The sequence below is a fragment of the Myxine glutinosa genome, chromosome 3 (genome assembly GCF_964187855.1).
Source record: "Myxine glutinosa chromosome 3, kmMyxGlut1.1, whole genome shotgun sequence".
In the NCBI taxonomy this organism is placed as follows: domain Eukaryota; kingdom Metazoa; phylum Chordata; class Myxini; order Myxiniformes; family Myxinidae; genus Myxine; species Myxine glutinosa.
In genome coordinates, this window is record NC_136263.1 from 203,771,767 (window position 1) to 203,915,945 (window position 144,179).

The 144,179-nt window shown below is 43.1% G+C and overlaps 2 long non-coding RNA genes across 3 annotated transcripts; both read right to left on the minus strand.

Annotated features, from left to right (window-relative positions):
* Positions 1–18,222: 18,222 nt before the first annotated feature.
* LOC144891178 (uncharacterized) lies at positions 18,223–93,592 on the minus strand. Of its 2 annotated transcripts, none has more exons than XR_013622767.1 (3): positions 93,501–93,592; positions 19,715–19,847; positions 18,223–19,609 (listed from the first exon to the last, which is right to left on the minus strand). It is a non-coding gene; the product is annotated as an uncharacterized LOC144891178 (long non-coding RNA). The 2 variants fall into 2 exon arrangements; XR_013622768.1 differs by having other exon boundaries at positions 18,958–19,609; positions 19,715–19,844; positions 93,501–93,585.
* Positions 40,852–41,977, minus strand: LOC137423895 (uncharacterized). Its single transcript, XR_010983806.1, has 3 exons — positions 41,845–41,977; positions 41,236–41,359; positions 40,852–41,074 (listed from the first exon to the last, which is right to left on the minus strand). It is a non-coding gene; the product is annotated as an uncharacterized LOC137423895 (long non-coding RNA).
* Positions 93,593–144,179: the final 50,587 nt, after the last annotated feature.

The window sequence follows — 144,179 nt, forward strand, 5'->3', positions numbered from 1 at the left end:
GTACATTTTTATTTTGGTAGTTCTGCATGTAAAATCTGCAGTCATAGAAATACAGTATTCAAAAAACAAGCTGTGAACTCTCCGATTTTTTTTTTAAGTGAAAGTCTTTCTTTATTTAAATTTTTTAAACTTTTTTTTTTTTACGTTCAATTCAGAATAACGAACGCCCTTAACTTGTACTTGGGGTGCTTGGCATATTCATCACATTTGCAAGTCTAGGTTTGGTGTTAATGAACAATACTGGAAGATAACCCACACTAACTAGTGGAAGAAACAAGTAAAGTTTTTATCCGCTCCACTAAACTTCCAACTCAAGACGCCATCATAGCTTGGCAATTCAGAGAACACAGATAAAGCGCTGAATTTTGTTGAAGGTTTCCATATCATGCTTTTGATTCCAACTTTTAATTTCCTTGATTAACTAAATTAATTTTGCTCTGATTGGCCAATTTGTTTTTGTTTTAAAATGAACTAGTGATGCTGCATTCTTGATTACTGATGATTGAATGCTGAATCAAGAATTTAATTATAGGTATATAGGTATGAAACAAATAATATAAAAAAGACTTTCCCATTATCTTCTGAGCGGTTTGTGAGTGCAATGACAAACCAATATTTTCATGCAAGAAAGTAAATTTCAAATCCTTTTTTTTATCTGCTTGCAGTTGCTCTTCTACATTCGGAATGTGAGTTTTGGTATTTTCAACAGAAGAGAGATTTTTCACTTTGATAGCAATGGTGATCCACCAGCAAACTATGAACTTCTGAACTGGCAGACAGACAAATATGGAGAAATGCATCTGAAACCTGTTGGTTCATTTGATTCTTCGGCCCCACCTGGTCAGAAACTGTTTGTAAACGAGAGTGCTATCCAGTGGAATGGAGGGGGAAATGAGGTGTGGGAAAATCGTTTGTTTCCAATTTTTGTGCTTTAAATTTATAACGTTATTCCTTTACAAATTGCTATAACGTAACGCCTGACTGATGTTGTCTTAATGGTTAAAATGATTGGTTTGAGAACTTGGCGTCCAAAGTTTGAGCCCCTGTCATGCCGTTGCATTAACACCAGGTGGGTTCACTCAGCCTGTCATGCTTCCGAGGTCGGCAAAATGAGTACCAGCTTACAGATAACAGGGGACAACAACAGGGGGTAACATCTGCACCCCCAGAAAATGATGCAGCCAAACAGCCATGGCCTGCATACAAAAACCCCACCTCCCCTTACATCAATTAAGACCCCTTAAGGTGGTTTAGACCCATTCATCTTTTATACCCCTTTATATGCTTCAGATAATTTCGATTCTTTTTAGACCTAAAATATCAAAGACCACTAAGACCCTTTAATAACCTTAAGATCCTGCTCGACCCATTAGAACCCGTAAACCCATCAATATCTGTTAGGCCACAAAGACTTTCAAGACCACTCAGATCACTTAAGACCCATTTACACCTTTAATACCCACTTTATACCCTTCAGATTTTTGTAGACCCTTTTAGACCACTTACATTGCTTAGATCCCTTTATACACTTTAGATCCTTTAATCCGTTTATACCCCTGAGAGCATTGAGACCCTTCAGACCATTTAATAACATTTTATTACCCCCTTTATACCTGTCAGATCCCTTAGATCATTTTTAGACCTTTTACGACCCTTTAGATCATTCAGGTGTTTTCACCCGAAAGATCGTTAATTTTTTTTTTGTATGCAAGATCGAGGCTCATGTAAGAGCTAAACTATACCCCTCAGACCCTCTATACATCTTAGAACCTTGAGACCACTTCAGTCCTTTCGACCTTTTCGACCTTATCATACCATTACACCTTTTCAGACTTTTGCTATTGAGACAATTTAGACGTTTAATTTGATATGAAACACTTTTCATTTTGTAATTCCTTCCATTTATTTAGCACACAAAATACACCACACAAAACAACTCTGGCAAGGGTCTGTAATCTCCAATTGCTCTTTTTAGTTAATTATGAAAATAGTCTGCATGCAGGTAAAATATGACGCATGTTAAAGTCTGCATGTAGGTAAAATATGGTGCATGTAAAATATGGCGCATGTAAAAAATGGCGCATGTCTGCATGCAGGTAAAATATTGTTACGTTTATGGGGGTTAGGCAATGCAATACCTTAGTCCAAGAAGAATTGTATGCATTACAATGCTTGGTATGTCGCGATGAAGAAGAAGAACCCCCAAGTACAATAAGTAGGTAATCCGTTAGACCGGATGTCATGTAAGAGTATATCTTTGTCCCTATGACGAGGGGTGGAGGTTATGTTAATTAGTGAGGGATTAATGGTAAATTCCCTGTATGTAATTCACCTCTGTACTTTTTCCCTTGTTCCTGATGACACACACCACACCTAAAATGAACATTATAAAATAAAACAAACCGGAACAGGACATTGAACAATAACGCTGGCACTGCCACCTGCCACATCGCAACATCAAGCAGGCAGGCCCATGAGGCCACGCCCCGAAGAGCAGTGATAGGTCCGGTACTATAGAGCGACGAGATGGGACTCGCTGATAGGGCCACGCACAGGGATCGTCGGATGACTCCAGAGCCTTGAGAATTAAAGACTTGAGTCCCGACATTATGTTATCTTGCGCGAGGGACATTGAAAATGAACGTTCGCTTATTACCCTCTTGTGTTGGGACATTGGTGCAGTGCAGTCACAGTTATCCTCTTGGGTCGTAGCTTTGGTGACAAGCAGCCACGTGTGCATCACTCTCGGCATCTGGATTTCATCGTGTGCGGTCGTGTCCTGGCATTTTGTCTTCGTGGTCCCTGGTTTTCATTGGTCCGAGCGACAGCTTTGTGCTTCCTTGGCTCATCGGTGCCAATTGGGCGTCATCTGGGTGCTGTGTGGAGTAGACGGAAAGTGGATGGGCGTGGCCTGCTCGCTTCGCGGCTAGAGGAGTGAACTGCGCGCCAAGGCCTGTCCCCGTGAACGGGCTTCGTGCCAGAACGTGCGTTTCCCGCAGAGGGACGCGGGACCTTCGACTGCCCCGGGCGATCACAGACACCAGACGGAGTGCAGGCAAACGCACCTCACAAACACCACACATTATTTTCACCGTTATATTTCCCCTTGTGTTGTATATGAGTGGATGTGGAGGGTCCCTCGATTAAGGAATTTAGTTTACCGTGCATTCTTTTGTTACCGGCATTTCTTTCAACTAGGGCGTGCCCGTACGTGGGTGCAAAAAAACATGCGTGCAAACAACAACAACAAAAAAAAACTTTGAAACCACGTGGCAGTAACGACCACAGAACCCCCCCCTCTATTTACATGAAATGGTTTGGTCCATTCGCAAAGCCAAAGCGAACGGCTTGCGAGTACGGTAGAACCCCCCCCCCCTCTATTTACATGAAATGGTTTGGTCCATTCGCAAAGCCAAAGCGAACGGCTTGCGAGTACGGTGACCATACCTTGGGAACCACTTGTCCGATTAATTTCAAACCTTGAAAAGGCACATCCTCGGGTCCCCAGCAATATACCTGGCAAGTTTCAAGTATATCCGACCCGTGGTTGTCGAGAAACAGCGGTCACAGACAAACACACACACATACACACAGAGATTACTGGAATTATAGATAGACTAGGGCATGCCCGTACTATATATATATCTAAAATTATATCCCCCCCCTCTATTTACATGAAATGGTTTGGTCCATTCGCAAAGCCAAAGCGAACGGCTTGCGAGTACGGTGACAATCCCCCCCCCCCCCCTCTATTTACATGAAATGGTTTGGTCCATTCGCAAAGCCAAAGCGAACGGCTTGCGAGTACGGTGACAATCCCCCCCCCCCTCTATTTACATGAAATGGTTTGGTCCATTCGCAAAGCCAAAGCGAACGGCTTGCGGAGTTTGGTAAATAAATCGCCATAGCTCGGTAACTACTTGTCCGATTAATATGAAACCTTGAAAAGGCATATCCTCGGGTCCCCAGCAATATACCTGGCAAGTTTCAAGTATATCGGACCCGTGGTTGTCGAGAAACAGCGGTCACAGACAAACGACACACACACATACACACACACACATACACACAGAGATTACTGGAATTATAGATAGATAAAGCCAGTATTTGTACATTTTCATTCCGAGTCGGGTTGAACGCATCGAAGTGTTAAGCTCGTTCGGAACGCGACAATGATATACATGTGTGCATATTAACGCCCCGTTTGATAGAGCAGCAAGGCACATATTGTGTACCACATCAGCCAAAGCTGCATGAGCTGTGGGCAACAATGGCCGTCTGCCACACGAGCGCATTGTCTCTGCCTTGCTGCGCACCAGTGAGATGGGTGAGCCCAAAATAATGGCGAAACCATGGTTGACGGTTGCACTAATCTTTGCATGCAATATTTTAAATTTTTTGCTTTCCACTATTTTCCAGGTCCCTCGTTCCATGTGCAGCGAGCCGTGTCAGCCAGGAACTCGGAGGGTTTCTCTCAAAGGGGAGCCCTTTTGCTGTTTTGACTGCATTCCTTGCACTGATGGGCAGTACTCTAACACTACCGGTTTGTTTGTGCACACAATGATACCGATCTTATTCCAGTATTCTTGTTGTGTGCGGATTTACAAATAACATCTCATATTTATTCCAGTGATTTCCCCTGTTTCACTTTCCAATCCCAAAGTTTTACATAACACTGATTTGAATGCAGACTCACAGGATTGCCAGCATTGCCCAGAAGATCTGTGGTCCAACACACAGCGCAGCACCTGTTTACCTATGCCAAGAGAATTTCTGGCTTTCTCCGATCCTTTGGCTCTCACTCTGCTGGCCTTTGCTGCTCTGGGCATTACAACGGTGGTTATAGTTGGTGTAATGATGGTGAAGTACCGCAAGATGATTCTGGTTAAATCAAAGTCCGTGTTTCACTGTGTGCTACTCGTTGCACTTGGAAGCAATTTTACAACCAGTGTTGGGTTTGTGGGTGAACCTACAGACTTGTCTTGTCAATGGAGAGAATCTGTGGCGCTTGGCTTGATCACCTTTTCAATCATCTGTGTGCTCACCAAGGCATATGACATTCTCGTGAATTCTCAAGGTGAAGGATGACGATTGGTCTGCAGAAAGCTATGGACCTAAATGACTATATTATTCTCTTTTCTAAGGTAGAATGTTTTGGTATCAGGGGTATTGCTCTGTCGTGGTTCACTTTATATCTTATTAACGTCAATAATTAACGACTGTTAATAACTGCGATTCCAGCTGGAAATCCTTTCTGCTTGTAGAGGGGTCAATATACGAAAAAAAAACACCTAACCCAAACAAAATTGATACAAAATGTTTTTCAATGGATTCTGGTACCATTGGGCATGCTAAATAACATACTAAAAATCTAAAAACATCTGACTTCCGGAAAGTGGTCATTTTCAAGATGGCGTCCAAGATGGCCGCCGGGAGCTTAAAATGGCCATATCTCAATTATTATTCAACCTAGAAAGGTGGTTTTGGTGTCTAACCCTAGGTTTTAGGGCCCAAGGAATCCAATTGAATCAATAAAATTACCATCAGTTAATTATTTCTTGACAAGTCCAAGATGGCATCCCAAGGTGACATCCTGATCCACTAAAATGGCTCTGTCGAATAGTAGTCAACCTAGAGAGATTTTTTCAGTGTGTATTCCTAGGTTTAAGGCACCCAGGAAATCATCAAAATTACTTAAATAAGCACAAAGTAATCAGGTAATCCAGTAAGCCAGGTTTACCAGCCCATTAGGCATTTGTTGGCTTATACAGTTAGTCGTTATTCATCGTCATCCTCCGACTCCTCTGGAAGAAACTTGTTATGTGGATTGTCACATTCTTCAAGTTGGCACGGTCCACAGGCAGTAGTACATGGTAGTCCATATCGTCTACAAGAGCAGCGGAGTGTCTTGCAAGCAGTGGAGCAGTTACAATGAATGACCTTCAAGAGACTGTCTGGAGCAGCGTTCATTCTTGACATAAGTGGGACAAACTGACTATCCTGCAGGCTCCACCCCCATTTCATGGCATCCATACCCTCTTCTTTTCCCATCCACACCATGATCTGGTAGTACCCTCTACGACAGTGAAGTTTGGTAGCAGATTCAGTTGGGGGCAGACGTTTGGGTGTTACAAAAGACGAAGCAGAGACAACCTTCTTGCTGAAGGTGTTATATCGCATTGTTACAAGGGAATCTTTGCACTTGCCACCAAAGAGGATAGCCATTACTCGGCATCCAAGGTCATCGATCACCTCTGTGGTCTGGTTTGGGATGGTGAATGTGTTGGCACAAGACCGAAGGACAGGGTCTCCTTTTACAAGCTTCTGGAAAGTAGTCTTTTTGCCAACACCAAAAATCCGAGAAGTCGTGTCACAACCAGTCATGGCATGGATGAATATCAACTGAGAACACATGTCATGTCCGAGGATTTCTTTAAGACGGTTGATGTCATACACTTTAAAACTGCCATCAGCTTTGGACTTGTCTGATCTGAAATAAAGGCTCTTACTGTCTCCCTGCGCATAGTAAAGGAGTAAGACAAGGAGATCAGTATCTTCTCCAATCAGTGTAGTGGTGTGTAGAAGAGATGCCTCCACTGCAGCCTTTACTATATCTACGTCAGCATCTCCAGGTGCATTGACGACAGTGCAATACCTTTCTCTCAGTTCATCACTTATCATCCCTATCAGTCTCTGTTTATTGATATCTCTTGACAGGACCTCCTCCTTCTTGTCTGAGAACTTTGTCTCAGCAGTGAAGCTGACAATGGGATGAATATTGTGTCCTCTTCTCTGATGCGTGTTGTCTTTAATGGACGGCCCTTCCTCATAGCCATCAAAGACAATGGTCGTAGCTGAACCATAATGCTGGATTCTTTTCAATTTGCAGCATTCTTTTCAAACCTCTGAATTTCGCCATAGGAAGAGCAGAACCCCATCTGACACAAGGTATCCACAAGAAACCGAGACAGATTTAAGTGGTGCATTTGCACTGAAAGGCCAATTTTCAAAGGGGCAAGGACAGCTCGTGGTCGGACTGCCTGTATGATTGCATGGCCAATGCTAGCAACTTTTCGCCATGTGTCTTTACCAACAAATAAGGCCTTTAATACAATGCGGAGTGATTCTGGAATGTAATCAAGAGCGGGCTGGAGTTTGAGTGTCTCTGTGGTCGGGTACTGATCGTTAACGGGTGGCACATTTGTCTTGATGTCACTTTTTATGAGCCTTGCAGCTGTCTCAAGTATTGCTCTCTTCTGCGACTCTTCATCACCTTCTTGGTTTGTGCTGTTGAAGTATGATCTGAGGATGTGTGACGTTTTCTCTCTCATTGTCACTATGTCATCTAAACCTTCTCCTTCTGCAATATATATGCAGTTCCCATACCGTTCCTTCAGCTGTCTTTTTAGGTATTGATTACCATAGGGGAGGGAATCGGCCTCAGACAAATACTCTTTCATTTTACACCTAAGGTCAGAAACAGTCAGCTGTTCTTCATCATTCGCTGCAAGGTATGCCCACATCTTTGAGAAGGCTTCTTCTTGGTCCTCATCTTTTGGCCTTCCAGATTTCCTCCGCTTTGGATCAGGATCTGTCTGAAATTGCAGGGGTATATGACGGCCACACCTGAAATGGCTGCTACAATCTTGATGATACACGCAGTCTGCAGCATGTAGATCCCCATGATAGCATTCAATTCTACCTTTGACCTTGAAAGACCACTCATCTTGCCGGTTATCACAGCATAGCAATATTTTCTTTGCAAAGATATCAGTTTTCACATAACTATAGTCTGCACTTCCTTCCTGAACACTAGTGCCGCAGAAAAGGCAATCAGTTTTGCTATTGAACGGACCTTCAGAAACCCTAGTACTCCTTTTAGTGGTACTGGATTCACCACTCTGTTTCCTCTTTAAATGAAGATCAATTTCTATACTGTTTGTGTACATATTGCGACAGTTCAAATGCACTTTACAGCCAGCAGTCACAGCAATGGTGTCACCTCTCCGAACACTAGCTTCATTGATCCCATCAGCACCCTTTTGGCGAATCTTGCCGACATCACCTCCATCTTCCAATTTGCCTTGACAAATGGGACAGATCTGGTCACTGCAGGATGCACTCATCTTGTACCTTGAAGAAAAAAAGAAGAAATTAATACACGTATGATTAGTGCCTTTACAAAATCATAACGAAATGCAAATAGCCTCTGGAATGGTCAATATATGGAAAGTAACCACCTAACCCCCAAAAATTAGTACAAAATTCCAGTGATAGTACCACATTTCCAAGCTGGCCTCCAAAGCCAGTCGCCGACTGGGCATCCTCCGTCGTGCGAAGTCCTTCCACGGCACACCTGAGCTCCTCACCACATACAAGGCTTTCATCCGCAGCTCAATGGAATACTGTTCTCCCCTATGGGCCGGTGCTCCTGCCTCACACCTAGCTCGGCTTCACGCTGTTGAAACCAAAGCTTTCAGAATTATTGGAATCTCCCGCGATGAAGCTATCTCTGAGGGCCTTTCACTCACTCACCGCAGGCAGGTAGGTGGTCTTTCTGTCTTCTACCGACTCCTCTCCGGCCTTGCACCCCCAGCTCTCTCTGTGCTCTGTCCCCCAAATATTCCTACAGGTCGCACAAGATCTGCCAGCAACCCTCTGATGGTTAAACTGCCGAAATCTCGGCTCTCTGCTCACCTTCACTCTTTCATTCCTCTTTTCTCCCGCCTCTGGAACAAACTCCCTCACTCCCTTCAATCCCACTCCTCCCTCCAGGTCTTTAAAACAGCTGTTCACCACCATCTCTTATCTTCCCCCATCCAAAACCTTGATATTTTCTACCCCCGCTAATTCACCCCAGATCCACCTTGTTTGAAATTCCAACTTCTTTCCTGGAAGTCCTGGCAGTGTGATATGTTTTATACCTCTCCCACCGCCCCCTTCCCATGCCCCCCCCCCCCAAAGCCCTCGCCCTCTCTCAGATCTCTCGATGTCTCCATGTCTCTCGGTCCCTGCTCTCAAATGTTGTGTTTGTGTCCTTCCCCCTCTCTCCCCATCTTGTCTACCGCTCCCGATGTTATATGTTTTATGTGTCGGTTTGTCTTTCTGTGTGATTAATGTTCGCTCTTTCACGAGCCTCGATCTTGTATACAAAAAAAAAAAAAAAAACAAAAAAAAAAAAACTGACTTCCAAATTCTTTTTGTTTCCTGAAGATGGCCACTGACAGTTAACTGAGAGTTAACTGTGACAAAATTTGAATATATAACACATGGAATTTTCCACACCCTTGAATATACTCAAATTGCCAAAAATCCACCCTTATGGGTGGCACAGTCCTACTACCCTGAACACATGGAGTGCCCTCCCCCCCCCCCAAGCTATAGCTGGGAAAAGTTGTGTACATTTCTTTTGGAAATGTCTAAAAAATATGGATTTTGTTTATGCATAAATGTACCAAATAATATACTTATTCCTTTTGAGATGAAAATTAATTGTTTGTCAGATTTTTCATCCCCCCCCCCCCCCTCCCCAATATAAAATAGTCTGTCCCTTGCCATAACCTCTCAAGCTTTGTACAAACCTTTGTCTGTAATGATCACTGAATACTGCAGACTGGAGTCACACGTGGCAGTGGTGTCGACACATAACACTCTTATCTCCAATCTGAAACACACACTTGGTTCATTAGCTGGTGAGTCGGAGGATGACGATGAATAGCGACTAACTGTATAAGACAACAAATGCCTAATGGGCTGGTAAACCTGGCTTACTGGATTACCTGATTACTTTGTGCTTATTTAAGTAATTTTGATGATTTCCTGGGTGCCTTAAACCTAGGTATACACACTGAAAATATCTCTCTGGGTTGACTACTATTCGACAGAGCCATTTTCGTGGATCAGGATGTCACTTTGGGATGCCATCTTGGACTTGTCAATAAATAATTAACTGATGCTAATTTTATTGATTCAATTGGATTCCTTGGGCCCTAAAACCTAGGGTTAGACACCAATACCACCTTTCTAGGTTGAATAATAATTGAGATATGGCCATTTTAAGCTCCCGGCGGCCATCTTGAAAATGACCCCTTTCCGGAAGTCAGATGTTACTAGATTTTTAGTATGTTATTTAGCATGCCCAATGGTACCAGAATCCATTGAAAACCCCTTTTGTATCATTTTTGGGGGGTTCAACCATATATTGACACCCACTATTGGTGTTCCACAGGGTTCTATCCTCAGTGCTCTCCTTTTTCTACAATATGCTAATGATTTACATTCTTCTTCTTATTCTCTATTCCAATATATATATTATTTGCAGATAATACTCCAATTATATACATAAATACAGCACTCTAATTAGGTTTCGCATACAATTACATTGTATGCAATGTACCGCGAGGAATTAACTGTACCGCGAGCCTGAGGAGCATTAACTGTACCGCGAGCCTGAGGTGAATTAACTGTACCGCGAGCCTGAGTTGAATTAATTGTACCGTGAGCCTGAGTTGAATTAACTGTACCGCGAGCCTGAGGTGAATTAACTGTACCACGAGCCTGAGGTGAATTAACTGTACCGCGAGCCTGAGTTGAATTAATTGTACCGCGAGCCTGAGTTGAATTAACTGTACCGCGAGCCTGAGTTGAATTAACTGTACCGCGAGCCTGAGGAGCATTAACTGTACCGCGAGCCTGAGGTGAATTAACTGTACCGCGAGCCTGAGGAGCATTAACTGTACCGCGAGCCTGAGTTGAATTAACTGTACCGCGAGCCTGAGGTGAATTAACTGTACCACGAGCCTGAGGTGAATTAACTGTACCGCGAGCCTGAGTTGAATTAATTGTACCGCGAGCCTGAGTTGAATTAATTGTACCGCGAGCCTGAGTTGAATTAACTGTACCGCGAGCCTGAGTTGAATTAATTGTACCGCGAGCCTGAGGAGAATTAACTGCACCACGAGCCTGAGGAGAGGAGCTCACGTTTTTGGTGAGAACTGGTATTCTGAGGAGATTGGTCTTCCTAAGAAGGAGAGCTTTAGGGAGGTCAACCTGCCTGTCTGCTTTGGCCTCGGTGTTATCATCCTCCACCATTGCCTGTTGATGGTCCTGTTCATCTCCTCATCTCTTCGTCGTCCTGCTCATCTCATCGACTGCTCTGTGCCCATCCTCTCATCGCCTGATCCGTGCCCATCCTCACAACCGCTGCCACCAGATATAAGTCGCCATTTTGTTTCCCTCGCCCTATCTGTGCTTGTGACTTGACGCCTTAGTTTTTATCGGATTATTTTTTACTTTATTGGATATAGTTATTATTGATTTCATTCTCCATTTATTTGTTTGGGATTAAACCCGTTTGGTTTTATTCAAAGCTTTATCCCAGTGAGTACCATGGTTAGAATAGGTACACCGTATCCCTGCGTGTCGTAAGAGGTGACTAAGAGGGTTGGCGTCAGGAAGGGCATCCGGCCATAAAAACATTGCCTCAAAAAGAGAACCGTGACAATTACAACGACATATGGGCAGGGTACAGCCCGAAGTGGAGATCGGATTCTGAGGTTTGGGGCATGGATTGTAGGGACAATGACAGGGAGATCAGGAGAAGTGGTGGAAGTATTGGTCAGAAGAAGAGTGGACATATGTTGTGTGCAAGAGACGAGATGGAAGGGAAGTGGTGTGAGAATGGTGAAGGGTAGGGAGGGACAGAAATACAAGTTTGTGTGGCAAGGGTGCCCGGAGGGCGTGAATGGTGTTGGTGTCCTGTTTTCTGAGGGGTTCGTAGACAGTGTGGTGAGTGTGACTAGAGTGAGTGATAGGTTGATGGTGGTGAAAATGATGATTGGAAAGCTCTTGGTGAACGTCATCTCGAGATATGCTCCGCAGGTTGGTCGGAGCGATGAAGAGAAGGACAAGTTCTGGTGTGCGATAGAGAAGCTGATGGAAAACGTGAAAGACGAGGAAGTTGTTGTGGTAGGAGGAGACCTAAATGGACATGTGGGAAGGAGTATGGACGGTTTTGAGGGAGTTCATGGGGGTTACGGATATGGTGTGAGAAATGGAGAAGGTGAAAGGATTTTGGAGTTTGCTGATGGAGCTGATTTGTTGATTTGTAATACTCAGTTCCAGAAAGAGGATAATAAGCTTGTTACATACATGTCAGGTGGGTCGACGACAACCGTTGACTACTTGATGGTGCGTAGGCGAGATCGGGGGCACCTCCGGGACACAAAGGTGATCCCGGGGGAGGAGGCTGTTTTACAGCACCACTTGGTTGTCTGCGACATAAGGGTGAAAGGTGCGAGGAGAGCTCGGCGGGTGAAGTACCAACCGAGAATGAAGGTGTGGAGGTTGAAAGAGGTGACAGTAAGGGAGGCATTAAAAGAGAGGCTGAGTAGTGTAGAGGCTGATGTGGTTGAGCTCGAACGTGGTTGGATGTCAATGAAAGAGAGTCTGTTTGGAGCAGTTGGTGAGGTATGTGGATGGACAAAAGGACCACCGAGGCACTCGGAAACATGGTGGTGGGATGATGAAGTTGGAAAGGGGATTGACGAGAAGAGGAAGAAGTTCAAGGAGTGGCAGAAGGCGAAGGGTATGGGAGCAGAAAAAGCAGAGCAGGAAAGTTATAAGGCAGCCAAGAAGGCTGCAAAGAAAGAGGTAGCAAAGGCGCAGGAGGCATGTAGGAAAATGTTCGGAGAACGCTTGGAATCGGAAGAGGGTCAGAGCGGTATTCCGGATTGCAAAGCAGATAGCGAAAGAGAGGTGTGATGTGATGGGGGTGAGTTGCTTGAAGGATGAAGTGGAACAAATCGTTGTGGACCCAGATGGAATTAAAGGAAGATGGAGAAGATATATGGAAATGCTGTTGAATACAGAGAATGAATGGGATGGCAACATAGAGAGTAACCCAGTTTTAGGACCGGCAGAGAAGATAACTGAGAAGGAAGTTGAGGAAGCGATAAAAGCAATGAAGAGTAGAAAAGCGGGAGGGCCGACGGGAGTTGTGGGAGATATGTTGAAGGCAGCAGGAAGTTGGGGTGTGAAGAGAATGACAGAGATCTGTAATCTGGTGGTGAAAGAAGGCTGCATTCCAGTGGATTGGGAACGGAGTACCCTCATCCCTCTATACATGGGGAAAGGTGACCCTCTGGAGTGTGGCTCGTACCGAGCGATAAAGTTATTGGAGCATGGAATGAAGGTATTGGAAAGGGTGTTGGAGAGGAGGATAAGGGAGAAAGTGAAGATCGACGAAATGCAGTTTGGATTTATGCCAGGAAAAGGAACGACAGACGCGCTCTTTATTGTGAGGCAGTTGCAGGAGAAGTACATGGAGAGGAGGAAGAAGTTGTTTCCTGGGTTTGTTGATCTGGAGAAAGCATTCGATAGGGTTCCACACGAAGTATTGACATGGGCATTGAGGAAGTTAGGAGTGGAGGAATGGTTGATCAGGGTAGTGATGGCAATGTACAAAAGAGCGTGCACAGCTGTAAGGACGAAGGACGAGAACAGTGGTGAGTTTGAGGTGAAGGTGGGAGTGTATCAGGGGTCGGTACTAAGTCCACTACTATTTGTAGCTGTGATGGAGGTCCTGGCTCGGAACGTAAAGGAGGGTTTACCGTGGGAGTTGTTGTATGCAGATGATCTGGTGTTGATTGTGGAAAGTATGGATGGACTGAAGGAAAAGATGAACAAGTGGAAGGAATGTATGGAGACAAAGGGTCTGAAGGTGAATATAGGAAAGACAAAGGTGATGGAAAGTGGTAAAGCATATGGTGAGGTGGAAATAACTGGGAAGTGGCCATGTGCTGTGTACAGGAAGGGTGTCGGAGTGAACTCCATTCAATGTACAATGTGCGCTGAGTGGGTTCATCAAAAAATGTAGTGGTCTGAGAGGGTCATTAACCAGTGTGGTAGGTACATTCAAATGTAAGGTGTGCACAGAGGGAGCTGCAGATGGAGGGAAATGTTGAGTTGGATCTTGGAGACGGCATGAAGCTGGAAGGTGTGAAAACATTTTGCTACGTCGGAGACATGCTGAATGGAGAAGGTGGATCAGACTCGGCAACGGTTGCAAGAGTAAGATGTGCATGGAAGAAGTTTTGGGAACTGAGTGGCGTGCTGATGAGGAGGGGGAGAGTCGTTGAAGCTGAAGGGAAAGGTGTATGCTGCATGTGTGAGAAGAGTTATGATTTATGGGATTGAGACATGGGTGATGAACGTAGAGCAGCAACGAAGGCTGGAAAGGGTGGAAATGCGAATGGTTTCGGTGGATGTGCGGAGTATCGTTGAGAGAGAGGAAGACAAATGATGAATTGCGAAAGATGATGGGAATAGAGCCTGTGATTGATGCTGTGAAGAGGAACAGATTGAGATGGTTTGGTCATGTGTTGAGGAAGGATGAAAGTGACTGGTAGAGAAGAGTGATGGAAATGAATGTAGAAGGAAGTAGGGGACGGGGAAGACCGAGAAAGACTTGGCTAAAGATGGTGGAAGAAGAAATGCGGGCAAGGGGGTCAACAAGGAGAGATGCAGAAAATAGGGCAAAATGGAGAAGATTGTCATGGGGACCGCAAGGCTAACCCCCGCTCTTGCAGGGAAAATGGCCTTAAAATGCATGTTGTTGTTGTTGTTGTTGTTGTATCCAATTACATTGTATGGGAATTTTTTTTATTTTTTTTGTATACTGAATCGAGGCTCGTGAAAGAGCGAACATTTATTTCACAAACAAATCAACCAGAAAAACAAAATATATAAAAAGAGGGAGCGGAAGACAAGATGGGGAGAGAAGGGGAAGCACACAAACACAACATTTGAGAGCAGGGAGAAGTGTGGGAGGGAGAGGGCTTGGGGGGAGGAGGCGTGGGAAGGGGGGTGGGGGGGGGAGAGGTATAAAACACAAGGGGACCAAGGACTTCCAGGACTGAAGTTGGTATTTAAAAAAAAAAAAAAAAAAGTGTAGGATTTTGGGTGAAATTAGCGGGGGTAGAAAAGTTCAAGGTTTTGGATGGGGGAAGATAAGAGATGGTGGTGATCAGCTGTTTTAAAGACCTGGAGGGTGGAGTGGGATTGAAGAGAGTGAGGGAGTTTGTTCCAGAGGCGGGAGAAAAGAGGAATGAAGGAGTGAAGGTGAGCAGAAAGTCTTGATTTTGGCAGTTTAACCATAAGAGGGTTGCAGGCAGATCTTGTGCGACCTGTAGGAATATTTGGGGGACAGAGCCCAGAGAGAGCTGGGGGGGGGGGGGGCAAGGCCAGAGAGGAGTCGGTATAAGACGGAAAGACCACCAACCTGCCTGCGGTGAGTGAGTGAAAGGCCCTTGGAGTTAGCTTCATCGCGGGAGATTCCAATGATTCTGAACGCTTTGGTTTCAACAGCGTGAAGACGAGCTAGGTGTGAGGCAGGAGCACCAGACCAGAGGGGAGAGCAGTATTCCATTGAGCTGCGGATGAAAGCCTTGTAAGTGGTGAGGAGCTCAGGTGTACCACGGAAGGACTTCGCACGACGGAGGATGCCAAGTCGGCGACTGGCTTTGGAGGCCAGATTTGAAATGTGGTTTTCCCAGGAAAGATCATGGCAGATAGTGAGACCCAAAAGCTTGAGTGACAGAATTTCTTGGAGAGGATTATTCAGAAAGTGGATGGGAGGGTTGTCCAGTCGGTCTTTTCGGAGAGACATCGTAAGAGTGTGAGATTTGTCAGGATTGAAAGACATGTTCTACTTGTTTGCCCAGTCTGCGATTTTGTCAAGGTCTGCAGAGAGTGAGGTGGCTGCAGACTGCCGATCTGAGGGATGAGGAATGAAGCGACAGAGAGTAGAGTCGTCAGCAAAGAGATAGAGAGGATTTTCAAGAGAGTCAGTGAGATCATTGATGAAGACCAGAAAAAGCACAGGGTCCAGAACACTGCCTTGGGGAACTCCAGCCTGACCAGGAAGAGGAGATGAGAGAAACCCATTCAGGGCCACACGTTGACTACGACTAGAGAGGAAGTCCCCCAGCCATGCGTGGAGATTTCCATGGATACCAAAGGAGGAGAGTTTGGTGAGCAGAGCGGGGTGCCAGACTATATCGAAGGCACGTGAAATGTCAAGGGAGACAGCTCTAATTTCCTGTTTTGCGTTGAGGACCTCCATCCATTGTTGAGAAAGCAGAAGCAGCATGTCCAGAGTAGAGTGACCAGGTCTGAAACCAAATTGATGGTCAGATATCAAGCCATTGGAGAAGAGGAAAGATTTCATATCTGAAGCAATGATGGATTCCATGACTTTCCTGATAATTGGGAGAAGGCTGATTGGTCTGTAGTTGCTAGGATCTGTTTTTGCACCTTTTTGTGCAAAGCGGTGATGTTGGCTGATTTCCAAGCAGATGGCAGATGACCTTGAGCAAAAGAGAGGGTGAAGAAAACAGAGAGAGGGAGTGAAAGAGCGGAAGAACATGATTTTAGGACCCGTGGGCTGATGCTGTCAGGACCAGTTGCAGAATCAGAGTCGAGGGTTGACAGAAACTTTTCCACCTTGTCAGGAGGAAAGGACACAGAGTCCAGGAGCAGCTGGGTACGACTGGGTATGGTGGGTACAGAGAGGGATGGGTTTGGGACACAAGATTTAGAGGCAAACACAGAGTTGAGGCATTCAGCTTTTTCACGTGTGGAGTCAGCCGTGTAGCCGTTTGAGGTGAGGGAGGGGATGGAGGGGGAACAAACACCAGAAACAGATTTGACCAGACGCCACCAGGATTTGGAAGAGGGAGACAGATAAGAGAGTTCGGTCTTGAGAACAGAGAGATATTGTTTCCTGGCTCTCCTGAGGGTGGACACACACTTGTTTCGGGCTTGGTGGAAGGAACTGAGATTGCCTTCAAATTGTATGGGTGCCATCTTGTAAAACGCCTTCAAATTTGCCCCTCTCTCTTTGAAACGGCTCAATGGAAAAAATTGGTAATGGCTCATTCTAAAGAACTCTGCAATGGGACCAAAAAACATGTTTATTTCGTATTTTAAAGTGTTAAAGTTACGAGGTTATAATTCGTGAAACAGATCCCTTGCTCCCACGAAAATGATATTTTTTTCCCAGATCCTTAGTTAAAAAAAAAAACTTAGTATGCAAAAATTTTCAAAGTTATACATCACATGGTTCAGCCGCCATATTGTTGTTCATGAAAAACACAAAAACCCCTTTTTCTCCGCAACAGCTGAACAGATCGAGCCCAAACTTGGCATGCATAATCACATACCCATGACAAACAAAAAGTTCACTGAGCATGATGCCATGCGTCACATTGTTTCGGAGTTATGATGTTTTTAAGCGTAAACCTTTAAAACCGAGCTCCTCCCTCATTTTTGATCCTATCGAGGGGAAACTTCATGGATGTGTTCAGCATATCAGTCTCCTAAAATGACCTTTTGGAATTTGCGATAGGTCACGTGGTTTGGCAATGATAAATAATTGAATGAAAATATTTAAAAATTTATATCTCTTGAACCGCTTCATTGGTCGACGTGAAAATTTATATTATTGAATAAGGCATGAAGTGGAACAGGTGTGCAAGATTTCAAGATGATTGGATGTATGGTCTGGAAGCTAGAAGTTGTTATTGTGTGGAGAAGAAGAAACGCAACCTTGTTTTTCTCAGGTCGTCGAGAGTGGGCAATTCATTAATTATCACACTGTACAGACGTGCAAGCAGCATGCGGAGCGATCTCACGAGGTAATTTGAACCTCAATTAAAATTCTAATTTCAGATTTGTCAATCGCTGAGGTATATCAACACAAGACCAAAACGGATTTGGCAAAATTCCGACTATTTTTGACGAACATATGACACGATCGCATTTTATATTTAGAAGCTGCAAGTTGTTATTGTGTGAAGAAGAAGAAACTCCGCCAGAGCATCACATGCCATGTTAATGATTCTGGCTCTGCAATTTTTCAGGTTTATTTTCTATAAAAACCACTTTCTCTGCAGTTATTGCACCGATTGACAGGAATTTTTCACCATTGCGCCTGGGCATGTAGAATATTTTAAGGAAAATTATGACATCACAGGTCACGTGGCATGGCCGCCATCTTGGAAAAACCGAAAAAAATTGCATCTCTATATCTCCAAAAGCGCTGCGTAGAAAAGATTGAGACATATCTCATTGTAAAGAACTATCCATGGAGAATAAGTCTTGTGAATGATGATGTCATAGGTGCCTCCATTTTGACGTCATAATTCGACAAGTACAAAACTTCATCTCATCAGGATGAAATTTATTGAGCATCATCTTGGGATAAATTGATGGAGAAAAAAAAAAGTTAAAGCAGGGTTGTATCAAAGTGGGGTTGCATCAAAGTGGGGTTGCATCAAAGTGGGGTTGCATCAAAGTGGGGTTGCATCAAAGTGGGGTTGCATCAAAGTGAGGTTGCATCAAAGTGGGGTTGCATCAAAGTGGGGTTGTATCAAAGTGGGGTTGTATCAAAGTGGGGTTGCATCAAAGTGGGGTTGCATCAAAGTGGGGTTGCATCAAAGTGGGGTTGCATCAAAGTGGGGTTGCATCAAAGTGGGGTTGCATCAAAGTGGGGTTGTATCAAAGTGGGGTTGTATCAAAGTGGGGTTGTATCAAAGTGGGGTTGTATCAAAGTGGGGTTGTATCAAAGTGGGGTTGTATCAAAGTGGGGTTGTATCAAAGTGGGGTTGTGTCAAAGTGGGGTTGTATCAAAGTGGGGTAGAATCAAAGTGGGGTTGTATCAAAGCATGTCCAATGAAAGTGGGGTTGTATCCAAGCGGAGTTGTATCAAAAGCGGGGTTGTATCAAAGCAGGATGTCGGAGGAAACCGGAAATCACTGCCAGCAGTTGTAAAGTGGCAGTTCTAGATCAAATGGCGATTCCTTCATCAATACCTTTAAACTCCTGTTCTAGATCAAATGGCGATTCCTTCATCAATACCTTTAAACTCCAAACTAATAAAAATGTCTCCTTCTGGTTCAAAGTCAACAAATTTTATTTCAACCATAATAAAACCAAGTGCATTATCTTCTCCAATTTGAAAAAATCTCCAAACAACAAATTTTTTGGAATAAAGTTAGATGATAAACTCAGCTGGTCTGAACTCATTTGCGTTATCACGAAACCAGTTTCTTGAAATACAGGTGTTTGTTTTATCTGGATTAAGTTCCATTCTACCATCAATTTCCAACAGGTTCAATTGAACATTTTTCTGTTTCCAAATTTGAAACCATTGTACTCCCGTTTAATTTACAAATTTTCGGTTTCCTAATTTGAAATCATTGTGATCCGGTTAAATTTACAATTTTTCTGTTTCCTAATTTGAAACAATTGTGCTCTGGTTTAATTTCCAATTTTCCTGTTTCCTTATTCGAAACCATTGTACTCCGGTTTAATTTTCAATTTCTCTGATTCCATCTATTATTTTATCTTCTGTTATTGTATGTCATTACCTCTGTTGACAGTTTGCAATTCTTGTCGTCCTTTGGCTACACATTTGAAGTTCCTTTATATTTGTTTACTTCCAGTATCCGAGTCATGCAAAAATCCAAGGAGAAGATGTTCTCAGCCCAAGGTCCTCCTGGTACTCTGCTTAATACCACAAACAGGCTTTAGTGTGGCCTGGGCAGTCCTGGAGAAACCACAAACACACAAAAATCTGGAATACCGTTTGGGAACAGTTGTTTTAGAATGCGTTGGGGCATCTCCACTCTGGGTTTCATGTGCTTTGTGTTACCTTGGTGTCCTGGTGATCTCCTGCTTACTGATGGCTCTGAAAGGAAGTAAAAGAGTCCCAGGTTCCAGTGAACCAAGGTTCATCATATTCAGCATGCTTTTCTTCTGCATGGTCTGCGTAGCTTTTGTTCCTGCTTATTCCAGCACACAAGGAAAGTTTGCTGTTGCCGTGGAGATATTTGCTATTATAGCAATCGTTTATGGATTGTTGGGATGTGTTATTCTGCCTGAATGTTACGTCATTTTAAAATTTAAGAAAACAAATAACTTGTAAATCAGTCTTATAGCATGTGTTTTTTTTTTCTTTCAATAAATCCCTTTTATTCTGAGTATGTGGTCGGCAATTCAAGTGTATTCTTGGGTAAAATACCAGGGACATAGAAAAGGCCCCTTTATATAAGGGTATGTGCCATGTGGCAAAGTATAGAAAAGAAGGGACATTCCATAGCTTGTAGAAAATGCCAAACAATAAAAAATAAGGGGCATTCCAAAAATCTTGTGTGCATGCTGGACTACGCTTGTGTTCTTAGGAGGAACCAAGTAATGCTCTCGAAAAGTTAATATAGAGGGATGCCAATTTGATTCATACACCTACATGAAGAAGGAAATGTATTTTATTTGCCAGATGTAGGGCACCAAAGAACAGACAACAAACAATCAGAAAGTCAACAAGCAAACATACTTATCTAGCATTATGTAAAAAGAAATCACATGGGACCCAGAAAAGAGGAAAGATGCATCACAAGAGGCAAACTCAACTACCAACGTGACACCAAGTCAAGTTTTCAGAACAATCAAGCGTGATAAGTGAGGAGTAGCAAAAATATAAAAAAGTTAATGGATGGACAGACTATATACAGCACATTCAGAAAGTATTCAGACCCCTTCACTTTTTTCACATTTTGTTATGTTGCAGCCTTATGCTGAAATCGTTTAAATTCATTTTTTCCCTCATCAATCTACACTCAACACCCCATAATGACAAAGAGAAAACAGGATTTTAGAAAGTTTTGAAAATTTATTAAAAAGAAAAAACTGAAATATCACATTGACATAAGTATTCAGACCCTTAACTCAGTACTTAGTTGAAGCACCTTTGGCAGCGATTACAGCCTCAAGTCTTCATGGGTATGACGCAACAAGCTTTGCACACCTGGATTTGGGGATTTTCTGCCATTCTTCTATGCAGATCCTCTCAAGCTCTATCAGCTTGGATGGGGACGGTTGATGGGCAGCCATTTTCAGGTCTCTCCAGAGATGTTCGATTGGGTTCAAGTCAGGGCTCTGGCTGCGCCACTCAAGGACCTTCACAGAGTTGTCCCAAAGCCACTCCTGCATTGTCTTGGCTGTGTGCTTAGGGTCATTGTCCTGTTGGAAGGTGAACCTTCAGCCCAGTCTGAGGTCCTGAGTGCTCTGTTTCAGGTTTTCATTGAGGATATCTTTGCACTTTGCTCCGTTCATTGTTCCCTCAACCCTGACCATTCGCCCAGTCCCTGCTGCTGAAAAACAACCCCAGAGCATGATTCTGCCACCACCATGCTTCACCGTCGGGATGGTATTGGGCAGGTGATGAGCGGTGCCTGGTTTCCTCCAGACATGACGCTTAGAATTGAGGCCAAACAGTTCAATCTTGGTTTCATCAGACCACAGAATCTTGTTTCTCACAGTCTGAGAGTCCTTTAGGGACTTTTTTGCAAACTCCAAGTGGGCTTTCATGTGTCTTTCACTGAGGAGAGGCTTCAGTCTGGCCACTCTGCCATAAAGCCCAGATCGGTGGAGTGTTGCAGTGATGGTTGTCCTTCTGGAAGTTTCTCCCATCTCCACACAGGATATCTGGAGCTCAGGCAGAGTGACCATCGGGTTCTTGGTCACCTCTTTTACCAAGGCCCTTCTTCCCTGATTGCTCAGTTTGGCTGGGCGGCCAGCTCCAGGAAGAGTCCTGGTTGTTCCAAACTTCTTCCATTTAAGAATTATGGAGGCCACTGTGTTCTTGGGAACCTTCAATGCAGCAGAAATTTTTTTGTCGGCTTCCCCAGATGTGTGTCTCGACACAGTCCTGTCTCTGAGCTCTGCAGGCAGTTCCTTCGACCACATGGCTTGGTTTTTGCTCTGATATGCATTGTCAGCTGTGAGACCTTATATAGACAGGTGTGTGCCTTTCCCAATCATGTCCAATCAATTGAATTTACCACAGGTGGATTCCAATCAGGGTGTAGAAACATCTCAAAGATAATCAAGCGAAATGGGAGGAACCTGAGCTAAATTTCAAGTGTCATAGCAAAGGGTATGAATACTTACATCAATGTGATATTTTAGTTTTTTCTTTTTAATAATTTTGCAAAACTTTCTAAAATCCTGTTTTCTCTTTGTCATTATGGGGTATTGAGTGCAGATTGATGAGGGAAAAAATGAATTTAAACGATTTCAGCATAAGGCTGCAACATGCAAAATGTGAAAAAATGAAAAAAGTGAAGGGGTCTGAATACTTTCTGAATGCACTGTAAGTTCATCTTTATAAGTTTGGGTTGGACGATTGCAAGTTCATCTCATGTAGAATCGAGATGAGATGATTTCGAAACATTCATGGCTGTGCAAAGGAGGCAATTGTTTGGGTTGTGAAATTATTGGTTTTGTTGTCTTTGACCTCAGATTCATTCACATTGATTTAGCAATCGAGAAAAACTGTAATAGCACTCCTCCTCTCCCTGGGCAACGACCATGTGCTCTTTCTGCCTCTCATGTTACACATTATTGTTACATACCTTCTCTTCATCACACACATTTACTCTATGAAGGCTTTCCATTTCTCTGATTGTGATTGTCCTCTTGTTAGATCTCCCAATCGATCCCACCCAACCCTCATCATCCCCTCAAGGTTTACCCACCCTGCAAAATTTGCTCTTTCACAGAATTGATGAGTATTTTCACAACTTCATGATTTTGGATTTCTCTTGAGGTTAGTGGAGTCACTTTTCAATTTATTTTCTTAGGAATAATGGTGTTCTTTGAAAATGAGCAATCGCATCAAATCTTCCAGCATAATCACCTCCATTATTTTTATGGAGATAATCGATCAAATGCAGTGTGAATGATCCTTCAATTGCCTGAGATGAAAATTTGTTTTAATGACGAGTCCCACTGCAGGTTCATTTACATTTTACAAGAATAAAACACACGCCAAGGAAATTTTACAGCAAATTTAACGTGCAGTTGTAGTGTGTGTGCGTGTGTGTGTGTGTGCGCAAGAGGGTTTCTGCTGTTTTTGATGAGACAGTTGAGCGAATTGGAGAGGTTGATGTAAACTTTTCTTTTTTTAAACTTCTGTTTTGTGTATTTACCTTGATTTTAATACAAATATAAATGATGATGTTTGGCATTCTGTTCTTACACCTGCCTCTTGTTTGTGCAAAAATTTGCAAACCGTTCATCGGGAGCGATTTCCAAGGGATGTTTTTAGATGGAGACATCATTGTGGGGGGAGTTTTTCCCATCCACGATACAACAATGGAAGATCATCCGGTATTGAAAGGACATCCTCCAGTACCTGTTTGTATCAAGTAAGATATAAATGTGGTATTTCTTGTCTGACTTGGCAATTTGTAGCTGCGGATTGTAAATGCAATTTAAAATTATTTCATTTGAAATTTGATTCTTATTTTTAGTGTTGATGTTTATGTCGCATTTTGACAATGTTGTGATGATGAGAGTACATGTTTCTTTGGAGGTGTCAGCAAGGTAAATGTGCAGCACTAAGGAATCGTAAATGTTTTATTTTTGGGGGAAGGAGGGGGAGGTGGGGGTTCAATCTTTGACTTTACTGAACTTGCTCATTGCTCACTTTGTCCTCAAATCAGTCTTTGCCAGGAAAATAAAGTTTTCCTGACAAAATCTCAGATAAAGTTGATCTTCTGACCAAGTTTCAGCTGCTATAGTTGTTTTCTTTTTTTGGACAAAGCAGTGGCCATGCAGGTGACACTTCAACCATACAAGATACAACAATTTTAATTTATTTTATCAACTCAGGTATGTATTTGTGTGTGTGTGGGTGTGTGTGTGTATGTTTATATATACATACATACATACATACATACATATTTATGTATATATAATATTGTGACGGCTCTGCGAAGCAGTCACGCCCTCTCCCCTCCCTGAAAATGTATACAACATACAAGTTCCCGAGGCACCATCCACCTAAGGTGGATGGACGTTATGTTTTCTTCCCTGTCTGTTTGTTTGTTTGTGAGCAAGACATCTCAAAAAGACGTGAATGGAATCTGACGAAAGTTGGTGGAGAGGTTGGGTTTGTGACCAGGAAGAAATGTTCAGATTATTGTGAAGTTCTGCATCCGAATGTGCATCTAAGTTTTTAAGTGATTATTCACTATTCAGTGATGTGGATAAAACTGAAATATCGGACAATGCCTCAAAATTTACGTGTGGATTCAGACGAACCTTGGTGGACAGGTTGGGTGTGTGACAACCCCGAATTAATTCGATTGCGGTGAAGATCTCAATACGGATCCGTATTCGAGATTTAAATTTTTTAAAAAGTGATTTGTCACCATTGAGTGATCGGGCCAAAACGATATTTCAAAACCTTGTGGACACTTATGACAAAACTTGGTGGATGAGATACATCAGTCAAGAAAAGCCAATTAGATTTTGGTTCATATCCAGCCCATCAGTGGGATACAAAATGTAAACTGTTCAGCCTGGCAGAGGTATGCACTCTACCAAGTGCCATTCTACTTTGTTCTATTTTCCTAAGTATCACTCCATGAGTGATCTTTACTGCGCACGTGCGAATCGAAAAGTCGCATACGTACGAGTCGTATATAAGTACGTATGTGTCTGCAATTTGTTTAGAGCGAACATTGAACATCGTTCAACAGAGGAAATTGAAACTTGTTGCATGACCATTTTATATAGAGCATATTAAGCATACATCAAAAACCTCCTTCAATGCAATGAATCAATTCAAGGGAGGAAATTGAAACGTTAGCACATGTTACATGATCATTTGCTGCAGCACATATTACTTGGATGACCCCCACCTCCTCAGAACTCACATGGTGAATCAAAGAAAGCCGAATGCACAGAGATAAAAACCCAAAAAAACATAAGAGTTGGCTTGGCTTGCATCAAGTCCTTAAGACTGCACGGGGTAAGTATTCTATAAATACCATCTAATTAATCAGTCATTGCATCTGTATGTGGCTTCATCATTCTCCTTGCACCACTGAATTTGTCAACAAGTACTCTTAGACATCTCGTGTAGTATTTGTGGAGTCACCAAGAAGGAATACTTTACTCGGGAGGAGGATATGGAGGGTAAAGTGACTTTCAGGCGAGCCTGTAGTCTTGCCAATTTATGGTTTATCCATGCTCCATCCTTTTTTTAATGCAGATGTCATTCAAGGAAGCATCAGGTACCATTTTGGAATATTTGGTATGACTCAACCAGGGTTAAAACTGTTGACCTACCAGACTCAGAGCGCTCTAACCAGTCTGCAACAGAGTCTGGTTATCAATTGAAAAATAGAAAATATGTTAACTTCGACAGTGGCTTACAAAGGTATTCACCCCCTATTGAATAAAATGCCACATTAGGTCATTACTTTGTGGAAGCAACTTTTGCAGCAATCACTGCTATGAGTCTTTTTGGGTAGATCTCTACCAGCTTCGCATAGAAATATGACGAAATCTTTGCCCATTATGCACGTGAAAATTGCTCTTTTTCTGCCAAGGTTGATGGGGACCGTCGATGATGAAGCCTGTAATCTTCAAGTCTCGCTATAAATATTCAATTCGGTTCAAGTCAGGACTTTGAATTGGTCACTCAACAACATAAATTTTCCTCTTATTCAGTCACTCCAGTGTGGCTTTAGCTTTGTGCTTCGGATCAATTGTCCTGGTCACATGTGACTCTCCAGCTCAGTTTCAGATTCATGGCTGACTCACGCAGGTTTTCATCAAGGACTATCCTGTATTTTTCACAGTCTATTGTCCCACCTATCCTGACCAGCTTGCCAATCCCTGCTGATGAAAAGCAGCCCCATAACATGATGCTGCCACCACCATGCTTGACAGTAGGGATGGTGATGACTGGGTGATGTGCAGTCTTCGGCTTGCGCCAGACATAACCCTTTGAATTTAGACCAACAAGTTCAATTTTTGTCTCGTCTGACAAAAAAACTTTTCTCCACATGAGTAGTGTATATATGTTGCTTCTGGGACACTCTCATTTTCCCATTGACTTACATGTTAATTTTTCCCCTCCCTCATTGCCCCTAAACACCTCTATTTCTCTCACCCTGTTCTTTACGAACCTTCTAACCTTTTGACATGTTATCCTTATTCATTAGACCACTTAAACAATGGTCCTTCTGTGTGAACCTGTGATCCTTCTGACCTTATGGACCTTTTAACCTTTTACTCTTAATATCATCTGGTGAATCATCTTTGACCCACTCAAACAACGACCCTACAAATATTTGTTTATGTGTGGGAAATAATTTAATTCTCCTACAACTCTCCTCACCGTCTAATACATTAACAAAAAATATGTTTGAGTTTGGTTCTTTATCAAGATATTTTAACTGAGCTAAAATAAAATGATAAACCTCCCTCAATGTTCTTGTCTGAGCGCCTCCTCTCCCACATACCATTTTTAAATTAATGTATATATTTTCCTGACAACCATCCAAGTTTTCCATCCACTCAAAAATATTTTTATCTTTTTTACCCAACTCACCGGTATTTAAAATAATTCTCTTATTTGTTTTGTGAACTTTTTTACCAGTTGCCTTTTCAATTATACCTATTTGATATTTTTCACATTCATTATGTTTTCCATTTATATACCAAGGTTGATTACACCTCCACTCTTTAGTCTGGTTGATACTTGGTTCTATCATTTATATAATAGTAAAAAAGGCGGCGGTAGCCCGTTAAAATCCCTAACCCCCCTTTTTAACTTATCACTTATATACTTATATAACCATAAGGGAGACTATCAATTCCATTTTCTAAAATATACCTCTTATCATCAAAAGCCCCCAATGCTTTCTTATTCATCTCTTCTGAATATAATTTATGTTTATAACTTCTTATTCCATTAATCTTTCTAAACTCTTCTTTCTTTGTTGTTAAACAGTTATAATAATCCTTAAAGTTTATTGTTTCTTTAATAACATTTTTCTTTACACCTTTTAACTTCTTATCAGTCTTTTCGACGTTATTCACAATGTATTTATAAGCATAAGCCTTAGACCTCAATCCCACAAATTCACTCATGACATTTCCCCCTAATTCATCCTTAAACTTTCCAATCACCTTTTTATTTTTAGAAGAGAACAACTCACTCTCTGGACTGTAATTACAAGTGTCATAGATATTAATGTCCTTTTTCATGTCTGAATAAACATCGTTGGTATTAATTTTCAAAATAAAACTATCTGTATCCATATAAAGTAGATTAACATCATTTTGATATTTCTTCCTCAAGTTATTATAAAAGTAATCATACATTAATGACTTTGATAAATCAAGAATTGTTGTTCCAATATAAATAGGTTTGTTCATTTCAATACTCTCTTTAATCAAATGGATCGCACAAAAGTTCTCAGTAAAGACCTCAGCTCGAGTAAAACTCGGTCTATTAATTAATTTTGATGCTTGTTCCCAAGATGTTGATAGTCTGATATTTTGTCTTTTCCTCACATTCTCCATAGTCTTACCAAAGACCGCATTATTCATCAATTTATAAAAGTCTTTCTCAAAATCTGTTTTTGACTCTGTTCTTCTTTGTGTATTAAAATCAATGTACCCCTTCAACCAATGACTTTGATTGAACTTTAGAACCCTATGGATCTTCTCTACTCTTAGACCTTTTGATAAATATTGTCGCAAATTTCTTTGGTGTAGAACATAATTTTTCTTGTTATATAATGTAGTAAGTAATTTTTCTGTTGATTCACCTATATCAAACGATCGTTGATAATCACTCAACCATTCTTTCTTTGGACTTTCTTTCTCACAAGCAAATGGGAGATCTTTGTGTAGGTTATGGAGTTCCTCTGGATATTTTAAATCAATTTCAAAATAATAACCAACTTTTTCTTCATCCAATTCTTTTTGTGTAGAGATACATACATCTTGTAAAACGTTTTTGTAGTCTTTTTCCTTTACCCATCTAAGTTTTCCATAAGGAAGAGCCTGAGACATTGCCCAGCCATACAGGTTGTTCGCGTCATAGTACATCAAGTAAGAACTCTCTTTCGTTGGATCATAATTTGGAAGATATTTGTTATTTGCTTTTGCGTATCTACTCGAGCAGACTTGTGAAATTCCATCTCTTTTTGCCTTTTCAATCATCAAAAGCATATCAACATCGGTTATCAAATCCAAATCTTGTTTTGTAATTTTCAACATCGCACTCCAGGCCAATCCAGGTGCTGTGTAGTAGTGAGCAGGATCCAATCCATATCCAGTGCGACAAACAGATCTAAAGGCTTCAAATACATCGGCCAATAAAAGCACATCAGTTTTGAGATACAAATCGTGACACTCGCCAAGATTCTTGATGTTATCTTTTTCCCAAACATTTTGTGCGTGTACATAATCTTTATCAGATATATTACTGTTGTTTAATTTGTTATAGAAATTTTCTTTTGAAGGAAGTTGTGTTTCATTGAATCTCTCAAATGAGTCCATATAGTCATAGGGGTAAATTCCCTTTTGTGTTAGAAAATCTTTATCTAAAAAATACTCTGAAAGACATGGAAACTCTTTTAGATTTTGAACCAAGTTAGCCAATGGACTTGCCATGAATTTAAATGTATCAAGAAATCTGATATGAGTAATAGGAGATATGTGAATTGTTTTTGTGAATGAAATGTATTTCTGATCCGTGTTTGGAATTGCTGAGATACTTCCAGAAGTCTTTGAGAGTTCCTTGATAAATAGATGTGTATCATAATGAGCGTTGTTATGAAGAAAGACAGGAATGAAAGAGGGGAGTTGATAATTAATATTACAACTTTGATGAGCCGGACCTCTATATTTACCAGTGAGATGACAATGGTCTCTAACCTTTAGACCTTTACCAATTTTCTCCTCACAAATATGACAGACATTGTTTTTTTATAAATTCCAGTTTTTCTTTACTTGTTAAGGACATTGGTTTATTGGTTTCTCTCATTATCTTGGTTAATCGAACACAGTCTTTTTCTAGTCGTTTCACAAACTCCTCTGGGGTATTTGAGCCTCTATACATCTCTAACTTGTTATATTTATCACCAACGGATGATTTGATATAATAACAAAAACCACAAGGAGTATGTTTTTGATATTTATTTGTGTATGATTCTTTTGGATCTGGAGAAGCAGTATCAATTTTTTCTAAAATACTTTCAAAATCAGCATATATAACAAATGGATGTTTTATTGTTTTATTTTCATCTTTGAATGTGATCTTTGAGCCTTCTTTAGGCATGTTGATTACCGTTGATTTATGTTCGCCACAATAATTTGAATGTTTATCTAATCTTTCTTGTGTATGGAAGAAGTTAAGACAACGCATACAAATATATATTTTATTTGTTCTCTTACAGACTTGTGGTTTTATTAATTTAGCAATATCTTTGATGTATGTATAATGTGAATTTTCCTCTGAATTAAAATATAGAAGATTAATATGAGTTTGTTTACAATTGTCAGAAAGCTTTAAAACCTGAATGTTGTTTGTTTCTGTTAGACCATAAACATTAACTGATAAATTATTCATCTTTTCAAATTCAGGAATATCATTTAAAGTCATCGGAAACTTTAGATCTTTCGTATTTAATGTATTCTCATATTTTTTATAATGAGATACTCTTTCATCATGAAAATGTGGAGGCTGTAAGTGTGCTAAAATAGACCAGAGAAAACATTTATTGTCTTTATTTTTGATATTGATAACTGCTTTTCTATTTTTGATAACACTGGGTAAATCAATGTAAGAAGAAGCTTTTAGAGGATCTGATTTAAGAATATGAATGTCTATGTAAATAATTTTTCCTATATTGAATCCATTTCCTACGATTGAATTATCCACATCTTGCTCTTGTTTAATAAGTTCATCATAGACTCCTGATGTTTTAAAATCTTGATATGAAGATATAAAGTGTGGCTCAGTTCTCATGTATGGTGTATCTATAACTCCTTTATCCTTTGTCATTTCTAATTTTACCCCCATATAAAATTTAAGTGGTTTCATTTCTTTTAGTGTTTTTTCAATCAATGTTTGAACAGCAGGTTTGACTATTTCTACAGCATCAACTATAGACTTTGGTTCAGGAGGTTTGAAGTTAAAGATTCGAATCCTGATGTCTTTTGAAAGCACCATCAGTATTTTTAATAGTAAACAATTTTGACAAGTGTTTGTTAGTTTTAAGATGGGCTTTAAACCCCTTCTTGAGGATGGTTGTTTTACAGACCTTACAATGTTTTGTTTTAGGTGGAAGAGGGGAAAGTTTGTTAAGAATGTTGTATGTATGTTTTGCGGTGAGAATATGTTGTTTATAATATTTTACTTCCTTCTCGCAAGTATCACAATAAACCATATTTATAGCTTGAGAAAACGTGGTGTTTTATATATATCACTGTGCTTAAAATAAAACACTTTTGAGCTTTACAGCTCCGTTTTATATATATCGCTGTGCTTAAAATAAAACACTTTTGAGCTTTACAGCTCCGTTTTATATATATCGCTGTGCTTAAACTAAAACACTTTTTCACTCAGAATCATCTAAGTCATAACTATCACATGAATACTCAGAATCATACTCAGAGTCATCAATAAAGCTGCTCTCATAACTATCATTTGAGCACAAACTATTCGTATCATAACTATCATCTGTGTTCAATGAAATACTATCATCACCATCGTCCGAGTTCAATGAAATACTATCATCACTATCGTCTGAGTTCAATGAAATAGTAAAATCTTCACTGCTGTAATGACTCATATTTAATTAGCAGAAAAAACCTTTCCATCTATACCAATATACTTTCTTTCATTAACGGATTCAATCTCTACATTTTTAATATCAAAAGTTATCTTTAAATAATCTCTAACTATCATAGAACGAAATGACATTTCACCAGAAATATTAACATCATTCATTTTACTTAGATCTACACCCTTTGGATTATTAAAGTAAATACAAATTTCTCCACGAGTATTGTTGATGGTCTTATCATTCTTTTTCAAAGTATCGTGGTCAATCACTTTTTCAAACTTTGAATAAATTGCCAGGAGTAGAGGAGAAACTTTTGTTAGATTTACTTTAATGGATGTCTTTCCAGGTATAGTTAGAGCTCTTCCTTTAAATGAAATAGAGGGGCTCATGTTATTTTCCATAACTGGTTTTACCCAAAAATTTCCATATTTATCTTTGTTCAATTTAACATCTTTGACATATTTTTCTATATCTTTCACCGAAGTAGAGATTGATTGAAATTTGTCTTTTGTGCTTTGAAACATTGTATTTATTAATGAATAAACTTGCGTTTAGTTTAAGTAAAAATTTACCATATAAATATGATAAGTTCTGAAGGATATTTAGAATTTCCAGACTCTCCATATGATAAATTAGAGAATTGTCCGGCTTGTGATAGAATAGGGCTTAATAATGAGGGTTCATATAAACAATGTATTTTCTGTGATTTAATTTTAATTATTGATAATAAAAAATATAAAAATATATATAACTCTTTTAAATTAGAACCAAAAATGAATTACTTTACAAGATTAATAAGAGAGATGAATGTTAAGTATTGTGATGATAATACACCATTTCTTTCAAGGGAAGAGACTATTTGTATTGAGGAAATGTATAAGGGTTTAATGATATTTATTATTCAAAATAATTTTAATGGAAATGTTAATACAAGATACTATATAAATAAAATAATGAATTATTTTGAAATTAAACCCGAACTCAGGATAAAATATAGAGTTTCTAAAATAGCTCAAAAAAAGTTAGATGACTTGTTTTCCAAATATATAAATGAATGATTTTTTACCCGTTTGGGAAAATAAGATAAAATTTAATAACCATAAAAACATTCCAAATTCATTGAGATGTCTAATAGTTGGTTCAAGCGGATGTGGAAAAACCTGTTTACTTTTAAAGATGCTCCTTGGTCCTAATTTTTTAGATTATGATAATTTAATAATTTTTACAAAGTCTAGTTTTCAACCCGAGTATCAACTACTCTCACAGGGTTTTAATGCAGGTCTTAAAAAGGAAGACATTATCGGTTTATTTAAACTTCAAAACAAACTAAATGATTATAATATTGAAGATATAATACAATTATTTTGTGATACACAGAAATCAAAATCGAAACCAAAACCCATAACTTGTATTCTCAGTGATAATACGGATGATATACCTTCACCTCAAGATTTAGATAAATCAAAAAAGAACCTCGTCATCTTTGATGATTGTGTTAATGAGAGAAACCAAACAGTAATGGATAGCTACTATACAAGAGGGAGACATTCTTCTTGTAATTGTATTTATCTTAGTCAGTCATATTTTCAACTCCCTCGACGCTCAATAAGAAACAATGCTAATACTTTTATTTTATTTAAGTTAAATTCAATAGATGTAAATAATTTTTGGAGAGATAATTGCTCTACGTTATGTAGTAAAAAAGAATTTGAAAATTATATGAAACACACGATTGGAAAATATAAATATATTGTTGTGAAACAAGATGAGATATTAAAGGATGTATTTTTATTTTAAACATAATTACATATATAAATGATAACTATTATTATTAACCTTGTGGGTAAATCTGCTTCTGGAAAGAACTTTCATAAATCTAAACTCTTGAATAGTAAAAATGAAAAGATTGTAAGTTTTTTTAAAAAACACCCTTTGATTCGTTTTGTGAGTACTACAACCAGAGCAAAGCGACCAGGAGAAGTAGAAGGGAAAGATTATTACTACATTTCAATGGAGGAACATATGCGATTGAGGAACAAAGGTCAAATATTTGAGGAGGTCTCTCTTGGTTCTACAAAATATTCACATTGTAAGAGTGAGTTAAATAAAGTAAAATCTAATGGTCTTGGGATTTTAGAAACTAATCCTGAAGGAATGAGACAAATTATTAAACAATTGTGTGGTGATGGAGTTAAGATTTTATCATTCGGTTTTGATATCGATGAGTAGACTCAACGCAAACGTATGAAAAGCAGAGATACAAGTATTAGTGAAGAAGAAATAACATCTCGTATTAATACCAATAAAGAATTTGATGAAATATTTAAAGAAAAGGATTTATTTCAACACATTTACTATAATGATGAAGAAAAGGAAAATTTTCCCATTGACCTTTACAATTCATTAAATGATATTTTTCAATAAATAAATACAGAAAATGAATGCCGAAGAAAGAGTAAGAAAGTTTAAAGAACATCAAGAGTTGGTTTCAAAAGTTGTAAAGCAACAGGAAGAGATAAAGAAGAAACGGAGACAGAAACTAACTGGTGAAGAAGCCTTTGAAAGAAAACAAGAGAAATTTTTTAAACCGCTTTTAAAAACTCAACACCCTACAGTTCCCACGGTAGAATTTACTCCGAAAAAACTTCAAATGCTCAAAGATTTTAGTCAGATAACAAAACAAGAACTTGGAAAATTAGAATATAATGATGAAGAATTATTTCAGAAACTTGAGGAGGTAAATCAACCCCCTAATTATGTAGTGGAAGCTCTTCAAAACAATGAATATTTGGCAGATTCAAAAACCAGAGCAGGTCTCATTCCAACAGAAGAACCAGCAGTGTTTCATCTTGTGGAAGAAAAGGTATTGATATTTAATGATGAATTGATGTTCTTGAGTTCTACTCAACCAAATGTTAAATTAACTCCAAGATTAATGTTTCTTCTAACAAACCCCGGATTCAGCGGTTCAAAATATTTTGAGGAACCACTTGATATGGAAAGAGAGGAAGATAGGGTTTATATTGAGTTGCTAAATGCACTTGATTATGGAGTTTCTGTTGCTGGTAAAAGTAAGAAGAATGAGAAGGAGAAACATATTATTGATGCTTTAAGTAAGCTTGGTTCGGGTGTTAGTTTTATTCCAAATGACCCATCACAATTAGTTAATAGGCTATTATTGTTGTTAGGTCGTAAGAAGGCTGGAAACAACAATTGTTTTAATGAATCCTCAGCCATTTTAGATCAGTTGATGAATATGAAAATAATTAATAAATGTCAATACAAAGATATTTTATTAGATATTAAATAAGATGAGAAGCACAATTCTTAGTTTTAATTTCACAACGAGCGATTACACAGCTTCATTCCCTTACCCACTACAACTTGACCCCCTTACCTCATATGAGGCATCTTTATTGTCGATGGAAACTTATAATACCTTGTTTAATATCACAGAGAAAAACAACAAGTTTAGTTATAATCCAGGAAGTGGATATAAAACTATAACCGTTTCAGCTGGAGCTTACGAGCTTTCTCAAATATCTTCAGAAGTCTCTCGCCTTATGAAAGAAAAAGGTGATGAACCAAAAAATATTGTAATAGATATTCAAAAACACACTTCAAAATCAACTATTAAACTTAAAAATAATTATAAAGTTGATTTCACGATTGAAAATTCGTTTAGAGAGCTATTGGGTTTCTCTTCAAAAAAGATTGAAAATAACGGGACGTTTTACAGTGATAATGTTATCCAAATATCCTCCGGTATAAATTCAGTATTAATTCATTGTGATTTGATTGATGGTGCTTATAACGATGGAATAAGAACAAATACAATATTTTCATTCAGTGCATACTCAACCCCGATTGGTTATAAATTTAATATGGAACCAAAAAATCTTGTCTATTTACCTGTGTCAGGAAAAACCATATACAGAGTAAATTTTAGGATAACCGACCAAGATAATCGTATGATATCCTTTAATGATGAAATTATATCCATCAGAATTCACCTACGTGAAGTTTTTCAATAAATAAATAATGGTTATTGTGAGAAAACACGAGTTGGGAAAATATAAAATAATTACAGGGGAGGGCATGTTCCTTTCACCAGACTATACAAGGTATGTGGGTAGAGGATACTATAAACCTAAGAGACAACAAGGTGTAGGTCATCAATTTCGAAATAAAGGAGATGGGATAATTGATACTCTAATGGGTATTGGTTCAACCATCCTTAAAAATAAAGACCTAATTGGTTCAACTGCTTCTGCCGTGGGCTCCGTTGCGGGTGCTATAAAGAGTATAAAAGATGCTCAAAAGGAGTCTCATAAATTACAAGCAATCAAATAAATAAAAAAAGGTAAAACTCAACTATCTTCACAAGAACGACAAAAAATCATTAAAATACTTGGGTCAGGGTTTCAACGATTTTAATACTATATAAATACAAGTATGGAAGCGATTGATAGTATCTATGATTTGGATGATACAATTATCATTTCAAACTCCACAAAAAAGGAAGACTATTTTAAGGTAAATGCTATAACTGGAACAGACTGGAATTCAAACGGAACAAAAAGTTTTGAAATAAATAATCAACAAACTTACTTGAATATAGCTGATAGTTTCTTGCTGTGTAAATTTAAATTCACTAAGGCTGCGAATAATACTAATGCTACACTCGTAAATGATTTCTTCTGGAAAATGTTTGATAGTGTTCGCCTGTATATTGGAACACAAGAGGTTGAAGCGGTTGATTATGTCTCTGCTACATCTGAAATGATGAAATTTACACTATATTCGTTTGGTGATAGAATGGGTAAGGGAGCTGTTGAAGGTTTTATTCCTGATATGTCAACGGGTACAAACACAGACCCTGGTTATAGTCAAAGGAAGGCAATGTATAATGATGACACAAAACCAGAGAATAGTTTTACCATAGCAGTACCTCTGAAAGGTATATTTGGATTTTGTGATTATGACAAAGTTTTGTATGGCCTTAAAATTAGATTTCAACTACAAAGGAATGATAATGTAAATAGGTTGCTTTTTGGGGATGAAAATGCTTTTGGAGACAACAATAAATTTGTTATTAATGATTTGTGTTGGTATATCAGTGAATATACTCCTAATCTTAAAACGGAAGAGATGTTAAATAGAAGACTTAACTCAAAGAAACCGCTAAATGTATCATACCTTAAAAGAAGATGTCAACACGTTAAACTGGAACACACTACCTACACTTGGAATTTGGGTGTTCTTCAAGGAAAGCCACGATACCTCTGGCTCATTTTAAAAAAACCAGATGGAGAGGACGGTACTAATAAGAATAATGCGCTGAGTGATAATGCTAAGGTGAAACAACTTCGGGTTTCTCTTGATGGCACATTTTATCCGCGAGATAGATTGGAAATTGATTGGGAAAAAAATGATTATGCGGAAGCCTACAAGTCCTACCAAAAGGTGTGTGAAAGTAATGGTAATAATGATCCTATTTTGGATATGGTTGCGTTTCAAAAACTTTATACAATCTACGCAATTGACCTGAGTTCTCAAAAGGAAACTATAAAGTCTAATCGAGTGGATACTTCTCTATACATTGAAAGAGGGGAGAGTGAAGAGGTTAATGCATATTGTTTGCTTTTGGAGGAAACAGAATTACAGATTAATACAGATAATGGTGTTATGATTAATATCACATAGGTTTTTTCTCATAAATAAATGGTTGGGGTATATGTTAATCAAATCAATCTTAATAAATTAACATCTTGTATTCAAAATCAAAAGCCTTGTATTATTAATGTTAATACAATTCAAAGAAAAGGAGCTGTAAGAATTGATGTTTTACTCACACACACACACAAGTAAAAACACTAAATGATACTGGTTCACTTAAAATTAAAATGACGAAACCTATGTTAAAGAAATATTCAATAGACGAGTCAAGAGGAGGATTTCTCCCATTTCTAATTCCTTTATTTGCTGGTTTAAGTGCCGCGGGAGCATTGACTGGTGGTATTTCAGCAGCGGTAAAAACTGCTAACAAAAGGAAGGCACAACTAAAAGCTCAAAAAGAATTGGAAAGACATAACAAGGAGTTGGAGAAACAAATTAGTGGAAGTGGTGTAATTGTAGATTTTGCTCAAAAACTTGAGTCTACCTGATAAAGCTAGATTGTTGGTTGGAGATATGCTTTCCTCTATTGCTCAAGCGGGTGTTAAACTAACTAAACGGGGTAATGGATTGTATCTTTCTCATAAATAAATGGATAAATGGTTTAAACAATTTGGAAAGAATACAACGTCAAATATAGAACTAGCTAAGTATTGTAAAACACTAAAAATTGATAATGTGGTTATTTGTATGAGAGATGAATTAATACATATAAATAAGAATACAAAGAATATTATTATGAATTTAGACACACAGAATGGTTCTCATTGGGTTTGTATTCATAATAGTCAGGATAAATATTATTTTGATAGTTATGGTATGCCACCACCTGTTGAAGTAATACAATTCTTACAGAATGGTGTTTATCAAACATTTCAAGTTCAATAAATTAATTCTAAATGTTGTGGTCAATTATGTTTATATGTATTATTTCAACTCAACAATAATGAAAATTTTTATGATATCATTTTTAATCTAATATAAATGACTTATGTTGGAAAAGATGGTTCTATCTTTGGAAAATCTTCTCAGGATATTGATTTATCAAATTATTATACAAAGGCACAGGCTGAACGACAAAAATATAGTGTAAGTAAAAATATTAATATGAAGAATACTTATAAATTAATCAATTATCCAAACCCTACAGATGCGAATGACTTAATTAGATTTAGTGATTTATCACAATATATATTTTTAAAGAAAACAGCACGTTTTGTTAAACAAGTAAAATTTACAACCACAACACCTGGTTATACTGACCATACACCTTTCCTCATTGAATTTAACTACCTGCTTACAATTGAATTTTATAAAGAAGGACATATAGTTAATATGCGAATTAATAAATGGGGGTATGATATGCCTGATTTAGGGTATAATTGGTCTTTTTCAATAAACATAGAAGACCTACATGATTTAAATCAGTCTCGTAAAGAAGAATATTATCCACTTGGTGAAGATAAGGATTTATGTGGAAGTACAATTAGTAAACAACAAATACGTGATTTTAAGAAAAGAAAAATATATGATAGTATAGCGATGGTTCGCATGACAAAGAAGGAAGGTAATGAGATAAGGATAGAAAGCCGAGGAATACAAACCGATTTGGTAGTGGGAAGATGGGGTGGTATTACCTATCATAATATTAATCTCACATATATTTCTGATACATAAATGACAGGAAGAAGACTACAAGAGAATTATAATTTTTGTATTCAAGGATACCTACAAGAAAAGGGTGCTCGGTATTACATACCTTATGATTTGGAGCATTTACATGGGAATTTTGTCATTAAAAACTGGCCTTATACTGATATTGTTAAACCCACAAATAGAGACTTGTTTAAAATATTAAATAAAAATGAACTTCTCAAAGTTAAGAAATATAAAACTCTTTTAGAAATCGTCAACAAATCTTATTGGTATCCTATTATGAGAAAAATAATTATAGATACAAGAATATCTCAAAATCCAGATGAGTATATGTATAATATTCTTTGGGGTTTAAACTCAAGGGTAGCAAGGGATGAGGAAGGAGTTGAAGAAGAGAAGGAGAAAAGAGAGAAAAGAGAGAAGGAGGAGAGGGAACAAAGAGAGAGGGAGGAGAGGGAGATGGAAATCAGAGCGATTCAAAAAAGAGTGGATGTATTACAGCAAGAAGATAAATCTCAACTCACCGAAGAGGAAAATAAAGAAAGAATGAATGCTGTGAAAATATTGATATCAAAAATTGCTAAGATAAATGAGGAAGGAGTTAAAGAAGAGAAGGAGGAAAGAGAGAAAAAGGAGAAGGAGGAAAGGGAGAAAAAGGAGGAGGAGAGGGAGGAAAGGGAGAAAAGAGAGAAAAAGGAGAAGGAGGAAAGGGAGAAAAAGGAGGAGGAGAGGGAGGAAAGGGAGAAAAGAGAGAAGGAGGAAAGGGAGAAAAGAGAGAAGGAGGAGAGGGAGCAAAGAGAGAGGGAGGAAAAATATAAAAAGATGGAAATCAGTGAGATTAATAAAAGATTGAAGGTATTACAGCAAATAAATCAAACTCAACGCACTGAGGAGGAAAATAAAGAAATGAGAAGTCTAATGAAAATATTATTTTCAAGAATAACGACGTCAATGTCTTCAGTTTCAGGGAGGAGATTTAAACGAGAAAGTGGGGATAAAGAAGAAGAAGAAGAAGGAAAAGATTATGTGGTTGATGATGTCGGTGTAATTGACTTTAGTTAGTTTTATTTGTAAATAAATGGAGGAGAGAGTGAAGGCATTCCTTAGGATTCTTTATGTTTTAAAAATCAAGATTGAAATGTATATGTTGAAAACCAAAAAGGTTTTGATACTCTGTCGGAATTTTTCTGATAAATAAATATGAGTTATTGTCTCAAATGTAAAAAGAAAACTAAATCTAAAAATATCTCATGTTAAAGCTAAAAATAATAAAGTTTGTCAAAAAGGAATATGTCAAGTGTGTGGCTCTAAAAAGTGCCAATTCATCTCTCCTAAAAGAGGAGGAGACATACAAAAGTTTCTGTCAGGAAGTAAATTTACAACAACTGGAATTCCAGGGGAATTACACCTTCCAGGGTATTCTTTCTGTGGTCCAGGAACAAACTTGGATAAAAGATTAGATGAGGCTGACAATCCTAAACCTTGGTCTAAACCTACAAATAGGGTTGACGAAGTGTGTATAAAACCCCCCCCAGGGGTTGTGGTTGACGAAGTGTGTATGAAGCATGATATTGCTTATGGGAAAACCACTACGTTGACTGAAAAACATAAAGCTGACAGCGAAATGTTGTATAATTTGTCTTTGATACAAAATCCAACGTTGAGAGAGAAAGTTGATAGGTTTATTGTGAGAAATTTGATAAATGCTAAATTGAAACTTGGTCTTGGTTATTCCTCAAAAAACTATTAGGCTCTAATGATGTCATCAAGCCTGAGGAGCTTTTGGCTGAAGAATTACACAAACCTATAATCACAAAGTTTAAAAGAAGGAAGGTTTATTCTAAATACATCGACCACATATGGTCCGCTGATTTAATTGAATTGAATAATGACAGGGGATACAGGTATGCTTTAACCGTTATTGATTTGAGGAGTAGATTTGCCTGGGTTGTCCCTTTAAAAAATAAAAGGGGTGATACTTTAATGTTAGCCTTTAAGCTAATATTTGATAGGGATAAAAGAAAACCAAAGAAACTGTGGACCGATGAGGGAACAGAGTTCTACAACAAAATAGTCATGAAATTTCTTAAGGGGAAGGGTATTAAATTATACAGCACCTTTAATGAAGGAAAGGCAGTTGTTATTGAGCGTTTTAATCGTACTTTGAAAGAGAAATTATATAAAAAATTCACACAACTCGGTTCTCAAAAATGGGTGTATTTAATTCAGGATATTGTAGGTGATTACAACAATACAGTTCATTCATCAACAAAATCAAAACCATCAGAAACATTTACAAAATTAGAATATGAAAAGGAGATTAATTTGAGAAAGCCCAAGTTCAAAGTTGGTGATATTGTAAGGATATACAAATGGAAAAGCCATTTTGAGAAAGGTTATACACAAAAATGGACTAATGAATTATTTATAATCGTTGATGTAATGTCTACAAACCCTTGGACTTACAAATTAAATGATATAAATCGAGAAGAAATCTTGGGTTCATTTTACTCGCAAGAATTACAAAAAACAAAGCTAATAATTCATTAAACAACATTTCTATTCACCCTACCCAGATTAGCTAATTTAATTCGTGGTAATAAAAAAAAAAAATTAAATAAATAAAAAATCATAAGCCACGCCCACACCGACCCCGCCCACACCCATCACCCCCCACCCCCTGTGCGTTCCCCCACCCTTGATCCCCCCTCATCCCACCCCCACCTTCCCCACACACACAAGGGGAGGGGAGGGGTGGGATGGGGGGAATCAAGGGTGGGGGAACATACCTCCCTTCCTTCTAACCTTTATTCTTTTCTTGTAATTAATAATTAAATAATTCTGGACAAAGCATATATATATATAAATAATATTTTAAACAAAATCTTTATATTTTTAAGACATTTTTCTTGAGGTATTACACATTTAACTTCTTCCCAGCACAAATCATCAATCTCTTCCCAACATAAGTCAAAGGTAGTTTCAACAGCAGCAGATATCTTCAGGTTTGGAATCTCTTTCTGTCAAAGGCAAGAGGGGTAAAACAAGGAGAGAAATAAATGAATGATATACCCTGAATCACCTCCCACAATGCGCAGGGATATGGTGTACCTATTCGAAACGGTGTACCCACACATTGACACATACATGGCCAAAATACAATACATACACACATGCTTACCTCCAAAAAATCAAGCTTAGCGTTCAGATCGTTGAGATGAAAATTAAGGATATCACAGGATGACAGGAAATAACCATTCCTATGGAGTCCAAAATCGTCCCACTCCAAGCTTTGGTCTTCGAGGCTGCAAACAAAATAAGGAGAAATTACTATGCTGAAGTAAGCTTGACAAAACATCACACACACGCGCACACACACACACACACACACACACACACACACATACACACACATACACACATACACATTCACACATACACACATACACACACACACACATACATACACACACACATTCACAGATACATACACACACACATACACACACACACACATTCATAGATACATACACACAAGAACACACACATACACATACACACACATTCACAGATACATACACACACACACATACACACACACACACACATTCATAGATACATACACACAAGAACACACACATACACATACACACACACATTCACAGATACATACACACACACACATACACACACGAACACACACACAAACACATACACACACGAACACACACACACACACACACTAAGGCAGCGTCGTTTAACACAAATGTATTAATATTTAGTATCTTACCTTGCATATGAATCTTCCAAGAACGGTGAAACAGGCAAATGGTTTAAATGCTCATTCGCCTCGTTGTAAATCTCTTTCGGAAAAACTTCATTTTCTGCCAAGACCAGGTCATTTTCAAAACCTGAATTGCTGTAATCAAAAAATATATATCATGTCATATAAATTTAAATTAATCACATACAAAGCTCTCACCAACAGTTCAATTCTGAATGAAACTTACCCTGGTGAGTATTCATCACTGGAATAAGACAAGTTGTCGTTCATCTTCGTCGATTCACAATGTTTAAAATTGAACTGAATACGGCTTTTTATAATGTAAAATGTATTCAGGGAAGAGAACTGGCTGACAGCATTTCGAGGAATCTCAAGGCGTGTGTGAAAACAGGAAACGAAACAATGAAAACTTTCTGGGAAGTTATCCAAGTCAGTGAAACAACGTCATTTCTCAAAAGCGAAGAATTAATTTTAAAATGGTTTGAGTATGGTGATGGAAGTTGGAGGAGAATTAAATTATTTCCCACACATAAACAAATTAATATTTGTAGGGTCGTTGTGTGAGTGGGCCAAAGATGATTCACCAGATGATATTAAGAGTAAAAGGTTAAAAGGTCCATAAGGTCAGAAGGATCACAGGTTCACACAGAAGGACCATTGTTTAAGTGGTCTAATGAATAAGGATAACATGTCAAAAGGTTAGAAGGTTCGTAAAGAACAGGGTGAGAGAAATAGAGGTGTTTAGGGGCAATGAAGGAGGGGAAAAATTAACATGTAAGTCAATGGGAAAATGAGAGTGTCCCAGAAGCAACATATATACACTACTACCATGCCTGCATTATCATTAAGATGCTTTGTGGGAAACTCCATATATGAGCTTTGCAATGCGTCTTTTTCAGCAATGGCTTCTTTCTTGCCACCTGGCCACAGAGGCCAGCTTTTTGAATGCAACAGGATATTATTGATTGATGAATGCTGACAACGTTGGATATAGAGCCTTGCAGATCTTTAAAAGTCATTGCTGGATTTACAGTGACACACCAAACCAGTTTCCTCTTTGTCCGGTTGCTCAGTTTGAATGGGCAACCTGATCTGGGTCGAGTTTGGGTGGCATGATAGGTCTTCCACTTGAGTGACTTATTAATGATAGATTTCACCGCACTCAAAGAGATACCCCGTGACCATTTAGAGCTTTACACCACAAATAAATAATATCACAAAGTCTCGCTTCTTGCAGACAATGTCTGGGTAGATGAAATACTCATGTGCTATTCCAATATGTTTCACCATCCCTTTAACCACCCTTCATGCAGAAATGAATTACGTAGTCCTGGCACACCGACACAATCATCCAAGCCTTGTGATTTCACCTCCATGTGACAGGGACCTGTACCTTGAAGTCACCATGCACGCATGGGTTACCCAGTGGCACAGAAGAAAATTCATTTTCGGTGTAGATTGAACAAACCAATGCACAGTAGATAAAGAGATTCAATGTGTACATTCAATTTGTGTTCTTCCTTCAGCACATTGTATGTTAATAATATCATACTGCAACGATAAGTGTGTGCGAGGTGAAGAATTCGCGGGTCAATTCACACTCATTATGAACGAAATGTGGTTTTTAACAGGTAATCACTCACAGCTCGGTTTAACAGATAAACAACACAGCTCGGTTTAACAGATAATCACTCACAGCTCGGTTTAACAGATAAACAACACAGCTCGGTTTAACAGATAATCACTCACAGCTCGGTTTAACAGATAAACAACACAGCTCGGTTTAACAGGTAATCACTCACAGCTCGGTTTAACAGATAAACAACACAGCTCGGTTTAACAGATAATCACTCACAGCTCGGTTTAACAGATAAACAACACAGCTTGGTTTAACAGATAATCACTCACAGCTCGGTTTAACAGATAAACAACACAGCTCGGTTTAACAGATAATCACTCACAGCTCGGTTTAACAGATAAACAACACAGCTCGGTTTAACAGATAATCACTCACAGCTCGGTTTAACAGATAAACAACACAGCTCGGTTTAACAGATAATCACTCACAGCTCGGTTTAACAGATAAACAACACAGCTCGGTTTAACAGATAATCACTCACAGCTCGGTTTAACAGATAATCACTCACAGCTCGGTTTAACAGGTAATCCCCCACAGCTCGGTTAAACAGATAAACAACACAGCTCGGTTTAACAGATAATCCCCCACAGCTCGGTTTAACAGATAATCCCCCACAGCTCGGTTTAACAGATAATCACTCACAGCTCGGTTTAACAGATAATCACTCACAGCTCGGTTTAACAGGTAATCCCCCACAGCTCGGTTAAACAGATAAACAACACAGCTCGGTTTAACAGATAATCCCCCACAGCTCGGTTTAACAGATAATCCCCCACAGCTCGGTTTAACAGATAATCCCCCACAGCTCGGTTTAACAGATAATCCCCCACAGCTTGGTTTAACAGATAATCCCCCACAGCTCGGTTTAACAGATAATCCCCCACAGCTCGGTTTAACAGATAATCCCTCACAGCTCGGTTTAACAGATAAACAACACAGCTCGGTTTAACAGATAATCCCCCACAGCTCGGTTTAACAGGTAATCCCCCACAGCTCGGTTTAACAGATAAACAACACAGCTCGGTTTAACAGATAATCCCCCACAGCTCGGTTTAACAGATAAACAACACAGCTCGGTTTAACAGATAATCCCCCACAGCTCGGTTTAACAGATAATCCCCCACAGCTCGGTTTAACAGATAATCCCCCACAGCTCGGTTTAACAGATAATCCCCCACAGCTCGGTTTAACAGATAATCCCCCACAGCTCGGTTTAACAGATAATCCCTCACAGCTCGGTTTAACAGATAATCCCTCACAGCTCGGTTTAACAGATAATCCCTCACAGCTCGGTTTAACAGATAATCCCCCACAGCTCGGTTTAACAGATAAACAACACAGCTCGGTTTAACAGATAATCCCCCACAGCTCGGTTTAACAGATAATCCCTCACAGCTCGGTTTGACAGATAATCCCTCACAGCTCGGTTTGACAGATAATCCCTCACAGCTCGGTTTAACAGATAAACAACACAGCTCGGTTTAACAGATAATCCCTCACAGCTCGGTTTAACAGATAATCCCCCACAGCTCGGTTTAACAGATAAACAACACAGCTCGGTTTAACAGATAATCCCCCACAGCTCGGTTTGACAGATAATCCCTCACAGCTCGGTTTCACAGATAATCCCTCACAGCTCGGTTTAACAGATAATCCCCCACAGCTCGGTTTAACAGATAATCCCTCACAGCTCGGTTTGACAGATAATCCCTCACAGCTCTGTTTGACAGATAATCCCTCACAGCTCGGTTTAACAGATAAACAACACAGCTCGGTTTAACAGATAATCCCTCACAGCTCGGTTTAACAGATAATCCCCCACAGCTCGGTTTAACAGATAAACAACACAGCTCGGTTTAACAGATAATCCCCCACAGCTCGGTTTGACAGATAATCCCTCACAGCTCGGTTTAACAGATAATCCCCCACAGCTCGATTTAACAGATAATCCCCCACAGCTCGGTTTGACAGATAATCCCTCACAGCTCGGTTTGACAGATAATCCCTCACAGCTCGGTTTAACAGATAATCCCCCACAGCTCGGTTTAACAGATAAACAACACAGCTCGGTTTAACAGATAATCCCCCACAGCTCGGTTTAACAGATAATCCCTCACAGCTCGGTTTAACAGGTAATCCCCCACAGCTCGGTTTAACAGATAAACAACACAGCTCGGTTTAACAGATAATCCCTCACAGCTCGGTTTAACAGATAATCCCTCACAGCTCGGTTTAACAGATAATCCCTCACAGCTCGGTTTAACAGATAATCCCCCACAGCTCGGTTTAACAGATAAACAACACAGCTCGGTTTAACAGATAATCCCCCACAGCTCGGTTTAACAGATAATCCCTCACAGCTCGGTTTGACAGAGAATCCCTCACAGCTCGGTTTAACAGATAATCCCCCACAGCTCGGTTTAACAGATAAACAACACAGCTCGGTTTAACAGATAATCCCCCACAGCTCGGTTTAACAGATAATCCCTCACAGCTCGGTTTAACAGGTAATCCCCCACAGCTCGGTTTAACAGATAAACAACACAGCTCGGTTTAACAGCTAATCCATCACAGCTCGGTTTAACAGATAATCCCTCACAGCTCGGTTTAACAGATAATCCCCCACAGCTCGGTTTAACAGATAAACAACACAGCTCGGTTTAACAGATAATCCCCCACAGCTTGGTTTAACAGATAATCCCTCACAGCTCGGTTTGACAGATAATCCCTCACAGCTCGGTTTAACAGATAATCCCCCACAGCTCGGTTTAACAGATAATCCCTCACAGCTCGGTTTGACAGATAATCCCTCACAGCTCGGTTTAACAGATAATCCCCCACAGCTCGGTTTAACAGATAAACAACACAGCTCGGTTTAACAGATAATCCCCCACAGCTCGGTTTAACAGATAATCCCTCACAGCTCGGTTTAACAGATAAACAACACAGCTCGGTTTAACAGATAATCCCTCACAGCTCGGTTTAACAGATAATCCCCCACAGCTCGGTTTAACAGATAAACAACACAGCTCGGTTTAACAGATAATCCCCCACAGCTCGGTTTAACAGATAAACAACAGAGCTCGGTTTAACAGATAATCCCCCACAGCTCGGTTTAACAGATAATCCCTCAGCTAGGTTTAACAGGTAAACAACACAGCTCGGTTTAACAGATAATCCCTCACAGCTCGGTTTAACAGATAAACAACACAGCTCGGTTTAACAGATAATCCCTCACAGCTCGGTTTAACAGATAAACAACACAGCTCGGTTTAACAGATAATCCCTCACAGCTCGGTTTAACAGATAAACAACACAGCTCGGTTTAACAGATAATCCCTCACAGCTCGGTTTAACAGATAAACAACACAGCTCGGTTTAACAGATAATCCACCACAGCTCGGTTTAACAGCTAATCCACCACAGCTCGGTTTAACAGATAATCCCTCACAGCTCGGTTTAACAGATAATCCATCACAGCTCGGTTTAACAGATAATCCATCACAGCTCGGTTTGACAGATAATCCCTCACAGCTCGGTTTGACAGATAATCCATCACAGCTCGGTTTGACAGATAATCCCTCACAGCTCGGTTTAACAGATAATCCCTCACAACTCGGTTTAACAGCTAATCCATCACAGCTCGGTTTGACAGATAATCCCTCACAGCTCGGTTTAACAGCTAATCCCTCACAGCTCGGTTTAACAGCTAATCCATCACAGCTCGGTTTAACAGATAAACAACACAGCTCGGTTTGACAGCTAATCCATCACAGCTCGGTTTGACAGATAATCCATCACAGCTCGGTTTGACAGATAATCCCTCACAGCTCGGTTTGACAGCTAATCCATCACAGCTCGGTTTGACAGATAATCCATCACAGCTCGGTTTAACAGATAAAAAAGACAGCTCGGTTTGACAGATAATCCCTCACAGCTCGGTTTGACAGCTAATCCATCACAGCTCGGTTTGACAGATAATCCCTCACAGCTCGGTTTGACAGATAATCCCTCACAGCTCGGTTTGACAGATAATCCATCACAGCTCGGTTTAACAGCTAATCCATCACAGCTCGGTTTAACAGCTAATCCATCACAGCTCGGTTTAACAGCTAATCCATCACAGCTCGTTTTAACAGGTAATCCATCACAGCTCGGGTTGACATATAATCCATCACAGCTCGGTTTGACAGCTAATCCATCACAGCTCAGTTTGACAGATAATCCATCACAGCTCGGTTTAACAGATAAACAACACAGCTCGGTTTGACAGATAATCCCTCACAGCTCGGTTTGACAGATAATCCCTCACAGCTCGATTTAACAGCTAATCCATCACAGCTCGGTTTAACAGCTAATCCATCACAGCTCGGTTTAACAGCTAATCCATCACAGCTCGTTTTAACAGGTAATCCATCACAGCTCGGGTTGACATATAATCCATCACAGCTCGGTTTGACAGCTAATCCATCACAGCTCAGTTTGACAGATAATCCATCACAGCTCGGTTTAACAGATAAACAACACAGCTCGGTTTGACAGATAATCCCTCACAGCTCGGTTTGACAGATAATCCCTCACAGCTCGGTTTGACAGATAATCCATCACAGCTCGGTTTAACAGTTAATCCATCACAGCTCGGTTTAACAGCTAATCCATCACAGCTCGTTTTAACAGATAATCCATCACAGCTCGGTTTAACAGATAATCCCCCACAGCTCGGTTTAACAGATAAACAACACAGCTCGGTTTCACAGATAATCCCCCACAGCTCAGTTGAACAGATAAACAACACAGCTCGGTTTAACAGATAAACAACACAGCTCGGTTTAACAGATAAACAACACAGCTCGGTTTAACAGATAAACAACACAGCTCAGTTTAACAGATAATCCCTCACAGCTCGGTTTAACAGATAAACAACACAGCTCGGTTTAACAGATAATCCCTCACAGCTCGGTTTAACAGATAAACAACACAGCTCGGTTTAACAGATAATCCCTCACAGCTCGGTTTAACAGATAAACAACTCAGCTAGGTTTAACAGATAATCCCTCACAGCTCGGTTTAACAGATAAACAACACAGCTCGGTTTAACAGATAAACAACACAGCTCGGTTTAACAGATAAACAACACAGCTCGGTTTAACAGATAAACAACACAGCTCGGTTTGACAGATAATCCATCACAGCTCGGTTTAACAGATAATCCATCACAGCTCGGTTTGACAGATAATCCATCACAGCTCGGTTTGACAGATAATCCATCACAGCTCGGTTTGACAGATAAACAACACAGCTCGGTTTGACAGATAATCCATCACAGCTCGGTTTAACAGATAATCCCTCACAGCTCGGTTTAACAGATAATCCCCCACAGCTCGGTTTAACAGATAAACAACACAGCTCGGTTTAACAGATAATCCCTCACAGCTCGGTTTAACAGATAAACAACACAGCTCGGTTTAACAGATAATCCCCCACAGCTCGGTTTAACAGATAATCCCTCACAGCTCGGTTTAACAGATAAACAACACAGCTCGGTTTAACAGATAATCCCCCACAGCTCGGTTTAACAGATAATCCCCCACAGCTCGGTTTAACAGATAAACAACACAGCTCGGTTTAACAGATAAACAACACAGCTCGGTTTAACAGATAATCCCTCACAGCTCGGTTTAACAGATAAACAACACAGCTCGATTTAACAGATAATCCCTCACAGCTCGATTTAACAGATAATCCATCACAGCTCGGTTTAACAGATAATCCCTCACAGCTCGGTTTAACAGATAATCCCTCACAGCTCGTTTTAACAGATAATCCCTCACAGCTCGGTTTAACAGATAATCCCTCACAGCTCGGTTTAACAGATAATCCCTCACAGCTCGGTTTAACAGATAATCCCTCACAGCTCGGTTTAACAGATAATCCCTCACAGCTCGGTTTAACAGATAATCCCTCACAGCTCGGTTTAACAGATAAACAACACAGCTCGATTTAACAGATAATCCCTCACAGCTCGATTTAACAGATAATCCCTCACAGCTCGATTTAACAGATAATCCATCACAGCTCGGTTTAACAGATAAACAACACAGCTCGGTTTAACAGATAATCCCTCACAGCTCGGTTTAACAGATAATCCCTCACAGCTCGGTTTAACAGATAATCCCTCACAGCTCGGTTTAACAGATAATCCCTCACAGCTCGGTTTAACAGATAAACAACACAGCTCGGTTTAACAGATAATCCCCCACAGCTCGGTTTAACAGATAAACAACACAGCTCGGTTTAACAGATAATCCCTCACAGCTCGGTTTAACAGATAAACAACACAGCTCGGTTTAACAGATAATCCCTCACAGCTCGGTTTAACAGATAATCCCTCACAGCTCGATTTAACAGATAATCCATCACAGCTCGGTTTAACAGATAAACAACACAGCTCGGTTTAACAGATAATCCCCCACAGCTCGGTTTAACAGATAAACAACACAGCTCGGTTTAACAGATAATCCCCCACAGCTCGGTTTAACAGATAAACAACACAGCTCGGTTTAACAGATAATCCCTCACAGCTCGGTTTAACAGATAATCCCCCACAGCTCAGTTTAACAGATAATCCCTCACAGCTCGGTTTAACAGATAAACAACACAGCTCGGTTTAACAGATAATCCCCCACAGCTCGGTTTAACAGATAAACAACACAGCTCGGTTTAACAGATAATCCCTCACAGCTCGGTTTAACAGATAATCCCCCACAGCTCGATTTAACAGATAATCCCTCACAGCTCGGTTTAACAGATAATCCCTCACAGCTCGGTTTAACAGATAATCCCTCACAGCTCGGTTTAACAGATAATCCCTCACAGCTCGGTTTAACAGATAAACAACACAGCTCGGTTTAACAGATAATCCCCCACAGCTCGGTTTAACAGATAAACAACACAGCTCGGTTTAACAGATAATCCCTCACAGCTCGGTTTAACAGATAAACAACACAGCTCGGTTTAACAGATAATCCCTCACAGCTCGGTTTAACAGATAAACAACACAGCTCGGTTTAACAGATAATCCCTCACAGCTCGGTTTAACAGATAATCCCTCACAGCTCGATTTAACAGATAATCCATCACAGCTCGGTTTAACAGATAAACAACACAGCTCGGTTTAACAGATAATCCCCCACAGCTCGGTTTAACAGATAAACAACACAGCTCGGTTTAACAGATAATCCCCCACAGCTCGGTTTAACAGATAAACAACACAGCTCGGTTTAACAGATAATCCCTCACAGCTCGGTTTAACAGATAATCCCTCACAGCTCGGTTTAACAGATAAACAACACAGCTCGGTTTAACAGATAATCCCCCACAGCTCGGTTTAACAGATAAACAACACAGCTCGGTTTAACAGATAATCCCCCACAGCTCGGTTTAACAGATAAACAACACAGCTCGGTTTAACAGATAATCCCTCACAGCTCGGTTTAACAGATAATCCCCCACAGCTCAGTTTAACAGATAATCCCTCACAGCTCGGTTTAACAGATAAACAACACAGCTCGGTTTAACAGATAATCCCCCACAGCTCGGTTTAACAGATAAACAACACAGCTCGGTTTAACAGATAATCCCTCACAGCTCGGTTTAACAGATAATCCCCCACAGCTCGATTTAACAGATAATCCCTCACAGCTCGGTTTAACAGATAATCCCTCACAGCTCGGTTTAACAGATAATCCCTCACAGCTCGGTTTAACAGATAATCCCTCACAGCTCGGTTTAACAGATAAACAACACAGCTCGGTTTAACAGATAATCCCCCACAGCTCGGTTTAACAGATAAACAACACAGCTCGGTTTAACAGATAATCCCTCACAGCTCGGTTTAACAGATAATCCCTCACAGCTCGGTTTAACAGATAATCCCCCACAGCTCGGTTTAACAGATAATCCCTCACAGCTCGGTTTAACAGATAAACAACACAGCTCGGTTTAACAGATAATCCCCCACAGCTCGATTTAACAGATAATCCCTCACAGCTCGGTTTAACAGATAATCCCTCACAGCTCGGTTTAACAGATAAACAACACAGCTCGGTTTAACAGATAATCCCTCACAGCTCGGTTTAACAGATAATCCCTCACAGCTCGGTTTAACAGATAATCCCTCACAGCTCGGTTTAACAGATAAACAACACAGCTCGGTTTAACAGATAATCCCCCACAGCTCGGTTTAACAGATAATCCCCCACAGCTCGGTTTAACAGATAATCCCTCACAGCTCGGTTTAACAGATAAACAACACAGCTCGGTTTAACAGATAATCCCCCACAGCTCGGTTTAACAGATAATCCCTCACAGCTCGGTTTAACAGATAAACAACACAGCTCGGTTTAACAGATAATCCCTCACAGCTCGGTTTAACAGATAATCCCTCACAGCTCGGTTTAACAGATAATCCCCCACAGCTCGGTTTAACAGATAATCCCTCACAGCTCGGTTTAACAGATAAACAACACAGCTCGGTTTAACAGATAATCCCCCACAGCTCGATTTAACAGATAATCCCTCACAGCTCGGTTTAACAGATAATCCCTCACAGCTCGGTTTAACAGATAAACAACACAGCTCGGTTTAACAGATAATCCCTCACAGCTCGGTTTAACAGATAAACAACACAGCTCGGTTTAACAGATAATCCCTCACAGCTCGGTTTAACAGATAAACAACACAGCTCGGTTCAACAGCTAATCCCTCACAGCTCGGTTTAACAGATAATCCCTCACAGCTCGGTTTAACAGATAATCCCTCACAGCTCGATTTAACAGATAATCCATCACAGCTCGGTTTAACAGATAATCCCCCACAGCTCGGTTTAACAGATAAACAACACAGCTCGGTTTAACAGATAATCCCCCACAGCTCGGTTTAACAGATAAACAACACAGCTCGGTTTAACAGATAATCCCCCACAGCTCGGTTTAACAGATAATCCCTCACAGCTCGGTTTAACACATAAACAACACAGCTCGGTTTAACAGATAAACAACACAGCTCGGTTTAACAGATAATCCCTCACAGCTCGGTTTAACAGATAAACAACACAGCTCGGTTTAACAGATAATCCCCCACAGCTCGGTTTAACACATAAACAACACAGCTCGGTTTAACAGATAAACAACACAGCTCGGTTTAACAGATAATCCCTCACAGCTCGGTTTAACAGATGAACAACACAGCTCGGTTTAACAGCTAATCCCTCACAGCTCGGTTTAACAGATAAACAACACAGCTCGGTTTAACAGATAATCCCCCACAGCTCGGTTTAACACATAAACAACACAGCTCGGTTTAACAGATAAACAACACAGCTCGGTTCAACAGATAATCCCTCACAGCTCGGTTTAACAGATAATCCATCACAGCTCGGTTTAACAGATAATCCCTCACAGCTCGGTTTAACACATAAACAACACAGCTCGGTTTAACAGATAAACAACACAGCTCGGTTTAACAGATAATCCCCCACAGCTCGGTTTGACAGATAATCCCTCACAGCTCGGTTTAACAGATAAACAACACAGCTCGGTTTAACAGATAATCCCCCACAGCTCGGTTTAACACATAAACAACACAGCTCGGTTTAACAGATAAACAACACAGCTCGGTTCAACAGATAATCCCTCACAGCTCGGTTTAACAGATAATCCATCACAGCTCGGTTTAACAGATAATCCCTCACAGCTCGGTTTAACACATAAACAACACAGCTCGGTTTAACAGATAAACAACACAGCTCGGTTTAACACATAAACAACACAGCTCGGTTTAACAGATAATCCCCCACAGCTCGGTTTGACAGATAATCCCTCACAGCTCGGTTTAACAGATAAACAACACAGCTCGGTTTAACAGATAATCCCCCACAGCTCGGTTTAACACATAAACAACACAGCTCGGTTTAACAGATAATCCCTCACAGCTCGGTTTAACAGATAATCCCCCACAGCTCGGTTTAACAGATAATCCCTCACAGCTCGGTTTGACAGATAATCCCTCACAGCTCGGTTTAACAGATAAACAACACAGCTCGGTTCAACAGATAATCCCTCACAGCTCGGTTTAACAGATAAACAACACAGCTCGGTTTAACAGATAATCCCCCACAGCTCGGTTTAACACATAAACAACACAGCTCGGTTTAACAGATAATCCCCCACAGCTCGGTTTAACACATAAACAACACAGCTCGGTTTAACAGATAATCCCCCACAGCTCGGTTTAACAGATAATCCCCCACAGCTCGGTTTAACAGCTAATCCCTCACAGCTCGGTTTGACAGATAATCCCCCACAGCTCGGTTTAACAGATAATCCCCCACAGCTCGGTTTAACAGATAAACAACACAGCTCGGTTCAACAGATAATCCCTCACAGCTCGGTTTAACAGATAATCCCTCACAGCTCAGTTTAACAGATAAACAACACAGCTCGGTTCAACAGATAATCCCTCACAGCTCGGTTTAACAGATAATCCCTCACAGCTCGGTTTAACAGATAATCCATCACAGCTCGGTTTAACAGATAATCCCTCACAGCTCGGTTTAACACATAAACAACACAGCTCGGTTTAACAGATAAACAACACAGCTCGGTTTAACAGATAATCCCCCACAGCTCGGTTTGACAGATAATCCCTCACAGCTCGGTTTAACAGATAAACAACACAGCTCGGTTTAACAGATAATCCCCCACAGCTCGGTTTAACACATAAACAACACAGCTCGGTTTAACAGATAAACAACACAGCTCGGTTCAACAGATAATCCCTCACAGCTCGGTTTAACAGATAATCCATCACAGCTCGGTTTAACAGATAATCCCTCACAGCTCGGTTTAACACATAAACAACACAGCTCGGTTTAACAGATAAACAACACAGCTCGGTTTAACAGATAATCCCCCACAGCTCGATTTAACAGATAATCCCTCACAGCTCGGTTTAACAGATAATCCCTCACAGCTCGGTTTAACAGATAAACAACACAGCTCGGTTTAACAGATAATCCCTCACAGCTCGGTTTAACAGATAAACAACACAGCTCGGTTTAACAGATAATCCCTCACAGCTCGGTTTAACAGATAAACAACACAGCTCGGTTCAACAGCTAATCCCTCACAGCTCGGTTTAACAGATAATCCCTCACAGCTCGGTTTAACAGATAATCCCTCACAGCTCGATTTAACAGATAATCCATCACAGCTCGGTTTAACAGATAATCCCCCACAGCTCGGTTTAACAGATAAACAACACAGCTCGGTTTAACAGATAATCCCCCACAGCTCGGTTTAACAGATAAACAACACAGCTCGGTTTAACAGATAATCCCCCACAGCTCGGTTTAACAGATAATCCCTCACAGCTCGGTTTAACACATAAACAACACAGCTCGGTTTAACAGATAAACAACACAGCTCGGTTTAACAGATAATCCCTCACAGCTCGGTTTAACAGATAAACAACACAGCTCGGTTTAACAGATAATCCCCCACAGCTCGGTTTAACACATAAACAACACAGCTCGGTTTAACAGATAAACAACACAGCTCGGTTTAACAGATAATCCCTCACAGCTCGGTTTAACAGATGAACAACACAGCTCGGTTTAACAGCTAATCCCTCACAGCTCGGTTTAACAGATAAACAACACAGCTCGGTTTAACAGATAATCCCCCACAGCTCGGTTTAACACATAAACAACACAGCTCGGTTTAACAGATAAACAACACAGCTCGGTTCAACAGATAATCCCTCACAGCTCGGTTTAACAGATAATCCATCACAGCTCGGTTTAACAGATAATCCCTCACAGCTCGGTTTAACACATAAACAACACAGCTCGGTTTAACAGATAAACAACACAGCTCGGTTTAACAGATAATCCCCCACAGCTCGGTTTGACAGATAATCCCTCACAGCTCGGTTTAACAGATAAACAACACAGCTCGGTTTAACAGATAATCCCCCACAGCTCGGTTTAACACATAAACAACACAGCTCGGTTTAACAGATAAACAACACAGCTCGGTTCAACAGATAATCCCTCACAGCTCGGTTTAACAGATAATCCATCACAGCTCGGTTTAACAGATAATCCCTCACAGCTCGGTTTAACACATAAACAACACAGCTCGGTTTAACAGATAAACAACACAGCTCGGTTTAACACATAAACAACACAGCTCGGTTTAACAGATAATCCCCCACAGCTCGGTTTGACAGATAATCCCTCACAGCTCGGTTTAACAGATAAACAACACAGCTCGGTTTAACAGATAATCCCCCACAGCTCGGTTTAACACATAAACAACACAGCTCGGTTTAACAGATAATCCCTCACAGCTCGGTTTAACAGATAATCCCCCACAGCTCGGTTTAACAGATAATCCCTCACAGCTCGGTTTGACAGATAATCCCTCACAGCTCGGTTTAACAGATAAACAACACAGCTCGGTTCAACAGATAATCCCTCACAGCTCGGTTTAACAGATAAACAACACAGCTCGGTTTAACAGATAATCCCCCACAGCTCGGTTTAACACATAAACAACACAGCTCGGTTTAACAGATAATCCCCCACAGCTCGGTTTAACACATAAACAACACAGCTCGGTTTAACAGATAATCCCCCACAGCTCGGTTTAACAGATAATCCCCCACAGCTCGGTTTAACAGCTAATCCCTCACAGCTCGGTTTGACAGATAATCCCCCACAGCTCGGTTTAACAGATAATCCCCCACAGCTCGGTTTAACAGATAAACAACACAGCTCGGTTCAACAGATAATCCCTCACAGCTCGGTTTAACAGATAATCCCTCACAGCTCGGTTTAACAGATAAACAACACAGCTCGGTTCAACAGATAATCCCTCACAGCTCGGTTTAACAGATAATCCCCCACAGCTCGGTTTAACAGATAATCCCTCACAGCTCGGTTTAACACATAAACAACACAGCTCGGTTTAACAGATAAACAACACAGCTCGGTTTCACAGATAATCCCTCACAGCTCGGTTTGACAGATAATCCCTCACAGCTCGGTTTAACAGATAAACAACACAGCTCGGTTTAACAGATAATCCCCCACAGCTCGGTTTAACACATAAACAACACAGCTCGGTTTAACACATAAACAACACAGCTCGGTTTAACACATAAACAACACAGCTCGGTTTAACAGATAAACAACACAGCTCGGTTTAACAGATAAACAACACAGCTCGGTTAAACAGATAATCCCCCACAGCTCGGTTTAACAGATAATCCCCCACAGCTCGGTTTAACAGATAATCCCCCACAGGTCGGTTTAACAGATAAGCCCCCACAGCTCGGTTTAACAGATAATCACTCACAGCTCGGTTTAACAGATAATCCCCCCCAGCTCGGTTTAACAGATAATCACTCACAGCTCGGTTTAACAGATAATCCCCCACAGCTCGGTTTAACAGATAATCCCCCACAGCTCGGTTTAACAGATAATCACTCACAGCTCGGTTTAACAGATAATCCCCCACAGCTCGATTTAACAGATAATCACTCACAGCTCGGTTTAACAGATAATCCCTCACAGCTCGGTTTAACAGATAAACAACACAGCTCGGTTTAACAGATAATCCCTCACAGCTCGGTTTAACAGATAAACAACACAGCTCGGTTTAACAGATAAACAACACAGCTCGGTTTAACAGATAAACAACACAGCTCGGTTTAACAGATAAACAACACAGCTCGGTTTGACAGATAATCCATCACAGCTCGGTTCAACAGATAAACAACACAGCTCGGTTTAACAGATAATCCCTCACAGCTCGGTTTAACAGATAATCCCTCACAGCTCGGTTTAACAGATAATCCCTCACAGCTCGGTTTAACAGATAATCCCTCACAGCTCGGTTTAACAGATAATCCCTCACAGCTCAGTTTAACAGATAATCCCTCACAACTCGGTTTAACAGATAAACAACACAGCTCGGTTTAACAGATAATCCCCCACAGCTCGGTTTAACAGATAATCCCTCACAGCTCGGTTTAACAGATAATCCCCCACAGCTCGGTTTAACAGATAAACAACACAGCTCGGTTTAACAGATAAACAACACAGCTCGGTTTAACAGATAATCCCCCACAGCTCGGTTTAACAGATAAACAACACAGCTCGGTTTAACAGATAATCCCTCACAGCTCGGTTTAACAGATAATCCCTCACAGCTCGGTTTAACAGATAATCCCCCACAGCTCGGTTTAACAGATAAACAACACAGCTCGGTTCAACAGATAATCCCTCACAGCTCGGTTTAACAGATAATCCCTCACAGCTCGGTTTAACAGATAATCCCTCACAGCTCGATTTAACAGATAATCCATCACAGCTCGGTTTAACAGATAAACAACACAGCTCGGTTTAACAGATAATCCCCCACAGCTCGGTTTAACAGATAAACAACACAGCTCGGTTTAACAGATAATCCCCCACAGCTCGGTTTAACAGATAAACAACACAGCTCGGTTTAACAGATAATCCCTCACAGCTCGGTTTAACAGATAATCCCTCACAGCTCGGTTTAACAGATAAACAACACAGCTCGGTTTAACAGATAATCCCCCACAGCTCGGTTTAACAGATAAACAACACAGCTCGGTTTAACAGATAATCCCTCACAGCTCGGTTTAACAGATAATCCCTCACAGCTCGGTTTAACAGATAATCCCCCACAGCTCGGTTTAACAGATAATCCCTCACAGCTCGGTTTAACAGATAAACAACACAGCTCGGTTTAACAGATAATCCCCCACAGCTCGATTTAACAGATAATCCCTCACAGCTCGGTTTAACAGATAATCCCTCACAGCTCGGTTTAACAGATAAACAACACAGCTCGGTTTAACAGATAATCCCTCACAGCTCGGTTTAACAGATAATCCCTCACAGCTCGGTTTAACAGATAATCCCTCACAGCTCGGTTTAACAGATAAACAACACAGCTCGGTTTAACAGATAATCCCCCACAGCTCGGTTTAACAGATAAACAACACAGCTCGGTTTAACAGATAATCCCTCACAGCTCGGTTTAACAGATAATCCCTCACAGCTCGGTTTAACAGATAATCCCCCACAGCTCGGTTTAACAGATAATCCCTCACAGCTCGGTTTAACAGATAAACAACACAGCTCGGTTTAACAGATAATCCCCCACAGCTCGATTTAACAGATAATCCCTCACAGCTCGGTTTAACAGATAATCCCTCACAGCTCGGTTTAACAGATAAACAACACAGCTCGGTTTAACAGATAATCCCTCACAGCTCGGTTTAACAGATAATCCCTCACAGCTCGGTTTAACAGATAATCCCTCACAGCTCGGTTTAACAGATAAACAACACAGCTCGGTTTAACAGATAATCCCCCACAGCTCGGTTTAACAGATAAACAACACAGCTCGGTTTAACAGATAATCCCTCACAGCTCGGTTTAACAGATAATCCCTCACAGCTCGGTTTAACAGATAATCCCCCACAGCTCGGTTTAACAGATAATCCCTCACAGCTCGGTTTAACAGATAAACAACACAGCTCGGTTTAACAGATAATCCCCCACAGCTCGATTTAACAGATAATCCCTCACAGCTCGGTTTAACAGATAATCCCTCACAGCTCGGTTTAACAGATAAACAACACAGCTCGGTTTAACAGATAATCCCTCACAGCTCGGTTTAACAGATAATCCCTCACAGCTCGGTTTAACAGATAATCCCTCACAGCTCGGTTTAACAGATAAACAACACAGCTCGGTTTAACAGATAATCCCCCACAGCTCGGTTTAACAGATAAACAACACAGCTCGGTTTAACAGATAATCCCTCACAGCTCGGTTTAACAGATAATCCCCCACAGCTCGGTTTAACAGATAATCCCTCACAGCTCGGTTTAACAGATAAACAACACAGCTCGGTTTAACAGATAATCACTCACAGCTCGATTTAACAGATAATCCCTCACAGCTCGGTTTAACAGATAATCCCTCACAGCTCGGTTTAACAGATAAACAACACAGCTCGGTTTAACAGATAATCCCTCACAGCTCGGTTTAACAGATAAACAACACAGCTCGGTTTAACAGATAATCCCTCACAGCTCGGTTTAACAGATAAACAACACAGCTCGGTTCAACAGCTAATCCCTCACAGCTCGGTTTAACAGATAATCCCTCACAGCTCGGTTTAACAGATAATCCCCCACAGCTCGGTTTAACAGATAATCCCTCACAGCTCGATTTAACAGATAATCCATCACAGCTCGGTTTAACAGATAATCCCCCACAGCTCGGTTTAACAGATAAACAACACAGCTCGGTTTAACAGATAATCCCCCACAGCTCGGTTTAACAGATAAACAACACAGCTCGGTTTAACAGATAATCCCTCACAGCTCGGTTTAACAGATAATCCCCCACAGCTCGGTTTAACAGATAATCCCTCACAGCTCGGTTTAACAGATAAACAACACAGCTCGGTTTAACAGATAATCCCCCACAGCTCGGTTTAACAGATAATCCCTCACAGCTCGGTTTAACACATAAACAACACAGCTCGGTTTAACAGATAAACAACACAGCTCGGTTTAACAGATAATCCCTCACAGCTCGGTTTAACAGATAAACAACACAGCTCGGTTTAACAGATAATCCCCCACAGCTCGGTTTAACACATAAACAACACAGCTCGGTTTAACAGATAAACAACACAGCTCGGTTTAACAGATAATCCCTCACAGCTCGGTTTAACAGATAAACAACACAGCTCGGTTTAACAGCTAATCCCTCACAGCTCGGTTTAACAGATAAACAACACAGCTCGGTTCAACAGATAATCCCTCACAGCTCGGTTTAACAGATAATCCATCACAGCTCGGTTTAACAGATAATCCCTCACAGCTCGGTTTAACACATAAACAACACAGCTCGGTTTAACAGATAAACAACACAGCTCGGTTTAACAGATAATCCCCCACAGCTCGGTTTGACAGATAATCCCTCACAGCTCGGTTTAACAGATAAACAACACAGCTCGGTTTAACAGATAATCCCCCACAGCTCGGTTTAACACATAAACAACACAGCTCGGTTTAACAGATAATCCCTCACAGCTCGGTTTAACAGATAATCCCCCACAGCTCGGTTTAACAGATAATCCCTCACAGCTCGGTTTAACACATAAACAACACAGCTCGGTTCAACAGATAATCCCTCACAGCTCGGTTTAACAGATAAACAACACAGCTCGGTTTAACAGATAATCCCCCACAGCTCGGTTTAACACATAAACAACACAGCTCGGTTTAACAGATAATCCCCCACAGCTCGGTTTAACACATAAACAACACAGCTCGGTTTAACAGATAATCCCCCACAGCTCGGTTTAACAGATAATCCCCCACAGCTCGGTTTAACAGCTAATCCCTCACAGCTCGGTTTGACAGATAATCCCCCACAGCTCGGTTTAACAGATAATCCCCCACAGCTCGGTTTAACAGATAAACAACACAGCTCGGTTCAACAGATAATCCCTCACAGCTCGGTTTAACAGATAATCCCTCACAGCTCGGTTTAACAGATAAACAACACAGCTCGGTTCAACAGATAATCCCTCACAGCTCGGTTTAACAGATAATCCCTCACAGCTCGGTTTAACACATAAACAACACAGCTCGGTTTAACAGATAAACAACACAGCTCGGTTTCACAGATAATCCCTCACAGCTCGGTTTGACAGATAATCCCTCACAGCTCGGTTTAACAGATAAACAACACAGCTCGGTTTAACAGATAATCCCCCACAGCTCGGTTTAACACATAAACAACACAGCTCGGTTTAACACATAAACAACACAGCTCGGTTTAACAGATAAACAACACAGCTCGGTTTAACAGATAAACAACACAGCTCGGTTTAACAGATAAACAACACAGCTCGGTTAAACAGATAATCCCCCACAGCTCGGTTTAACAGATAATCCCCCACAGCTCGGTTTAACAGATAATCCCCCACAGGTCGGTTTAACAGATAAGCCCCCACAGCTCGGTTTAACAGATAATCACTCACAGCTCGGTTTAACAGATAATCCCCCACAGCTCGGTTTAACAGATAATCACTCACAGCTCGGTTTAACAGATAATCCCCCACAGCTCGGTTTAACAGATAATCCCCCACAGCTCGGTTTAACAGATAATCACTCACAGCTCGGTTTAACAGATAATCCCCCACAGCTCGGTTTAACAGATAATCACTCACAGCTCGGTTTAACAGATAATCCCCCACAGCTCGGTTTATCAGATAATCCCCCACAGCTCGGTTTAACAGATAATCCCCCACAGCTCGGTTTAACAGATAATCCCCCACAGTTCGGTTTAACAGATAATCCCCCACAGCTCGATTTAACAGATAATCACTCATAGCTCGGTTTAACAGATAATCCCCCACAGCTCGGTTTAACAGATAATCCCCCACAGCTCGGTTTAACAGATAATCCCCCACAGCTCGGTTTAACAGATAATCCCCCACAGCTCGGTTTAACAGATAATCCCCCACAGCTCGGTTTAACAGATAATCCCCCACAGCTCGGTTTATCAGATAATCCCCCACAGCTCGGTTTAACAGATAATCCCCCACAGCTCGGTTTAACAGATAATCACTCACAGCTCGGTTTAACAGATAATCCCCCACAGCTCGGTTTAACAGATAATCCCCCACAGCTCGGTTTAACAGATAATCCCTCACAGCTCGATTTAACAGATAATCACTCATAGCTCGGTTCAACAGATAATCCCCCACAGCTCGGTTTAACAGATAATCCCCCAAAGCTCGGTTTAACAAATAATCCCCCACAGCTCGGTTTAACAGATAATCCCCCACAGCTCGGTTTAACAGATAATCCCCCACAGCTCGGTTTAACAGATAATCCCCCACAGCTCGGTTTAACAGATAATCCCCCACAGCTCGGTTTAACAGATAATCCCCCACAGCTCGGTTTAACAGATAATCCCCCACAGCTCGGTTTAACAGATAATCCCTCACAGCTCGGTTTAACAGATAATCCCTCACAGCTCGGTTTAACAGATAATCCCTCACAGCTCGGTTTAACAGATAAACAACACAGCTCGGTTTAACAGATAATCCCTCACAGCTCGGTTTAACAGATAATCCCTCACAGCTTGATTTAACAGATAATCACTCACAGCTCGGTTTAACAGATAATCCCCCACAGCTCGGTTTAACAGATAATCCCTCACAGCTCGGTTTAACAGATAATCCCTCACAGCTCGGTTTAACATATAATCCCCCACAGCTCGGTTTAACAGATAAACAACAGAGCTCGGTTTAACAGATAATCCCTCACAGCTCGGTTTAACAGATAATCCCCCACAGCTCGGTTTAACAGATAATCCCTCAGCTAGGTTTAACAGGTAATCCCTCACAGCTCGGTTTAACAGATAAACAACACAGCTCGGTTTAACAGATAATCCCTCACAGCTCGGTTTAACAGCTAATCCATCACAGCTCGGTTTGACAGATAATCCCTCACAGCTCGGTTTAACAGATAAACAACACAGCTCGGTTTAACAGATAATCCCTCACAGCTCGGTTTAACAGCTAATCCATCACAGCTCGGTTTAACAGCTAATCCACCACAGCTCGGTTTAACAGATAAACAACACAGCTCGGTTTGACAGATAATCCCTCACAGCTCGGTTTAACAGATAAACAACACAGCTCGGTTTGACAGATAATCCCTCACAGCTCGGTTTGACAGATAATCCCCCACAGCTCGGTTTAACAGCTAATCCATCACAGCTCGGTTTAACAGCTAATCCATCACAACTCGTTTTAACAGATAATCCATCACAGCTCGGTTTGACAGATAATCCATCACAGCTCGGTTTGACAGATAATCCATCACAGCTCGGTTTAACAGCTAATCCATCACAGCTCGGTTTGACAGATAATCCATCACAGCTCGGTTTGACAGATAATCCCTCACAGCTCCGTTTAACAGCTAATCCATCACAGCTCGGTTTAACAGATAATCCCTCACAGCTCGGTTTAACAGATAATCACTCACAGCTCGGTTTGACAGCTAATCCATCACAGCTCGGTTTGACAGATAATCCATCACAGCTCGGTTTGACAGATAATCCCTCACAGCTCGGTTTGACAGCTAATCCATCACAGCTCGGTTTAACAGATAAACAACACAGCTCGGTTTGAAAGATAATCCCTCACAGCTCGGTTTGACAGATAATCCCTCACAGCTCGGTTTGACAGATAATCCATCACAGCTCGGTTTAACAGCTAATCCATCACAGCTCGGTTTAACAGCTAATCCATCACAGCTCGGTTTAACAGCTAATCCATCACAGCTCGTTTTAACAGATAATCCATCACAGCTCGGTTTGACAGATAATCCATCACAGCTCGGTTTGACAGATAATCCATCACAGCTCGGTTTAACAGCTAATCCATCACAGCTCGGTTTGACAGATAATCCATCACAGCTCGGTTTGACAGATAATCCCTCACAGCTCGGTTTAACAGCTAATCCATCACAGCTCGGTTTAACAGATAATCCCTCACAGCTCGGTTTAACAGATAATCCCTCACAGCTCGTTTTAAGAGATAATCCCTCACAGCTCGGTTTAACAGATAATCCCTCACAGCTCGGTTTAACAGATAATCCCTCACAGCTCGGTTTAACAGATAATCCCTCACAGCTCGGTTTAACAGATAATCCGCCGCAGCTCGGTTTAACAGATAAACAACACAGCTCGGTTTAACAGATAAACAACACAGCTCGGTTTAACAGATAATCCCTCACAGCTCGGTTTGACAGCTAATCCATCACAGCTCGGTTTGACAGATAATCCATCACAGCTCGGTTTAACAGATAATCCGCCGCAGCTCGGTTTGACAGATAATCCCTCACAGCTCGATTTAACAGATAATCCCTCACAGCTCGATTTAACAGATAATCCCTCACAGCTCGGTTTAACAGATAATCCATCACAGCTCGATTTAACAGATAATCCCTCACAGCTCGGTTTAACAGATAATCCCTCACAGCTCGGTTTAACAGATAATCCCTCACAGCTCGTTTTAACAGATAATCCCTCACAGCTCGTTTTAACAGATAATCCCTCACAGCTCGATTTGACAGCTAATCCCTCACAGCTCGGTTTAACAGATAATCCCTCACAGCTCGATTTGACAGCTAATCCCCACAGCTCCGTTTAACAGATAATCCCTCACAGCTCGTTTTAACAGATAATCCCTCACAGCTCGATTTGACAGCTAATCCCCCACAGCTCGGTTTAACAGATAATCCCTCACAGCTCGATTTGACAGCTAATCCCTCACAGCTCGATTTGACAGCTAATCCCTCACAGCTCGATTTAACAGATAATCCCTCACAGCTCGGTTTGACAGCTAATCCCTCACAGCTCGATTTAACAGATAATCCCTCACAGCTCGGTTTGACAGATAATCCCTCACAGCTCGATTTAACAGATAATCCCCACAGCTCGGTTTAACAGATAATCCCTCACAGCTCGATTTGACAGCTAATCCCTCACAGCTCGATTTAACAGATAATCCCTCACAGCTCGGTTTGACAGATAATCCCTCACAGCTCGGTTTAACAGATAATCCCTCACAGCTCGGTTTAACAGATAATCCCCCACAGCTCGGTTTAACAGATAATCCCCCACAGCTCGGTTTAACAGATAATCCCCCACAGCTCGATTTAACAGATAATCACTCATAGCTCGGTTTAACAGATAATCCCCCACAGCTCGGTTTAACAGATAATCCCCCAAAGCTCGGTTTAACAAATAATCCCCCACAGCTCGGTTTAACAGATAATCCCCCACAGCTCGGTTTAACAGATAATCCCCCACAGCTCGGTTTAACAGATAATCCCCCACAGCTCGGTTTAACAGATAATCCCCCACAGCTCGGTTTAACAGATAATCCCCCACAGCTCGGTTTAACAGATAATCCCCCACAGCTCGGTTTAACAGATAATCCCCCACAGCTCGGTTTAACAGATAATCCCCCACAGCTCGGTTTATCAGATAATCCCCCACAGCTCGGTTTAACAGATAATCCCCCACAGCTCGGTTTAACAGATAATCCCCCAAAGCTCGGTTTAACAGATAATCCCCCAAAGCTCGGTTTAACAGATAATCCCCCACAGCTCGGTTTAACAGATAATCCCCCACAGCTCGGTTTAACAGATAATCCCCCACAGCTCGGTTTAACAGCTAATCCCTCACAGCTCGGTTTAACAGATAATCCCCCACAGCTCGGTTTAACAGATAATCCCCCACAGCTCGGTTTAACAGATAATCCCTCACAGCTCGATTTAACAGATAATCACTCATAGCTCGGTTTAACAGATAATCCCCCACAGCTCGGTTTAACAGATAATCCCCCAAAGCTCGGTTTAACAAATAATCCCCCACAGCTCGGTTTAACAGATAATCCCCCACAGCTCGGTTTAACAGATAATCCCCCACAGCTCGGTTTAACAGATAATCCCCCACAGCTCGGTTTAACAGATAATCCCCCACAGCTCGGTTTAACAGATAATCCCCCACAGCTCGGTTTAACAGATAATCCCCCACAGCTCGGTTTAACAGATAATCCCCCACAGCTCGGTTTATCAGATAATCCCCCACAGCTCGGTTTAACAGATAATCCCCCACAGCTCGGTTTAACAGATAATCCCCCAAAGCTCGGTTTAACAGATAATCCCCCAAAGCTCGGTTTAACAGATAATCCCCCACAGCTCGGTTTAACAGATAATCCCCCACAGCTCGGTTTAACAGATAATCCCCCACAGCTCGGTTTAACAGCTAATCCCTCACAGCTCGGTTTAACAGATAATCCCCCACAGCTCGGTTTAACAGCTAATCCCTCACAGCTCGGTTTAACAGATAATCCCCCACAGCTCGGTTTAACAGATAATCCCCCACAGCTCGGTTTAACAGATAATCCCCCACAGCTCGGTTTAACAGATAATCCCCCACAGCTCGGTTTAACAGATAATCCCCCACAGCTCGGTTTAACAGATAATCACGCACAGCTCGGTTTAACAGATAATCCCCCACAGCTCGGTTTAACAGATAATCCCCCACAGCTCGGTTTAACAGATAATCCCCCACAGCTCGGTTTAACAGATAATCACTCACAGCTCGGTTTAACAGATAATCCCCCACAGCTCGGTTTAACAGATAATCCCTCACAGCTCGGTTTAACAGATAATCCTTCACAGCTCGGTTTAACAGATAATCCCTCACAGCTCGGTTTAACAGATAAACAACACAGCTCGGTTTAACAGATAATCCCTCACAGCTCGGTTTAACAGATAATCCCTCACAGCTCGGTTTAACAGATAATCACTCACAGCTCGGTTTAACAGATAATCCCCCACAGCTCGGTTTAACAGATAATCCCTCACAGCTCGGTTTAACAGATAATCCCTCACAGCTCGGTTTAACAGATAATCCCTCACAGCTCGGTTTAACATATAATCCCCCACAGCTCGGTTTAACAGATAAACAACAGAGCTCGGTTTAACAGATAATCCCTCACAGCTCGGTTTAACAGATAATCCCCCACAGCTCGGTTTAACAGATAATCCCTCAGCTAGGTTTAACAGGTAATCCCTCACAGCTCGGTTTAACAGATAAACAACACAGCTCGGTTTAACAGATAATCCCTCACAGCTCGGTTTAACAGCTAATCCATCACAGCTCGGTTTGACAGATAATCCCTCACAGCTTGGTTTAACAGATAATCCCTCACAGCTCGGTTTAACAGATAAACAACACAGCTCGGTTTAACAGATAATCCCTCACAGCTCGGTTTAACAGCTAATCCATCACAGCTCGGTTTAACAGCTAATCCACCACAGCTCGGTTTAACAGATAAACAACACAGCTCGGTTTGACAGATAATCCCTCACAGCTCGGTTTAACAGATAAACAACACAGCTCGGTTTAACAGCAAATCCATCACAGCTCGGTTTAACAGATAAACAACACAGCTCGGTTTGACAGATAATCCCTCACAGCTCGGTTTGACAGATAATCCCCCACAGCTCGGTTTAACAGCTAATCCATCACAGCTCGGTTTAACAGCTAATCCATCACAACTCGTTTTAACAGATAATCCATCACAGCTCGGTTTGACAGATAATCCATCACAGCTCGGTTTGACAGATAATCCATCACAGCTCGGTTTGACAGATAATCCCTCACAGCTCCGTTTAACAGCTAATCCATCACAGCTCGGTTTAACAGATAATCCCTCACAGCTCGGTTTAACAGATAATCACTCACAGCTCGGTTTGACAGCTAATCCATCACAGCTCGGTTTGACAGATAATCCATCACAGCTCGATTTAACAGATAATCCATCACAGCTCGATTTAACAGATAATCCATCACAGCTCGATTTAACAGATAATCCATCACAGCTCGATTTAACAGATAATCCATCACAGCTCGATTTAACAGATAATCCATCACAGCTCGATTTAACAGATAATCCCTCACAGCTCGATTTGACAGATAATCCCTCACAGCTCGGTTTGACAGATAATCCATCACAGCTCGATTTAACAGATAATCCCTCACAGCTCGGTTTGACAGATAATCCCTCACAGCTCGATTTGACAGCTAATCCCTCACAGCTCGATTTGACAGCTAATCCCTCACAGCTCGATTTGACAGCTAATCCCTCACAGCTCGGTTTGACAGATAATCCATCACAGCTCGATTTAACAGATAATCCCTCACAGCTCGGTTTAACAGATAATCCCTCACAGCTCGGTTTAACAGATAATCCCTCACAGCTCGGTTTGACAGCTAATCCCTCACAGCTCGGTTTGACAGATAATCCATCACAGCTCGATTTAACAGATAATCCCTCACAGCTCGGTTTGACAGATAATCCATCACAGCTCGATTTAACAGATAATCCCTCACAGCTCGGTTTGACAGATAATCCATCACAGCTCGATTTGACAGCTAATCCCTCACAGCTCGGTTTGACAGATAATCCCTCACAGCTCGATTTGACAGCTAATCCCTCACAGCTCGGTTTGACAGATAATCCATCACAGCTCGATTTGACAGCTAATCCCTCACAGCTCGGTTTGACAGCTAATCCCCCACAGCTCGGTTTCACAGATAATCCCTCACAGCTCGGTTTGACAGATAATCCCTCACAGCTCGGTTTAACAGATAAACAACACAGCTCGGTTTAACAGATAATCCCCCACAGCTCGGTTTAACACATAAACAACACAGCTCGGTTTAACACATAAACAACACAGCTCGGTTTAACACATAAACAACACAGCTCGGTTTAACAGATAAACAACACAGCTCGGTTTAACAGATAAACAACACAGCTCGGTTTAACAGATAAACAACACAGCTCGGTTTAACAGATAAACAACACAGCTCGGTTTAACAGATAAACAACACAGCTCGGTTAAACAGATAATCCCCCACAGCTCGGTTTAACAGATAATCCCCCACAGCTCGGTTTAACAGATAATCCCCCACAGCTCGGTTAAACAGATAATCACTCACAGCTCGGTTTAACAGATAATCCCCCCACAGCTCGGTTTAACAGATAATCCCCCACAGCTCGGTTTAACAGATAATCCCCCACAGCTCGGTTTAACAGATAATCACTCACAGCTCGGTTTAACAGATAATCCCCCCACAGCTCGGTTTAACAGATAATCCCCCACAGCTCGGTTTAACAGATAATCACTCACAGCTCGGTTTAACAGATAATCCCCCACAGCTCGATTTAACAGATAATCACTCACAGCTCGGTTTAACAGATAATCCCCCCACAGCTCGGTTTAACAGATAATCCCCCACAGCTCGGTTTAACAGATAATCCCCCCACAGCTCGGTTTAACAGATAATCCCCCACAGCTCGGTTTAACAGATAATCACTCACAGCTCGGTTTAACAGATAATCCCCCACAGCTCGGTTTAACAGATAATCCCCCACAGCTCGGTTTAACAGATAATCACTCACAGCTCGGTTTAACAGATAATCCCCCACAGCTCGATTTAACAGATAATCACTCACAGCTCGGTTTAACAGATAATCCCCAACAGCTCGGTTTAACAGATAATCCCCCACAGCTCGGTTTAACAGATAATCCCCCACAGCTCGGTTTAACAGATAATCCCCCACAGCTCGATTTAACAGATAATCACTCATAGCTCGGTTTAACAGATAATCCCCCACAGCTCGGTTTAACAGATAATCCCCCAAAGCTCGGTTTAACAAATAATCCCCCACAGCTCGGTTTAACAGATAATCCCCCACAGCTCGGTTTAACAGATAATCCCCCACAGCTCGGTTTAACAGATAATCCCCCACAGCTCGGTTTAACAGATAATCCCCCACAGCTCGGTTTAACAGATAATCCCCCACAGCTCGGTTTAACAGATAATCCCCCACAGCTCGGTTTAACAGATAATCCCCCACAGCTCGGTTTAACAGATAATCCCCCACAGCTCGGTTTATCAGATAATCCCCCACAGCTCGGTTTAACAGATAATCCCCCACAGCTCGGTTTAACAGATAATCCCCCAAAGCTCGGTTTAACAGATAATCCCCCAAAGCTCGGTTTAACAGATAATCCCCCACAGCTCGGTTTAACAGATAATCCCCCACAGCTCGGTTTAACAGATAATCCCCCACAGCTCGGTTTAACAGCTAATCCCTCACAGCTCGGTTTAACAGATAATCCCCCACAGCTCGGTTTAACAGATAATCCCCCACAGCTCGGTTTAACAGATAATCCCTCACAGCTCGATTTAACAGATAATCACTCATAGCTCGGTTTAACAGATAATCCCCCACAGCTCGGTTTAACAGATAATCCCCCAAAGCTCGGTTTAACAAATAATCCCCCACAGCTCGGTTTAACAGATAATCCCCCACAGCTCGGTTTAACAGATAATCCCCCACAGCTCGGTTTAACAGATAATCCCCCACAGCTCGGTTTAACAGATAATCCCCCACAGCTCGGTTTAACAGATAATCCCCCACAGCTCGGTTTAACAGATAATCCCCCACAGCTCGGTTTAACAGATAATCCCCCACAGCTCGGTTTATCAGATAATCCCCCACAGCTCGGTTTAACAGATAATCCCCCACAGCTCGGTTTAACAGATAATCCCCCAAAGCTCGGTTTAACAGATAATCCCCCAAAGCTCGGTTTAACAGATAATCCCCCACAGCTCGGTTTAACAGATAATCCCCCACAGCTCGGTTTAACAGATAATCCCCCACAGCTCGGTTTAACAGCTAATCCCTCACAGCTCGGTTTAACAGATAATCCCCCACAGCTCGGTTTAACAGCTAATCCCTCACAGCTCGGTTTAACAGATAATCCCCCACAGCTCGGTTTAACAGATAATCCCCCACAGCTCGGTTTAACAGATAATCCCCCACAGCTCGGTTTAACAGATAATCCCCCACAGCTCGGTTTAACAGATAATCCCCCACAGCTCGGTTTAACAGATAATCACGCACAGCTCGGTTTAACAGATAATCCCCCACAGCTCGGTTTAACAGATAATCCCCCACAGCTCGGTTTAACAGATAATCCCCCACAGCTCGGTTTAACAGATAATCACTCACAGCTCGGTTTAACAGATAATCCCCCACAGCTCGGTTTAACAGATAATCCCTCACAGCTCGGTTTAACAGATAATCCCTCACAGCTCGGTTTAACAGATAATCCCTCACAGCTCGTTTTAAGAGATAATCCCTCACAGCTCGGTTTAACAGATAATCCCTCACAGCTCGGTTTAACAGATAATCCCTCACAGCTCGGTTTAACAGATAATCCCTCACAGCTCGGTTTAACAGATAATCCGCCGCAGCTCGGTTTAACAGATAAACAACACAGCTCGGTTTAACAGATAAACAACACAGCTCGGTTTAACAGATAATCCCTCACAGCTCGGTTTGACAGCTAATCCATCACAGCTCGGTTTGACAGATAATCCATCACAGCTCGGTTTAACAGAAAATCCGCCGCAGCTCGGTTTGACAGATAATCCCTCACAGCTCGATTTAACAGATAATCCCTCACAGCTCGATTTAACAGATAATCCCTCACAGCTCGGTTTAACAGATAATCCATCACAGCTCGATTTAACAGATAATCCCTCACAGCTCGGTTTAACAGATAATCCCTCACAGCTCGGTTTAACAGATAATCCCTCACAGCTCGTTTTAACAGATAATCCCTCACAGCTCGTTTTAACAGATAATCCCTCACAGCTCGATTTGACAGCTAATCCCTCACAGCTCGGTTTAACAGATAATCCCTCACAGCTCGTTTTAACAGATAATCCCTCACAGCTCGATTTGACAGCTAATCCCCCACAGCTCGGTTTAACAGATAATCCCTCACAGCTCGATTTGACAGCTAATCCCTCACAGCTCGATTTGACAGCTAATCCCTCACAGCTCGATTTAACAGATAATCCCTCACAGCTCGGTTTGACAGCTAATCCCTCACAGCTCGATTTAACAGATAATCCCTCACAGCTCGGTTTGACAGATAATCCCTCACAGCTCGATTTAACAGATAATCCCCACAGCTCGGTTTAACAGATAATCCCTCACAGCTCGATTTGACAGCTAATCCCTCACAGCTCGATTTAACAGATAATCCCTCACAGCTCGGTTTGACAGATAATCCCTCACAGCTCGGTTTAACAGATAATCCCTCACAGCTCGGTTTAACAGATAATCCCTCACAGCTCGTTTTAACAGATAATCCCTCACAGCTCGGTTTAACAGATAATCCCTCACAGCTCGGTTTAACAGATAATCCCTCACAGCTCGGTTTAACAGATAATCCATCACAGCTCGGTTTAACAGATAATCCCTCACAGCTCGGTTTAACAGATAATCCCTCACAGCTCGGTTTAACAGATAATCCCTCACAGCTCGGTTTAACAGATAATCCCTCACAGCTCGGTTTAACAGATAATCCCTCACAGCTCGTTTTAACAGATAATCCCTCACAGCTCGTTTTAACAGATAATCCCTCACAGCTCGTTTTAACAGATAATCCCTCACAGCTCGATTTGACAGCTAATCCCTCACAGCTCGGTTTAACAGATAATCCCTCACAGCTCGTTTTAACAGATAATCCCTCACAGCTCGATTTGACAGCTAATCCCTCACAGCTCGATTTGACAGCTAATCCCTCACAGCTCGATTTAACAGATAATCCCTCACAGCTCGGTTTGACAGCTAATCCCTCACAGCTCGATTTAACAGATAATCCCTCACAGCTCGGTTTGACAGATAATCCCTCACAGCTCGATTTGACAGCTAATCCCTCACAGCTCGGTTTGACAGATAATCCATCACAGCTCGGTTTGACAGCTAATCCCTCACAGCTCGATTTGACAGCTAATCCCTCACAGCTCGGTTTGACAGATAATCCATCACAGCTCGATTTAACAGATAATCCCTCACAGCTCGGTTTAACAGATAATCCCTCACAGCTCGGTTTGACAGCTAATCCCTCACAGCTCGGTTTGACAGATAATCCATCACAGCTCGATTTAACAGATAATCCCTCACAGCTCGGTTTGACAGATAATCCCTCACAGCTCGATTTGACAGCTAATCCCTCACAGCTCGATTTGACAGCTAATCCCTCACAGCTTGATTTGACAGCTAATCCCTCACAGCTCGGTTTGACAGATAATCCATCACAGCTCGATTTAACAGATAATCCCTCACAGCTCAGTTTAACAGATAATCCCTCACAGCTCGGTTTGACAGCTAATCCCTCACAGCTCGGTTTGACAGATAATCCATCACAGCTCGATTTAACAGATAATCCCTCACAGCTCGGTTTGACAGATAATCCATCACAGCTCGATTTGACAGCTAATCCCTCACAGCTCGGTTTGACAGATAATCCCTCACAGCTCGATTTGACAGCTAATCCCTCACAGCTCAGTTTGACAGATAATCCATCACAGCTCGATTTAACAGATAATCCCTCACAGCTCGGTTTAACAGATAATCCCTCACAGCTCGGTTTGACAGCTAATCCCTCACAGCTCGGTTTGACAGATAATCCATCACAGCTCGATTTAACAGATAATCCCTCACAGCTCGGTTTGACAGATAATCCATCACAGCTCGATTTGACAGCTAATCCCTCACAGCTCGGTTTGACAGATAATCCCTCACAGCTCGGTTTGACAGCTAATCCCTCACAGCTCGGTTTGACAGATAATCCATCACAGCTCGATTTAACAGATAATCCCTCACAGCTCGGTTTGACAGCTAATCCCTCACAGCTCGGTTTGACAGATAATCCATCACAGCTCGATTTAACAGATAATCCCTCACAGCTCGGTTTGACAGCTAATCCCCCACAGCTCGGTTTAACAGATAATCCATCACAGCTCGATTTAACAGATAATCCCCACAGCTCCGTTTGACAGATAATCCCCCACAGCTCGGATTAACAGATAATCCCTCACAGCTCGGTTTGACAGCTAATCCCCCACAGCTCGGTTTAACAGATAATCCCCACAGCTCGGTTTGACAGATAATCCATCACAGCTCGATTTAACAGATAATCCCCACAGCTCGGTTTGACAGATAATCCATCACAGCTCGGTTTGACAGCTAATCCCCCACAGCTCGGTTTAACAGATAATCCCTCACAGCTCGATTTAACAGATAATCACTCATAGCTCGGTTTAACAGATAATCCCCCACAGCTCGGTTTAACAGATAATCCCCCAAAGCTCGGTTTAACAAATAATCCCCCACAGCTCGGTTTAACAGATAATCCCCCACAGCTCGGTTTAACAGATAATCCCCCACAGCTCGGTTTAACAGATAATCCCCCACAGCTCGGTTTAACAGATAATCCCCCACAGCTCGGTTTAACAGATAATCCCCCACAGCTCGGTTTAACAGATAATCCCCCACAGCTCGGTTTAACAGATAATCCCCCACAGCTCGGTTTATCAGATAATCCCCCACAGCTCGGTTTAACAGATAATCCCCCACAGCTCGGTTTAACAGATAATCCCCCAAAGCTCGGTTTAACAGATAATCCCCCAAAGCTCGGTTTAACAGATAATCCCCCACAGCTCGGTTTAACAGATAATCCCCCACAGCTCGGTTTAACAGATAATCCCCCACAGCTCGGTTTAACAGCTAATCCCTCACAGCTCGGTTTAACAGATAATCCCCCACAGCTCGGTTTAACAGCTAATCCCTCACAGCTCGGTTTAACAGATAATCCCCCACAGCTCGGTTTAACAGATAATCCCCCACAGCTCGGTTTAACAGATAATCCCCCACAGCTCGGTTTAACAGATAATCCCCCACAGCTCGGTTTAACAGATAATCCCCCACAGCTCGGTTTAACAGATAATCACGCACAGCTCGGTTTAACAGATAATCCCCCACAGCTCGGTTTAACAGATAATCCCCCACAGCTCGGTTTAACAGATAATCCCCCACAGCTCGGTTTAACAGATAATCACTCACAGCTCGGTTTAACAGATAATCCCCCACAGCTCGGTTTAACAGATAATCCCTCACAGCTCGGTTTAACAGATAATCCCTCACAGCTCGGTTTAACAGATAATCCCTCACAGCTCGTTTTAAGAGATAATCCCTCACAGCTCGGTTTAACAGATAATCCCTCACAGCTCGGTTTAACAGATAATCCCTCACAGCTCGGTTTAACAGATAATCCCTCACAGCTCGGTTTAACAGATAATCCGCCGCAGCTCGGTTTAACAGATAAACAACACAGCTCGGTTTAACAGATAAACAACACAGCTCGGTTTAACAGATAATCCCTCACAGCTCGGTTTGACAGCTAATCCATCACAGCTCGGTTTGACAGATAATCCATCACAGCTCGGTTTAACAGATAATCCGCCGCAGCTCGGTTTGACAGATAATCCCTCACAGCTCGATTTAACAGATAATCCCTCACAGCTCGATTTAACAGATAATCCCTCACAGCTCGGTTTAACAGATAATCCATCACAGCTCGATTTAACAGATAATCCCTCACAGCTCGGTTTAACAGATAATCCCTCACAGCTCGGTTTAACAGATAATCCCTCACAGCTCGTTTTAACAGATAATCCCTCACAGCTCGTTTTAACAGATAATCCCTCACAGCTCGATTTGACAGCTAATCCCTCACAGCTCGGTTTAACAGATAATCCCTCACAGCTCGTTTTAACAGATAATCCCTCACAGCTCGATTTGACAGCTAATCCCCCACAGCTCGGTTTAACAGATAATCCCTCACAGCTCGATTTGACAGCTAATCCCTCACAGCTCGATTTGACAGCTAATCCCTCACAGCTCGATTTAACAGATAATCCCTCACAGCTCGGTTTGACAGCTAATCCCTCACAGCTCGATTTAACAGATAATCCCTCACAGCTCGGTTTGACAGATAATCCCTCACAGCTCGATTTAACAGATAATCCCCACAGCTCGGTTTAACAGATAATCCCTCACAGCTCGATTTGACAGCTAATCCCTCACAGCTCGATTTAACAGATAATCCCTCACAGCTCGGTTTGACAGATAATCCCTCACAGCTCGGTTTAACAGATAATCCCTCACAGCTCGGTTTAACAGATAATCCCTCACAGCTCGTTTTAACAGATAATCCCTCACAGCTCGGTTTAACAGATAATCCCTCACAGCTCGGTTTAACAGATAATCCCTCACAGCTCGGTTTAACAGATAATCCATCACAGCTCGGTTTAACAGATAATCCCTCACAGCTCGGTTTAACAGATAATCCCTCACAGCTCGGTTTAACAGATAATCCCTCACAGCTCGGTTTAACAGATAATCCCTCACAGCTCGTTTTAACAGATAATCCCTCACAGCTCGTTTTAACAGATAATCCCTCACAGCTCGTTTTAACAGATAATCCCTCACAGCTCGATTTGACAGCTAATCCCTCACAGCTCGGTTTAACAGATAATCCCTCACAGCTCGTTTTAACAGATAATCCCTCACAGCTCGATTTGACAGCTAATCCCTCACAGCTCGATTTGACAGCTAATCCCTCACAGCTCGATTTAACAGATAATCCCTCACAGCTCGGTTTGACAGCTAATCCCTCACAGCTCGATTTAACAGATAATCCCTCACAGCTCGGTTTGACAGATAATCCCTCACAGCTCGATTTGACAGCTAATCCCTCACAGCTCGGTTTGACAGATAATCCATCACAGCTCGGTTTGACAGCTAATCCCTCACAGCTCGATTTGACAGCTAATCCCTCACAGCTCGGTTTGACAGATAATCCATCACAGCTCGATTTAACAGATAATCCCTCACAGCTCGGTTTAACAGATAATCCCTCACAGCTCGGTTTGACAGCTAATCCCTCACAGCTCGGTTTGACAGATAATCCATCACAGCTCGATTTAACAGATAATCCCTCACAGCTCGGTTTGACAGATAATCCCTCACAGCTCGATTTGACAGCTAATCCCTCACAGCTCGATTTGACAGCTAATCCCTCACAGCTTGATTTGACAGCTAATCCCTCACAGCTCGGTTTGACAGATAATCCATCACAGCTCGATTTAACAGATCATCCCTCACAGCTCAGTTTAACAGATAATCCCTCACAGCTCGGTTTGACAGCTAATCCCTCACAGCTCGGTTTGACAGATAATCCATCACAGCTCGATTTAACAGATAATCCCTCACAGCTCGGTTTGACAGATAATCCATCACAGCTCGATTTGACAGCTAATCCCTCACAGCTCGGTTTGACAGATAATCCCTCACAGCTCGATTTGACAGCTAATCCCTCACAGCTCAGTTTGACAGATAATCCATCACAGCTCGATTTAACAGATAATCCCTCACAGCTCGGTTTAACAGATAATCCCTCACAGCTCGGTTTGACAGCTAATCCCTCACAGCTCGGTTTGACAGATAATCCATCACAGCTCGATTTAACAGATAATCCCTCACAGCTCGGTTTGACAGATAATCCATCACAGCTCGATTTGACAGCTAATCCCTCACAGCTCGGTTTGACAGATAATCCCTCACAGCTCGGTTTGACAGCTAATCCCTCACAGCTCGGTTTGACAGATAATCCATCACAGCTCGATTTAACAGATAATCCCTCACAGCTCGGTTTGACAGCTAATCCCTCACAGCTCGGTTTGACAGATAATCCATCACAGCTCGATTTAACAGATAATCCCTCACAGCTCGGTTTGACAGCTAATCCCCCACAGCTCGGTTTAACAGATAATCCATCACAGCTCGATTTAACAGATAATCCCCACAGCTCCGTTTGACAGATAATCCCCCACAGCTCGGATTAACAGATAATCCCTCACAGCTCGGTTTGACAGCTAATCCCCCACAGCTCGGTTTAACAGATAATCCCCACAGCTCGGTTTGACAGATAATCCATCACAGCTCGATTTAACAGATAATCCCCACAGCTCGGTTTGACAGATAATCCATCACAGCTCGATTTAACAGATAATCCCCACAGCTCGGTTTGACAGATAATCCATCACAGCTCGATTTAACAGATAATCCCCACAGCTCCGTTTGACAGATAATCCCCCACAGCTCCGTTTGACAGATAATCCCCACAGCTCCGTTTAACAGATAATCCCCACAGCTCGGTTTAACAGATAATCCATCACAGCTCGGTTTAACAGATAATCCATCACAGCTCGATTTGACAGCTAATCCCTTACAGCTCGATTTGACAGCTAATCCCTCACTGCTCGGTTTGACAGATAATCCATCAAAGCTCGATTTGACAGCTAATCCCTCACAGCTCGGTTTAACAGATAATCCCTCACAGCTCGGTTTAACAGATAATCCCTCACAGCTCGATTTGACAGATAATCCCTCACAGCTCGGTTTGACAGATAATCCATCACAGCTCGTTTTAACAGATAATCCCTCACAGCTCGATTTGACAGATAATCCATCACAGCTCGATTTGACAGATAATCCCTCACAGCTCAGTTTGACAGATAATCCATCACAGCTCGATTTGACAGATAATCCCTCACAGCTCGATTTGACAGATAATCCCTCACAGCTCGATTTGACAGATAATCCCTCACAGCTCGATTTGACAGATAATCCCTCACAGCTCGATTTGACAGATAATCCCTCACAGCTCGATTTGACAGATAATCCCTCACAGCTCGATTTGACAGATAATCCCTCACAGCTCGATTTGACAGATAATCCCTCACAGCTCGATTTGACAGATAATCCCTCACAGCTCGGTTTAACAGATAATCCCTCACAGCTCGATTTGACAGATGATCCCTCACAGCTCGGTTTGACAGATAATCCATCACAGCTCGATTTGACAGATAATCCCTCACAGCTCGATTGGACAGATAATCCCTCACAGCTCGATTTGACAGATAATCCCTCACAGCTCGATTTGACAGATAATCCCTCACAGCTCGGTTTGACAGATAATCCATCACAGCTCGATTTGACAGATAATCCCTCACAGCTCGGTTTGACAGATAATCCATCACAGCTCGATTTGACAGCTAATCCCCCACAGCTCGGTTTAACAGATAATCCCTCACAGCTCGATTTGACAGCTAATCCCTCACAGCTCGATTTGACAGCTAATCCCTCACAGCTCGATTTAACAGATAATCCCTCACAGCTCGGTTTGACAGCTAATCCCTCACAGCTCGATTTAACAGATAATCCCTCACAGCTCGGTTTGACAGATAATCCCTCACAGCTCGATTTAACAGATAATCCCCACAGCTCGGTTTAACAGATAATCCCTCACAGCTCGATTTGACAGCTAATCCCTCACAGCTCGATTTAACAGATAATCCCTCACAGCTCGGTTTGACAGATAATCCCTCACAGCTCGGTTTAACAGATAATCCCTCACAGCTCGGTTTAACAGATAATCCCTCACAGCTCGTTTTAACAGATAATCCCTCACAGCTCGGTTTAACAGATAATCCCTCACAGCTCGGTTTAACAGATAATCCCTCACAGCTCGGTTTAACAGATAATCCATCACAGCTCGGTTTAACAGATAATCCCTCACAGCTCGGTTTTACAGATAATCCCTCACAGCTCGGTTTAACAGATAATCCCTCACAGCTCGTTTTAACAGATAATCCCTCACAGCTCGTTTTAACAGATAATCCCTCACAGCTCGATTTGACAGCTAATCCCTCACAGCTCGGTTTAACAGATAATCCCTCACAGCTCGTTTTAACAGATAATCCCTCACAGCTCGTTTTAACAGATAATCCCTCACAGCTCGATTTGACAGATAATCCCTCACAGCTCGGTTTAACAGATAATCCCTCACAGCTCGTTTTAACAGATAATCCCTCACAGCTCGGTTTAACAGATAATCCCTCACAGCTCGATTTGACAGCTAATCCCTCACAGCTCGATTTGACAACTAATCCCTCACAGCTCGATTTAACAGATAATCCCTCACAGCTCGGTTTGACAGCTAATCCCTCACAGCTCGATTTAACAGATAATCCCTCACAGCTCGGTTTGACAGATAATCCCTCACAGCTCGATTTAACAGATAATCCCCACAGCTCGGTTTAACAGATAATCCCTCACAGCTCGATTTGACAGCTAATCCCTCACAGCTCGATTTAACAGATAATCCCCACAGCTCGGTTTAACAGATAATCCCTCACAGCTCCGTTTGACAGATAATCCATCACAGCTCGGTTTAACAGATAATCCCTCACAGCTCGGTTTAACAGATAATCCCTCACAGCTCCGTTTGACAGATAATCCATCACAGCTCGATTTAACAGATAATCCCTCACAGCTCGGTTTAACAGATAATCCCTCACAGCTCGGTTTGACAGCTAATCCCTCACAGCTCGGTTTGACAGATAATCCATCACAGCTCGATTTAACAGATAATCCCTCACAGCTCGGTTTGACAGATAATCCCTCACAGCTCGATTTGACAGCTAATCCCTCACAGCTCGATTTGACAGCTAATCCCTCACAGCTCGATTTGACAGCTAATCCCTCACAGCTCGGTTTGACAGATAATCCATCACAGCTCGATTTAACAGATAATCCCTCACAGCTCGGTTTAACAGATAATCCCTCACAGCTCGGTTTGACAGCTAATCCCTCACAGCTCGGTTTGACAGATAATCCATCACAGCTCGATTTAACAGATAATCCCTCACAGCTCGGTTTGACAGATAATCCATCACAGCTCGATTTGACAGCTAATCCCTCACAGCTCGGTTTGACAGATAATCCCTCACAGCTCGATTTGACAGCTAATCCCTCACAGCTCGGTTTGACAGATAATCCATCACAGCTCGGTTTAACAGATAATCCCTCACAGCTCGGTTTAACAGATAAACAACACAGCTCGGTTCAACAGATAATCCCTCACAGCTCGGTTTAACAGATAATCCCCCACAGCTCGGTTTAACAGATAATCCCTCACAGCTCGGTTTAACACATAAACAACACAGCTCGGTTTAACACATAAACAACACAGCTCGGTTTAACACATAAACAACACAGCTCGGTTTAACAGATAAACAACACAGCTCGGTTTAACAGATAATCCCTCACAGCTCGGTTTAACAGATAATCCATCACAGCTCGGTTTAACAGATAATCCCTCACAGCTCGGTTTTACAGATAATCCCTCACAGCTCGGTTTAACAGATAATCCCTCACAGCTCGGTTTGACAGATAATCCCTCACAGCTCGGTTTAACAGATAAACAACACAGCTCGGTTTAACAGATAATCCCCCACAGCTCGGTTTAACACATAAACAACACAGCTCGGTTTAACACATAAACAACACAGCTCGGTTTAACACATAAACAACACAGCTCGGTTTAACAGATAAACAACACAGCTCGGTTTAACAGATAAACAACACAGCTCGGTTTAACAGATAAACAACACAGCTCGGTTAAACAGATAATCCCCCACAGCTCGGTTTAACAGATAATCCCCCACAGCTCGGTTTAACAGATAAGCCCCCACAGCTCGGTTTAACAGATAATCACTCACAGCTCGGTTTAACAGATAATCCCCCACAGCTCGGTTTAACAGATAATCACTCACAGCTCGGTTTAACAGATAATCACTCACAGCTCGGTTTAACAGATAATCCCCCACAGCTCGGTTTAACAGATAATCACTCACAGCTCGGTTTAACAGATAATCCCCCACAGCTCGGTTTAACAGATAATCCCCCACAGCTCGGTTTAACAGATAATCACTCACAGCTCGGTTTAACAGATAATCCCCCACAGCTCGATTTAACAGATAATCACTCACAGCTCGGTTTAACAGATAATCCCCCACAGCTCGGTTTATCAGATAATCCCCCACAGCTCGGTTTAACAGATAATCCCCCACAGCTCGGTTTAACAGATAATCCCCCACAGCTCGGTTTAACAGATAATCCCCCACAGCTCGATTTAACAGATAATCACTCATAGCTCGGTTTAACAGATAATCCCCCACAGCTCGGTTTAACAGATAATCCCCCAAAGCTCGGTTTAACAAATAATCCCCCACAGCTCGGTTTAACAGATAATCCCCCACAGCTCGGTTTAACAGATAATCCCCCACAGCTCGGTTTAACAGATAATCCCCCACAGCTCGGTTTAACAGATAATCCCCCACAGCTCGGTTTAACAGATAATCCCCCACAGCTCGGTTTAACAGATAATCCCCCACAGCTCGGTTTAACAGATAATCCCCCACAGCTCGGTTTAACAGATAATCCCCCACAGCTCGGTTTATCAGATAATCCCCCACAGCTCGGTTTAACAGATAATCCCCCACAGCTCGGTTTAACAGATAATCCCCCAAAGCTCGGTTTAACAGATAATCCCCCAAAGCTCGGTTTAACAGATAATCCCCCACAGCTCGGTTTAACAGATAATCCCCCACAGCTCTGTTTAACAGATAATCCCCCACAGCTCGGTTTAACAGCTAACCCCTCACAGCTCGGTTTAACAGATAATCCCCCACAGCTCGGTTTAACAGATAATCCCCCACAGCTCGGTTTAACAGATAATCCCTCACAGCTCGATTTAACAGATAATCACTCATAGCTCGGTTTAACAGATAATCCCCCACAGCTCGGTTTAACAGATAATCCCCCAAAGCTCGGTTTAACAAATAATCCCCCACAGCTCGGTTTAACAGATAATCCCCCACAGCTCGGTTTAACAGATAATCCCCCACAGCTCGGTTTAACAGATAATCCCCCACAGCTCGGTTTAACAGATAATCCCCCACAGCTCGGTTTAACAGATAATCCCCCACAGCTCGGTTTAACAGATAATCCCCCACAGCTCGGTTTAACAGATAATCCCCCACAGCTCGGTTTATCAGATAATCCCCCACAGCTCGGTTTAACAGATAATCCCCCACAGCTCGGTTTAACAGATAATCCCCCAAAGCTCGGTTTAACAGATAATCCCCCAAAGCTCGGTTTAACAGATAATCCCCCACAGCTCGGTTTAACAGATAATCCCCCACAGCTCGGTTTAACAGCTAATCCCTCACAGCTCGGTTTAACAGATAATCCCCCACAGCTCGGTTTAACAGCTAATCCCTCACAGCTCGGTTTAACAGATAATCCCCCACAGCTCGGTTTAACAGATAATCCCCCACAGCTCGGTTTAACAGATAATCCCCCACAGCTCGGTTTAACAGATAATCCCCCACAGCTCGGTTTAACAGATAATCCCCCACAGCTCGGTTTAACAGATAATCACGCACAGCTCGGTTTAACAGATAATCCCCCACAGCTCGGTTTAACAGATAATCCCCCACAGCTCGGTTTAACAGATAATCCCCCACAGCTCGGTTTAACAGATAATCCCCCACAGCTCGGTTTAACAGATAATCCCTCACAGCTCGGTTTAACAGATAATCCCTCACAGCTCGGTTTAACAGATAATCCCTCACAGCTCGGTTTAACAGATAAACAACACAGCTCGGTTTAACAGATAATCCCTCACAGCTCGGTTTAACAGATAATCCCTCACAGCTCGGTTTAACAGATAATCACTCACAGCTCGGTTTAACAGATAATCCCCCACAGCTCGGTTTAACAAATAATCCCTCACAGCTCGGTTTAACAGATAATCCCTCACAGCTCGGTTTAACATATAATCCCCCACAGCTCGGTTTAACAGATAAACAACAGAGCTCGGTTTAACAGATAATCCCTCACAGCTCGGTTTAACAGATAATCCCCCACAGCTCGGTTTAACAGATAATCCCTCAGCTAGGTTTAACAGGTAATCCCTCACAGCTCGGTTTAACAGATAATCCCTCACAGCTCGGTTTAACAGCTAATCCATCACAGCTCGGTTTGATAGATAATCCCTCACAGCTTGGTTTAACAGATAATCCCTCACAGCTCGGTTTAACAGATAAACAACACAGCTCGGTTTAACAGATAATCCCTCACAGCTCGGTTTAACAGCTAATCCATCACAGCTCGGTTTAACAGCTAATCCACCACAGCTCGGTTTAACAGATAAACAACACAGCTCGGTTTGACAGATAATCCCTCACAGCTCGGTTTGACAGATAATCCCCCACAGCTCGGTTTAACAGCTAATCCATCACAGCTCGGTTTAACAGCTAATCCATCACAACTCGTTTTAACAGATAATCCATCACAGCTCGGTTTGACAGATAATCCATCACAGCTCGGTTTGACAGATAATCCATCACAGCTCGGTTTAACAGCTAATCCATCACAGCTCGGTTTGACAGATAATCCATCACAGCTCGGTTTGACAGATAATCCCTCACAGCTCCGTTTAACAGCTAATCCATCACAGCTCGGTTTAACAGATAATCCCTCACAGCTCGGTTTAACAGATAATCACTCACAGCTCGGTTTGACAGCTAATCCATCACAGCTCGGTTTGACAGATAATCCATCACAGCTCGGTTTGACAGATAATCCCTCACAGCTCGGTTTGACAGCTAATCCATCACAGCTCGGTTTAACAGATAAACAACACAGCTCGGTTTGAAAGATAATCCCTCACAGCTCGGTTTGACAGATAATCCCTCACAGCTCGGTTTGACAGATAATCCATCACAGCTCGGTTTAACAGCTAATCCATCACAGCTCGGTTTAACAGCTAATCCATCACAGCTCGTTTTAACAGATAATCCATTACAGCTCGGTTTGACAGATAATCCATCACAGCTCGGTTTGACAGATAATCCATCACAGCTCGGTTTAACAGCTAATCCATCACAGCTCGGTTTGACAGATAATCCATCACAGCTCGGTTTGACAGATAATCCCTCACAGCTCGGTTTAACAGCTAATCCATCACAGCTCGGTTTAACAGATAATCCCTCACAGCTCGGTTTAACAGATAATCCCTCACAGCTCGTTTTAAGAGATAATCCCTCACAGCTCGGTTTAACAGATAATCCCTCACAGCTCGGTTTAACAGATAATCCCTCACAGCTCGGTTTAACAGATAATCCCTCACAGCTCGGTTTAACAGATAATCCCTCACAGCTCGGTTTAACAGATAATCCGCCGCAGCTCGGTTTAACAGATAAACAACACAGCTCGGTTTAACAGATAAACAACACAGCTCGGTTTAACAGATAATCCCTCACAGCTCGGTTTGACAGCTAATCCATCACAGCTCGGTTTGACAGATAATCCATCACAGCTCGGTTTAACAGATAATCCACCGCAGCTCGGTTTGACAGATAATCCCTCACAGCTCGATTTAACAGATAATCCCTCACAGCTCGATTTAACAGATAATCCCTCACAGCTCGGTTTAACAGATAATCCATCACAGCTCGATTTAACAGATAATCCCTCACAGCTCGGTTTAACAGATAATCCCTCACAGCTCGGTTTAACAGATAATCCCTCACAGCTCGTTTTAACAGATAATCCCTCACAGCTCGTTTTAACAGATAATCCCTCACAGCTCGATTTGACAGCTAATCCCTCACAGCTCGGTTTAACAGATAATCCCTCACAGCTCGTTTTAACAGATAATCCCTCACAGCTCGATTTGACAGCTAATCCCCCACAGCTCGGTTTAACAGATAATCCCTCACAGCTCGATTTGACAGCTAATCCCTCACAGCTCGATTTGACAGCTAATCCCTCACAGCTCGATTTAACAGATAATCCCTCACAGCTCGGTTTGACAGCTAATCCCTCACAGCTCGATTTAACAGATAATCCCTCACAGCTCGGTTTGACAGATAATCCCTCACAGCTCGATTTAACAGATAATCCCCACAGCTCGGTTTAACAGATAATCCCTCACAGCTCGATTTGACAGCTAATCCCTCACAGCTCGATTTAACAGATAATCCCTCACAGCTCGGTTTGACAGATAATCCCTCACAGCTCGATTTAACAGATAATCCCTCACAGCTCGGTTTAACAGATAATCCCTCACAGCTCGTTTTAACAGATAATCCCTCACAGCTCGGTTTAACAGATAATCCCTCACAGCTCGGTTTAACAGATAATCCCTCACAGCTCGGTTTAACAGATAATCCATCACAGCTCGGTTTAACAGATAATCCCTCACAGCTCGGTTTAACAGATAATCCCTCACAGCTCGGTTTAACAGATAATCCCTCACAGCTCGGTTTAACAGATAATCCCTCACAGCTCGTTTTAACAGATAATCCCTCACAGCTCGTTTTAACAGATAATCCCTCACAGCTCGATTTGACAGCTAATCCCTCACAGCTCGGTTTAACAGATAATCCCTCACAGCTCGTTTTAACAGATAATCCCTCACAGCTCGATTTGACAGCTAATCCCCCACAGCTCGGTTTAACAGATAATCCCTCACAGCTCGATTTGACAGCTAATCCCTCACAGCTCGATTTAACAGATAATCCCTCACAGCTCGGTTTGACAGCTAATCCCTCACAGCTCGATTTAACAGATAATCCCTCACAGCTCGATTTAACAGATAATCCCTCACAACTCGATTTAACAGATAATCCCCACAGCTCGGTTTAACAGATAATCCCTCACAGCTCCGTTTGACAGATAATCCATCACAGCTCGATTTAACAGATAATCCCCACAGCTCGGTTTGACAGCTAATCCCTCACAGCTCGGTTTGACAGATAATCCATCACAGCTCGGTTTGACAGCTAATCCCTCACAGCTCGATTTGACAGCTAATCCCTCACAGCTCGGTTTGACAGATAATCCATCACAGCTCGATTTAACAGATAATCCCTCACAGCTCGGTTTAACAGATAATCCCTCACAGCTCGGTTTGACAGCTAATCCCTCACAGCTCGGTTTGACAGATAATCCATCACAGCTCGATTTAACAGATAATCCCTCACAGCTCGGTTTGACAGATAATCCCTCACAGCTCGATTTGACAGCTAATCCCTCACAGCTCGATTTGACAGCTAATCCCTCACAGCTCGATTTGACAGCTAATCCCTCACAGCTCGGTTTGACAGATAATCCATCACAGCTCGATTTAACAGATAATCCCTCACAGCTCGGTTTAACAGATAATCCCTCACAGCTCGGTTTGACAGCTAATCCCTCACAGCTCGGTTTGACAGATAATCCATCACAGCTCGATTTAACAGATAATCCCTCACAGCTCGGTTTGACAGATAATCCATCACAGCTCGATTTGACAGCTAATCCCTCACAGCTCGGTTTGACAGATAATCCCTCACAGCTCGATTTGACAGCTAATCCCTCACAGCTCGGTTTGACAGATAATCCATCACAGCTCGATTTAACAGATAATCCCTCACAGCTCGGTTTAACAGATAATCCCTCACAGCTCGGTTTGACAGCTAATCCCTCACAGCTCGGTTTGACAGATAATCCATCACAGCTCGATTTAACAGATAATCCCTCACAGCTCGGTTTGACAGATAATCCATCACAGCTCGATTTGACAGCTAATCCCTCACAGCTCGGTTTGACAGATAATCCCTCACAGCTCGGTTTGACAGCTAATCCCTCACAGCTCGGTTTGACAGATAATCCCCACAGCTCGGTTTGACAGATAATCCATCACAGCTCGATTTAACAGATAATCCCCACAGCTCGGTTTGACAGATAATCCATCACAGCTCGATTTAACAGATAATCCCCACAGCTCCGTTTGACAGATAATCCATCACAGCTCGGTTTAATAGATAATCCCTCACAGCTCGGTTTGACAGCTAATCCGTCACAGCTCGGTTTAACAGATAATCCATCACAGCTCGATTTGACAGCTAATCCCTTACAGCTCGATTTGACAGCTAATCCCTCACAGCTCGGTTTAACAGATAATCCCTCACAGCTCGGTTTGACAGATAATCCATCAAAGCTCGATTTGACAGCTAATCCCTTACAGCTCGATTTGACAGCTAATCCCTCACAGCTCGGTTTAACAGATAATCCCTTACTGCTCGGTTTGACAGATAATCCATCAAAGCTCGATTTGACAGCTAATCCCTCACAGCTCGGTTTAACAGATAATCCCTCACAGCTCGGTTTAACAGATAATCCCTCACAGCTCGATTTGACAGATAATCCCTCACAGCTCGGTTTGACAGATAAATCCATCACAGCTCGTTTTAACAGATAATCCCTCACAGCTCGATTTGACAGATAATCCATCACAGCTCGATTTGACAGATAATCCCTCACAGCTCGATTTGACAGATAATCCATCACAGCTCGATTTGACAGATAATCCCTCACAGCTCGGTTTAACAGATAATCCCTCACAGCTCGATTTGACAGATGATCCCTCGCAGCTCGGTTTGACAGATAATCCATCACAGCTCGATTTGACAGATAATCCCTCACAGCTCGATTTGACAGATAATCCCTCACAGCTCGATTTGACAGATAATCCCTCACAGCTCGATTTGACAGATAATCCCTCACAGCTCGGTTTGACAGATAATCCATCACAGCTCGATTTGACAGATAATCCCTCACAGCTCGGTTTGACAGATAATCCCTCACAGCTCGATTTGACAGCTAATCCCCCACAGCTCGGTTTAACAGATAATCCCTCACAGCTCGATTTGACAGCTAATCCCTCACAGCTCGATTTGACAGCTAATCCCTCACAGCTCGATTTAACAGATAATCCCTCACAGCTCGGTTTGACAGCTAATCCATCACAGCTCGATTTGACAGCTAATCCCCCACAGCTCGGTTTAACAGATAATCCCTCACAGCTCGATTTGACAGCTAATCCCTCACAGCTCGATTTGACAGCTAATCCCTCACAGCTCGATTTAACAGATAATCCCTCACAGCTCGGTTTGACAGATAATCCCTCACAGCTCGATTTGACAGCTAATCCCCCACAGCTCGGTTTAACAGATAATCCCTCACAGCTCGATTTGACAGCTAATCCCTCACAGCTCGATTTGACAGCTAATCCCTCACAGCTCGATTTAACAGATAATCCCTCACAGCTCGGTTTGACAGATAATCCATCACAGCTCGATTTGACAGCTAATCCCTCACAGCTCGATTTAACAGATAATCCCTCACAGCTCGGTTTGACAGATAATCCCTCACAGCTCGATTTAACAGATAATCCCCACAGCTCGGTTTAACAGATAATCCCTCACAGCTCGATTTGACAGCTAATCCCTCACAGCTCGATTTAACAGATAATCCCTCACAGCTCGGTTTGACAGATAATCCCTCACAGCTCGGTTTAACAGATAATCCCTCACAGCTCGGTTTAACAGATAATCCCTCACAGCTCGTTTTAACAGATAATCCCTCACAGCTCGGTTTAACAGATAATCCCTCACAGCTCGGTTTAACAGATAATCCCTCACAGCTCGGTTTAACAGATAATCCCTCACAGCTCGGTTTAACAGATAATCCCTCACAGCTCGTTTTAACAGATAATCCCTCACAGCTCGTTTTAACAGATAATCCCTCACAGCTCGATTTGACAGCTAATCCCTCACAGCTCGGTTTAACAGATAATCCCTCACAGCTCGTTTTAACAGATAATCCCTCACAGCTCGATTTGACAGCTAATCCCCCACAGCTCGGTTTAACAGATAATCCCTCACAGCTCGATTTGACAGCTAATCCCTCACAGCTCGATTTGACAGCTAATCCCTCACAGCTCGATTTAACAGATAATCCCTCACAGCTCGGTTTGACAGCTAATCCCTCACAGCTCGATTTAACAGATAATCCCTCACAGCTCGGTTTGACAGATAATCCCTCACAGCTCGATTTAACAGATAATCCCCACAGCTCGGTTTAACAGATAATCCCTAACAGCTCGGTTTGACAGCTAATCCCTCACAGCTCGATTTAACAGATAATCCCTCACAGCTCGATTTGACAGATAATCCCTCACAGCTCGATTTGACAGCTAATCCCTCACAGCTCGATTTGACAGGTAATCCCCCACAGCTCGGTTTGACAGATAATCCCTCACAGCTCGATTTGACAGCTAATCCCTCACAGCTCGATTTGACAGATAATCCCTCACAGCTCGATTTGACAGGTAATCCCCCACAGCTCGGTTTGACAGATAATCCCTCACAGCTCGATTTAACAGATAATCCCTCACAGCTCGATTTAACAGATAATCCCCACAGCTCGGTTTAACAGATAATCCCTCACAGCTCCGTTTGACAGATAATCCATCACAGCTCGGTTTAACAGATAATCCCTCACAGCTCGGTTTAACAGATAATCCCTCACAGCTCCGTTTGACAGATAATCCATCACAGCTCGATTTAACAGATAATCCCTCACAGCTCGGTTTAACAGATAATCCCTCACAGCTCGGTTTGACAGCTAATCCCTCACAGCTCGGTTTGACAGATAATCCATCACAGCTCGATTTGACAGCTAATCCCTCACAGCTCGGTTTGACAGATAATCCATCACAGCTCGGTTTGACAGCTAATCCCTCACAGCTCGGTTTGACAGATAATCCATCACAGCTCGATTTAACAGATAATCCCTCACAGCTCGGTTTGACAGATAATCCCTCACAGCTCGATTTGACAGCTAATCCCTCACAGCTCGATTTGACAGCTAATCCCTCACAGCTCGATTTGACAGCTAATCCCTCACAGCTCGGTTTGACAGATAATCCATCACAGCTCGATTTAACAGATAATCCCTCACAGCTCGGTTTAACAGATAATCCCTCACAGCTCGGTTTGACAGCTAATCCCTCACAGCTCGGTTTGACAGATAATCCATCACAGCTCGATTTAACAGATAATCCCTCACAGCTCGGTTTGACAGATAATCCATCACAGCTCGATTTGACAGCTAATCCCTCACAGCTCGGTTTGACAGATAATCCCTCACAGCTCGATTTGACAGCTAATCCCTCACAGCTCGGTTTGACAGATAATCCATCACAGCTCGATTTAACAGATAATCCCTCACAGCTCGGTTTAACAGATAATCCCTCACAGCTCGATTTGACAGCTAATCCCTCACAGCTCGGTTTAACAGATAATCCCTCACAGCTCGGTTTGACAGATAATCCATCACAGCTCGATTTGACAGCTAATCCCTCACAGCTCGGTTTGACAGATAATCCATCACAGCTCGATTTGACAGATAATCCCTCACAGCTCGGTTTGACAGATAATCCATCACAGCTCGATTTGACAGCTAATCCCTCACAGCTCGGTTTGACAGATAATCCCTCACAGCTCGGTTTGACAGATAATCCCTCACAGCTCGGTTTGACAGATAATCCATCACAGCTCGGTTTGACAGATAATCCCTCACAGCTCGGTTTGACAGATAATCCATCACAGCTCGATTTGACAGCTAATCCCTCACAGCTCGGTTTGACAGATAATCCCTCACAGCTCGGTTTGACAGATAATCCCTCACAGCTCGGTTTGACAGCTAATCCCTCACAGCTCGGTTTGACAGATAATCCCTCACAGCTCGGTTTGACAGATAATCCATCACAGCTCGATTTGACAGCTAATCCCTCACAGCTCGGTTTGACAGATAATCCATCACAGCTCGATTTGACAGATAATCCCTCACAGCTCGGTTTGACAGATAATCCATCACAGCTCGATTTGACAGCTAATCTCTCACAGCTCGGTTTGACAGATAATCCATCACAGCTCGATTTGACAGCTAATCCCTCACAGCTCGGTTTGACAGATTAATCCATCACAGCTCGATTTGACAGCTAATCCCTCACAGCTCGATTTGACAGATAATCCCTCACAGCTCGATTTGACAGATAATCCCTCACAGCTCGATTTGACAGATAATCCATCACAGCTCGATTTGACAGCTAATCCCTCACAGCTCGGTTTGACAGATAATCCCTCACAGCTCGATTTGACAGCTAATCTCTCACAGCTCGGTTTGACAGATAATCCATCACAGCTCGATTTGACAGCTAATCTCTCACAGCTCGGTTTAACAGATAATCCCTCACAGCTCGGTTTGACAGATAATCCATCACAGCTCGATTTGACAGCTAATCTCTCACAGCTCGGTTTGACAGATAATCCATCACAGCTCGATTTGACAGATAATCCCTCACAGCTCGATTTGACAGCTAATCTCTCACAGCTCGGTTTGACAGATTAATCCATCACAGCTCGATTTGACAGCTAATCCCTCACAGCTCGGTTTGACAGATAATCCATCACAGCTCGATTTGACAGATAATCCCTCACAGCTCGGTTTGACAGATAATCCATCACAGCTCGATTTGACAGCTAATCTCTCACAGCTCGGTTTGACAGATAATCCATCACAGCTCGATTTGACAGCTAATCCCTCACAGCTCGGTTTGACAGATAATCCATCACAGCTCGATTTGACAGACAATCCATCACAGCTCGATTTGACAGATAATCCCTCACAGCTCGATTTGACAGATAATCCCTCACAGCTCGATTTGACAGATAATCCCTCACAGCTCGATTTGACAGATAATCCATCACAGCTCGATTTGACAGATAATCCATCACAGCTCGATTTGACAGATAATCCCTCACAGCTCGATTTGACAGATAATCCCTCACAGCTCGATTTGACAGATAATCCCTCACAGCTCGATTTGACAGATAATCCCTCACAGCTCGGTTTAACAGATAATCCCTCACAGCTCGGTTTGACAGATAATCCCTCACAGCTCGGTTTGACAGATAATCCATCACAGCTCGATTTGACAGATAATCCCTCACAGCTCGGTTTGACAGATAATCCATCACAGCTCGATTTGACAGCTAATCTCTCACAGCTCGGTTTGACAGATAATCCATCACAGCTCGATTTGACAGATAATCCCTCACAGCTCGGTTTGACAGATAATCCATCACAGCTCGATTTGACAGCTTATCTCTCACAGCTCGGTTTGACAGCTAATCTCTCACAGCTCGGTTTGACAGCTAATCCCTCACAGCTCGGTTTGACAGATAATCCATCACAGCTCGATTTAACAGAGAATCTCTCACAGCTCGGTTTGACAGCTAATCTCTCACAGCTCGGTTTGACAGATAATCCATCACAGCTCGGTTTGACAGATAATCCATCACAGCTCGATTTAACAGATAATCTCTCACAGCTCGGTTTGACAGCTAATCTCTCACAGCTCGATTTAACAGATAATCCATCACAGCTCGATTTAACAGATAATCCCTCACAGCTCGATTTTACAGCTAATTCTCATCGGTCGGTTTAACTCGTAATCCTTCCAGCTCGGTTTATAAAGAAATATACAATGCAAATTAGGTCCATACCGGTTTCACAGTGGTCGCTCTCGTTCTTTCAGCAGCTCCGATGGGATACCTCACACGTGCAGTGGAAATAAAGGGCTTCTTCTTCACCCTCTGCTCCTTTTCTGGTGCGGTTGACTGTGAATCTTCCTCTTCGGCCGTTTCATATTATTCCTCTGCTTTTTTCTTCTTCTGCTTTCTCTTCTTTTTCTTCTTCTTTCTCTTCACCTTCTCCCTTCTCCTTCTTCTTTTGTGTTTAATGGCCTTTTGAGAGCCACGACGCTCTATATAAACCACGCACCTAAACACCTCAACAGAGAAAATAAATACTGGCGGCTTCATATTGTTCGCCCCGATTATTTTATCAATAATATTTTTAAATGATTTGGTGCGTCGTGGGTGCTTTTGGTTCATTCGGTAAAGTGTATCCGGTAAGTCTGACCATGTCATCGCCATTTCTCGGGCACATTGGAAAAGGCGCGATCTGGGTTCCCTGTGCAGAGGACATTGTGAGACCAGGTGTGTGAAACCTTCGGGAATCTTCCACCGCTTGGAGAAACCCATCAGGTGACCCCTTTCCGAGCTAAATAGGAGTTCATAGCACAATGTCCGAATCTGAGTCTCCAAAGGATTACCTGCTCTCTTCCGCAGAGTGGAGGAAATGAGAGAGAGGATCCGACTGCAGGGTGCACTTTGTACTTTTCCACCCTCACGAGAGGAGAGAGTATTGCATTGAATCCGTTTGTTTGTAACTTGCGAAAATCGAACATTTTTCCAAGTACAGTATATTGTTTGGTCTTGTGCGTTATTCTGTCTGTCTGTCTGTATGTCTGTCTGTCCGTTTGGCAGTTTGTATGCCAGTCGCCGACTGGTCACAATTTTCAACCGATCTTCACGAAACTTCACCAAATGGCAGGAAGTATGAAGCCTATTGTTTTTGGGTTCAAAAGGTCAATAGGTCAACATAGGCCAAAGGTCACCAACTTTGTGTGAAATTTTGTAAAACCCTCAATTTTCATCCGATTGACTTGGAATTTTAAGAGGATTTGCATATCTGGTCACTGAATTCAATCACCAAGTATTTTTGAGGTCAACCTCGGCCAAAAGGTCAACATAGGCCAGATTTCTAAAATCTTCAATGATTATCCGATTGACTTGGAATTTTAAGAGGATTTGCATATCTGGTCACTGAATTCAACCACCAACTATTTTTGAGGTCAACATAGGCCAAAAGGTCAACATGTGCCCAATTTGTAAAACCCTCAATTTTCATTTGGTTTATTTGAAATTTGTTGAGGATTTGCATTTCTGGACACTAAATTCAACCACCAAGTATTGCTGAGGTCAACATCGGCCAAAAGGTCAACATGTGCCCAATTTGTAAAACCCTCAATTTTCATATAGTTTATTTGAAATTTGTTGAGGATTTGCATTTCTGGACACTAAATTCAACCACCAAGTATTGCTGAGGTCAACATAGGCCAAATTTTGTAAGATCCTCAATTTTCGTCTTATTAACTTGAAATTGAAGAGTATTTGCATATCTGGGCACTGAATTCAACCCCAACTATTTTGAGGTCAATATAGGCCAAAAGGTCAACATAGGACAGATTTCTAAAATCCTCAATTTTCATATGATTGACTAGAAATTTTAAGAGGATTTGCATTCCAGGTCACTGAATTCAACCACTAATTATTTTTGAGGTCATCATTGGCCAACAACTTATTTTATGGATTTCACAAGTATCGTGCTACGCGCGACATATTTCTTGTTACTTGCTTAAATTTCTTTACTTGTTACTTGCTTGTATTTCTTGTTAAAATCGAATCGTTTTTGAAGTACATTGGTCAGTTGCGTTTGGTAATTCTGTCTGTCTCAGGTCTGTTTGTTTGTCACCTGCCGACAGGTTACAATTCGAAACCGATTGTCATGAAACTTCACCAAGTTGTAGAGGTCATCACAATTGAGAAGCCTAAGGATTTTGAGGTGAAAGGTCATCTGCAAGATGTCATATTTCAAAAATCGCCATTTTTCATCCGATTGACTTGAAAATTGAACAGCATTTGTATATTGAGTCACTAAATTGGGAAACCAACTATTTTCGAGGTTAAAAGGTCAAAGGTCAATTCAAGGTCAAACTTCCAAAATCATCAATTTTCATCCGATTGTCTTGAAAATTTTACATCATTTGCATTGTGCACATTGAATTGGGAAACCAACTATTTTTGAGGTTAAAAGGTCAAAGGTCCACTCCAGGTAAAACTTCTAAAATCAATTTTCATCTAAAAATCATCACTTTTCATCCTATTGACCCGAGCTTTGATCAAGATCGTCAATTTTGATCTTGGTGAAATGGACAATTTGCTGGATCAATTGCAACCTTTTTCCGGGATTTAGGGGGGGGGGAGGGGGGGTTGATTTTGCAAGTATCGTGCTCTGCATGACGTCTTCTTGTTTGTTTGTTTGTGAACAAGATATCTCAAAAAGTTGTGGACGGATTCGGACGAAATTTGGCAAAGAGGTAGTATATGTGACAAGGACGAAATGATTAGTCTCTAATGTCCATGTGGGCTTCATTTCCTCCAACACCCACATCTCCCTCATTTACTTCAATACCCACGTGCGCCTCAATGTCTCCAATGTCCACGTGGTATTCATTGTCTCCAATGTCCACGTGGGCGTTGTTGTCTCCAATGGTCATGGTGGCCTTATTGTCTCCAATTGTCACGGTGGCTTCATTTCTTCCAATGTCCACATGGGCCTCATTTCCTCCAATGTCCACGTGGCCCTCATTGCCTGCAATTTGCACGTGGGTCTCATTTCCTCCAATGATCACGTGCACCTCATTGTCTCCAGTGTCCACGTGCGCCTCATTATCTCCAATGTCCACATTGGCTTCATTTCCTCCAATGTCCATGTGGGCCTCATTGTCTCCAATGTCCACGTGGCCCTCATTGCCTGCAATTTGCACGTGGGTCTTATGTTCTCCAATGTCCACGTGGGCCTCATTGTCTCCAATGTCCACATTGGCTTCATTTCCTCCAATGTTCATGTGGGCCTCATTGTCTCCAATTTCCACGTGGGTTTCATTGCCTGCAATGTCCACGTCAGCCTCATTTCCTCCAATACCCAAGTGGCCATGGATCCAGCACAGCAAACTACGTGTTACTCAGCCTCTGTTAAAAGCTGGAAGTTTTTCCTACGATAACATTTTGCAAAAATCGAATGTTTCGAATTGAAAATCTAAAAATGTAAATAATGAACTCAGACAAATTTGTGATGACATGAATTAATCTCTGCTTGAGGGAATGCCACACAGTTATTTTGGGCAGCACATAAGTTAACAGACCACTGTCTCGATAGCTGAGGCTGAGCTTCACAAGGCCCCTGAGACCTATCACCTATAGAATTTGGGTCTTAAAGTACTATATAATTTATATAGACAAGTTCAATAGAACATCTATATAAATTTTATATGGAATTTATTTGTAGACCTGGGGTTGATTTTCGAATTTTGAAATTTACTGCACCCCCCTGGCATCTTACGCTTCATGATTTTTTTATGTTCCTTGATATATAAGATGATAATTTCAAAACATTACCCCTCTGGCAAAGTGTCCAAACGACCTTAATCGGATAACTTTAGACACTATGGGTCCGGTCGCTTCATGCGCCATTTTTGGGCCACCAGATTAAGGGGCTATGGTCATATTATGGTCTATAACTTTATTGATATACACATATCATCACATTTGCATATATCAATATAATGGTGATGTATTGATCTCTCCATTGGTGTATTATATAACTATAATTGACAATAACTAGTCACCAGATATATTTGAGTACATGTGCAACATAATGTAAGTTACCGAAAAGAAGGCATTTGCTCGCGATACATTGAAACGTTGTTTGAAAAAAATTTACATCACAAGAATTAATTTGCATAAACGTATTATTACAAACTAACATATGGACATTCAAATGTGTTTAATTAATTTGATTACATATCAATAACATACCCAATGTTCATAGTTCTGATGTTGTCAAACTATTGTCTATTCTTGGTCTGAATCATCGTCAGATTCCATTAGATTTTCTCCGTCCCCAGCTGTGTCTTTCTTGTTCTCACACATGCCATCCTTGCATGTGCATGCCCGAGAGCAACTTAGACCGTTGCGTCGGCAGGAGCACCTCATGTCACTGCATTTCTGGCATTTGCAGCTGATACATTCCAGGACTGACATAGGTGCAGGGCTTACATCCATCCACAGTATGCTGATCTCATGACCAATAACATCCCATCCATGCCCTTGGGGAGAAGGAATCACTGGGCAACGCTGCAAGCACCTGCTCCAAATGGCAGCTTGGAAGTTAGCACGTCTGAGATGTTTCTCAGCTACATTTTGACATGGCGGAAGTCTGCTGGGGTCAGTTGTCTGACATTCAAACATGGCATGTCGGACATCATTGACACGGGTCTGTCGCTTATCACCGTACAGTCTACAGATGGCGCCTTCACCTGCCGTGAGCTGTTGTGTGGTCATATCAAAAGTACTACCGAAATCCATCATAGTGCTTCTGAAGGTGGCGTCATCCTTGAGGAGTTTGAACCCAACAGCCTTTCCTCTTCCAACGAAGGCACTTGTCGAGTCGCATCCGCTGAATGCATGGAAGAGCTTTGCATATATCTGGTCCTAGCTTCTTGACGATAGCAGTCAGGTCGATGTATCGCGTGCGCTGTTGTGTACCGGTGCAAAATATCAGCTGTGCTTGGATTGTGAAACTTGAATAAAGCGCAATCACGACGACGTCGGTGTCTGGGGATTTGATTGCGATTGACTGTGCCCCCTGTTCCGATGCGTGAGCAGCATGTAGGAGCATCCTAGTATCCGCTTCTTCATGGGAAGACTCCAAGGTGCTGACTTCTGATTTCACTATGCTGCTGTTATCTTCACTGACTTTAAGTTGGAAGCATTTGTCTTCTGCTGTGACAAGAACTGTGCGTTGTTTCATGAGGTTCACATATTGTGGGTTGGACCACTCCTGTAGTAGAAATTGGGTTAATTCTCTCTTGAATGAAACTTTGCAAAGATACGTTGAACTGCTTATCAACTTTTTGAAAACCAGAACAAATCTTTGTTTCTAATATGCCTGAGGTATTTCTTCGATCATGCTCTACATCTTTGATGGACACATCAGGATATGTATCCACAACCCAGTCAATCCTGCAATTAGGCGATGTTCCCCTGATGATGATGTCGAATATGTGCATCGCCAGCTGTGCATACGTCAGATGCACAGCTACCTTCACCGAATGCAGAATAGCCATAGCATCCACGATCCAGGTGCTTGCAGGGGGAATATTCGTCAGTGGAGTAGACTCACTTTCCAATGCTGTCAGTAGTATTGACTTGACAGTTTTGACCGGCCTTCCATCAGGTCTAGCAATACAAAGAGGAAGAGAGCCAAGAGGATACTGTAGAAGATTTTTCATTGGGATATTATGACTCTGGCCAATGACAAATAGGTGCCCAAACATATTTCTGGTAGACTTTAGTTCATCCATCTTGGCTGAGGCTGTCCCACGCCTTTTTTTTCTTGGACGAGAACGTTTTCAGCTGCAGTTTCGGAAGGGTGTCATGCAACTCCCCGCTTCCCATAACGTCCAGTCGATCAGTGGCAAAGGTTTTGAGAGACTTCATTCCCTTCTCACGTGCCTTTAGTAGGTCCTCCTTCATCTCTGATGTGGCAATGTGGCCAGATGCTATATGGCATAGTTGTTCGTCTGACTTGAAGGGGTTGATCCAATTATCGACACATGAGATTATTCTCCGCACTGCTGACTCATCATCCAGCATGTGTCGCTTGCTGGCATCAGTGTGTGTGTTCATGCTCATTGGATAGTGCACCTGATAACTCCTGACATCGGCGAGTGTACTCGGCACGATCTGCCCGCAGTATCATCCATTTAAATACTGCTCCTGGATTTAAGCTCATGCCGATGATGCCACCCTTATTCTTGGTGAATTTGTTAATTGTCACTTCGACGGTTTGATCCTGAGGAATGCGTCCGAACTTGTTTCCATGCGAGCCTTGAACAGCAAAGTCACCTCTGGCGAGCTGTGCATGGGCTGTTGGATGTGATGCAGGCAAACATAGCATCTGTAGGATATATACTGGTAGGTATCTTGCATAGTTCGTTCGGTCATATGCACAAAACCATGGCAGAAGCTCCAAGAGGCACTGCATATGTAGACTCCAATTTGCTTCACGTGTCGATCGGACAAACTGCAAGACAATGCCAACTATGTCAATATACGAGTTCCAAAATTGACCATTTGGGCCCAGTGAGTTGCAGAACTGCGTGTACTGCTCCTGCGTGGTGATGAACGGTTCTGAGTCTAAAAGGGTCTTGAGACTGGTTGCACTCATGTCTGCCCTTAGGGCGTCCACGAGATCAGCCAAAATATCAATTTCAATTGGTTCTTACTGTTGCTGATTCCATTCTAAGAAGATTTTCCACCGTATCCTCTCCATTGCCTCTGCTACGAGCTTGTGAACTCTCAGACTCTCAGACTCTCAAAAATGGCGCGCAAAGCGATCGGAGCCCTGGTGTCTAAAGTTATCCGATTAAGGTCGTCTGGACACTTTCCCAGAGGGGTAATGTTTTGAAATTATCATCTTATATATCAAGGAACATAAAAAAATCATTAAACGTAAGATGCCAGGGGGGCGCAGCAAAGTTGTGAAATAATGCCTTCTCAGATATCAGCCCCAGGTCTATTGGTACAGTGTTATATTATTTGGTCTTAAAGTACCAAAGAAAATTTATTTATATCGGTTGTATGGAGCATCTGAATAATTATTTAGAAAACCCATTCTCTGCAGAGATATGCAGACATTTTAATGGATCTTCGATTGCACGTGTACTGTCCTCACAACATGTAACTGTACACATTTAGACAGCAGCCAAACTCCATTCAATAACGACATGGAAGTGAGGGAACAGCCCTCCTTGCTCCAGTGTTTTATTGAAGTCATATCGGCATGAAGTCAATGAATATGAATAAGGAGTGAAACTGGAAAAATATATAAAATACAGCACAATGTACTAAAAAACCTCAATACGGTTGTTATAATGACTGCCTAACAGCAAGTGCAAGTACATACTGTGTATATCCCATCTCGAATGAGCATTTTTCTTTTTTGGAGCATTTTCCTCCAATGTCCGACGTCCGTTGTAATTCAGTGTAAATATTCGGTGAGCAGATATAGCAGTGGGTGGATTTGGCAACCTCAACAACCTCATTCCAAATTCCACCAGCGAAGATTTTCAATCCATGCTTGTACCTCCGAAATACTGCTCGGGGTTGAGGGTGATATTATGAATGAAAGCTCGGCTGGGAAACGGGTTTAGGCACTTTTTGAACCTATTGCCCGACGGAAGATCACAGAAGTTCTTTCCATACCAACCGACCACCTCCAGGCACCGATCCATCTGCACATTGCTTCTTCAGCCCCCGACCTTCCTCCTCTCTCTATACTCCCCATAGTTTTGCTTTTGGCAATTTATATTCAGTATTTCTCACAGCATTTCATTCTGGCTTTCCATTCGATGATCCATAGATCAGTAGTTTCAGTTTCACTTTTCAACATCAGTGATGCGCCGCGAATAGTGCACGGAAAAGGTCGTCAAAAACTATTTTTGGAAAATTGTTTTCCATTTTCTAAGGGGTCTAAAGTGGCTTTAAGAGTCTTAAAAGGTCAAAATGGGGTTAAAGGTTTGACAGATCCAAGGGAACTCAGGGACATAAAGTATCCCAATTGTCTTAAGGGTCTAAAGTGTTTTCAGGATCATAAAAGGGGTCTATGGTGTTTAAATTATGGGTCTGAGGGTCTTAAAAGGTCTTGGGGTTCAAAAGGGTGTAAAGCTCTAAGGGGATCACTTAGAATTTAGTAAATTATCAAGAGGGTTTATTGTTGAAAGCTGTAGTAAAGTCATCAACTTGGGAGTGCAACACGGCAATAACAGGCCAAATGACCACATCATAAGTGGCTAAACCCCATATTTATGTGCATCGTGATCATAAATATGATTCTAGAAAGTTTAGTGGCCTCAATGTCTTGTCACCCCTCGTAAAAATTGTGACATTGCCTTTTATCATATGAGCTAACAACACTGAAGGGTTCTATAAGTTATACCACATACAGTTGCAGTACTCCTTTACTTTATTACACATTTTATAGTACATGACACAAGCCTTAAGTGTCCATTGGATCCGTTTGACATTACAGAGATGGTGTAAAATTGTTCTTCCATGGTGTAATTGCTTGTGTCACCCATGGTTATGTTCACTCAATCTTAAAACAACAGGGGCAATACCCCTGGGTGCCCATCTGGTAGAATAAAGCATTATATTATACCGTCGAAAGGTATTTTAAACAGTTTTTTTTTTTTTGTTTTTTTTGTATACTGAATCGAGGCTCGTGAAAGAGCTGACATTTACTTCACAAACAAATCAACCAGACAAACAAAATATATAAAAAGAGGGAGCGGAAGACAAGATGGGGAGAGAAGGGGGAGCACACAAACACTTGAGAGCACACAACATTTGAGAGCAGGGAGATGTGCGGGAGGGAGAGGGCTTGGGGGGGGAGGAGGCGTGGGAAGGTGGGAAGGGGGGGGGGGGGGAGGGAGAAGTATAAAACACAAGGACACCAAGGACTTCCAGGACAGAAGTTGGTATTTCAAAAAAGTGGAATTGGGGTGAAATTAGCGGGGGTAGAAAAGATCAAGGTTTTGGATGGGGGAAGATAAGAGATGGTGGTGAACAGCTGTTTTAAAGACCTGGAGGGTGGAGTGGGATTGAAGAGAGTGAGGGAGTTTGTTCCAGAGGTGGGAGAAAAGATGCATGAAGGAGTGAAGGTGAGCAGAGAGTCTTGATTTTGGCAGTTTAACCATAAGTGGGTTGCAGGCAGATCTTGCGCGACCTGTAGGAATATTTGTGGGACAGAGCCCAGAGAGAGCTGGGGGGGGCAAGGCCAGAGAGGAGTCGGTAGAAGACGGAAAGACCACCAACCTGCCTGCGGTGAGTGAGTGAGTGAGAGGCCCTTGGAGTTAGCTTCATCGCAGGAGATTCCAATGATTCTGAATGCTTAGGTTTCAACAGCGTGAAGATGAGCTAGGTGTGAGGCAGGATCACCAGCCCAGAGGGGAGAGCAGTATTCCATTGAGCTGCGGATGAAAACCTTGTATGTGTTGAGGAGCTCAGGTGTGCCAAGGAAAGACTTCACACGACGGAGGATGCCCCGTTCGGCGACTGGCTTTGGAGGTCAGATTTGAAATTTGGTTTTCCCAGGAAAGATCATGGCAGATAGTGAGACCCAAAATCTTGAGTGACAGAACTTCTTGGAGAGGATTATTCAGAAAGTGGATGGGAGGGTTGTCCAGTCGGTCTTTTTCGGAGAGACATCGTAAGAGTGTGAGATTTATCAGGATTGAAAGACATGTCCCACTTGTTTGCCCAGTCTGTGATTTTGTCCAGGTCTGCAGAGAGTGAGGAGGCTGCAGACTGCCGATCTGAGGGATGAAGAATGGAGCGACAGAGAGTAGAGTCATCAGCAAAGAGATAGAGAGGATTTTCAAGAGAGTCAGAGAGATCATTGATGAAGACCAGAAAAAGCACAGGGCCCAGAACACTGCCTTGGGGAACTCCAGCCTGAACAGGAAAAGGAGATGAGAGAAACCCATTCAGGGCCACACGTTGACTACGACTAGAGAGGAAGTCCACCAGCCATGCGTGGAGATTTCCATGGATACCAAAAGAGGAGAGTTTGGTGAGCAGAGCGGGGTGCCAGACCGTATCGAAGGCACGTGATATGTCAAGGGAGACAGCTCTAATTTCCTGTTTGGCATTGAGGACCTCCATCCATTGTTGAGAAAGCAGAAGCAGCATGTCCAGAGCAGAGTGACCAGGTCTGAAACCAAATTGATGATCAGAGATCAAGCCATTGGAGAAGAGGAAAGATTACATATCAGAAGCAATGATGGATTCCATGACTTTGCTGATAATTGGGAGAAGGCTGATTGGTCTGTAGTTGCTGGGATCTGTTTTTGCACCTTTTTGTGCAAAGCGGTGATGTTGGCAGATTTCCAAGCAGATGGCAGATGACCTTGAGCCAAAGAGAGGGTGAAGAGAACACAGAGAGGGAGTGAAAGAGCGGAAGAACAGGCTTTTAAGACCCGTGGGCTGATGCCGTCAGGTCCAGTTGCAGAATCAGAGTCGAGGGTTGACAGAAACTTTTCCACCTTGTCAGGAGGAAAGGACACAGAGTCCAGGAGCAGCTGGGTACGACTGGGTACAGTGGGTACAGAGAGGGATGGGTTTGGGACACAATATTTAGAGGCAAACACAGAGTTGAAGCATTCAGCTTTTTCACGTGTGGAGTCAGCCGTGTGGCCATTTGAGGTGAGGGAGGGATGGAGGGGGAACAAACACCAGAAACAGATTTGACCAGACACCACCAGGATTTGGAAGAGGGAGACAGATAAGAGAGTTCTGTCCTGAGAACGGAGAGATATTGTTTCCTGGCTCTCCTGAGGGTGGACACACACTTGTTTTGGGCTTTGTGAAAGGAAATGAGATTTCCTTCCGTTGGATTTGCTTTCCAGGAGACGAACGCAAGTTGTTTCTGGGCAATAGCCTCACACAAGATTCCGTGTACCATGAACGGGAGGAAGGGTATGACAACTGAAGACGAGATGGGATAAATCTATGCATGAGAGAGAGCAATTTACTTTGGAAGAATTCCCAGGATGAATTGATGTCGGAGGCGGTACAGATGGGAGACCAGTCGAGATGATTGATGGCTGCTTGAAGACCGTGCCAGTTGGCCTGAGTGAATTGCCAGACTCGTCTACACTGAGGAGGCTCTCTGAGAACGGTCAGAGAGATGTCCACTTTAACAAGCACATGATCAGATGAGGCGATTGGAGCAGAAGAAGAGCAGCAGACATTTTCAGGGAAGTTAGTCATAACCAAGTCCAGAAGAGAAGATGCTCCGTTGACTGAGATCCGGGTCGGGAAATTGACAGATTGTGTCAGTCCCAGTGAGTCACAGAAGTCCTTTGCTGAAGAGCCATGGCTGGTGAGAGAGGTACCCACACCCAACCAACTGGCATGGTGACAATTGAAATCACCACATATGAGGAAGAGTGAGTTGGGATGGGTAGATAGAAGTTGGTCCATATTATCAGACAGCGAGATGTATATGGAGTCATCACTGTTTGGTGGACGGTACAACACACATATGAACAAAAGGTTGGAGCGAAGGGGAAGCCGTAGCCAAAGGTATTCCTGGGGGTGAGGTGGAGGGAGGGCAGTGCAGGGCGAGTGAGGAAGAGTTTTTTATAAAGATAGCAACCCCCCCCCCCCCCCCCCTCCAGGACGAGGCTCAGGTCTATCATACCGGAGGAGGGAGTAACCTGGGAGAGATACCAAGGAATCAGAGACATCATGAAGGAGGAAAGTTTCTGTTAAGCAGATCACGTCTGGTTTGTCAGAAGCAACCTGTATGGAGAGATCAGTCAAGTTTGAGCGAAGGCCCCGGATGTTTGAGGTCCATAATGTTATAGAAGAGGAAGGGGGGGCATCGGATACAGAACAGGGGGGGGGGGGCGGTAGGGTAAGATGTGGAAGAGGAGGAAGATGTAGGGAGAGCTGTTGAAGGTGTGTCAGAGATTTCAGAATAGCTTGGACAAAGGGAAGAATGGGGTGGACAAAAGGTTTGATTGTGATTGGGTGAGGCGCAGTGAGGTGTTATTTGAGGAGGAGGAAGAGTGGGGCAGAAGGTTGAGTTAGATGAAGGTGAAAGTTGGAAGGGGGAAGAAGCGGGGAGGACGCTTTGAGGAGGAGGGGTGAGAGGGGAGTCTAGGAGGGGAGGAGTGAGGGAGAGTCTCGAAGGGGAGGGGTGTGGGGGCGTTTAGGAGGGAAAGGGCAAGGGGGGAGATCTGAAAGGGATGGGTGATGGGGAAGATTTGGAGGGGAGGGGCAAGGGGGTGGATTTGGAGGGGAGGTGTGATGGGGACGTTTTGAAGGGGAGGGTGATGGGGAAGTTTTTGAGGGAAGGGGTGATGGGGAAGCTTTGGAGGGAAGGGGTGATGGGGAAGATTTGGAGGGGAGGGGTGAGATTGGATTTTGAAAAGTGTACGATTAATGGGAAACGAACTTTTATTGCAAAATGAGTTTCTTGAGACCTTTGAGTCAAAAATAAGTTTGAGGACGCTGAAGGATGGGTGGAGTTCTGGAGAGTTTAGGGAATGTATGAAAGAGGCACTGTAACTGTAAGAGATGGAATTTTTTTTTGGAATGAATAGATTTGGTGAGCAAGTCGAAAGCATCCTTTTATAGAAGAAGAAGAAAAAGGTGTTATAGTATATGACAGAATACAGTTCTTCAGGGGACAGTTGAAACATTTTTTAACGACATGAACACGTGATCATGAACAACGTGGTCGAAGAATGAACGAACAAATAAGAACGAACAACGGATAAGAACAGAGAAGAGAATTTTTTTATTATTATTTTTTTTTGAGTTGAAAACAGAGGCAGAGACCGAATGTGAAACGTGAAAAATAGAGACCGAAAGTAATTGCGAGCGCAATCGAAGAAACCGCTGAGACAGAAACAAAGCCTCAAGCCAAGGTCAGACACGGTAGCCTACTAGTACTACACTAGGCCTCAGAATACGCGACACGAACTAACCGACGATTCTGTACACAGGTATGAAAAACCAACACCAAGAATACTATTAAAGACACACCAATAGTTACACACACCGAAAGAAAGATACAGTTTCGACAAAAACACAATTGTGAAAAGTTACTTAACTTCGAAAGCGTGCGCGCATGGACAGCTTTGAAGAGACGTGACCTCCAATCAGTACCACGGTATTTTAAACCACTTTCAATGGTTGCCAGAAGACAGGGCAGCATGTAGAACATACTAACATAATCATAAGACTTTTTTGGAGGGCAGCACCCAGAGCCCTTTATACACAGAGTTTGGCCAACTCGGTTTCAGTTTTTAGCGATCACGTGACAACAGGCGCCATGTTAAAGCCCTAAAGTGACTAAACAATGAATGAAACTCGGGAACATAAAAATATACCCGTCTCTAATAGCAGAAAGTTGCATGCACGCATAGACTTAATATGTAACTCTATGCATGCACGCTTGAACGCACACGCGCGTGCACTTGACGTCGGGCTCCAACATGGCGCCTATTACCGAGTTGGCCAAACTCTGTGTATAAAGGGCTCTGGCAGCACCCACACTCCCCCCCTCCCCCCATCTCTCCCCCCCCCCCACTCCTCCCGCATTAACCACCACAGCTCCCGATTTTTTTAAATGCCGTGAACACACATTGGTACACCACCGGTGATTAAGGTTGTGAAGGTTGTGATCAAGTTTTATCAAAGTTGTGTGTGTAGTTTCGGAGGAGAGAGCAAATACATATTTTGGGGGAAATTCCCTCCCCACCTCCCCTCCCCGTAGACCCCCTTCGGGCCCGATTTTTTTTTTTTTAAATACCGTGAACAAACTTTGGTACCTCACAGGTGGTGAAGGTTATGTAGTCAAGTTTCATCGGAATTGTGTGTAGTTTCAGAAAAGACAGCAAATACTTATTTTGGGGGGGGGTCAAACCTGGACTCACTTTGACCCCCAGTAAACCCCCATAGACTCTGATTTTTTTTTTAATGCCGTAAACAAACTTGAGTTGCAACATACCAAATATAATTTTTGCCAAGTTTGGTCACAATCCCATCAGCGGTTTCGGAGAGGAAGTTGCAAGTGTTTGCGGACAGACGACGTGCCATCGCATGAGCTCCTCGGAACTACATTCCAGGTGAGCTAAAAAGGAAACGAATTAACACTGATCTGCACACAAATGCAATGTTACAATTTTTACAAGAGGTGCAAGACATTGTGGCCACCCTGTGCATATGTGTGTGCATAAATACACGGCATGACCAAAAGTATGTGGACACCCGCCCAGACATCACACCCGTATGTGCTCGTTGAACATCTCATTCCAAAATCATGAGCATTAATATGGAGTTGGTCCCCCCCCCCCCCACCCCCCTTTGCTGCTATAACAGCCTCCACTCTTCTGGGAAGGATTTCCACTAGATTTTGGAACATTTCTCCAGGGATTTGCTTCCATTCAGCCACAAGAGCATTAGTGAGGTCGGGCACTGATGTTGGGCGATTAGGCCTGGCTCGCAGTCGGCATTCCAATTCATCCCAAAGGTGTTCGATGGGGTTGAGGTTAGGGCTCTGTGCAGGCCAGTCAAGTTCTTCCACACCGATCTCGACAAACCATTTCTGTATGGACCTCGCTTTGTGCATGGGCCATTGTCATGCTGAAACAGGAAAGGGCCTTCCCCAAACTGATGCCACAAAGTTGGAAGCACACACTCGTCCAGAATATCATTGTATGCTGTAGCATTAATATTTCCCTTCACTGGAACTAAGGAGCCTAGCCCGAACCATGAAGAACAGCCCAGACCATTATTCCACCTCCACCAAACTTCGCAGTTGGCACTATGCATTCGGGCAGGTAGCGTTCTCCTGGCATCTGCCAAATCCAGATTCGTCCGTCAGACTGCCAAATGGTGAAGTGTGATTCATCACTCCAAAGAACGCTTTTCCACTGCTCCAGAGTCCAATGGTGGCGAGCTTTACACCACTCCAGCCAACGCTTGGCATTGCGCATGGTGATCTTAGGATTGTGTGCGGCTGCTCGGCCATGGAAACCCATTGAATGAAGCTCCCGACGAACAGTTGTTGTGCTGACGTTGCTTCTAGAGGCAGTTTGAAACTCGATAGTGAGTGTTGCAACCGAGGACAGATGATTTTTACGCGCTACGTGCTTCAGCACTCGGAAGTCCCATTCTGTGAGCTTTTGCGGCCTACCACTTCGCGGCTGAGCTGTTGTTTCTCCTAGACGTTTCCACTTCACAATAACAGCACTTTCAGTTGACCGGGGCAGCTCTAGCGGGGCAGAAATTTGTTGAAATGACTTGTTGGAAAGGTGGCCTCCTATCACGGTGCCACGTTGAAAGTCACTGAGCTCTTCAGTACGGCCCATTCTACTGCCAATGTTTGTCTATGGAGATTGCATGGCTGTGTGCTTGATTATATATACCTGTCAGCAATGGGTGTGGCTTACACAGCCGAATCCACAAATTAGAAGGAGTGTCCACATACTTTTGGCCATGTAGTAATATATGCCACACGGTAACATTATCTCTGTTATTCACTCACTATATGGAGTCGAACTGAATGCGGTTGGGAGTAACTAATTAGTATCTGTAATGGCAGGCGGTTCTTATCGTAATCTGTAATGGCAGGTTACCATGTGACAGGCGGTGATTATCGCTCCCAGTAAGGTGCAGCAGTAGGTGATGGGATACCTTACTGGCGTTTCCCCACTGATGGTATGAAGTCGCATAATGACAGATATATAACCGAAAGGTTTTCAGAGTCACAAGTGTATGGAAGGCTCACTGCGTTGCCCTGATGAAGCCCCAACAAGGGCAAAACCAGGTCGGCAACTGTGAGTTTTGCATACACTTGTGACAGCAACTGAATTAACATCCATAATGATCCACTGCTAGATGGCTTGGCAGGCAATATGGATATATGTGGCGGTGACGTCACGACGCTCGCTCATTATGTTGGAGCACCAATCATATATATATATATATATATATATATATATATATATATATATATATATATATATATATATATACTATATATATATGATTTAAGGTGCTTTTTATTTCAATTTTGAAGGTGCTTTTTAAGATGACAAACGACATTTAATATTACAGATTACGGCCTCAATGTTTGCAGTGGACACTGTCGATGATGTTTGCTATTGATGAAATAAACAAGGATAAAACATTAATTCCAAATATTTCGGTTGGATATGGAATTTATGATTCATGTTTTTCAACTCCAAAGGTCATGGAGTACGGTCTGAGAGTGATGAAGCAGAATATTGAAATAGATGGTGCACTTGAAGGATTATGCTCTCCACTCGCTATTATTGGTCCATATTCTTCAGAACTTGCAAAATCATTGAACAATCTCCTGCAATTATTTTCAGTTCCACAGGTAATAATTTTTCACTATAATCATTTTGTAATTCTGGAAGAAATTTAGTGAGGTATAAGGGAATGGTTCAGGGTACAAATGTTTTATGTTAGTTACCTTATGTATCCCACATTTAATGAAGTAATCAACTTTTTATTTAAGGGAAAGAAGTATATTTTATTATATTACTAAAAAAAAAGTAGTATCGCTAAAAAGTATATTTTATTGAGTCCAAATATGACACACGTCATGCATGTGAATCTGAGTGTCTCTCTTTCTCTCTCTCTCTCTCTCACCCCCTGCTGGCTGTCGGTGTGTTTGGGCGCGGCAAGATGGTGGCTATGCATGTGTGGTGAGGTACGAGCTGCTGTGCTGTTCTACTCTGTTGTCCTTTTCCACGTCGTATTTCACCTTCTCCTTCCCCCTGTTCGTTTATCTTCACATCCTTACTCTGCATTTGTGCCCCAACCCCTCCCCTTTGATCAGATCCAACACTTCGGGGCTTCGGCCTCCCCCCCCTCCCCCACCCCCCTCTGCCTCCCTTTTCCCTCCTCGATTCCCTTTTTCTTATCTCGTTTGTATGTATATATTCACTCCGTGTCCTTTGTTTCCTTTCCTTTTCTGAGAGAGAGAAAGAGAGCCCGCAGCTGTTTGTGGATAACCTTAGCATTAATCGGCGGCCCATCCCGTCCTCCGGCTGATCGATTTTTTCTCCACCAGCTGCGTTTGTTTTCGCCTTTGAAAATCTGTCTCGGCTCATAATCAATTAATCACTGTTCGGGAGCGATATTCACCCTCCCGTCTTCGTCCCTCCCCCCCTCGTCCTCGTCCTCGCCCTCCATCCCTCGTCCCTCGCCCTCCATCCCTCGTCCCCCGTCCCTCGGGCCCCGTCCCTCGGCCCCCGGCCCCCGTCCCCCGTCCCTCGTCCCCCGTCCCTCGTCCCCCGTCCCTCGCCCCCCGTCCCTCGTCCCCCGTCCCTCGCCCCCCCCACCCTCGTCCCCCGTCCCCCCCCCACCCTCGTCCCCCGTCCCCCCCCCCACCCTCGTCCCCCGTCCCCCGCCCCCCCCCACCCTCGTCCCCCGTCCCCCCCCACCCTCGTCCCCCGTCCCCCCCACCCTCGTCCCCCGTCCCGCCCTCGCCCCCCCCCCACCCTCGTCCCTTGTCCCCCGTCTCCCCCCCCACCCTCGTCCCCCGTCCCGCCCTCGTCCCCCGTCCCCCCCCCCACCCTCGTCCCTTGGCCCCCGTCTCGCTCCCCCCCCCCCACCCTTGTCCCTTGTAAATTATGACTTCGTTTTCGCGTTACGCGGCATATGAAGCGTTAACTCGGAGACATGGCGTTGTTTGTGTCCCACCGAACGAGGTCAGCGTCGAAGACCTCGTTATTGCTGTGGGCAACATAATCGGTATTGATAAAGTTCGCGCGGCCTCACGAATGAACAAACGTGTCGTTATTTTCGTATCCGAGGCTGAACTGGTTCACGAGATTGTATGTACAGGATTATCGACAGATGACGGACATTTCGTACTCGTGTCCCCTCTCGACACTCCGGCCGTTAAGGTCATCATCTCGAACTGTCCTCCATTCCTGAAGAACGAGAGACTGGTCTCCGAACTATCTCGTTATGGTACTGTGGTTTCGCATGTCACGATGTTACCTTTACGTTGCCAGGACGACCGGGCTAAACATGTGATGTCTTTCAGGAGACAAGCTTATCTTGTACTTCCTCCTTCTAACGTCGAAAGAACGCTGAACATTGTTTTGAAATTCAAAATTGATAATCATGATTACCAATTATACGTAACCACTGACACCTTGAAATGTTTTGAATGTGGTAAATTCGGACACCTGAAACGCTCTTGCCCAAAAACGGCTTCGTCGAACGATGGGACAAACCACGTAAACAACAAGGATTCTTCTTCTTCATCTTTTGCTTCGGCTGTGAAGGGAACATCTTCCATGTCCGGCAATGACGCTCAGCCTTCCCATCCCGATGATCCAAACAGCACAACGAACGTCGGGGATGGTTTCACCATTGTTCCGTCAAAGAAGAGAAAGACCTTTCCCGACGGTCATTTAACTCAGAAAAAGGCAGCATTTAACAATAAGCAACCTGTCGGTAACACCCCCCCAGTCGTGACCGATGCCACTCTACAAGGCTTACCTGGGACAAACCCTGTACCTACAGCCAACAAGTTCGGCCCCCTTTCATGTGAGGACATAGACGTTCCACAGGCAGGGACTGGTTTACCTGTTAACAAATCAAATGGAATCGTCTCACCTGTTACGGACTCGGCTATTGGAAAGTCCTCTGATGATTTTGCTGAGACCACTGGTGATGAACCTGCTGAGACCACTGGTGATGAACCTGTCAAGACCATGGATGATGAACCTGCTGAGACCATTGGTGATGAACCTGCCGAGACCACTGGTGATGAACCTGCCGAGACCACTGGTGATGAACCTGCTGAGACCATTGGTGATGAACCTGCCGAGGCCACTGGTGATGAACCTGCTGTCACTTTGGAAAATGTTAATCCTGAGCATGATGATGCTGAATTCCCGCCAGCAGAAAATAGCGAAACTGTCCCAGTTACTGCTCTCACTTCATCACCGGGTGAAGCTGGAATCGCAGGAATCAATATTTTGCAAGAGACTCCTATTCTGCTAGATACCGCCACACCATCGGAGGTTGTTGCAGTCGGGGGAAGCAACATCGCTGCATCTGCTGATGCTGTTTCTGTTTCACAAAATCCACAGATTATTGCTGTTATTCCTCAAAGCAATGTTCCCACGGTGGGAGAGCACACAGATGTTACAACTAGTGCAGGTCCGTGTGCCAATATTGATGACAGCAGCGACATGCAGGATTATACAAGCTTGTGTGATTCGGAAATTAAAACTGACTCTGACGAATCTGACCTGGAGGAAGCAAACAGCCAGGTGGAAGCAATGGAGAAACCTACCAGTCTAGGTCCTACTTCCCCTGAACAAATACGACTTTTCTTGCAAAATACGTACAGGAAACGCAGTATAAACCTAACAGAATACTTTCCCGATTTACCGTCCTTCCTTGAGTGTGCTCAGGCTATTATACGCAGGCCTGACTCATTCAACTTTCGTCAGACACATTGTCACCGTTTAAGAAAATTGATCGCCAAGACGAAAAAGACTCTAAGTTAATTCATGGTGAGTTTCAAGATTGGAACAGTAAATGTCAATGGTGGTGGAAGTTCACTCCGCCAGATCCAGATCAAGCAGCTGATAAACGCAAACGGTCTCGACATAGCTTTGTTGCAGGAGACCCACGCCGTCAGATCTGTTCAGGCCCAGTGGCGACTCATAATGGATAAGGAGTGTTTCTTTAGTAACAGCTCCTCGTCTAAGGCAGGAATCATGTTTGTCTTAGGGAAACATTTCCAACCATCCTCGCTTCAATTTGCGAATATCATTGATGGCCATCTTGCCTCTGTGACCTTCTATCTCAATCAGGTCAAGTTTACAATCCTTAATGTGTATGCTCCAAGCAAAAATGGTGAGCGGATCTCCTTCTTTGCTGAACTGAGAAAGTTCCTCCAAACACTGGATCTGCAGACTTGTCTAATTATTGGTGGCGATTTTAACTGTACTGTTAATGCCTCATGCGACCGAAACGGGCCGGAACCTCAACCATGTACCGCAAAACTCTTTGCAAATATCATCGCAAAATATAATCTCTATGATGTCTGGCGCTTGCAACACCCTTCCGAACAATCCTACACATGGTGTCGTTGTTCCAACAACCACATCTCACTTGCGAGGCTTGATCGCATTTATGTAAATTCTCACCTGTTACATGGAGTTTGCAAATCTGACATCGTGCCTTCCGGTTTCTCCGATCACTTCCTAGCTCGAGCATTCGTTCAACTCTCGAAACCGTGTCCAGGGAGTTCTCACTGGAAATTCAACAATAGTTTAATAGAAGACTTCAATTTTAATCAGGCTTTTGAATCTTTCTGGACAGATCTCTTGGAACGGAAGTTAAGCTGTTCTGTTAACCCACTGGTGTGGTGGGATCTAGTAAAAACCCAAATCAAAGGTTTCTGCCAACAATACCAGAGCTTCTCAAAAAGGGCTGATTATGAAGCAAGGAAATTATTGCAATCAGAGATTTTACATCTTCAGAGGGTCACAGGACAAAATAATAATGTGCAAAGAGCCTTAACCGAAAAACAGTCTTTATTGAAAGAAATAACTGAGAGGAATGCACGTGGTGCCCTAGTTCGGATGAGGGTGCAGCACCTTAACGAGACAGACATACCAACTAAGTACTTTTTTTCCTTAGAGAAACGCCTCCCGAACAAACAGCTCTCTCAACTGCGTTTGGCAGACTCATCCATCACTTTCAACCAATCAGTTATCAAACTTTTCACAAAGGAATATTTCTCGAAAATATACTCGATGGAGCAAATAAATCCTGTCAGTGTCGCCTCTATCTCCGTAGGGCTGCCAGTGTTGTGTGAGGGTGGACGTTCCTACCTGGAGGGGCCCATTACCTTGGACGAACTTGGCGCCGCTCTGCACAGCCTTGCTGTTGGGAAAGCGCCTGGATTGGACGGACTTACAACTGAATTTTATAAGAAATTCTGGCATCTACTGGGTCCCCAACTCCTCAACACCTTGAACGCAAGCTGCCAGCTTGGAGAGCTCCCTCAGAGTTGCCGACGGGCTATTCTCACCCTCATTCCAAAGAAAGGAGACTTGCTCTATATTAAAAACTGGCGCCCAATCTCTTTGCTATGCACAGACTATAAAGTATTCTCAAAAGCCCTGGCATCGCAACTCACTCCTCATCTCTCCTCATTGTTGAAAGAAGACCAATGCTATTGTGTACCCAAGCACTCCATCTATGACAACATCTCCCTCGTAAGAGACATGATTGAACTGTGCAAAGAAAACCCCACAGATTTGGGACTTCTTCTCCTTGATCAGGAGAAGGCCTTTGACCGCGTCGATCATCGGTACCTCTTCAAAGTGCTTGAACGGTTTGGACTTGGTCCGACCTTCATTTCTTACATTAAGATACTGTATAACAATATCTCTAGTGTGCTTAAGATAAACAATGGACTTGTTACACCCTTGCCTGTCAACAGGGGAATTCGACAAGGTTGCCCCCTCTCTGGCTTGCTCTATGCTCTCTCCATCGAACCCTTACTGGGTTATTTGCGTGCTAGACTAACCGGGGTTGGGTTTTCTCATCTTGAACGGCCCATTAAGGTGCTGGCATATGCTGATGATGTGTGTGTCTTTGTGCGGAACCTCAATGACATTAACGTTGTCTGTTATTGTCTATCCGTGTTTGAAAAGGCTTCTTCAGCCAAAGTGAATTGGGAGAAAACGAGCGCCATTTGGCTTGGTCCGTCATGTCACTCGGCACCCAAACTTCCTGCTCCTCTTGCATGGGCCACTGATGGCGTGAAATACCTTGGAGTGTTCTTGGGTAATGACGCCACAGTAGCAAAGAATTGGGCTGGTCTGTTGGATCTTGTTGAAGGAAAACTGCAAAAATGGAGAAATCTGATAACACAACTGTCTTATCGTGGAAGGGTCTTGGTGATCAACAGTTTGGTGGCCTCTACCCTATGGCACAGGTTCTTTGTGCTGCACCCTCCGGTAGTGTTGCTTCAACAGCTCCAGAAGTGCTTTGTGTCTTTCTTCTGGGATGGAAAGCACTGGTTGCGACCCGAGGTCCTCAGCTTGCCACTGACCGATGGAGGCCAAGGCCTGGTTGACATAAAGAGCCGGTTAATGGCCTTTCGACTTTCGGTTGCTCTACGCATGCTGTACATGCACCCCTCTCCACCTTGGGTCGACGTCGCTCGTCGCCTTTTGCAGCAGGCGGGGAGACTAGGCTATGACCACGCTATATTCTTGATGGATCTCTCGCATCTTGATATGTCTCCCCTCTCCAGGTTTTATCAGAGTGTACTAAACGCATGGCGAACTCTAACGACAACAAGAGCTACGCATTCGTACACAAAGCAAATGTTCTTGATGGAACCTTTGTTTTACAATTCAATTTTCCATGATATGCCTGCTGATAGGTGTCTCGTTCAATGCTTTGTCGCGAAGAACATAAAATCGGTCGCCGATCTTTTAAGCCCAAATGGCAGTTGGATTGGAGCTGATGCATTGGCAAGCCTGGTTGGCATGCGATCCTCCAGAGTTGTGGCATGCATGCTACGTTGTGTGCTTCATACCTATGTACAGCTTGCACCCAACTGGGAGCAAGTCCAAGCAGACAACGAACAAGGTGCTTCTCCTGCTACCTTTCCTGAACTTATTTGCAAGTTTTCTCTTGCCAACTCTCCTCCGTGTACCCCCTTTAGCATAGGATTCAATGGGTTTCCTAAACAAAAAGACCTCTATTTGGGTTGCGTAAGTTTCCTTTTGCAAGGGCAAATGACACAGCGGAGGGTTCGATGGAGAGACCTCTTACCTTGTTCCCCCCCATATTTTCCTAATTGGAAAGGATTCTATCATCCTCCTGTGCCGCCACGACATGGTGACCTCCAATGGAGACTTGCACACTGGATCCTCCCCTCTAACCACTTGCTGCACCGCTTCTCAAGTCTCCTAGCAGATGAATGTCCCTTTTGTAAAAGGCCTGAAAACCTCTTTCATATTTATGTTGAATGTCAACGGTTGGCTCCTTTATTTATCTTTCTTAAGAATTGTTTTGGCAGGATTGGTTTGGTTTTCAACACTTGTGTTTTCATTTATGGCTTAGACATCTCACACAAGAATTTGAATGATGTGTTAGGTAATTTCCTGCTTGCACAGGCAAAAATGGCAGTGTATAAATCAAGGAAAAGAAAAGTTGATGATCTTGGAGCTAATGAGGAAAATGCCTTGTTCTTGTTTAAAAATCTTGTGACGAGCCGTGTAAAGTTCGACTTTGCCTTTTTCTCCATAACAGGAAGGCTGCCACAGTTTGAGACCAAATGGTGCGTGAAAGAAGTCATTTGTAAAATCCTGGAGAAACGTTTATTGTTTTGTGAAATGTTTTGTGCATAATTTTACTGTATTAATATTATTTTTTTTTTGTTTCTCTGCTTGAAATGAGAATGTGACCCCTATTTGGGGTTTTTCTTTTCTATTTTTATAATAAAAAGATACAAAAGTCTCTCTCTCTCTCTCTCTCTCTCTCTCTCTTTCTCGCGCCCCCTGCTGGTCGTTTGCATGCTGGTTGTACTGTCATGGCGTCTGCTTGTGGAGGCCTGTGAGTGCTCTGTGTTGTTGCTCCATTCCCCCCCCCCCTCCGTTTTCCCCCCTCTGTGTCCTTGTACCTGTTCGTGGAGTCTTCCTGGTGATTCCCATATACGTTGAGACGGGAGAGAGAGCCGGAGAGCACAGGGTGATCGCTGGTAAGGGTTCGCCGTTTTTGGGCGTCGCCCGATCGGTGTTTGCTCCTTCATCTTAAACCTCTATTTCCTTTTTTTCCTTTCGTTTATCCTTCCTTCAGTTTGTTTTGTTGCCTCCCTTTTCCGAAGTTAGGGAAATCGGAGAGGTCTGATTGCTTCCCATTCCCAGAGTTCGGGTAGGGAAGATTGTATTATATATTCACCCTCCCCGAGTTGGGGAGGGGTTGTAAGTGCAGCTGTTCCAGCATGGCAGCTGCACTATCTCGATTTACGGCCTTTCAGAGCCTGACCCGTAAGCACGGGTTCTTTTGTGTACCTCCGGAACGTGAGGTTAGTGTCGAGGACGTTGTCCTCGCAACCGGTCGTGTTGTCGGGATCGACAAGGTTGTTGCCGCTTCGCGGATGAACAAGCGGATCGTTATTTTTTTGTCCGACGTGGATTGTGTCCCACAAATTGTCGAACAGGGTTTGACAATCGATCCAGATTTATTTGTAATGATTTCCCCACTAGATAGCCCAGCGATAAAAGTCGTGATATCAAATTGCCCCCCATTTGTATCCGACGATGTACTAATTAAAGAGTTGTCCCGATACGGTACCATCGTGTCTCGTATCTCCATGATTCCCTTCGGGTCACGAAACAACGATTTGAGGCACGTGATTTCATTCCGGCGGCAAGTATTTATGATTTTAAAAAATTCCCAGAAGGATTTAAACCTTATAATAAAATTAAAACATCAACAGAACGAATATACAGTGTACGTGTCCACCAACGTTCTAAAATGTTTTGGCTGCGGACAATTTGGGCATGTTAAGCATGACTGCCCCCGAAAAGAGAATTCTCCACAAGTGCAACCTCCCCTCCGAACCGGGAATAAGCAACCCCCCCACCTTCCCACCACCGGTCCAAACCCTCCCACCACTGACCCAAGCCCTCCCACCACCGACCCAAGCCTTCCCACCACCGAACCAAACCTTCCCACCACCGAACCAAGCCCTCCCGCCGCCGAACCAAGCCCTCCCACCACCGACCCGAACCTTCCCACCATCGACCCAAGCCTTACCACCACTGATCCCAATCTGTCCACCACCGACCCAAGCCCTCTTACCACCAATCCAAACCCCCCCGCCGTACCCCCCTCCCCTCCCCTTGAAACAGGGGCCCCTCCCTCTACTGAAGGATCTAATTGCAGCCATCTCCTGTTAACTATAGATCTCACCCCCCAGGCGACATCGTCCAATCACAGCTTGTTGCCTGCTATAACTGATCCTACCTCTCCCGCCGTGGTAGCCGATGGGATCCCCCTCCCGATGATCACGTACTCCCTCCCCCCCCCCCCCTCCCCCCAAACCCTTGCAATCTCTTCCCACTAACCAGGACGAGTTTCAATTAGTCTGCCCAAAAGGAAAAAGACATCTGCAAACAACAGATGAAAACGGTCACGTCTTTAAAAAACCTACAACTGAAAACCGACAGCCCCTCCTCTCTGGCCTAGATTTGTCCCTCGTCACAGAAAATCGTTTCTCGGTATTGGAGGACATAGATGTGGATGAATCCTCGCCCTTGTCTACTGACCTAGAAACTGATATGGTTGAACCACAAAAATTAGTGCCCCCCCCCCTCCTCCCCTCCCCCCCCCTCCCCTGAAGATGGCTCATTTCTCTCCCTCCCCGTCCCCCCCCTCTATGGACTATGCCCCATCCGATAACGTGGAGGGATGTGATGACGGTGAGGAGATAAATGATGAAAACCAGTGTGACACACCATCTGAGCCATCTGATATAGATGACTCTGTTAGTGAATGTGGTAGCCTTAAGGAAGAAGAAATCCCTCCAATCCCTCCCTCCGAGATAAAAAGGTTTCTTAAGGACACATTCCGAAAAAGGAATGTTGTAATAGAAACCTTTTTTCCGGAGCTACCTGATTTTATACATTCCGCTAAACTGATGGTAAAACGGCCCCACGTTTTTAATTTCAATTCCTCCCAACGTCACCGTTTAAAGAAGTGGTTGCAAAAAGCTAAGAATGAACTGCTATCAAAAAATTGAGTGGTGGTCACTCCTCCTTATAGCTGTAATGAGTTTTTCCATTTGTAGCCTGAATATTAACGGAGGATGTAGCTCTGTCCGTAAAGTTCAAGTAAGGGATTTTTTATTACAGAAGAAAGTTGACATTGCCCTCTTACAAGAGACCCATGCCAACGACTGCTGTGTCGCAGAGTGGTGTAGGCTCTTTCCCGGCCTGTCCTTCTTTAGTAACGGTGACTCCCGCAAAGGCGGTGTCGCAATAATTATTAGCCCCTCCTTTTCGCCTTCATCGCTTAAATTCGGCGAAATACACAAGGGATCCCTAGCATCCCTAGAATTCCACTACTATGGAAAATTCTATACTATTTTTAATATCTATGCCCCAAGTACGCCTGTAGCTCGGCGAGTTTTTTTTAATGACCTCGGGACACACCTAACGTCCCTCGACAGTCAAAACGCCCTAAAAAACCAAGACAATCATGTTTGTATTGGTGGAGATTTTAACTGCACCCTCCAACCCCAACTCGACAGGAACAGTGCAGAGCCCCATCCTGCCTCCACAATCCCTCTCACCAAATTTTTAAAACAAATGAATTTGACAGATATATGGCGGGTACAGCACCCATCAATCAGGCAATACACATGGTGTCGATGCATTCAGGGTAATATTGTACTTGCTCGCTTGGACAAGTTTTATATTAATCCTCCACTTGAACGCCTCGTTCTGTCATCCAAAATTTGCCCATCAGGATTCTCGGACCACAGCGCAACATTTCTCAAAATTTCTGCCCCCTGCCCGAAACACAAGAGTGCTTTTTGGAAATTTAATAACAACTTACTTGATGATAGTACCTTTAAGGACATTTTTCCGGAAATTTGGAATATTCTGGTTGCCTCCCAAGGGAATTTCTCAAACCTCAGACAATGGTGGGATAATGCCAAAACGCACATCAGACTGTTCTGCCAACAATATCGTGCGTATGGTGTTCAAGAGGAAAGAAAAACCACAACCTTACTTGAAGATGAAATCCTGGAATTACAGGAACAGCTTCAGGGAACCGCAAGTGTGAGCTACCAGGGAATGAGGCAACAAATCCATGGAAAAACGGCCTTACTGAATTCCATATCCGAAAGGCGAGCACAAAATGCTTTATTGCGCCTGAAGATGAGGTACATACACGACCTTGATGCTCCAACCAAATTCTTCTTCAGCCTTAAAAGGGGGGCCTCTTCGTCAATGATTACATGCTTGCTCCATGATGGGGAACTCCTTTATGAAGATGGCAGAATCAGGGAATGTGCCCGGAAACATTTTAAACAACGGTTTATGCGACATGACATTAACCAGGATGCAATATCGGAACTTGTTTCTAACCTTCCAACATTGGCGGAGGATCAGAAGCAGCAGTTGGAGGATCCTCTTAGGTTACCTGAGCTCACCGCTGCCTTGAAGGCCTTGGAACCTGATAAAGCCCCTGGACTGGATGGGCTGACAAGTGAATTTTTCCAGTTTTTTTGTGACACCATTGGACCTCACCTATTGCGGGTATTGAATGAACTAGGACGTGCCCGTACGTGGGTGCCCGTTCCTTGCCAAAAAAAAAAAAAAAAAAAAATTTGTGTAGGGGTGTGTGTGTGTAAACATCCTAGGGCGTGCCCGTACGTGGGTGCAAAAAAACATGCGTGCAAACAACAACAACAAAAAAAAACTTTGAAACCACGTGGCAGTAACGACCACAGAACCCCCCCCCCCTCTATTTACATGAATGGTTTGGTCCATTCGCAACGACCACAGAAACCCCCCCTCTATTTACATGCAATGGTTTGGTCCATTCGCAACGCCAAAGCGAACGGCGAACGGCTAAATCGCCATAGCTCGGTAAGTACTTGTCCGATTAATTTCAAACCTTGAAAAGGCACATCCTCGGGTCCCCAGCAATATACCTGGCAAGTTTCAAGTATATCGGACCGGTAGTTGTCGAGAAATCGTTGTCGCATACACACACACACACATACACACACACATACACACACACATACACACAGAGATTAATGGAATTATAGATAGATGTTTAGAGGATGGACAACTGCCGTGGAGTTGCCGGAGAGCAGTCACCACCTTAATTCCTAAGAAAGCGGACACTCAACTTATAGAGAACTGGCGTCCTATTTCTGTTTTATGTACGGATTATAAAATTTTAGCCAAAGCCTTGTCTAATCGAATGAAACCTTTTATGAATGTACTAATAGGAGAACATCAATCCTTTTGTATTCCTGGACGTACTATTTTTAATAATATCTTTCTTATCCGTGATACCATTCGGTTTTGTAACAATTTTAATATGAATGTTGGTCTGTTTTTTATTGACCAAGGAAAAGCCTTTGACTGTATTGACCACATGTACCTTTTTAGAGTTTTAGAGAATTTTGGGTTTGGACCTATTTTTATCTCGTACGTTAAACTTTTGTATTGTAATATATCCAGTGTTCTTAAAATTAATCAAGTATTGTGTAGCCCCATTGCTGTACAACGGGGAGTACGGCAAGGTTGCCCGCTATCTGGACTTTTATACTCTCTTGCCATCGAACCTCTTCTGCTCCAATTACGTACGCACATTTCTGGCTTCACTGGATCAATTCTTACCACACCACTAAAAGTCTCTGCCTATGCAGATGATGTCTGTATTTATATAAAAAATAGTACTGACGTCACTGCGGTGGCTCAGGCACTAAAAACATATTGTCAGGCTTGTTCAGGCCAGGTAAACTGGAAGAAGAGTGAAGCCCTTTGGATAGGACCTGGAGATTGCCCGCCAATTGTCCTACCAGAAGGAGTGAACTGGCAGAAAAGTGGCATTAAATACCTCGGTATTTTCCTCGGAGACAACACCTTTGAGCAGCAGAACTGGGTGGGATTACCAGACAAGGTAATGGCAAAACTGGCCCGCTGGAAAGGACTTCTTTTCCAACTTTCGTACCGCAGAAGAACTCTCGTCATTAACAATCTTGTCGCCTCTATGCTATGGCATAAGATGATATGCCTACAACCGCCTGGGAGCCTTCTTATTACACTGCAAAAGAGCATTGTCGACTTTTTCTGGAGCGGGAAACACTGGCTCCAACCCCCCGTGGCATACTTGCCACTCGCTGAAGGTGGCCAAGGTCTTATTGATATCCGCAGCCGGATTATGGTCTTCCGGCTTCATATCGTGCGCCAACTTGTATATGGAGATGAAGCCCTACTCTGGAGGCCTCTGGCTAACTGCATATTACAGCTTACATGCAAGCTGGGTTACGACCGATAACTTTTCTTAATGAACCCTCATCAAATCGATTCATCCTTGCTGCCCACCTTTTACCAAGGGGTGATGAACGCCTGGCAAGCCCTGTCCTTTTCCCGTGAAATGGCAACATACAACATGGAAATGTTGTTGAACGAGCCCCTATGCTACAACCCCTTCCTGGAAAACAGCTTGAATAATAGGGGACTCGTTCAACGTTTTGTTGATGCCAAGCTGCTGCGAGTGAAAGACCTCATGACAGAGTCTGGGAGCTGCCGGCTGAGTGCTGCCGCTGTGGCACAAAAAACCGGAATAAAATCTGTCAGGATCATCTCTCGGTTCCTTCAAGGGATATCCACAACGTATCGTAATACCTGCGAGGAACTTGGCCCTTCCCCCGAGGAAACAGCGGGTGACTTCCCCAAACTCCTAGTTTTCAGCCCGCCACTTAATCTGTCCCCTGGCCTGAACAGCCCTGATGATACTGCATTATCCCTTCCCGCCTTTCCAAAGAAAACTCTGTACAACGCGTACGTTAAAATTTTATACGCAAAAACATTTTCTGAGCACCCGAGGCTTCGATGGCGGGATGTTTTACCCCCAATACCACCCAATTGCCCCAATTGGCGAAGTTTTTATCTCTTGCCTACTCCAAAGTATGTTGGAGATATTCAATGGAAACTTGTACACTGGATTTTACCTTATAATGTTTTACTGAACCGGTTTTCTACTGCTAACTCTAATCTATGCCCTTTCTGTGCATCCATTGAAACCCTACCGCATATATACCTGGAGTGTGAACGATTGCAACCTCTTTTTACATTCCTTCAGGAACGCTTTGTGAAGCTTGGTTCCCTCTTCAATCACAATGTTTTTATTTATGGTGTTTTAGGACCGTCTTCCCTTAGGAATGTGGTTTTAATGAATTTTTTAATTGGCCAGGCCAAGTTTGCAATTTATAAATCCAGGAAGAAAAAAATGGGAAACGCTTCTGACTCGTCATGTGATGTACTGCTCACCCTTAAGGCTCTTGTAAATGCAAGACTAAAGCTAGAGTACCGGTTTTTTAAAATGAACAAGAATTTAACATGTTTTAAAGAAAAGTGGGTTTTTAATGATGTCATATGCACACTTGATGATGATGATTTGAAAATAACCTTTCCTTGAGACCATTTTATTGTGTTTTGTTTCTTTGTGACTGAACATAACTGATTTTTTGTACTCTTGTAATAAAAGGAAGAAACAGTCAGTCTCTCTATCTCTCTCTCTCTCTCTGGCGCCATCTGCTGGCTGTCAGTGCGTTGGGTGCGGTGTCATGGCGTCTGCTCGCTTCGTGTTGTGAGTGCTCTGTGTTGGCTGTTTCCTATTTCCCTTATTCACTCCATTGTGTCCCTGTTTCTGATTGTAAAGTTTTCCCCTTGTTTCCTGTGTGTGTTGAGACTTGAGAGAGAGCGGGAGAGCGCACGGTAAGTGTTTTCGTAGGTTGTTGTTGAAACCTTCGGTTTCTGGGCCTGCGTTTCATTTGCCTTGTTTTTCTGGTCGAACTGCTCGTCGGTGGTTTCGATTCCTCATTTATATATTGTTTTTCCTTATCTTTTTCCTTTACCTTCACTTGCTGGTTGCTTGTGACAGGTTTCTTTTTGTTTAAACTTAAACTTTCCTTATTTTTTTTTCAGCTATGGCAAACGGACGTTTGTCCAATAGTGTGTACGAGTCGCTCACTCGTAAGGAGGGAGTAATAATTACTCCACCTGATGGAGTTAGTGTTGAGAATGTGGTGATTGGTTTAGGAGACCTTGTTGGAATCGAGAATGTTCTTGCAGCTTCAAAAATGAATCATCGCATCGTGGTTTTCCTGTCGGACGTGCGACACGTGGCCCAGGCGGTTGAAATCGGTTTAACCGTCCCGCCGGATATTTTTGTTAACGTCAATCCTTTGGACACAATGGCCGTTCGGTTAACTCTGTCCAATATTCCTCCTTTTTTCACTAGTGAAGAGATCGTCTCTGCACTAAGTGTTTTTGGCACAGTTGTGTCGCGGGTCTCGATGGTTCCGCTTCGTCTTCGCACTGACGCCTCGGTTCGGCATGTTATGTCGTTCCGACGTCATTGTTATATCATTTTAAAAGATAACGCTCAATCACTCAATGCAGTTATGACGTTGAAATATAAAAACCGCAATTATCAAATCTATATTGCAACGGAAACTATAACTTGCTTTAATTGTGGTGAATCGGGGCATTTAAAAAACGTTTGCCCCAAGAATACCGCCGGTGATGCATCGATACCGGTGAAGACCATTAACACAAAAAGTGGTCCATCTAGAGTCGGGGACCCTCGTGATGCCTCAAACACGAGTAATTTACCTGAGCCGTCGGCGGCGGGGGTGGCTCTACCCCAGGCAGATGGTGAGGGTTTTACCGTTGTTCCTTATAAAAGGAAACATAAATTAAAACATTTAACTGATAACAGTCAGGATGTGGCAGCGAGCTGTCCAAAAAAGATGGCACCGGCTGACGAACATGACGAGTCCCGTTTGGAAGCAGCAATATCTGAGGTTTTTAAAACCGAAAATCGGTTCGACGTTCTTGCTCTGGAGGATGATAATGCTTCTGCTTGTGGAGTTGGTGAACTCGAACAGGAAGTTGGTGTGGTGCAACAGGAAGCGCATGTGACCACTCCCGTGGTCACAGGCACCGTGTATGTGAACGCCGAGTCCACTCTTGTCCCTCTTCCTGCTGGGGGTGAGGTGTGTGACGTTCCTGAGTTGCAGACAACCTCGAGCCCAGGTGAATCAGAGTGTAAGGCATCAGCTGATGACGTGCCGGGTTTTCCCCCAGCAGAATGTGAAACTTCTCCTGATAGTACATCTCTTCCTCTCCCTCTTCCTCCTCCCACTCCTCCTCCTCTTCCCACCCCCCCTCCTCCTCCCACTCTCCTTCCTCCTCCCACTCCTCTTCCTCCTCCCATCCCCCTTCTTTCTCCTCCCGCCCCCCTCCTCATCCTCCCGCCCCCCCTCCTCATCCTCCCGCCCCCCCTCCTCATCCTCCCGCCCCCCCTCCTCATCCTCCCGCCCCCCCTCCTCCTCCTCCCCCACATACTCCTCTTCCTTCTGCTTTGGGTGCGGAATGTGACGTTTCCCTTGTGAAGCCACCAGCTCCATATCAGGAGCATGAAATTGATGTCATGGACATGGACCGACACTCGGAGTGTGATTCGGACGGGACCTCGTCGCTCGCCTCTGCCGGGAGTGTCGAAGCCTGGAATGACCCGGGTTTTCCCCAAGATTTGGAGGGTGAGACCAGTGTTCCACCCTCCGAGATCATAAAATTTCTCCAGGACACTTTTCGGAAGAAACGGGTAAAAATTAAAGATTTTTTCCCTGACCTAATCGGCTTTGTGGTCTCTGCGAAGCGACTGCTTGTTAAAGCCGGACAGCTTGGCGTGACCGAATCACAGGTCTATCGTCTCCGGAAATGTATCCTGAAAGCGAAGAAGGAGCTGCAGATGTAGCCCAGCCAAGCTGTTTGACACGTTTATATACACCCTTATATCATGGCTTTCTCCTTCGCCAGTTTGAATATTAATGGGGGACGTTCTTCCCTAAGGAAAATTGAAGTTAAACAGTTTGTTAAGGAAAATCGCATCGATATTCTACTTCTACAAGAGACAAGATGTAGTTCCTCTTGTCTGGGGGAGTGGCAAAGGATATAATGAAAGGAAAATGTTTTTTTAGTAGTCTGGAACACCCAAGGGCTGGGGTAGCTGTCTATTTACAGCCTTCCTTCTGTAGCTCTCATATAGTTTTTAATGACATCATCAAAGGGTATTTAATTTCAGTCACTTTTACACACAATGGTTTTAAACACACGGTACTGAACATTTACTCACCTAGTGATAGCACAGAAAGACTTGCCTTTTATACTAAGTTGGAAACATCTCTCATGCACATTGATTTTAATGGACTTGTCTGTTTGGGTGGAGATTTTAACTGTACCATGGACCCTGCCCTTGATCGTAATGGAGAGGAGCCTCACCCAGCAAGCGCAGTGCCTCTGTTAAGATCCTTGTCCAAGTTCTCCCTTGTTGACGTGTGGAGAATCCGCAATCTTTCTGTCCGCCAATATACGTGGTGTCGGTGCTCAAAGAGTCGCCTCTCGCTCGCAAGATTGGACCGGTTCTATATTAACAGTATTTTTCTGAATATCGTGAGTGGCGCGGACATTGTCCCGAGTGGCTTCTCAGATCATCACATGGTTACGCTTTGTGCTTGCCTACCAGTTCGGAATCGTGGTGCTGCCTACTGGACCTTTAATGTGAGCCTTTTGGAAGAAAAAATGTTTGTTGATGCATTTCATGCATTCTGGAGGGCCTTGCTCCAACGTAAACCATCGTTCCCCCGCCTTGGGCAGTGGTGGGACAATGCCAAAGTACAGATGAGATTGTTTTGCCAACAATATGGAGCTTATCGTACTCAACACAACTCTGCCCTTCAATCCCTGATTGCCAAGGAAATATTATCCTTGCAATCCAACCTCTTGGCTTCTAGTACTGAGAGAACGAACTCTCTGCTGGCGAAGAAAAAAGCTCTTCTTGCTGATCTATGTGCAAAGCAAGCTAGAGGAGCGCTGATTCGTCTCCGAATGGAGAACCTGTGTCATTTGGATACCTCCTCCAAGTTCTTTTTTGCACTGGAAGTCCGAACTAAGAGAGGTCAGCAGATAACTTCAGTAAGGACGAAGGAAGGAAGAATAACGCACGATCAAAAAGACATCAGGTTTTCCCTCAAGAACTACTTCTCTGACCTGTATCGCGCTAAGGGAATCGATAAATGAGATCACAGGATCCTTGACTTCCTCCTTACCCACCTTGTCGGAGTCTGCGTGCCTGCAACTGAACAAGGAGCTAACCATGGAAGAACTCCATGCTGCTTTACAAACCTTACCTTCAGGTAAGGCCTCTGGCTTGGATGGGATACCTGCAGAATTTTACAAAGCTTTCTGGGACCTCCTGGGACCAGAGTTACTCGAAGTTTTGGTTGACAGCCTACGATTAGGCTTACTGCCGCTAAGTTGTCGTAGGGCGGTACTCGCCCTGGTCCCAAAGAAAGGAGACCTCCAGCAACCGCAAAATTGGCGTCCCATCTCACTGCTTTGTACGGATTACAAAGTTTTCTCCAAGGCTCTTACCAACCGGCTCAGGCCCATGATTGGCGACATCATACACCCCGATCAATGCTACTGTGTTCCGAAAAGGACAATACATGACAGTATTTTTATCGTGCGTGATTGAATTGATATCTGTGATCTTAAACGAAGAAATGTTGGTTTGGTTTTTTTAGACCAAGAAAAGGCCTTTGACACCATTGATCACTTTTATCTTTTTTCGGTTTTACGTGGGTTTGGGTTTCCAGAAAATTTTATCTCTCACGTACAGTTACTGTATAATAATATCTTTAGTCTACTCAAGGTTAACAATATTTTATGTCCACCTTTCCCGGCCAGTAGAGGCATTCGCCAAGGATGTCCTTTGTCTGGCCTCCTGTACTCCCTCGCACTTGAACCTTTGCTTGTTCGCTTGCGTGCACGTCTTCTCGGTTTCCTTCCGCAACCAACGGCGCACCCAGTTAAGGTGATCGCTTATGCGGACGATCTTTGCGTAATCGTTCATTCGGATGAAGATGTCTCCGCCTTGGTCCAATGTGTCCATGAATTTAGTTTGGCAAGCTCTGCAAAGGTCAATTGGAAGAAGAGCAGTGCTCTTTACCTTGGTCCACAAAATGGAGCCATTCCTCCAACTCTGCCCGAACAACTTGAATGGACAAGGGATGGAATCCTTTATCTCGGTGTTTTTCTTGGCCCTGGAAACTTCATTTTAAAAAACTGGGAGTCTCTTATAATCAAAACTGAGAGACGGTTGCTGAAATGGAGGGGTTTACTTTGTCAACTTTCTTATCGAGGCCGAACCCTTGTTATAAATAATCTTGCGGCATCAATGCTTTGGCATGTTTTAATGGCACTGCAGCCCCCAGATTTCATTCTCAAAAAGCTACAAGCTACTTTTATCGACTTTTTTTGGGGAGGTAAGCACTGGCTTCGACCTGGTGTGCTCAGCCTGCCTGCTGCTCAAGGAGGACATGGACTGATTGCTGTTTCTAGCAAAGTGATGGCTTTTCGCCTCCTTTCACTTCGTAGGCTGCTGTACACCGACGTTTCGTGGAAAGCGTCGGCTCACTGCCTGCTTCAGCAAGCAGGGAAACTCAACTACGACCAAGAACTGTTCCTTATAGACACCACAAAAGTTGATGTAACACCAGTTCCTCTATTCTATAGGAGTATGCTGGAGGCATGGCAAGCGGTTCCTGTTCGCCGTGACAACAGGAACTATTCTCTTGAGCTGTTTTTAAACGAGCCCATCTTTCTAAACCCCATATTTGAAGGGGTCTGCAGTAACCGTGCTTTTATGCAAAAGTTTATCGACGTCGGATGCATCAAGGTTAAACATCTCAGAACCCCTTTTCCTTACAAGTGGAAGCCAGCTGCTGACATTGCTGTAGCCACCGGAGTTCGATCCATTTGAGTCATAGGAAGGATCTTTTCTGTGATCCTGCGTTTTTTCAAGGGAACCGGGCTAAAATGGGCCCCACAGGCGGAAGCTAGCCCTTCTTTATCCGAATTTCTCTTTCCTAGACTTCTACTTCATTTTCAGGGCTTCACCCCTTTTCATTTGATGGAGAAATCTTGTGTTTATGCTTTGTGTGTTTTAACCCTTGTTCACGATAGACCCGCAGAACCGCAGGCGCACTGGGGGAGAATGTTCCGGACCACTCCTTCCACCACCATCAATTGGCTTACTATGTACAAGGCCCCCATCGCCAAGCGCTCCGGAGACTTACAATGGCGGCTGGCGCACTACATTTTACCATCACATGTTTTATCGCATCGCATATGTTCCGATAACACGGAATTATGTCCGTTTTGCGGTGCGACGGAAACCATTTCTCACATTTTTGTTGATTGTCCTCGGTTGGCACCCCTTTTTACAGTTTTATCGCGTGTGGTCCGGGGGCTTGGCCTAATTTTTACGCATTGTGTTTTTATCTTCGGTTTCACCACTTCCCGCCTGTGTAAAGATGAGTGCCTTTTAGCCAACTATTTGTCTTCTGAAGCAAAACTTGCCATATACTTGTCGAGAAAACACAGGATGCAAAATGCCTGTAATTCTGTTGATGATGCTGTTCACCTCTTTAAAGCCTTCGTCACATCGCGTGTAAATCTTGAGTTTCAATCGAATGATTGCACAGTGTTCTCACAACGGTGGTGTGTCAAGGCATCCTTATGTCAACTGGCTGATGGTTCTCTTACAATGAATTTATGATTTATCTTGTCTCCCATTTTAAACTTGTACAGCCATCGCCTTGAATTGTTTTTTGGGTTTTCACTGTGAACAATGTTTTCCTGGCAACAAACGGGGACAAATGTCGAATGTTTCTCTCTCCCTCTCTCTCCCCCTCTCTCTCTCTCTCTCTCTCTCTCTCTCTCTCTCTCTCTCCAAATTTGGGGGGGGGGGGGGGTTACAGCTCGACCCGGGGGTAAATGAGTGAACGGATCACCGCTGTAGCCCCAGAAAGCTTGCAACTCCAAAGCATCATACAGATGGAGCATCTGTAAGATGGAGAACCTACAAGATGGGGCACCTGCAAGATGGATGACCTGCAAGATGGATGACCTGCAACATTGCGTGCCTGCAAGATGGCGTACCTCCAAGATGGAGCACCTCCAAGATGGAGCACCTGCCCATTACGATCAGCCTTTTTCCAACACCTCTGGAGTGGCTCACAAGTCCCCAAGTTCATCAAGGAAAACATATCGGAAAAGTGTTATGATGTAATGCGTTCACAAACATTCCTCCAGCAGTGAACATGGTGACGTGTTACATGGTGCATTCAGAAAGGAACACGGTTGGGAAGGACATGGATGCTCTGTCGCTCCCGGCTACTGGTTGTGCGAGGTTTGTCTCCTGGTCTGTCCATTTGGATCGCATTGGGATCACCAATAATAAAAAAAAGAAAAAAAAGAAAAAAGTCTCTCTCTCTCTCTCTCTCCCTCTCTCTCTCTCTCTCTCTCTCCCCCTCCCTCTCTCCCCCTCCCTCTCTCCCCCTCTCTCTCTCCCCTTCTCTCCCCCCCCCTCTCTTTCCCTTTCTCAATTTTTCACTTAATTTAATCAAACGCTTAATTTGCTCTTGATGTGTTCATAGCTCTTGCGTGAGCATTTCCTTTAAAATTGTTTGTGGTTTCTGTTTGTGTCCTCACCTTTGGTTGGTAAAATTTTTATACTTGCTGATTTCTTTTGAATATCCTTTGTTCTTTTTTGGTGTGTTTATGATCCTTATACAATGTTTCTTTGAACTCGTTGCTTGGTTTAACACTGCTTTGTGGAATGGTTTTATACTTTTATAATAAAAGGATACAAAAGTCAAAAGTCTCTTTCTCTCTCTCTCTCTCTCTCTCTCTCTCTCTCTCTCTCTCCCTCTCTCTCTCGCTTCCTGTTGGGCATGGCAAGATGGTGGCTGTATGCAACAGCTCCATGTTGTGTTGAGCTGTCAGTGTGGTTTTTGTCCCTCCTGCCATTTCTCTCCCTTTCTTTTTCAATCTTACTGTGTTTGTGGTGTTTTTGCTTTTGGTATTTCTACACTTTTTGTCTTCGGAGGGAGAGAGAGAGCTGGCCTATTTGGGTGTGGCCTACCTGTTTTGGTAAGGCTTTGCAAGGTTTCTTTACTTGCAATATGTTGTTGTTATTTACTTTAATTCAATTTATTTTCAGTTTTGCCCCTTTTTTGTCCAGTTTGGGCAAGAGGGGGTCGTTGTTCATCGGGATGGCGAATACACGCTCTCGTTACGAGGCGTTCGAAAACCTAACACGTAAGCATGCATTCGTATGCGTTCCGCCTGAAGGAGCTCCTACTGAGGACATTATCCTTGTGGTGGGATCCATCATAGGAGACGGTAATGTTCGGGCTGCATCACAAATGAATCAGAAGTTTGTTGTGTTAGTGTCAGAGAAAAAGTTTGTTCATGACATCGTTAGTACCAGTCTATCCATAAAAGGTGGTCATTTTATTACGGTACCCCATATGGATACTCCAGCTACCAAGATAAAAAATATCTAATGTACCACCTTTAATGCCAGGTGAGAAACTCCTATCCATTCTGTCTCGTTATGGTAAAATTGTTTCCTGAGTCTCATTGATTCCACTCGGGTGCCGCAGCGATCGCGTCAAACACGTAATGAGGTTTGGGAGGCAAGTATACATGATTCTCCCAGAGCGCCGAGTCGATACGGGTTTAAATATCTCCTTTAAAGTATCGTTAGACGATCGTGAATACCTCATGTATGCTTCCTCAGCCTCTTTAAGATGCTTTCTTTGTGGAGAATACGGACATGTTAAAAGGTTTTGTCCCAAGACCTCATGTCCAAAGTGTGGTGAAGCGGGGCATAATTAAATGGACTGTAAAAAGGCAAATCCCTCGACCGCGCCTTCTAACACCCTGACCGTGCTTTCTGACACCCCGACTGTGGTTTCTGATACCCGGGCCGTACTTTCCGTCACCCGGACCGCACTTCCTGACACCCGGACCATACCTCCTGAAACCCGGACCGTACCTTCGGAGACCCCGACCATACCTTCGGACATGCCGACCGTACCTTCTGACACCCCGACTGTACCTTATGACCCCCCCAACCGTACCTTCTGACACCCTGACTGTACCTTATGACCCCCCGACCGTACCTTCTGACATGCCAACTGAGTTGTCTGGCACCCTGGTGCTCTCCGATTCCAATGTGATGACACCCACTGATGTGACTAACACAACCAGCATTTCCCCTCCCAACTATAACATTTTCCCCTCGCAACTACAGCTATAAACCAACATATTTCCTTCCCGAATCCATGAACGAAGAATCTGTAGTGTATTCTAAAAAGCGAAGAGCACCACAGCTAAGCAATTTTGCCGGTGCGGTAAAGAAGGCGGTCAAGGACGGTGCCACTGCTGGTGCGCAAGCGTCCGAGTGTCCCTCCGACATTCCCTCACTAACTGAGGATATAAATACCGTTGCCAACAATACTAACGAGTCTCATGATGTTAATGAGCCTCAAAAAAAAATTATTACCTCTCATTCGGAATGAGATATCCAATTATTATTATTATCCAATATCCAAGATATCCAAAAATAAATATCCAATTATTACCTCTCAAAAATGGCCTCTAAACGGTGGTTTATTCGGAAGTTTGTGAGAATGAAACTTCCAGTGAAATTACTACCAGTTCAGAGCTGGGAAATGTTTTTCCGCTAGTTTTCCCTTTAAGTACCGAGCAGACCAAGGATTCAATGAATGTCCCCTCTTTAGAAATGGGGCCAGTAAATCTGGGGTTGCTGAAACTGAAGCCCCAATCCCAGATACCAAAAATATCCACCAAAGTGTTAGCGAGTGCTCACGGGAACACCTTAGGAAACTTGTGAAGGTGCCTCCAGACAAGATTGCGGGGGCGGCATGTAATACCCAAGATCCTGGCGACATATTATCCGATTTGTCTGGGTTTGAGGGTGACATTGAAGTAACCGAACTGTCACAACCGTTGACAGGTCACTCACAGATATCCCCTCAAATCATTGTTACCTTCCTTAACGAAACGTATTGTCACCGTAACATTGTAATTAAAGATCATTTCCCTGACTTTGCAGCATTCATTTGCACCGCAATGTCAATATAATCAAAGCACCTGAGGATTTTGACCTGACGAGATCTCAATTCCACAGGTTAAGAAAATTTGTTACTCGAGCAGGTACGGAGTGTTCCCGATTTCATTAACGGGGAATGAAAAATATTTCTTTGGCGACCTTAAATATCCAATACAAATGTCCAATATCCAATATCCAATAAATATCCAAATATCCAAATATCCAATACAAACTCCAATACATTCAGAACTCCGCTGCCCGTCTACTCACCCATTCCCGGACCCGTGACCACATCACCCCCGTCCTTTACAAGCTTCACTGGCTCCCCATCCCCCAGAGAATCCAGTACAAAATCCTCCTCTTGACATACAAAGCCCTCCATAACCTGGCCCCATCCTACCTGGCTGACCTCTCCAGACACACTCCCACCCGCAACCTCTGCTCTGCTGGTACCAACCTCCTGACCCCCTCCATCTGGACCAAATTCAGATCCTGGGGGGACAGGGCCTTCTCCATCGCTGCTCCCACCCTCTGGAACTCACTACCTCACACCATCAGAGACTCCTCCTCACTCACCACATTCAAAACATCACTAAAGACCCACCTGTTCAACACTGCATTCAACATTCAACCCACAGCATTTAACCCCTGACTATCTCCTCTCCTTCGGCCTCCTTTTGCTTTAAATATTTCCCTATTGATTCTAGTCTTTTTTGCAATTGTGGTTTTCATGTATTGTTATGCATTATGTTTTCCACTCTGTCAAAGCGCCTTTGGGCTGCTTGAAAAGCGCTATACAAAATAAATGAATTATTATTATTATTATTATTATGAAATATGAACCGCAGTGGTGCCAGTCACCTCCGTCAGGCCCAAGTATAAAACTTGTTCGAGCGTAAAAAGGCTAATGTTCTTTTACTGCAAGAAACCCACATAACATCTAACGTAGAACATGACTGGTGCCAAACTTTTAAAGGACAATGTTATTTTAGCAATATGTCCGCTTCATCCGCTGGGTTTGTTTTTTTGCTAAGGCTAGGTCTAGTCTTCGAGTCTTGCTATTTTCATGAAGTCATAAAAGGCCGGCTTATTTTCCTTCAGCTAGTAAATCACAACTTCCGTTGCACCATTTTCAATGTGTATGCACCCCGTGATAGCAGGGATCGAAAGTCCTTTTACACCTCCATGATAAATCGCTTGAAATCAGTTGATCTTGACCATTGTGTGTGCATTGGTGGTGACTTTAATTGCACTTTTGACCCTTCGAAGGACAGAAATTCTGCAGAACGTCACCCCAAGTCCCATGCAAACCTATCCCGTTTCTTAGTCTATGGTGGGACAACTTAAAGGCCCAGATTCGGGTATTTTGCCAACAATTTAATTCACATAGTACCAATGTTAAACACACCACAATGGCTTGCTTAGAAGCAGATATTTTGTAGTTAGAGAGCAAGCTGGCCAATGAGAGTAACGGAGCGAGCTATCCGTTGCTACTTGAGAAGAAGGCCCAATTAAGGGATTTGATCCATGAAAAAGCAGCGGGCACATTGGTTAGGCTAAGAATACAGAATATTAAGGTTTCAGATACCCCAGGTAAGACTTTATTTCATCTCGAAACTGTAAATAAACCAACATGGCTTACATCTACGGTTTTGGACCCAGGGGGGAACATCCTTACTAATCCAAGCGATGTAAGACTAAATATAATCGACTTCTTTTCTGATCTCTTCATAGTCAAAACTGTTTCTTATGAGAGGATGAATGTTTTAACCTCTCATTTTCCTTCTTTTTTTTGTATACAACATCGAGGCTCGTGAAAGAGCGAACATTAATCACACAAAAAGTCAAACCGACACATAAAACACAAAATAAGGGGAGTGGTAGACAAGATGAGGAGAGAGGGGGAAGGACACAAACACAACATTTGAGAGCAGGGACATCAAGAGAACTGTGGGAGGGAGAGGGCTTGGGGGGAGGTGAGAGAGGTATAAAACATATGGACACTGCAAGGACTTCCAGGAAAGAAGTTGGAATTTCAAAAAAGTGGATCTGGGGTGAATTAGCGAGGGTAGAAAAGATCAAGGTTTTGGATGGGGGAAGATAGATGGTGGTGAACAGATGTTTTAAAGACCTGGAGGGAGCAGTGGGATTGAAGGGAGTGGGGGAGTTTGTTCCAGAAGAGGGAGAAAAGAGGAATGAAAGAGTGAAGGTGAGCAGAGAGCCTAGATTTTGGCAGTTTAACCATAAGAGGGTTGCTGGCAGATCTTGTGTGACCTGCAGGAATATTTGGGGGACAGAGCACATAGAGAGCTGGTGGAGCAAGGCCGAAGAGGAGTCGGTAGAAGACAGAAAGACCACCAACCTGCCTGTGGTGAGAGAGTGAAAGGCCCTCAGAATAAGCTTCATCGCGGGAGATATCAATGATACTGAAACTTTTGGTTTATACAGTGTGAAGCCGAGGTAGGTGTGAGGCAGGAGTACCAGCCCAGAGGGGAGAGCAATATTCAACCAAGCTGTGGATGAAAGCTTTGTATGTGTTGAGGAGCTCAGAGGTGCCAAGAAAGGACTTCACATGATGGAGGATGCCCATTCGGCGACTGGCTTCGGAGGCCAGCTTGGAAATGTGTTTTTTTCCAGGAAAGGTCATGGCTGATAGTGAGGCTCAAAATCTTGAGTGACAGAACTTCTTCAAGAGGATTGTTGAGAAAGTAGATGGGAGGGTTTTCCAGATGGTCTTTTTGCAGAGACAAAGTGAGAGTGTGAGATTTGTCAGGATTGAAAGACATGTTCCACTTGTTTGACCAGTTTATGATTTTGTCCAGGCCTGCAGAGAGTGAAGAGGCTGCTGCCTGCCGATCTGAATGTTGAGATATGGGGCGGCGGAGAGTGGAGTCATCATCAAAGAGATAGAGGATTTTCCAGAGAGTCAGAAAGATCATTGATGAATACCAAAAAAAGCATAAGGCCCAGAACACTGCCTTGGGGAACTCCCACCAGAACAGGAAGGGGAGATGAGAGAATTCAATTCAGGGCCACACATTGACTGCTACAGGAGAGGAAGTCCGCAAGCCATCCGTGGAGATTTCCATGGATACCATTGGAGGAGGGTTTGGTGAGCAGAGTGGGGTGCCAGACTGTATCAAAGGCACAAGATACTGTATGTCAAGGGAGACAGCTCTGATTTCCTGTTTGGTGTTGAGGGCCTCCATGCATTGTTGAGACAGCAGAAGCAGCATGTCCAGAGTAGAATGACCTGGTCTGAATCCAAATTGATGTTCCAAGATCAAGCCATTGGACAAGAGGAAGGATTTATTATCAGAAGCGATGATGGATTCCACGACCTTGCTGATGATTGGGAGCAGGCTGATTTGTCTGTAGTTGCAAGGATCTGTTTTTGCACATTTTTTGTAAAGCGGCAATGTTGGCTGATTTCCAAGCAGATGGTCGATGTCCTTGAGCAAAAGAGAGGGTAAAGTGAACAGAGAGAGGGTGAGATAGAGCGGCCGAGCAGGATTTTAGGACCCGTGAGCTGATGCCGTCTGGTTCAGTTGCAAAATCAGAGTTGAGGTTTGACAAAAACTTCTCCACCTTGTCAGGAGAGAAGGACACAGAGTCCAGGAGCAGCTTCGTATGACTGGGTAACCTGGGTACAGAGAGATGGATTTGGGACACAAGATTTTGAGGCAAATACAGAGTTGAGGTATTCAGCCTTTTCATGTGTGGTGTCAGCTGAGTAGCTGTTTGACATAAGGGAGGGGATGGAAGGGGAACAAACACCAGAGACAGATTTGACCAGACACCACCAGGATTTGGAGGAGGGAGACAGGTTTGAGAGTTCAGTCTTGAGAGTAGAGAGACATTGTTTCCTGGGTCTCCTGAGGGTAGACACACACACTTGTTCCGGGCTTTGTGAAAGGAAATGAGATTGCCATCCATTGGATTTGCCTTCCAGGAGGCGGAGGCAAGTTGTATCAGGGCAACATGGATGGGAGGATTGCCTCACCACAAGATTCTGTGTACCATGGATGGGAGGAAGGGTATGACAACTGAAGACGAGATGGGATACATCTGTGCATGAGAGAGAGAGAGCAGTTTACTTTGGAAGAAATCCCAGGATGAGTTGATGTCAGAGGTGGTAGAGTTGGGAGACCAGTCCAGATGATTGATGGCTGCTTGAAGACCATGCCAGTCGGCCTGAGTGAAATTCCAGACTCGTCGACGCTGAGGAGGCTCTCTGAGAATGGCCAGATAGATGTGCACTTTAACAAGGAAATGATCAGATGAACCGATTGGAGCAGAAGAAGACGGGCAGACATTTGCAGCGAAGTTCGTCATAACAAAGTCTAGAAGAGATGATGTACCGTTGACTGAGATCCGGGTCGGGAATTTTACAGATTGCGTCAGTCGCAATGAGTCGCAAAAGTCCTTTGTGGAGGTGCCATGGCTGGTGCGAGAGGCACCCAGACCCAGCCAGCTGGCATGATGACCGTTGAAGTCACCACATATGAGGAAGCTAAAGTTGGGATGAGTGGATAGAAGTTGGTCCATGTTGTCAGACAGCGAGATTTAAATGGAGTAATCACTGTTTGGTGGATGGTACAGAACACATATGAACAAAAGTTGGGAGCGGACGGGAAGCCATAGCCAGAGGTACTCCCGGGGGTGTGGTGGATAGAGGGCTGTTCACGGAGAGAGAGGAAGAGTTTTTGAGAAATAAAGCAACCACACCAGCCGGATGAGGCTCAGGTCTATCATACCGGAGGAGGGAGTGACAAAAGCGAACAAAGAATTGCAGGTAGAAAGTCATTTTAGTGCCTAGTTTCTCCAATGACAGAGCTACGGATTGCAACCCTGAACATTAATGGGGGTCGAGCCCCATTACGGAGAATTCAAACAATCTAAGCATTAGAGTGAATAAAAGCTGATATTATTCTCTTACAGGAGACCCATGCTGCAACTACTCTAAAAACTGAGTGGGAGTAACATTTTCGAGGTCAGTGGTTCTTAAGGGGGTTTCCTACACCCAAGGCCGGTGTTGCTATTTACTTCAGCCACAAGTTTTCCGTGCAGCAGGTTTCCTTTAAGGAAATACATAAAGGACACCTTATATCTGTAGAGTTTTTGTGTGATGCACAAAAAATAATTGTGGTGAATGTCTACACTCCGTGTTATCCTACAGAAAGGAAAATTTTATTTCCTATTCTAGACGATTTCATTAAAGACCAGGATTCGACCGCGTTCATTTGCATTGCTGGAGATTTTAATTGTACAATTTGCCCAGAAGTCGATAGGAATGGTCATGACCCTCATCTAGCCTCTACTAAGGGGTTGGTGAACATCGTTAAGAATTATTGTTTTAAAGATGTGTGGAGGCTACAACACCCACGTCTGCGTAGCTACGGTATACATTGTGCGGATGTCTTGATGGGTTGATATCATGGGCAAGACTTGATAGAATATATGTCAACAAGCCAATGTTAAATGTTGTAACCACGTCCCAAATTCTACCAAGCGGGTTCACAAATCATAGTTTAGTTGTGCTGTCCTTTAAATTACCATTGCCATCAGGTGGTAATGCATACTGGACTCTTAATACTCGTCTTTTAAGTGACAAAAAAAAAAAATACTATTTCAAGGCTGTGTGGGAAAAGATCTGTACCTCCAAGATTGAGCACGCTAACCTTCGGTTGTGGTGGGAGCTTGCGAAATCCCAAATAAAATCTTTCTGCCAGCAACATAGTCTATATACAACCAAGGTGCAATCTCACTCAATTGATTTGTTAAAGTCTGAAATTGTTTCCTTCGAGCAAAGTAATGACGATGCTGAAAAGGACACACGAGACCAGTTGCTATGGGCAAAGAGAACATTGCTAGCTGATATACTGTAGTTAAGCAAAGAGCAATGGGTACCTTGGTACGAATGCGGATGGGCGATCTGACGCTGGATATGCCAAATAAAGAGCTCTTCAAATTAGAGAACTCTACCAAAAAGTCACAACAAATTCATGGCTAACTCACTCCAGAAGGGGCTTTGACGACATCCCAGCAGGGAATTTGGGGTGTCTTCAAAATACTTTTGCTCCGACCTTTACTCCCCCCGGAGTAATGTGGATAATAGAATGATGCAGGAACTAATTGCTGGACTTCCAAAGCTTGAAGAGGACCAGGGACGTGTGCTTGACTCTTCAATCTTAGCCGGGGAACTTGAAGCGGCCATGCAAAGTCTAAAAGACGGAAAGGCCTCTGGGATTGATGGCTTACCTGGAGAATTTTATAAGACTTTTTGGAAGCTTGTCGGACCTGAGTTGCTTGTTATCCTCGAGGAAAGAATTCACGTTGGAGAACTGCCATTGCCATGCAGGAGATTAGTTGTGTGTTTAATACCCAAAGCTGGTGACCTTCAATCAGTTGAAAACTGGTGGCCTGTATCGTTATTGTGCGCTGATTATAAGATTTTCTCTAAGGTTCTTGCAAATCGTATGAAAGCTGTGGTCGGTTCTGTTGTACACCCAGACCAGACTTATTGTGTTCAGGGAAGGTCTATACATGATAATATATTTTTGGTAAGAGATAGTCTTTCTTGTAACAACTACTTGCATGATGATTGTGGGCTATTGTTTATTGATCAAGTTAAAGCTTTTGATTGTGTTTATTACCAATACCTTTTTTCTGTCCTTGAAGGGAAGGGCTTTGGAGAATTTTTCATCTCCTATGCGAAACTATTGTCCTCTGGCACTTACTGCATTATTAAAGTTAACAACAGGTTATGCTCTCCCTTTCCCTTTCGATGAGGTATTCGTCAAGGGTGTCCTCTTTCGGGGTTGTTGTATCAATCACCCTTGAACCACTCTTGTCCTCCATCAGGCAGCGAATGCCCCAGAAAAATGGAGGCATAGAAGGTCCAGAATTTGTGCTCACTGCTTATGCTGATGATGTTTGTGTTTCAATTAGAAACCAAAACAGTCTTGGTTTTGAAACGGTATTTGGAAAATTTATCCACAGCCTCCTCCAGTGAGGTAAATTGTGGGCGGAGGCATATGGGTTGACGTCATGACGTCGAAGAGTCGTCGTGACATGTCGTTATAGTTCAAAACTGTTTTTGTTATTTTGAGCATACGGAAGAAAAATAAGAAGACGTCTAAATACAAATGGATACGAACGGGCTTTGCATTTTCAGATGCTATCTAGTTTCACCTGCAACCATATAATGTTTTGTTTTTTGTCTTTAAGTTTTGGAGGTTTTCCATGCCCCATAAATTTTTATTTTTTTTGGTCTTTAAGAGCACATTACCTCAAATTCCTAACAACTGTCAAGTTGATGTGATAATAAAGTATTGAATCTAATTGAATTGAATCTAATTGAAATTAGAATAGCTTTTTGGGGAATGTTGCTGTCTATGAAAGACATTTGTACAATGTGGAATGGAAAAGCATCTCACTTATCAAATAATTGGGTGTGAAATTTATTATTATTGATATCGATTTGTAATTCAAAAAAAACAGAAGTGGGATTTTGGTTTTCCATTTTTAATCAAAGTTATTTTGGATATATATAATCATGAAGCTGATGAAATACAAATCCATCATTAATTGCTCGTAAATCTTCAGTGAATCTAAAGATGTTTCCACACCTCCTCGCATTTGTTAGTTTATTCCTGCACATGTTCTGGACCCAATCAGACTCGTACATGTGAAGCAACAAATTTGCAAAGAAAGGGGCCAGATCTGACCCATGGGTATCCCCACTATCTGCTGGAGTATCTTGGGATCTAAACCTATGAGTATCCCCACTATCTGCTGGAGTATCTTGTTGCCAAATGTTGTTTACCAAAATAAACTGTTGTTTAGGAGAAATTGAATACTTTCTTTGAGTTTACCTTTTGAAAAACTCCATGAACATTGATTTTCCTTTGCAAACCAGTGTGTTCTTTTTTGATATACATTAATGTATACTTTATTACCTCCTCCAAATGCTTTATCTACCACTCTGTCCAATGCGGTTATGATCTTGTCATGTGGAATGTTTGTGTATAATGTGGAAAAATCAAAAGTTGAAAACATTCAGCCTTACCCTTGTTGTTAATGTTGCGGATACTGTCGATTACAGGTTGGGAATTATCAATAATCCAGAATTTTTTAATAACAGAATAAATAGCAGAGGGTGGATAAATGAAAATGGATGAACTGAGGGAGGAGATTGTTGTGCAGATGAGCTTGATGGGGAGATTGGTGAAATGCCGGCTGAGATGGGCTGGACCTTTGGTGCGGATGGGGGAAGAGAGAATGGCAAAGAGAGTGGATAGTTTGAGGGAACAAGGTAGGAGGAAAAGAGGTAGACTACAGGTGAGATGGGAGGATTGTGTGAGGAAGATATCAGTAAGGTTGGGCTTGGTGCCATCGGACCTCACCCCTTATAAAGGGAAAAGGAGAAAAAAACAAAACCTCACCTTTTCATGGTAGTTTTTTAAACATTTAAAAAGGAGATTAATCACCCCTGTAATACAGTATACATGACAAAGGCTTCAAACTACATTCTCTACTTGTGATGATGAAGCTCATCTTACAAGGGTTTTTATGATGCATTTTTGGGATCCAGTAAATAAATGGTAATTTATGGTGTCCTGTTACTAGGGATTAAAATCCTCCAAGGAAACAGATAGCCGAACAGCTTACACTCCATTCCTGAAATGAGCAGTTGTTAGTCGGAACAGAGGAAAAATAACAGAGGCAGTTACATACAGGGGATTTACCATTAATCCCTAACTAATTAACATAACCCCACCCCTCTCATGGGGACACTTATACGCGCTCCATTCCTGCTCGTCTTGTGCCCCAAATTTCGTCTGTAATTTGACCTCTAATTCACCCAGCCTGTCCGTAATTTGACTATCCATTTTCCCTTCTATTTTATCAATTAGTTCCCCCAGTTGTTGTGTTGTTTCCTTCATTTTATCAAATTTGTTTTCCTTTCCATCTATTTGTTCCTTCAATTCCCCCTTCAATCCATCAAATTGCCCCTCCAATTCTCCCTTCTATCCATCAATTTTGTCACTCTGGGTATTCAATTCTCCCTTCAAGCCATCAATTTTATTTTCCATTCATTCACTATGCTCATTCTGAGCATTAATTTTCTCACTCATTCCCCTCATATTATTTTCCAATCGCTCCTCCATTCCCCTCATTTGTACGTTCGTTTTTTCATTCAATCCCTTCATTTATTCACGATTGGCGTTTATATCTCCCCGCAATTCATTGTTCATTCCTTTTAACAATTTGTATATGGCCTGAAAATCCATCGGACCTGTTCCCATTGTTCCCGGCTCCTACGTAGGAGAGGGGGGGGGGGGAGGGGGTTGGGCTCATGCTTGGGACGGGGGAAGTTCCACTCCTATCCTCTAACTCCTCTATCTCCGGCTCGCTTCCATATTCTTCGGGATCCTCCACCTGCTCGGCCGTCCACGTCCGTCATTACGTGCTGGCCAGCGGTTTTTCCCCTCACACGTAATTTGCCTCAGGAAAGAAAAGATAAAAAAATTTCCGAAAGCGTGATGTTTAGCTTCGTACACCAATCGACTAACAAAAAATTGGATACCTCAGCACTACAATCGTCAACCCCCCCCCACCCCCCACCCCCCCCCCCCCCCCGCCCCGATGAGAGAAAGACGTTGAAAAAATATTCGATTCCAAATAATGACCGCAATTTGCACCCAGCGGGTGTCGATATCGCAACCCCCAGACACCGAGTCTGTCGTCGTCCGTCACCTAGGGATTAAAATCCTCCAAGAAAACAGATAGCCCAACGAGCTTACACTCCGAGGAGCTCAGTCCAAAATGACGGTGTTCTTTACACGTGAGGGAAAGGATAATGACGAACTTACCTTCATGGGTCCACCGGACATCTTCGTACCTACGATAATTAATTCCATGCCGACACAGAATTCAATGTACAAAAATACCGGCTTTATTGAAGAAAAGCCGGCAACCAAATAATGCATGGTAAAATATGATACCTAAATGGAGCTCCCCCGCACAGACTCAAATGCAACACAAGGGGAAATATAACTGGAAAATAAACATGTGTTAGTTTGTACTCAACTTTGAGGGTCTCTTGAACTTCGTCAGGAATCGTCCTCCCATTTATAACACATCACAGGCCTCCACGGCCCTGCACGGTAAACACAGGCTGCACTGCCCATGAGCGGTAACAAGGCCTCACTGTGCAGTTCGCTTCTCTAGCTGCCGAGTGCGAAGTCAGCAGGCTGCGCCCGTTCCACTCACCCCCGCTCATCCCCGTCGATGTCGTTCACCAACCAAGGAAAAAACGTGCCAAGGAAAAGAAAATGCGGCCCTGCCTTCAATCGGAACCCAGCGCAAACAGAGCATGCAAATGTGTCCGCCTTCCACCAACACCTCCAGGTCCAGCTCCAGAGGCACCATATGTGTGACCGTTCTTTATGAAATCCAGATGTCGAGAGCCTATCTGAACAAAAAAAGAGAGTTCGCTATGGAGGCCAGCCCGGAGAGAGTGATAGAACCAAAAGAGACAAAATGTCGGGAACTCCGTTCCTTTCTTCGCAGTCCTCTGACGTCATCCGACGCCGCCCGTCCCTGCTCCAACCAGCGGCTGCCGCCACATCAAACTATCGTACCCTAACCAATTGCTGCTCTTCGTGGCGTGGCCTCACAGGCCTGCCTGCTTTTTGTGATCACCCATCGGTGGTATCAGCGGTGGTTCAATGTCCTGGTTCCGGTCGCTTTTATTTAGTATTATAAATGCGCAATTTCTTGCTATGTGTGTGTGCTGCATGTGTCATACTCATAAGGAACAGAGAGGAAATAACAGAGGCGATTACTTACAGGGGATTTACCATTAAACCCTAATTAATTAACATAACCCCACCCCTCTCATGGGGACAGTTATATGTGCTTACACGACATCCGGTCAAAACGAATTTCCTACTTATGATACATGGGGTTTCTTCTTCTTCATCACGACATAAGGTGCATGGTACACGATGCAATTCTACCTGGACTAAGGTAATCTTTGCCTTCCCCCCACAAACATAACAGTATTTATCCGGA